Raw genomic sequence first — 144,179 nt, 5'->3', positions numbered from 1 at the left:
AACAATGACAGCCCTGATATATTGGAAGGGACAATTTTACGTCCATGTATTTATTAGGGGCTGGTCAATAACTGTTGAGCAGAGGATTTGTAGTGAAGAAGAGACTGATCATAGAAGACAGAGGGAACTGGAAGAAGAAAACCTACAAGGGGTATAAGACCAGGTTATCTTGTTGCAAGCTATATCCTGAATTCCCTGCAAGCACTGACTAGACAGAACAGTGCATGAATCCTTATTAAGCAAGTCAATATATAACAATAAAATCAATGAGTATACAGGGCCCGGATCTGGAAACAGGTAGCTTTGAATGGGAGGTGGGCTGGTCTGTGTCTCTGCCTTACTTCTTCCAGGTAAACACGGCTTCCCTCCTACACACATTTGTTCTTCTTTTCTGGGTATGTAGGGGCTAATGGTTTTGGGGCCCTGATCTCCTTTCCTTCTCCTACACTCATACCTTTGTGGTTCTTCTCTCCTTACATGAAACACACACCCGTGTCCACTCACCCCTCCTCCAACTAAGCTCGTCAGTTCCCCCTGGCTCTTTCATGCCTTGCATCACTGATTTTATCCACTTCCCTGTGTACATCCTTGGGCTCTAGGAGACAGACCACCCTCTTGCCAAACCCATCCACACCCTGCTTGGCTTCCCTATCCCATTTCTGAGCATGGTATGGATTCTTTGAGATTCCTAGGCAACGCTTTCTGTTGTTTCCCAATCAAACCTGTTCCCTGCCTCTTGTAAAACTTATGTGAAAACCTCACCTCCCTTATGAAGTTATCAAAGACCCCTCACAAAAAACCCACTCAGTGGTTTAACTCATCTGCTGTTTTTATGACTGAATTGACTTCCAATTGTTTTCCATGGAGACGAGCAGATCCTATGACATTTACTAGCATACACCCTCCTCGAGGGCACACCTGGGACCACTGATCATTTTCCTGAACACATGCTGGTCCTTCTTTTTCTCCTACTCATATGGATGTGACTAAGAGCTATGCTGTGGAGACAGCACTAAATCATCAAAAATAAATTTCGCAAACTCCAACATAGTGAGCAGTAAAAAAATATTTTTTTTTTTTAAATCATGCCCGTACTTCAGACCCTATGAATAGATTAGAGCACAATTAGGTCAGATTTCAGGACTCTAAAGGACAGAAAACTTTATTCTGCATGGCTGTAGCCTGAAGCCTAAATTTGGACTCGCCATCTTATTTGTATGGATTTCTAACAATATGTGTATATAGACAAGGTGTCTCCTCACTAAATTCATCACCAATACCAGAATAGCAATTCAAAGCTTATGCCTTGTTATTGATGGGAATGCAGTGTAGATAAGTTGATTTACCTTGCATAAATTATACTAATTGTTCCTTATTGCATAAAATATTACCTTAAGATACAGACATTTAACGGGCTTTTTTTTTTTTTTTTTTTTTGGAAATTGTCTTGCATCATTTCTGTGGATCAGGTACCTGGGAGCAATTTAGCTAGTGATTCTGTCTTGGGGTGTCTTGCACGGGCCTCTGGAGCAAACACAGCCCAGTGTCTTTCCTATTTAGCCTGAGGTCACATGCCATCATTTCTGTAATATTTTAGTGTTTGCTCAAGTCAGCTCTATTCATTATGGGAGGGGACTCCACAAAGCCATCAATGCCAGGACCCGAGGATCACTGGAAGTCCAAAGTTTTGTAGAACTAATATAAAAAAGAACTATCTATATGCATATAAAGGCATATCATATATTAAAACATTTTTAGATTATGTGTTCATATATCTGGTTTTCTACCAGTATCCCTCTTCTAACAAAGATGCCCTGTTTACTTCACAATAATTTACGCTCTCATTAGACTAGTGCCTGCTCTATAATTAGTGCTCAACAGAGATTTACAGATAATAAAGAGAGACGTTGATATATATATTTTTTGGCATGCCTTTTTTTTTAGATTTGCTTTTAAATGTTTCAGGGAGAGCTAAAAGTCCAGATTGGGTTTCACTTCAGCCAAGTTAGCTGGCTGTGTTTGCTCCAAATGCCCGTGCCTGATTTCAAGGGCATAATGGATAATGCACAGGTTTTCAGTCTTCTTCCAAGAAAACTAGAACCCCCCACTGGGATGCGGAGAGCAGATGTGAGGTCTTGACACTGGGGACTGTGTTGTATGTCTGGATTAGATGTTCATTAAGGGAAAGTGGTGTGGATGAGCTTTATACTCAGGATTTACCACTAATGCTTTCCAGACCTACAGGAACCTCCTCTACTCTTTTTCCTCCACTAACCTAACAGACTTAAAAACAGCTTGGGAAGTCTGAGGGTATCATCTATGCAGGGATTTGTCAACTAATCCAACTGACTTGAAGCAAAAGAATGGCCTAATAACACCTTGTTCGTGTCCCATGGGTTCATCTGCCTTGATCAGATATGTAATGTGGAAAAATGGGTGCAAACACATTGGGGCAGGTCGGCACTACCCCAGCCCCGCTCCATCCAGTGACTTTGTGCTGAAATGGGCTGGTTAGGACTTGGGGCCCAGAGGCGTGTCATTGAATGCATCCACATCTCTGCTGCTTCCTTGCCTTGTGAAAATAAAGAGATGACGGCTGACACATCTTTAGAACTCTTGTGACAAACGGCTAATAAAAACCCAAGCAAAAGCCCTCGATAAATATAAAACAGCACTAGATGGAACACACTCTGACATGATGATACGGTCTAACAGACACAGATGCTTTCAGACACAAATGCATTTCAGTTTTTGACAAGGTCCTCTCTGACACTGAGGCCTGAGTAACGGCATCTTCAAACAATCCATTCTGTGGTGGACACTCTTTCGACATATCCGTACCCACCCTTCCACTTATTGTGTGGCAAGACCAGTGTTGTTTGATTGGGTCAGGGTGCATAGTGCCAATGCCAATGACCCATGGTCAGTCAGGTAACCAAAAATGACACGTGGAAAATAGGTTAATGACTGGTTGACTTTGGTCCTAATCCCCTTCTACTCTCCCCTCTTGATCTCTTTTGATTTCTGCTTTGTGAATAATGATAATTCTGGATTTGTCTGGTGGAGATTACTGGCTTTCAACCACAATGTTTTCCGGACTATTTTTTTTTAATTTTTTTAAATGTTTTATTTGTTCTTGAGAGAGAGAGAGAGAAAGAGAGAGACAGAGCATGAGCGAGGGAGGGGCAGAACGAGAGAGGGACACAGAAACTGAAGCAGGCTCCAGGATCCAAGCTGGAGCCCGACATGGGGCTGGAACTCACAAGCCGTGAGATCGTGACCTGAGCCGAAGTCGGACGCTCGATTGACTGAGCCACCCAGGTGCCCCCAGACTGTTCTGTTTAAAAGGAACCCTTGTGCGCTGTTGGTGGGAAGGTAAATTGGTACAGCCACTGTGGAAAACCATATGGAGGTTCTTCAAAAAATTAAAAAAAAAAAATGCCATATGATCCAAAAATTCCACTATTGGGTATTAACATAGGAAAAACAAAAACACTAAGTCAAAAAGATATATGCATCCTTATATTTATTGAAGCTTTATTTACAATAGCTAAATTATGAAAGCAACGTAAGTGTCCATCCATAGATGAATAGATAAGGAAAACATGGCATATATACACAATGGAATATTACAGAGCCATAAAAAAGGATGAGATCTTGCCTTTTGAGGCAACATAGATGGACCCAGAGGGTATTATGCTAAGTGAAATAAGTCAGACTGAGAAAGACAACTACCATATGATTCTACTTATAAGTAGAACGTAGAAAATGAACACACAAAAATCAGAATCAGCACTATAAACACAGAGAACAAACTGATGCTTGCCAGCGGAGACGGTGGGGGGGATGGGCAAAATGGGGGAAGCAGAGAGGGAGATACAGGTCTCCAGCTATTGAATAAGTCACAGGAATAAAAAGCATAGCATGAGGAATAGAGTCAATGATATCATAATAGCGATGTAATGGGACAGATGTACTTGCAGTGAGTTTAAGATAATGTAGAAACTTGTCAAATCACTAAGTTGTACACCTGAAACTAATGCAACATTGTGTGTCTATTATTCAAATTGAACAAACAAATATAAACAAAAAAAATGAAACGAAAATACATAAAAGGCAATTGTCCACCCCCCGTAAACGAGGGCAGGTTTGTGGGGTGAAGATGTCAAAAGATCTTCTATTGGGGAAGCAGAATGGAGGCGGGAGGCTGTAATCATATTTGATTGTGTAACATCCTAAATCTTGCTTATAAATATGCTTTTTGACAACATATTCTTAGTCGATTGAAATTCATTTTTTTCTGAAGGGCTGGAAGAGGGTTAGGAAAGTTGGAAAGAATTATGTTAAATCTGCTATAATAAATAGAAATTTTCTGGAAAGTAGCCCAGAAACATGGAAGGACATCAGAATTGTAATTCCAGTTTTGTCAACTCTTAACTGGGTAGAATGGACATGTGGTTTATCACTCTAACTTCATAGAGAAGAAAAATGAGACATAAATATTAATATCTACCTGTGTATGTGGATTAAGTGAGATAAATGTGGGTCTCTATTTTGAATATTTTGAGGTCAGCAATGGATTAGGGCTTTTAAAAAAATTAAAAGGGCTTATCTAAATGTGTGATTAAAATTTTTTCAGGGGTATATTGTATGGTATTTACAGCAAGTTAAGAATGTATTTAAAATTGATTCTTAATCATATTTTCATTCTTTTAAACTTGTTCTGCCTCATTGTCTCTGTGATAATAACTATAATTATATCCATTCCTCATTATAAAGCTGCTCCTTTTTCTTCCTTGACATTCTGCCTTCATTGACTAATGAGGGTGAGGCTATCCCTCAGGTTATTTATAAAATTCAGGAGATTGCAGAGGAAGGTTATGTGCAGGCTGCATTATATGCAGTACTCCAGTTTTCTTACCACAAAATAAATTTACCAAAATTTGCATCTGTAACATAAGCTAAGCACCGATTTCTACATCTGTGAGCTTCTAAATAATCAAGTCAAAGCTGTCCCGTCAAACTTTGGCCAACGATTCACCATTGTCTTACCTTGAAACACCAAGATAAATTGTACCGTTCTTCTCTCTTCCAGTCCCTAAGGCTTTTCAGTTACTACTGGCCTATTTTTTTTCCTGCCCCTCTTCCTTCCTTTTTATCTCATGTCTGGAGTCCTCACTAGAGATTTCAGATGGACAACCTTCCACTTATGGTCTAGCTGTTCATAGTTAAAATTCATTTTTTCATAAAAGGAGAAGTCTAGACGATTATTTGGACTTTTAGGGCTCTGGGGAAGGGGACTTATGGAGAAAATGATTTTCATATTTGCTTATAGATAAATAATCATGTGTCTATAGTCAATAGAGATCATCCATATGCAATTCATCTTTGTCTTCACTTGATCTTAGCCAAAAGGCTGAGAAGCAATAATTCATCTTTTTCTTATGTATTGCCTGTTAAGAATGACCTTGTGTTTCTCGACACATTTTAAAGTGAATGATTTTATAAGGCTGCTTCCGTAGTCCTCCATTGTTTTACCAAGTTTGGCATTTTCTCTCTCTCTTATAATCTAACCCTTTCCTTTATTTGAAGTAATTGTCCGGTTGATACACAACTATTTACGTTGGCTACTTAATTATTTCAAAGGGAAGGAAATTTTCATGTGTAATGATCTTTTTATATATCTCCTATAGACTCAAAATGCATTCCACTCTTACTCCATTCCTTAGCTCATATCACCTCCCTACTCTCACCCCCTGCCCCCCCCCCCAGCTTAGTGAGTACACTGACATTATGGTATTCCTTTTCAGTCTGTATCTTGTATTGTAATTGTGTGTTTTTCTAGTCTATTGTCTATAGTCACAGTGAATTCATTGGGGGCGTGGACCCGCCTTATTCAACCCTGTTTCCAGTACGCAGCAATGTGAGTGACCCCAACTAGTTCAAGAAATATTTGTTGATTATAAAGAGATGCCAGCTACCAACCATGTAATGCTCATTTACATTCAAAGGTAGTTTTGTTTATTGTCATTACTGCTTTTGCCTAATCTCACATTTTGTCAGTTCGTTTCTAACAACATCAACAAAAAAAGGGAAAATCAACACATCCATCTTTAGGCCAACACCCACAATTTAGAAGGAATCTCACCTGATAGTTCCTTTTTTTTATTCAAAATGTTTATTTCTGTATGATTTACTGCTTTTCCCAAAGAAATCTGTGAACATCGACTCATCATGTTTCTATGCTGTTATCTTTAAGATACTCTTTAAATTCCAGCAACTAATCTTGGTGGAAACCAATTAAGTTACATCCAAAACATTCTAAAACCCTATCATTTGAAAGTATCTTGGAGTTCATCTAATCTGTTTTATTTTTAATGGATAATGAAGCTTATGTAGATTGATTGACATTTATGCACCTGGGAAAGACAGGTGGAATGTTCGCTCATTCCATACATTCCAAGTTGAAGGTATGGAAAGAAACAAGAACACACTTGAGTTTTCAGAACTGAGTTCATGTTTACAAGCCTAAGAAGTCTGGCCCACAGTATGATTTAAAGGGGACATATTAGTTTGTTTCTGGTTCACACAAGTTGGATGTGTTTGCCAGAGGCTTTTCTCCATTCTGGGCTTCAATCCCACGTGCATCCTCCGGCATGGACATGGCCATGTAAGCAGCTGTGTGGGTGGTATACCAGCTCTTAATCACCTTGGACCAAAACAACACACATCATTTTTGTTTTCCTTATTTGGCTAAAACTAGGCCTATGGGCCTGCCATACTTGACTCTAGCCGGTCTCTACCAAGTTATTCCTCCTGACCACCACACGTTCAGAGAGTCTTCTTATACATGTAGTAGATTGACCTCTCTCTAAAGAAGCCAACTCAAATACCACCCAGTCTCTTCATCCAGTGCAAAGGGCAGAGCCACTAATTGGGCCCATCAAGGAGAAAGGGGCCAGAAATGGAAATACGCTGACAATCTCTCCAGATTGTCTTAAGTATGCTACAATAGTGCTTTTCATGATCAAAACACTGTAGTAGGTGGTAAACCAAAATTTTATACATCATGATTCACTTATATGTAGTGACTAAAAGTGAAGAACACACACACACACACACACACACACACACACACACCCATGGCACCACTTTTTCAATAATTTCTCATAGAAAATATCAGTATTCTTGGTTCATACCCTTAGAAGGACCCACTACAGTCAGTCAAGATTTGACATCCACTGAGTGAGCATCTTTGGTTTGCTTAACTTTTACTTTTTTATTGTTTTCAGTAAAAACTAAGTGTGCATTTTTAGGAACTAGAACAAAGTAAGGTCCCTGCATCTTCCCCTTTTAAGTGCTGCTGTGTAAAATACAAGGATGACAGAGCAGAGGTAGACTTAAAATTGAGACCATTCCTGGGGAAGCTGGGTGGCACAGTCAATTAAGCATCCGACTTTGGCTCAGGCCATGATCTCTTGGTTTCTGGGTTCAAGCCCTGCATCGGGATCTGTGCTGTCAGAGAGGAGTCTGCTTCAGATCCTCTGTCTCCCTCTCTCTGCCCCTTCCCCACACACTCTCTCTGTCTCTCTCTCAAAAATAAATAATAAACATTAAAAAATTAAGATCTTTCCGGTGAAGGCTGAACTAATACAATTGTGCAAAGTAGCCTGAAAATAATTTGTTGCATGGTGTTTGCTTTCCTTCACCTTCAATGAGATCCTCTTGATACATAAAACCCCAGGCTGCAAACTGCAGTGAAAGTGGCCTTATAGCAGTGCATGTTTTAAGGTTTATCTTCTCTGAGGAAGACAAGATCTTTGAGACTGAGTAAACATAGTTATCCATGGACTACTTCTACTCTGACATTTGACTAAAACATAGGCTCCAGCCAATTAACAAAGTTCAGCTATACAATAACAGGATTAGAGAAATGATTACGGGGCCATCTGACACCTCTTAAGGAAAACAGCAGCTATTAACCCAAACCCATCACTTAAAACTTTTCTAGGAATAACATGTATCAGCAAATAGCTCATTCTGAACTTTCAGTCTGATACTTCCTTGTTGAAGGCATAAACTATATCTTTAAATGTAAATAGGACCCCAACATTGATTTGAGATGCTGCTTAGTTAATTAACTAAGGTGGCCATGAATGGCCTTGTATGCAACCCAGGAAAATTTATTTTCTTTCTGTGCCTTTTTTTTTTTTTAGTGGACCAAATCCAGCCTCAAATATGGATCTATACTCTGCAGCAGCCAGTGTAAACAAAGAAATGGTTTAGTTAGTGCATATAAATTAAGGAGGAAGGGAGGGAAGGAAGGAAGGAAGGAAGGAACAAATGAAAATAGGTGAGAGGGAAAGAAAAGAAAAGAAAAGGGAAGGGAAGGGAAGGGAAGGGAAGGGAAGGGAAGGGAAGGGAATACGAGTTTTCTCAGTCCTAAAGTATTTCCTAGAACTGACAACTGAAAGAAATTTCTCCCATGGGGGCACCTAATACAAGGGAAATGGATTAAATCTTTTAAAACTTATTGACAATAAATGTGACATTAAACATCCAATTGTTTTTTCTTTTAATGTGTCATGATTATCGTTATTAAATCTCATAATGTCCCATAATCCATTTATTCAACAACCACTGGTTGCATATATAATCAGCAGTAAGTATGAAGGGACAAACGGTGAATGGAACACACTGTCCCTAACTTCAGGGTGTTCACAGCTTGGTGAAGATATGGAAATGTAGGCAACTAAGCCCTATGATTGGAGAAGCCAATCCAAGAGGTCAAAGGGAGAGAGCAGTGGTGGGAAGCATCTTCTAAGCCTCCAGTTAGACCTACGGAGTCCCCATGGGAGAACACCATGGCCATTCGGCACAGGGGCCAGGAGAAAAGCTAAGAGATGAGATTCAGATGTAAGCAGATAGTTAGATTAGGAAAAACTGTGTTAAGGAATCGGGCCTTCCTCATGGGGACAGTGAACCCAAATTAAATTTAATAAAAGTAATTCTGTGACTTAAGGAAAAAGAAAAAGGAAAAAAAAAAAAAGAAAGAAAGGAAAGAAGGAAGAGAAACCCCCCACCACAACACTGAACTCCAACCATGCTATTGTGATGACCTTTAATGAAACAAAATCTTCATGAAGTGCCACTGGGGCAGAAGAATTTAATGCTTGTTGCATGTGACCCATTACCAGTCCTTAATAGAGCAGTTGGTTCCTACTCCAGGGGAGACTGGATGGCAAAGAACACAGCCAGAGTCCCTTGCAGGCTTGTGTCTCTTACAATAGGCGCACACCCTCCCATCATGCCACACGCCATGTTTCCAGCACGGTTGCAGAAGCAACTGTGGCAAAAATGCACCACGGACCAAGAGCATCTGTCGGTCTTGTGACTTGTGCTTATCGCAGATGCCTGTTTTCTGCCCTCCAGTGAGGAAAGACAGTTCTCTGTATGAGAATTCAAACAACAGCTCTACACACTGTCAGCAAGTTTTTTGTTTTTTGTTTTTGTTGTAGCTATGTCTTCAGTGAACTGAGGACAGAGCGTTTTGCTTTCCTTGGGAAAAATAGCCCTGGAAATTTCCCTTTCTGTGCCTCAAGAGAAAGGAAAAATGCACATGTTCTGTATGCAAGCCTCACTCTTTCCAAAGATGCACCACGTTTCCCCCACATAGCGGCCTCACCCCCTGCCCAGACGTATCCATTCGCTAGAGACGGCTCTCTCTTAAAGCTGGAATTCAATTTCTTTACCCAATGAAAAATTAAAATACTTAAGTAATAACATTCAGTAACATTGTCTGCTATCTGATAATGCACAGAAGTGGGGCAATTATGCTTCGCCTCGGGTGGCTGATGAGGCCACTTCAAATTTCAGGCATTATCTAATAATACCCTTGCCTGTATCCAAGTGCATCGTTATAATTATTAGCCATAAAGAAAGTACGGTGCACGTATGGGGGAAATAGCTTTAATTATTTAATTTGATGATACGACAACACAGCCTTGCCATTGCCATCCTTGCAAATTCACATCCTGCCCCAAACATGCGGCACCTCCCCAGCTTGGTACCTCTCTGCATGGGTTCTAGTTTAAAGTCTGGGAAACCATATAATTATCACTTCAAATGAAGAGGGCTTCAGAGCACGACTGCTATCAAGGGCGTATTAAAATAAAAGTGAAAACATACTGAGGGATCAGGGAGAGGATTGTGATGTGTTGGGCAGTAGAACGGCCTCAGGGGATTTCCACGCTCCCATGAATCACAGAATCTCTAATTCAGCAGTTTTCTTTTCTTTTAGAGACCCAGCTGTTCACAGATAAGTTAATTTCTCTTTTGGTGGATACATCCTTGGGGGGAAGTCATCCTTACTAAGGTGGACATGTGTGCTAAAGAGAACATGTAGTAATGTGAAAGCACTTGACTTTGAAACCAGTGAGCATGGTTCCAACCCAACCACAATCCCAATGACCTCATAAGTCACAAGGTTTTAGAGTATTTCATTAGAATGCTGAATTTCCAAATATGGTCTGTCCCACAGATGTGTGAGGATAAGCTATTTGACTCAAGCACAGGGACTGGAAAGAACAAAGCTGTGCATGTGAATCAGAGAAAAGGTGAACTTACAGGGTGTAATTGTTGTCTTCCATTATCTGCCAGGCTGTCAAAAGGGAACCGGGGTTTGATTTATTGGTCTTCCTTGCTCCATTGGGCAAACTATCTCCAAGAGGTAAAAAGATACTGAGAAGCAAATTTTCCCTCAATATAAGATTTATTTTTTATTTTTTAGTTGGAATCCTGTGACGACCATTTGTCATAAATATTTTGTAGGGAAGTTTTCTGCCCTGGGAGGGGAAGTTGCTTAGAACATCTATGGGGTCCCTTCCAATTCTACACAGTCCAAATTTCATAGAACAGGTAAGGGACAAAGAGAAGCCTATTAGTAAATTTAAATCTATTTCATTGAAACGGGTCTCTGAAAGACAGTAACCCAACTTTCCCCATCTTTACCTCCACTTGCCACACCGTCCACTACACGCCCCACTAATGGTTTCCCGTGGCACAAGTCCAAGATAGAGTAATCGTGTTTGTTTGATGACTAGACATCCTTTATGCCTGGAGGATCAGCTCTAACAGTCAAACAAACTGAATTAGTGCCTAATGCCGAAACCAGAGCACTCTCTGGACTTGAGAGAGTGGTCCAAATCACCAATATTGCCAGCCTGATTGGTGTCTCCCTAGAGGAAAAAAATCACTTTGTGTTATTTCAGTTGATTATGAAAAGCTTGAGGGGATATAATTGACTGGAAGGGCAGTGGATTTAGAATGCATGTTGAGGTTCTTGGGTAGCATGAATCTGCAAATAGTATACACAGAGGCCAGAAACTGACACATGTTTCTCCCTCCTAAAAGCAAATGTTTTGATTTGACTTGATTTGCATTTGGGGTAAGCAGAGTTGAAACAGAGATGAAAGTCTGAGCTGTTTGGAAATAAGGAACTAAGTCTGATCTGAATTTTGTAAATTAATGTAAATCAGCCCTGTAGAGAGAATAATTTAGTGTTATTTATTTGTCCTGTTCATAGCCCAGCTAGGGCTTATGCCAACATAACGTTGCCAACACCACGTTACTTTATGAAATCTCCCTACATTACGCTCCTTCCTAGACCTGGAGGAGATGAACTTCTCTCTGGGAATGTGACATTGTGGGGAAAACCTGACCTTAAGGGGTCCTCTTGCTGTTAACTATTTATTAGAAGAAGGAAATACAAGACCCATTGGTTGTCTGTGAGTCCAATACATGAAGACCAAATGCACACTAGAAGTAAAGGAGAAAGGATGAGAGGAAGCCATACGTGAACCATTTCTACTTAATAATAGAGTTTCAGGCAGACTTTACGATGCAATCCTAATATAGGGATTAATGATTTATGAGGTGACAGTATTGAATGATATCCCTTTCTCTACTCTTTTTGAGTACTTTCCAAGTTCCAGTAACCCTAGCATCAACTGACTTCCTAAATAATGAAGATCACATAGGCAGGAATTATATTATCATGGCTATTCTTGCAGTAAGATGAATATTTAAGAGAAATTTCGGATATAAGACTTTAATTATTGTTCTCCTTAGTATGGAATCACCAATTTCTAGAAGAGCATCACATGTCATTTCTTGGTACAGCCTCACTATGTCACTGCTATTAAAAATGGTGGGATTCCATTTGAATCGGTTCTAAATTAGTCTGAAATTCTTATCAAAATGAAATACAGTGCTTAATAATCAACTCCTGGTTCCCATTTTCATCACAGGTAGCTCTGAATGTCGCACCCTACCAACATTCTGCCATATATTTTGGAACATATCTTCTTTCAATTACCACTCCATAAATTTACCAACTATTCAAAACTTAAGAAGATCTGCTTTGTTTTGTCTATCTCTATGCTAATCTGAATAATTTATTTTTTTAAAAGGGGGGGCAAAAAATTAAGTCAGAATAATTTATCTATGCATCGCATTCACCCATAATATGCTGCTTCTTAATTTCTAACCCAACATTTGTCTTTAACGAAGAAGAACACATATATTCCATCACCAGATTCAGTTAGCTTTGTGTTTTTTCTTTATCCCCATCTATTTACGAATAAACGTTATTCTCCATTCATCCTCATATTCAATTAATTGGACAAATCTGAAGACCTACTAAAAATTCTTATTTGACTTGAAAGAGTGAGAGATCAGAAGAAATAGGAGAGATGTAGTGAAAAGGGAATGAGTAAAGTTTTTAGCAACGCTCTTGTCTCTTTAAGCCCCGTGAAATATTTATTCTAAGTACCTAGGATTGCTAAACAATTATGAATATCATTTGATTATCTCCACTGGTGGTAGAAGCCAAACTCCAAATTGCCTCAATCCCTTTCTCATTTTATGAAATCGGGGATCATTCATCAATTCACATTCAGGGGTTAATGGAATCATAGGATACTATTTTCATTGCCTTTATTTTAAAAATTCAGATTTTTCATAGCATAGCCTTCTTGATTCTCCTTCTTAAGAAAGAGTATTAAAATTGGAACCTGTTAAAGACATCTTAGTTAATTTTAGCCATCAGTTGGAATTCAGGTTACCAGTAAGTGATCTCTTATGTTCATATGCAAGTTACCAGTAAGTGATCTCTTATGTTCATATGCAACCTGCAATGTAGTTTCAATTTGGTCGCCATACAATCCTCCCATGTCTGTGTATTTGGACAGCTGAAATGTCAAAATCTTTTAGATGATCAACCAACAAGGGAGAGAGTTTTGAAACTATGACCTGACATTTCAAAGGATACTGCAACAGCATAATAATCCTAATCATTCAAATAATCATCAATAATACATATTGAATATAAACAAAGAATTTAAAAAATTCAAATACATCTAGAACAAAGACATCATGCCTAAGCCATAATCCATATATTTTCAGAGACATAAGGATAAAATCATAGCTCTTTCTCATCTAAAATGGTTAATGCTCTTGAAGTAAAGAGATATTCAGGGCTGTTTATCAGATTTAAAAAACAAACTAACTAAAGTTGCTCTGAAATGTGACCAGTCTCCCATGTTTTGTTTTGAGAAGTTCTCTGATAAAAAGAAATCAATTAGATCAGTAAATGAAACTGTTGCCTGGACTCTGAAGAAATATATCATAGTAAAGAAATTGCAGACTTTTTTTTCTTCTTCTTAATTAGTTGGTTATCTGAAGACAGGTGTTATTGCCAATAAGGAATTTCTTGAAACAGGTTCTTGAAAGAGAACCAGTCTGAATTTTTCATTGTTTCATTTTTTGTTTGTTTGTTTGTTTGTTTTGTTTTTTTTAAAGAAGGACCTCCAGCAAAGGCAAATATTTTCATTGGATCCCTTTTCATGTCACACATTCTTGGGCCCCATGTTCCTCCCTGTCTGCAGCCCATAACCCTCATTCCCATTTCTTGACCATGTCTTGAGTAGAGAAGAAGAGAGGTGGGAAGAAAACAAGTCATTTATGTAGATGGGCAGATGCTTTGAAAAGACTGAAGAGAGGAGTATGAAGTTCATTTTCCAGGGCAGTTCCTGAAAGATGGGGTGCCGTTCTAGCCAACGAGTAGTTGACTAATAGTGACATTGGAGAGGCAGTTGTGACTTGCGAGGGAAGAAGATGGGAAAAGACACTTTGGATACTGCAATGCTCTGTAACATCCCTTGGATACTGCTCAAGAGAGTCAAGGATTTTTTTTTTTTGACATTATTTTTTTAACTGTTGGACTGTGTTATCTGAATGTGATACAGAGAGAAAAATGGTAGAGTATCATTTACTAGCATGATTAGCATTACAATTATAAAAGAAGATCCCCATAATGTCTATCTTCTAGTAAATCCATAGCTCATTTGTCATATGTCACAGCTCTTAGTGGCTAATAGAATGCTTTGTATTGTATGTTATAGAATTGCTTGGTTTTCCCTCAGAATTTTGTTTAGTTTTTTAAAATACCTTGAAAAATGTCTTGTACATTTTGTTCAATAATTATCTACTACTCCATATTTTAAGTCTGTTTTTTTATGAGAAAGCTGAAAAAGGGACACGTATAGACCTCAGTGAGTCCTTACTTCTAACAACTACCAAAATGACTTACATACACTCCATCCATTTATATAAAAGAAAAGATAAAAGCCATCTCATTTGTTTATGGGCTTTTGTTTGTTGTCTTGTTTTGTTTTGGTCCTTATCCATGGTGTTTTTCTTTTTAAAGTCAAATTTTAAGGAAAAAAAAAACAATGACATATCCTCTGTCATTTTACAAAATACATATGTTTGTCTGTTCAAATTAAATTAAATAAACAGGCATCTATTGGATGTATCTAATGCATATGCAATAATATTCTGGATGGTGCTTGGTTGTAGGAAATACATATTCTCAGCAAATACTGTATTGTTTGGAAAATAGCCCACTTAAAATGAGAGGTTTTATGATCCTTTACATTTTACATCAGATCCATTATTTGTGGTTTGTTATATGTGCACGATTATAAATTTCTGAGGAATATGAATATATGTATATGCACATATATGTATAATTTATATATTACATATGTACAGATACATACTTGTGTATAATCTAATAATTACATACATGCATATCTATATATATGTCTTTTAAAGATATATATCCGTATGTATAAGATTTGAACATAGTATTGAAAACTAACACTTTTAAAAAACCTTTAAATGAAATAGCTGTGAGAATCTGTGCTGTTAAACTGTTTTTAGTTTACCAGGTGCTCATCTGCATAAATTGGGATAAAACAAATGTCTTGATCTGACATGTTTATTTCATTCAAGCAGGTCTAATAATTGAGTGGTGAAAGCTTAGAACCATTTGGTTTACTCTATTTACTTTCTGTTCTTTAAAGTTTGACACTGTCCTTCAACTAAATGAGAGTTCTATTGAAATTATCTTTCTTCTAAGATATACTGGCATCTTAAAAGCTCACTTCACAAGAAAAGTTTTGATTGCTGTGTTTTTGTTTTTGTTTTAGTTTCAGCAACTATATAAAGAATACTCTCCATGATTGAGATGAATTAAGCCATAATTGTCCTTGGCTTTCATGTCTTGGTAAAGCCACAGAATCAAATGCCTGGAGATTTTCCTAGACCTTAGTTTGTGTTTCTCTCCATTTTACAAAGGACATCAAGGGCAACCGCACAAATTAGTTGAAAACCAAGAAATAGTAAGTTTAGAGGGTACCTGGAATTGCTGACAGAAAGTGAAAATATCAGGAGCAACCGGGTGACTCAGTCGATTGAACATCTGACTCTTGATTTCAGCTCAGGTCATGATCCCAGGTTCATGGGATTGGGCCCCATGTTGTGCTCCTGGCTGGGTGTGGAGCCTGCTTAAGATTCTCTCTCTCTCTCTCTCTCTCTCTCTCTCTCTCTCTCTCCCTCCTTTTCCTCTGCCCCTCTTCCCCACTCATGCTCTCCCTCTCTAAAATAATAAAAAGAAAAAATAAATTTAAAAAAAATTTTTAATGAAAATATCTGCCATCTGTATTTTTGTATAATGCTAAATGTCGACAAGTCCATCACGAACGGGAGTGATAATCAATGAAATTATCGAACATCGGTTAAGTGCTCACTGGATTTTCTTAAACATATGGATATTCGATATTATATAAGCATGTAATATACTTTCTACCTGAATAGATTGGAGTTCAGCAATTAAGCCTTATATTGTTACACTTTCCACTGATTTCACTGCATTGAATGTACTTCAGGGCTAATGTTCTAAGAGGATCTCGGTTAAAAATTGCAATTATAAATTCATTTGAGAGGACTTTTAAAGTGGCTTTCAAACTACTGAAATACATGTCCAAACATTTTAGCTCTTGGTTACCCTCATCATACTCCTTGCCACCTGGATTAAACATAAAATTTCCGGTGTGCCTGGGTGGCTCAGTCAGTTAAGCATCTGACTTTGGCTCAGGTCATGGTCTCACAGTCCGTGGGTTCAAGCCCCATGTCAGGCTCTGTGCTGACAGCTCAGAGCCTGGAGCGTGTTTCAGATTCTGTGTCTCTGTCACTCTCTGCCCCTCCCTGCTTGCTCTCTCTTTCTCTCTTTCTCAAAAATAAATAAACTTAAAAAAACACATAAAATTTCATTAGTACACAGACATAAGACTCTGGCATGAAGCTGTTACCCTAGTTTTTTCTAGTGCTACATTAACATATAAAATGATAGAAATAAATTCTTATTTTTTTAAAGTTTTATTTATTTATTTTAAAAGAGAGAGCACAAGTGAAGGAGGGGCAGAGAGAAAGTAAGAGAGAGAGAGAGAGAGAGAGAGAGAGAAAGAGAGAGAGAATATCAAGCAAGGATTTTTTGCTGGGAGCTTGGAGCCTGACCCCGGGCTTGATTTCAGGAAGCACGAGAAGCCTGAGATCATAACCCAAGCAGACCCAAGAGTTGGATGCTTAACCCACTGAGCCACCAGATGCCTGCGTGGCTCAGTCAGTTAAGTGGTTAAGCCTCTGACTCTTGCTTTCTGCTCAGGTCATGATATTCAGGCTTCATGAGACTGAGCCCCAAGTCATGATTTTTTTTCTCCCTCTCTCTCTGCCCCTCCCCTGCCTCTCTCTCTCAAAAACAAAAAAATAAACATTAAAAAAATACACTTAGTCGTGAGATCTATTGTTTGATGCTAAATAATAATTTTAAACAAATTTTTGAGTTTTTAACCCACTCTTTTTGTATCAGGTAAATAATTTTTAGAAGGATGAAATTTTTAATGCATCATGAGGATTAAATTATAAATTAAATAATGATAATAGTTGGAATTGATATGACATTAACTTCATTGGTCAAAATATATCACTCTTTTTTTAATAATCGCACAAACTTCAAGGGTCTGTGTTCAAAACGCCCATGCAAATAGTTGTAGATATTAATATATTAATAGGTGAGTTTGAGTTTTTTGAGAGAGAAGGGGGGCAGAGGGAGAATTAACCCACTTGGTATAGCATGTAAGTTTGAAAGTTTAAAACCAGTGTTTTCATTTATCCACCAGGATTTGGCGCATATAGTCACGAGTGCGCATTCCTGGTTTCTATATGTTGACCTATCATCATGGCAGGTGCAAAAGATTAATCTGAATTTCATCTTGGTGTTTGGCTTCCTGGCAGAATGTCTCTGTGATGTCTGCCAGGCTACACAGAGTGTTCCTTAGGGAGCGTTGTACCTGTTATGGGCAGAATTGTGTTCCTCACCCCCCTCCAAATTCATATGTTGAAGTCCAAACCCCCCATGTCTCAGAATGTGACTGTATTTGGAGATGGAATGTTTACAGTGGTAATTAAGTTGAAATGAGGTCCCCAGGTTGGGCCTGAATCCAGTCTGACAGATGTCCTGATAAGAAGAGATTCAGAAACAGATATATAGAGAGAAGAGGACATAGGGAGGAGAGAAAGGCCATCTACAAGCCAAGGAAGAAATCAATCCTACCTACACTTTGATCTTGGACTTCTGGCCTCCAGAATTGGAAGAAAACAGATTTCGGTTGTTTAAACCATCCCATCTGGTACTTTATGACAGCAGCTTAGCAAACTAATAGAGTATCAATTCCAAATTTAAACCAAGGCAGCCAGGAGTGTGCAGGAAAAGGGCAGAATCTTAATAAAATCATCACTACGACTTATGTTCTTCTGAGAATCAACACGAATAGTTACTTTTCTTCTTTGTTTATGCTATACTTGCTCTATAATAGTGTGCTGAATAGGTAAAGATAAGCCTGATCAAGGATTTCCAGTTATTGCTCCTGAAGTATTCATATCCTTGAATACTAAGCTTTTGGTATTTTCCATAGAGTTAGAAATGTCCTGATATTGATTACTTTGTACCACTATAGCTTCAAAGCTTGGAAGGATGTTTAATATAATGATTTTTTTTCATGCTCTAAAAAGGAATACCTGCCATGAAATCAAAGGAAGACATTGATTTATGCTCTGAGAACAATGAATTGAAAATTGAATAAAGACAAGGGAAAATAAAATTTCCTAGACCAAGAACAAATGGAAATTGATTTAATTTCCTGAAAAGAAATCACCTCTTTGAGTAGTCAAAGCATTACAATCTCGCTGACTACCAGGAAAGGACAAATTAGAATCAGAAGAATCTGTGAGTATGCAGGCTCCAAATTACTCTAGTATCTTTCTGGTAAATTTCCCCATTTTACACAAAACATGACGTAACATTTCGGGGAATCGTGATTTTTCCACCAGTAAAGTATAATGATATTAAAATATTTTCCTTGCCCTGCCTTTTAAAGAAAGATTAAATTATATTCTATCTTGCAGGCATAGGCAACACATGCATTTCTGATAGTGGTGCTTGAAACATATGGGCATTCAGCTGTCTGCAGTTTTCCTGATGACTTCTGACTCCCCTTACCTGATGACTTCTGACTCCCCTTACATACACTTCATTCCCAGAGCCATGGACTGGAATCTTTGGGCAGTGAGAGAGGGGGATGGTCACAAGGAAGGGATAGATTTCTTGCCAGCATAGGACTGACCCTAAGCAACACTTAGGGTGACAACAACCTGGAAGCCTGCCAACTATCAGAAAGAGACAAGGGAAGCTCAAGAAGAAACTAATATTTAAATACTCTGTTCTGAAGAATTGTGTGGCAGACTTGGAACCAAAGTGTAGCATATGAAAATCCTGATGGCTTGAACTCTTTAAGTCTCACCTTGGAGGAAAATTGCACAGAGAAGCTGCACAGGACTTAGCATAGAACAAAATAAATTTAAGTGTCGGCATCAGGTGTGTGGTGTAATTTAAGACAGAATGAGGCAGATGTTGGGAAATAGACACCTGTTTCTATTTGAAGGCCACCTCTAAACTCTTTGTTTTAGGGCTGAGAAATTCCCCCTAAGGGGAATGGTTAGTCTCAAATCAATCATTTTAGGCGGGAAAGAAGGGAAGTCAGCTTGAAGTGGTGGCTAGGAGGGTTGTCTCTTTGGCTAGCTGCACTGGTCTCCACTTTCTATATTTTCTTTTTATTTATTTTGAGAGAGAGCAAGTGCGGGAGGGGCAGAGAAAGAGAAGGAGAAAGAAAATCCCAAGCAGGCTCCACGCTCAGCACCAAGCCCGATGTGGGTCTTGAACTCACGAAGGGTAAGCTCATGACTTGAGCCAAGATCAAGAGTCAGACGCTTAACCAACTGAGCCACCCAGGTGCCCCTATAGCTATGTCTTAGTTTCTTCAAGTCAGAGGTCTTTCCTGCTTTCTCTGTTCTATTGCTTTGTTCTTCTTAGTTTCACTTAATTTAGATTGAAGACATCATTAATCCAGATTACATTTGGAAGGATATCTCCGGTCAATCAAAATTTCATTTTCCCCCATAATTTTGAGGGGATAATGTTTCTGTTATTTCTCAAGTATTTCTTACGCCATTTTGTCTTCTGATTGCCTGAGAGTTTTGTTTGCTTAGTCTCACAGGATATTCTCAGAATGTCAATTTGGATCTATAAATGCTCACTTAGTATTTACAAAATAGAAAGCCTGGGGCACCTGGGTGGCTCGGTCGGTTAAGCGTCCGACTTCAACTCAGGTCACGATCTCGTGGTCTGTGAGTTCGAGCCCCGTGTCGGGCTCTGGGCTGATGGCTCAGAGCCTGGAGCCTGCTTCCGATTCTGTGTCTCCCTCTCTCTCTGCCCCTCCCCTGTTCATACTCTGTCTCTGTCTCAAAAATAAATAAACGTTAAAAAAATTAAAAACAAAACAGAAAGCCTGAATTTTTTTTAATTTAAAAGGTAAAAAATGAGAAATCTATATGGAAATGGATAGAAATATAAACATAACTGCTAAGTCTTCCCTCAGTCACATAAAGTGGCTATGTCCCCAAGGAGTTCAGATATTAAATGTAGCCCCTTCTTCCTCACTTCCGAACAGGGGCTTAAAGTCCGTGCCATCACACCCTTGAAAATTGAACATTGCCTTGAGCATTTCCTCTGACAGGAGCACATTTCTCCTAGGTTGTCCATTTCAATGTCAGGAAGTTCGGGAGGACAGCAAGTTCTCAGTATTGAAATAAGCCATGTCTCCTGGTCCTCATTCTGTAAGCCACACTAGCTTGGCTCCTGTCCTCACATCCCCCCAAATTGGCCACTTGTGACGTTTATGACCATACATCCAGTGCTCTGACGCCAGGATTATCTTATTCTGTCAGCAGCATTTGACCCAGTTGGCATTCTTGACTTCTGGAAGTTTCTGTGTTTTTCCCTCTTGCTATGCCACTTTCTCCTGGACGTTTGCCCACATCTCTGGGCATTGCTTCTGTCTCCTTTGCCAACGTAGCTACCTCACTTCCAAAAGAAAAAAAAAGTATAATTTCCAGAAATTCTTTGTACCAGACAAAATAGGTCCCTAAATGCTAATGTTTTCACTTAGAAAAGCATCTAGTGTTGGGCCTGTGACATTCAAGGCACTTGATAAATTGGAACGATTCACTCTTCTACTTTGAAGGGTGACAGTAATTAGGATAAATTTTCTTTTGTTTTTGAATAAAAAATGAAATGTCAGCAAAAAATATTAACCAATGATCTCATTCTCCGTGTTTGTTATTGAACTCCATTGCGTGGTATTTACTATTTGCAAAATTTGGAAGCATTTATTTTAGCTAACTGATGATATAAGAAGTGCCTTAGTGATGGCTAATGATTTCAACGGATTCAGAATACATGAACTTAACCCTTTTTGTCTCAGTTTTCAATTATGTTCCCACCTTAACCTGTAGTAATTCACAAGGAAACAAATCCTTCCATGATGAAGGAAAACTGTACATGTTTTATAATCCACAAATGTGGCCAGGTTTCCTTTAATGGGTTATATGTCTTGAGGAGATAGCTTGAGGCAAAGTGTGTGAAAGATTTAAAGGTAAAGCAAATTCCCTTGTCCTTTTCTTTAATAAACACCATCACGATTGACCTTTAAAGCTGATAAAGCTATAAGGAGAGACAGGAGCATATGCGATATTCTGCCAGACCTATTCGAATGAATTTAACAGATGGCCAAGGCAGGGATTCTTTCTTTATCCAAAGAAATTTCAAGTTGATTTCAACTTCTGTGCCAATACTTTGTAATATCAAGGTTTTTCTGACAAAATACATCGAAACAGGAAGCTCACCGGAAAAAAATAAGACACTTTTCATCTGCTGGTGTGAGAGAGGGTTTGAGATCATGAGGACAATGGTTTCCAGGGGACCAGGAGGCCAGTTCTGTGCCGTGCCTGAGGACTCAGCCCCACGTTATCCACAAAGGGGTGGGAAGGAGGTCGCCTTTCACTTGACCTCAACAGTTTTGATTGGTTACATTGTTATTTAGTCTGTGAAATTGTTCAACCTAATCTTTCCTGACTCTTATAATCATCTCGAGTGCTAATGATCTTCCGATCATTCTCCTGCCTTTGGAAATCGTATACGGATCACAAGGTGCACACTCTCAAAGATGATCTAACGCTATTGGGTCTGCTCTTAATTATAAATAGTTCTTTCTAAATTTACTACAGCTATAAACATCATATACTGATATATACATATACAGCCTCTCTCTTATATGCCATGCACATTTATATTCGTAGTTTTAGAGTCACATATGCCACTAATTTCACTCCCAGATGTCTCTCTGCCGTATCTCTTCTGTACTTACCATCTAAACTATCTGAAGCCTTTCATATACACCTGGGTGTGAATGAATTGCACACAAGGCTCCCTGAGAAACCCTGGAAGGCAGAAAGTTTCTCTGCGCTTCCTTCAGTATCGTCGTTTTGGAATCTTTCAGCTCTGGGTAAAGTGTCCCTCAGCATCGCCGAAATGAAAAGCTGAAATACAGCACAAAGAACATTCATCACCCTTAACTATTTCTATTAATATGTTTCCATTATTGCCTTCCTATTGTCTGTATGTTTTAATACTTGCTGGTGGTAACCATTTGGAAGTGATTTGCAGAGGTAACATTTCACCTCTAAATAGTTTCTCGTGCATTTCCGGAGAGTGAAGACATTTCCGTATGTGACCACAATGAAGTACAACATATGTGATCATTAAAATTAATTTAATTATACCTACTTTAGTCTATAATGTTGAGCCATGACATGAAATTTTTGAAGAGTTCAGGCCAGTTTTCAGTTCAGGCCAGTCAGTTGATTGTCCCATAGTCTGGCTCGCTTTGACTCTTTCCTCATGTAATGTATTATATATATAACATATGTTAACATTATATTATACTTAACACTTTTTTTCAGCAGAAAACACCACGTAGAGGATATTGTATGTATACTTTTTATTGCATCCCTTCAAGTGGAACTTGAGTTTTATTTCGCGACTGCTGATACTAAATTTGGTCACTTGAGTAGAGTGGCACCACAAGTCTGTCCCTTCAATTCATAGTAAATAATCCATGAGTGAGTGATAGTTTTCAGCCCAGGAAATAGAAGTCACCCAGCGCTTTCGGCATCAACATGTTGCCATCCGAATTTTCAGCTTGTAAGTCTTTTTTTTTTTTAATTTTATAAAATTTAAATTTACAAATTTAAAAAGTTTGCCAGAAGGTAATGGGTGATATATTCAAATCTAGGGTAAGTGTAAGCTAAGAATACTTGAGAAGTGTTGTATGAAGAGCAACTACCATGTTCTTCATTAAAATAGAAAATGTTCATGTATTTTCAGAGAGAAGCTCCTTGAAAAGTTGCACCGGATCCCTATAGTTCTGTATTTTAGACCACATAATTTCTTATTTTTGAAATATATGTTACTTCTGCTTTCAAAAAAATGTGGGAAAAATGATAATATCTTCTTATGTGTTGGTTTCCAAATTATTAGTATTTTTCCTTAATTACAAAAATATTTTACATTCATTTCTGAGAATAATGATGAGGATTGATGTATAATATCACATCTGATAAGCAGTTGCTACTAACATTTAGTATATTTTCCAGTATTTTTTCTAGTTTTGTACTTTTATATTTGGTTCACACTGTATCCTATTTCATATATAGGTTTTTTTTTTAATTTGTGAATTTGGAATCTATAAGAAGAAAGGCATCTATCCAAATCACATATTAGGGCTTTTGACAAATAAAATAATAATACAAAAACCCCAGTAGCCAGTGTTACAATTCCTACCTTTTTTAAAAATGTTTATTTAGTTTTTAGAGACAGAGCGTGAGCAGAGGAGGGGCAGAGGGAGAGGGAGACACAGAATCCAAAGCAGGCTCCAGGCTCTGAGCATTCAACCCCGAGTCCCACACGGGGCTCAGACTCACAGACCTCGAGATCATGACCTGAGCTGAAGTTGGACACTTAACCGACTGAGCAACCCAGGTGCCCCTACCTACAATTCCTATATTTCGTTGGCATAATTCTTGGCAGGCATAAGGTAATTTTTCCTTGGATTCAGGGGACCTTCTGGGTGGAAACTTCAAAACTGACTCTGAGATCTGGTGAATGGGTTGGAGAGGCCATGACTGACACCAGGGGCAAGAAAGAACAATGACGGCCCCAGAGAAGAGCTCACTGGACTTTCTACCAGGCTCTGGCACCTCCTGGAGAAGGGCTTAATGACCACACAGTGTGTGGCTGAAGCCGGTACCATTCAGGGCTCAGGTACCGGATGATAGCACCATGTCTACAAAATAATAGCCAACCTATGAGTGTGAATGCCCCAGTCTGGGGCACCACCAGGTTCTGTGCAAAGAGCTCAGTGGCCAAGGGCACTGTGGTACACACAGCCCCACACAACACCGGGATGGGAGCTACGTAAGCAAGAACGCCAATCGTGGATTCCAATTTCACTCTTTCCTTTTCTGGCCTTTGAAGACAAGCCTAACTCCTTTAAACTGAGTATGGTTCCATGGGTCTTTGGACTTAGAGTGAGAGGGAGATCTTCGGACTGCCCATTGATGACAATCAATTATTAGAAGTGGAAAAACAAAAGCAAACAATTCAAACAAATACACTGATGTCTTTGAACTGTGAGGCAATATATCCAGCAATGTGAATTACATGATTCTTCCCAGGCATGAAGGAAAACCAGGGAGGCTAGTGGCCCGCCAAAGTTGCTTTTGCCTAAGTTAGTATTGCTCTCAGTACGGAGAAAACTAACCAGGTACAGCCATCTGACATCAACAAAGGTACACCCATTCTCCATCTGACATCTACAATTCTTTTAAACTTGACTTAAAAGAAAAACAAAAGCTCAGCTATTAAATGCACAGAGAGTAAGGCTGTCGTTTAATTTTGCTTTCTTCACATTGATAACTAATTAATATAATTCTATATGTGGAGGAAGGCTTAGTATTGCTAGTATTTTGAAGGGCATAAGGAATGATCATTCCTACCATACTCTTCAGGTCTACTTGAATGAGAATGTATATTTGCCAAAATCTGCGCCCTGTTTAATTCTGAATCTCCACTTGACTGATTCACAGATCATTGGTCTTAGCATGGCCACTAATCTCTTTATGTTTTATTTAAGGGTGAAATTATAACCCTCCTAACAGCCCATTGTTATCTTTGTTTACTGACTGATTACCTTAGCAAATGCAATTCTCAGTTTCCAGACAGTTAAACACATATTTTCAGAAATGTAGAGTTTCTCCAATTAATAAGGTCTTGAAAGTTAACTAAAGTTTAACTCTTACCAGTAAAAGACTAATATGTTTCCGTGCCCCCCTCCCCCCTAGTCTTTGTGAATAATTATTTTTTAAGGAAAAAGAAAAGAAATTCCTTGCACACTTAATCAGGCTAGACTAGCCTATTTGGTAACTGTCACTTGAAATAGATGTGGTGTCACCTTTTCATGAATGGATGAAAACGTACCCCCTAAATAAATGATAAACAGGACCCAGCAGCGACGGGGCATAACGAAGAGTGTGAGAAGGTGGGGTGGGTATAATAAAAATAAATAAATAAATGAACCAAAAGGGTATTACAAAGTGCAAAGATAAATCTCCCTGGTCTCTTGGTGTGCATTTATTTGAAAAGACAGGATGGCATCATTTGGGTGCTCCTTGAACCATTTTATCTTTACCTGTACACAGTGTGACAACTGCCTTTTTTACCTCAGGGACAGAGAAAAAGAAGGAAAAGAAAAACCAAATCAAAAGAGGGCAATAAAGAAGGGACAGAGCTCACAACCTTAAGTTATCACTAACATCATAGCAATGCTCCTTTTAGACAGCTTGTTCCCCAGGATAGGATCCTGGAACTGGGAATCTCTCAGGAATTTTGTATCCATTCCTTCTTCAACTTTCAAAGACTGGGACAGGCAAGCTGAGTCACTACCTACATAGAAGGAACAGTGAAATATTTAAAACTTCCTAAAAATGGTGAAGCTGATAAGTTATATTGTATCCCTGGCAGCTATCTTCTTCCTAAAAACTCTGGGATGGAAGTAGGTTTGTTTAAAGGATAAGAGAACAAAAATTACTTTAAGGAGATGAAAATATTTGTTCAGAATGTGGTATAAGCACATAGAGGGATACATCTATTATCATTTGAGAAAACATCCAAAATATAATGCTTTTTTTTTTTCTAAAATGAGGACTGGTTAGAGCATTAGTGTCATTTTTCCTGTCTTCATTAAATCCTATACCTATCAGGGACTAGCAGAATGGAGAATATATCAAAGGGGGAATCTAACCCTAATGCTATTGAGAACCGTATTTTCCCAGTAACCAGTATATAACACTCAAACTTCCAATTTCCATCCAATCAGGATGCACTTTCACAACCACAGACTCTTGTGAGTTCTTGCTTAGTTAGCCTGGGCTGTGAGTAGGAAAACACAAGACAGAGTCTCCAAGGCCCTTCCAACTTGAAGCTGTCACTCAGTCCTAAAACCACTGTTAGTATCTTTAGGTTTTGTAATGGCAGATACCTTCGTACTTCTGTGTACCAAAATCTCTCCCAGTTACTGAGGGCACATAACAAATCATCCCCAAACACGGTGGCGTCCAGTAACTATTTCTTGCACTCGTGGGTTGTGTGGCTCAGGATTTCAGCCAAGTTAGGGCAGAGAAAACTGTCTCTGTTCCATGATGTGTCCTGGGGCCTCAGCGGAAGACTCCAAGGCTAGAACTAGTATCATCTGAAGAGTTAGTCATTCAGTGTCTGGCTGTTAATGCTGACTATGGGCCAGGGACTGTATTCCTGTCCCTGTAGGCCTCTCTATTTGACTTCTCCAAGTGAACTAGTCTGGGCTTCCTATCAGCATAGTGGCTGGATTCCAAGGGCAAACATCCCAAAAGAAAGAGAGCAAGCCAAGTGGAGGCTGTATTGCCTTTCCTAACCTTGCTGTGGAAGCCACATAGTGCTATTTGTGCCATGCTCTGATGAGCAGAACTGTCAAAAACCTGCCCAGATTCAAGCAGGAGAAGGGAGAGGGGGTGAGAGAAGGCCTCACCTCATCACAGGGATGGGCAAGGTTCTGGAAAAGCATGAGGGACAGAAATATTGTTATGACATCTTTGGGACAAGGTGCTAAAAGGACGGAATAGTTAAGAGATTTACTCAACAGATCTCTGTGTAGCTGGTAGTGGGGCAAAGAACCAATCCTCTTTCTCACATTCCAAAATCTTGTTTCTTTCACATACACAGCAGTGAGAGAGTATTACTCTCAGCTGAATGACAGTTGCCTTCAATGGAGAGGTGACATCTTCAGGGAAATAAAGGTTCATAAAGAGACAAAAATGAAAATTCTCAGAGCTATTTCACAAAATTGGCATCATACAAGCCTGACCTATAGGAATTTAATAGTATTTGAATGTGTTTTTGTAGACAATGTGCTCTGAAGGGGCTCCGGGGTGGCTCAGTCAGTTAAGCATCCAGTGGCCAACTCTTGATCTCAGCTCAGGTCTTCATCTCAGGGTTGTGAGTTCAAGCCCTGCATTGGGCTGTGAGTTGGGTGTGGAGCCTACTTTACAAAACTGTGCTATGGTCTCAATAGTTCATTTTTGTTTTTGCTTCCCGTGCTTCCGGAGACATGTTGACTAGTAAGTTGCTGTGGCCGAGGTCAAAGAGATTTCTGCCTGCTTTCTCCTCTAGGATTTTGATGGCTTGCTGTGTTAACGTTTAGGTCTTTCATCCATTTTGAGTTTATTTTTGTGTATGGTGTAACAAAGTGGTCCAGGTTCATTCTCAAGATAAAAAGCTTCTGCATGGTGGAGGAAACAATCAGCAAAACTAAAAGGCAACTGACACAATGAGAGAAGATATTTGTAAATTACATATCAGATAAAGGGTTAGTATCCAAAATCTATAAAGAACGTATCAAACTCAATACCCCAAAAAATAATCTAGTGAAGAAATGGTCAGACGACATAGACACTTTTCCAAAGAAGATATCCAGATGGCTAACAGACGCATGAAAAAAATTCTCAACATTATTCATCATCAGGGAAATACAAATCAAAACCACGATGAGATACCACCTCAAACCTGTCAGAATGGCTAAAACTAAGATCACAAGAGACAACAGGTGTTGGTGAGGATGAGGAGAAAGAGGAATCCTTTGCACTGATGGTGGGAATGCAAACTGGTGTAGCTACTCTGGAAAACAGCATGGAGGTTCCTCAAAAAGTTAAAAATAGAACTATCCTACAACCCAGCAATTGCACTACTAGGTATTTGTCCAACAGATAGAAGTGTGCTGTTTCGAAGGGGCACATGCACCCCAATGTTTATAGCAGTGTTATTGACAATAGCCAAAGTATGGAAAGAGCCCAAATGTCCATCAACAGACGAATGGATAAAGAAGATGTGGTATATATATACAATGGAGTATTACTGGAAAATCAAAAAGAATGAAATCTTGCCATTTGCAACAATGTGGATGGAACTAGAATGTATCATGCTGAGTGAAATTAGCCAGAGAAAGACAGATATCATATGACGTCACTCATATGTGGAATTTAAGATACAAAACAGATGGACAGAGGGAAGGGAAGCAAAAATAATATAAAAACAGGGAGGGGGGCAAAACATAAGATACTCTTAAATAGAACAAACTGAGAGTTGCTGGAGGGGTTGTGGTGGGGACATGAGCTAAATGGGCAAGGGGCATTAAGGAGGACATTTAGTGGGATGAGCACTGGGTGTTACACGTAGGGGATGCATCACTAGAATCTACTCCTGAAATCATTATTGTACTATATGCTAACTAACTTGGATGTAAATTAAAGAATAATAAAAAATGTGTTCTGTAAAGTTATATGCTATGTTTCGCAAAGTTTTGTAAATTCATTACTTTGAATGTGTTTAGCCACGAAAAAGTTTTCAACTTACTAGGACTTTAACCAAAGGATACAGGAGTGCTGACTCATAGGGACACATGTACCCCAATGTTTATAGCAGCACTATCAACAATAGTCAAATTATGGAAAGAGCCTAAATGTCCATCAACTGATGAATGGATAAAGAAGATGTGGTTTATATATACAATGGAATACTACTTGGCAATGAGAAGTAATGAAATCCTGCCATTTGCAGCAACCTGGATGGAACTGGAGGGTATTATGCTAAGTCAAATAAATCAGTCAGAGAAGGACAGATACCATATGTTTTCACTCATATGTGGAACTCGGGAAACTTAACAGAAGACCATGGGGGAAGGGAAGGGGAAAAACAGTTACAAACAGAGAAGGAGGGACGCAAACCATAAGAGTCTCTTAAATACAGAGAGCAAACTGAGGGTTGATGGGCAGGGTTGGGGAGAGGGGAAAATGGGTGATGGGCATTGAGGTGGGCACCTGTTGGGACGAGACTGGGTGTTATATGTAATTTATGAAGCATGGAAATCTACCTGTGAAACCAACAGCAATATATATATATACACACCAATATACACACACACACACACACACACACACACACACATGCAAAAGACATACATACATTTTAATAAAGTTATTGTACATAAATATTATACCATAAGAAGAGAAACCACTTTATGAAAAATATCATAGCTACAAAAGAGTCAGCAGTAAGAAAAAATAAATGTATTACCAGAGAGAAGGAGGGCTTAACATGGCGGTCCCCACGCAGAGTAGGAGACAGATCCTTGTATTCTGCTAGTTAATGTGGGAAAGTGTCCTAAGGACTCAGAGGTACAGAGAGTGGGATAAAAGAACCTGTGGAGAAACCACCACCACATGGGCGAGTCTTTGCATCTCTCAACCACAGCAGAAGCTTCTGAGGACACCGACAGAACGGATCTCATCTCTCTCTGCCTAGAGAAGGAAACCCTTTCCTCACGGGACAATGGTGCTCAAATGGGCATTGACACCCTCCAGTCCTGGGGTGTACATGCTGAGAGCAGAGCAAGTTTCCCAGTGTTGCACCTGGGAGGATGCCATTTCAGAGGCGCCACAGGGTAGGGAGTGAGAGGAATGCCGTCTAGGAGGAAGGCAATGTGCTGTCCAGGTATACCTCTGCAAGCCTGGAGCCTTGAAGTGTGATTTATGTAAAATTAACTATGCAGTTCTTAAGTGTCCAGATTCAGGAGTGTTGATCATTTCCTATACAAGTGAAACTATCACTCTAAAGAAGATATGCCTGTTACCATAGCCCTACAAAGTTCCTAAGGTGTCTCTCTCTCTTTTTTTTTCTTGTTTTAGAGAGAGAAAGAGAGCATGAGACAAAGAGGAGGAGGGGGTGGAAGAGGAGGAAAGAGAGAGAAAGAGAGAGAGAAAGAGGTGGGGCGGGGGGGGTGGGGAATCTCAAGGAGGCTCCAGTCTCAGCACAGACCCTGATGTAGGGCTTGATCCCACAACCCTGGGACCATGAACTGAGACTTAATTTCCTGGAGTCAAGTGCTTAACCAACAGAGCCACCCAGGTAGCCCCCTAAAATCTCTTTCTTATCAATTCTCCCCAATTTCAAGGCTTCTGATTTCTATCACACTAAATTGGGAGTTTAACTTAAATTGAAATTAGTCTGATTTATATAACAATGTTAATGTAATGTCATCATATGACTTCTTTTACTCAACGTAATACTTATGAAATTCATTCATGCTTTTATGTATATCATGCCGTTATGTATATCATACATTTCTTCATATTATTTTATGTATTACCCAGTTTTATTGTCAGGCAATATTTTCTTGTTGGAATATATTGCTGTTTATCCATTTTGCCATTGATGGCATGGTGTTTTCCAGTTTTATGAGTAAGGTTGCTTTGAAGTTCCTTGTGGAAGTCTTTTTGTGGACACATGTTTATGTTTATTTGAGTAAATACCTGAGAATGGAATTGCTGGGTCATGGAGTAAATATCTATCACAACATTGATGAGCGGGTCTACACACGGAGATGCTAATTTATACTACCGCCATTTGCCCCACCAGTTGCCTGCCAGTTACCTTAGTGAGCATGGACTGCGGGCAGAACACCACAGAATGGGTGGCTTAAACAACAAATATTTATTTCTCACAGTTCTTGAGGTTGGAAGACCAAGATCAAAATGCTGGCTCACTTACTGTCTGATGAGAGCGCTCTTCCTGGTTAGCAGGCAGACACCTGCTTGCTGAATCCTCACTGGGCAGAGAGAGAGAGAGAGAGAGAGAGATGATCTCTCTCTTATTTACTCATCAAAAAGCATGAATCCCATTCCTGAGACATCCTCCCTCATGACCTAATTACTTTCCAAAGGCTCCACCTCCAAATACCATCTCATTAAGGGTTAGGGATTTAACACTTGTATTTTGGCCAATCACAAACATTGAATCCGCAGCATCAACGTTGCATATTATCTGTTTTGTTTTGTTTCGTAACAATATGCATTCTAGTGGGTGCCTCATTTTGGAGCCAGTTTGCATTTTCCTAAAGTATAATGAAGTCAAGCACCTTTGGAGGTTCTTATCGGTCATTCTTCTATCTTTTGTGAAGTATCTGTTCGACTCTTTCCATTGTTAATTGGACTGTATACTGGTTTTCTCTCACTGTTGTAGCAAAGTATCACAAAATTAGTGGCTTAAAACAATACAATTTTGTCTTACAGCATTTGACACCTCTCTTATTGGGCTAAAATGGAAGTTTCCACAGGTTGCCCAGAGAGGATCTAGGGGAAAAATCCCCATCTTTGCCTCTTTGCTGTTTCCATTTTCTAGAGGCTGCTCACATTCCTGGACCCACGGCCCCCTCCACCATCTTCAAAGAGAGGAAGGTGGCACCTCTCTAATCATTCCTTGTGGTCACATCTTTCTTTCTTTCTGAACTCTGCACTGAAAGTACCTCTGATTTTGAGAACCTTTGTGATAAGACTGGACACACTCAGCTAATCCAGAATAATTCCCTTCCTTCAAGATCCTTAATTGAATCATACCTGTAGATTCTTTTGTCATGGAAAGGGACATATTCACAGGTTCTGTAAATTAGGATGTGGGTATACTTTGGAGGCTCATTATTCTGTCTACAACAGGTCCCTTGTTTTCTTATTGTTGTAAGAAACAGAAAGTTCTGGATACACATGTGCATACTTACACACACACACACACACACAATTTTTTCCTAGTCTGTAGTCTTTTTGGTGACTAGAAAATTTTAATTTTGATAAAGCCCAACTTGTTATTTTTTTCTTTTACATCCTTTGAATTTTTGTACTTTTTGCATCCTGTGAAAACTATTTACTTAACTCCAATACCATGAAGATACTTTCCTATGTTTCTCCTAGAGGCTTGATCGTTCCAGCTTTTATGGTTAGATTTATGATCCTTTTGAATTAAATTTGGGTATGAAGTGATGCAGTAGTCATAGTTCTTATCTTCAATAACAAAATGTAGTTATTCGAGCACCATTTGCTAAAAGATATTCCCACTCAGTTGAATTGGTGCTACGGCCATAATTTAGTTCTGTGTGTCTGCCACCCTTAGATAAGGGTGTCTGTCTTTACCCCATTATCCCATGATCATGATTATTGTAGCATTACAATCAGTTGTGGCATCAGGTATGTCGAGCCTTCAATTTTGTTCTTCCTTTAAAATGGTTTTAGTTATTATATTCAATAATTCCTCAGTTTGTTAGTATTGATTGTTTAGTTATTTACATGTTAATGTAAATTTTGGAATCAGCTTATCAATTTCTACCAAAATCATGCTAAGATTAAGATTAGGGTTTTACTGGGGGGGGGGCGGTATAGGGGGATACAAAGGATATATTGAGAACACCAAGTGTCCAGATCCATGGATATAGTATTTCTCTCCATTCTTTAGGTTTGAGAGTAGATATCCCTTCTTATTACCAAAGCTGGGAAAACATTAGCAATATTTCATTATGATACAGTTAGCTGTTGGTTTTTCAAAGATGTCCTTCCTATATTAGGGAATTTTCCCCAATTTTCTAGTTTGCTGAGAAGTTTTATTATTAATGGATATTGGATTTTGTCAAGGGTTTTATTCAGCCCTGATTGAGATAATCATAGGATTTTCTCTTTTATTCTGTTCATCTGATGAGTTACATCAGTTTATTTTTCTAATGTTAAACTAACCATACATTTGGGATTAACCCCCACTGGTCATGATGTATTATTCTGTTTGTATGTATTGGTGGCTTTGATTGGTGCTGTTATTCCTGATAGAATTTTGCATCTGTGTCATGATAGTTTCTGATCTGAAACTGAAATTTGTTTGTTTGCCTGAATGGTCATCGCCAGGCTTTGTTTCACACTCATCAAACTTCACAGAAATGAGTTGGGAAGTTTTCCCATCTCCCTCTAAAACTGGTATCATTTCTCACTTCTTAAGGTAGAAAGTGAGATAATCATTTTTACATCTTTCTTCTTTCCTAGTAAACACACTTATAGCTGTAAGTTTCCTTTGAAGCATTGTTTTATTATCATTCTATAATTTTTGATATGCTGTATTTTCATCTTCATTCGGTTTGAAATAGTTTTGAATATCTCTTCTGATTTCTTTCTTGACCATAAACTGTTCAGAAGTAATTCTGCTTGATTTCCAACTGTCTGGAAATCACCTGCATCAGTATTACATGATGGAAATATATTGTGAGCCACAGATATAATTTAAAATTTTCAGACATCCATATAAAACCCTCCGAATGAAATAAATGGAATTAAATGTAGTTACATATTTTATTTAACTCAGTATGTCCAACATAAATCATTCTAACATGTAATCAATATAAAGTGAATAACGAGATATTTTACATTATATTTGTGTTAAGTCTTTGAAATGTGATATGCATTTTACCCCCACAACATATCTCAATTTGGGTTAGACACATTTCAAGTGCTGGATAGGCATACGTGGCTATGGGTTACCTCATTAGACAGCATAGCCCTGACAGGGTGATACTCTGCTTTTTTTTTTTCCTGAGTCTCCGCATTTTAGGTCTCTGTCTATGCTGACATACTTGATTTGGAAATGTTAGAAGAATAGGAAACTAACAGCTTATCTCTGCTGGTGGCTAGGGCTAGAGTTTTCTTACTAATCGATGTCTCTATTTTTCCAAATAGAAGTAAAAAAATGGTTGCCTGTGTAGGTAATAGACCGAGGAAAGTAGCAACTCCAATTTACATGGGAAATAGATGAAACCAGTGCATCACGACGTTGAGCTTGGGCTCATCCATGGCACATTAAGAATCCTCAGGAAAAATAATAGAGATAGTTCTCTACCAACTCTATTATGCAGAGTAATTTAGCTTTTCTAAGTCTCTGCCCCAAGCTGCACACTCAAATTATCCTTCACTGGGGCACGGAGGAAACCGTGTCTGTGACATTACCCAACCTCTAATCAGAGCAACTGGAATTGTATGTGGCAATTACTTTTTGTTTGTTTTGAATCGCATCTGTGGTTATTCGCTTTGCACTTCCTTGTTTCTTTACCAGTGACTTCCTAACATTTCTGTGTAAGCTGTGTTGCTTTCGCTCTGTTTTACAACGATTTATGCAATCATTTTTGTTGTTGGAGTCTTTCATCTTTCTCTTTGTTGATCTATACATACATGCATTCATACATGCCTGCAGGTATGTATCTAGACGTGTGTGTGTGTGTGTGTGTGTGTGTGTGTGTGTGTATGAAAGATTCTAACTCATTCACCTAAACATGGCCATTCCAGGTTTCAGGGTAACATTGTTTTACCCTGATTTTTAACATGGTTTCTCTCTATGGAGACTACACTTTCAGTTAGTTTGCAAAATATCTCACTCTTGTAATTAAAGTACAGACCTTCTTTTCAGCACTAAAGCCCCTTTTCTGTTTAAGAGGAAGGCTTCCATAAATGCTCCCGTAGAAGTACTCTGCTCTTGAAAGATGTTATTATTTAACTGACCTTGGCTTATCATTTTCTTTTTTCAGAGCTTCCAAAACAAAAACAAGAGCCACCTAATTTCAGAGTCCTATTTACAAATGTCCCCGTACCGTTGAGGTGCCACAGCGATCATATAAATAGCTCAATGCTTTGAAAACTTTACTGTGCTTCTGAATTACCTAAAGGACTTATTAAAACAGAAATGGCCAGGCTGCACCAGCTTACAGTTTCTGATTCTATAGGTCTTGTGTGGGGCACAATAATTTGCATTTGTAACAAGATCCCAGGCGATACTGATACTGCTTGTTCAAGCATAATACTTTGGGAACCGTTGTTACAGGAATGCTTCATTTCCTGTCCTGCCCTTCTCCCAGAACTGCATAGATGAGAAAAATGTATAACTGTGGTACTGCCCAGGGATTTCTGGGGAACATTATTAATATACCTCAGAACAGTCTATCCCAGAGGATAAAGGCAGGAAACATTGATCCACCGGCTCCTTTATCCCACTGGCCACGGTTGGCTCCATGGACATTAACATACCTGACCCTGCAGACTGCCCATCCCTGAATGCAGAATGGCTGCTGATTATTTCCTACCAGATCTTGGCCTGAGATGAGGTTTTGTGTAATTGCACCGTGTGAAGCTGGCTAGAGTCTGCATGAGACCAGTTGCGGCCACAAAGGCTGAAGTTAAGAAGGATTTTGAAGGAAAAGCAAGTGTCCAATATAACGACATTCGTGCAGACAAGATTCTGTCTGTTTTATGGTTAAATCTGAATTTCATTGCACGAGAAGATTCTAAATATTTTTATGACATGGTCTATTGAGGCTTTTGACCGAGGAGAAACTTATCACAAAGGAAGGAAATAACACAAAGTCTTGCCTGAAAGAAATTGATAAGCTTAATTTGGAGGATTTTTAAAGGGCAAGATAAAGAACACATGGAATTACTTGGAAATTCATTCAAAATTTCAGATATATTTTTCAACCTTGTAGTGTCCTGGTATAGAAATCAATAAATTTGGTTAGAGTGTATATGATAGGAAAATACTTAGTGAAGAAGATACAATTTTCAATATTATCTAAATTAGACAAACAATCTTTGGAAATCATGGTATATTTCTTGCTGATAAAAGTAAAATTTTGATAATTTTAGCTAGAAATACTTTTTTGGGGAGGGTGGCGCCTAGGTGGCTCAGTCGGTTAAGCGTCCGACTTCGGCTCAAGTCACGATCTCATGGTTCGTGAGTTCGAGCCCCACGTCGGATTCTGTGCTGACAGCTCAGAGCCTGGAGCCTGCTTTGAATTCCGCATCTCCCTCTCTCTCTGCTCCTCCCCTGCTCATACTCTGTCCCTCTCTGTCTCTCAAAAATAAATAAATGTTAAAAAAATTCAGGATTATTTTTTTTAATTTAAAGGTTAAATAGGATAGTAATCCTAGGGGGAATATGTTTATACCTTTTCACTCATTCTTTTACTTTTATGTCTGAGTATATTGGATAAAGGTTATGTTTATAATTGGAGAAAATGCCAAAATAACTTTCCAAGAACTTTTTTTTTATATAGATTACTCAAACTTGAATGCTAGGATTAATACAAATTCAGTATGTAGCGTAAGAGTTACTGCAGCTCCTATTACAGAGTTCTAGTAACAAATTAGACCCTGATATTTTGGGGGGGATATTATGTATTTTTTCTAATGCCAAATATTATCACTTGCTTTTTTTTTTAAGTTCTAGTTAGTTAACATACAATGCAATATTGGTTTCAGGAGTAGAATTTAGTGGTTCATCACTTACATATAACACCCAGTACTCATCACAAGTGCGCTCCTGATACCCGTCACCCACCTAGCACACCCCCCACCCACCTCCCTCTGTCAACCCTCAGTTGATTCTCTATCTTCAAGAGTCTATAAGGGACCATAAGGGGCTTTTTCCTCTCTCTCTTTTTCTTTTCTCCCCACCCCCCATATGTTCATATGTTCTGTTTCTTAAATTTCATATATGAGTAACATCATATGGTATTTGTCTTTCTCTGACTTATTTCACTTCATATTATACCTTCTAGATCAATCCATGTTGTTGCAAATGGCAAGATTTCATTTTTTTGATGGCTGAATCATATTCCAATGTGTGTGTGTGTGTGTGTGTGTGTGTGTATACCACAACTTCTTTATCCACTCATCAGCTGATGGACATTTGGGTTCTCTCCATAGTTTGGCTATTGTTGATAATGCTGCTGAATACATCGGGTGCATGCACACCTTCAAATCAGCATTTTTGTATCATTGGGTAAAGAGCTAGTAGTGAAATTGCTGGGTCGTAAGGTAATCCTATTTTTAACTTTTTGAGAAACCTCCATACTGTTTTCCAGAGTGGCTGCACCAGTTTGCATTCCCACCAACAGTGCATGAGGGTTTCCCTTTCTCTGCATCCTCGCCAACACCTGTTGTCCCTTGTGATCTTAGTTTTAGACTTTCTGACAGGTGTGAGGTGGTATCTCATCATGGTTTTGATTTGTATTTCCCTGATGATGAGTGATGTTGAGCATCTTTTCATTTGTCTATTAGCCATCTGGATGGCATCTTTGCAAAAGTGTCTATTTATGTCTTCTGACCATTTCTTCCATTTGTTCTTTTGGATGTTGAGTTTGATAAGTTCTTTATTGATTTTGCATACTAACTCTTTATCAGATATGTCTTTTGCAAATACCTTCTCCTTATCTGTATGTTGCCTTTTAGTTATGCTGATCGTTTCCTTAGCTATGCAGAAGCTTTTTATGCTGATGAAGTCCCAATAGTTCATTTTTGCTTTTGTTTCCCTTGCCTCCAGCAAAGCATCTAGTAAGAAGTTGCTATGGGCGAGGCCAAAGAGATCTCTGCCTCTGTTGTCCTCTAGAATTTTGATGGCTTCCTGTCTCACATTTAGATCTTTCATCCATTTTGAGTTTGTTTTTGTGTAGGGTGTAAAAAAGTGGTTCGGGTTAATTCTTCTGCATGTTGCTCTCCAGTTTTCCCAACACCATTTGTTGAAGAGACCGTCTTTTTTCCATTGGATATTCCATCTATTGAAGAGTAGTTGACCATACCGCTGTGGGTCCATTTCTTGGTTTTCTTTTCTATTTCATTGATGTATGTGTCTGTTTTTGTGCCAGTACCATACTGTCTTGATGACTACAGCTTTGTAATATCACTCAAAACTGGGAATCATGATGCCTTCAGTTTTCTTTTACTTTTTCAGAATTGCTTTGGCTATTCAAGGTCTTTTGTGGTTCCGTGAAAGTTTTAGGATTGTTTGTTCTAGCTCTGTGAAAAATGCTGGTGGTATTTTGATAAGGATTGCATTAAATGTGTAGATCACTTTGGGTAGTATAGACATTTTAACAATATTTTTCTTCCGATCCATAAGCATGGGATGCTTTCTTATTTCTTTGTGTCCTCTTCAATTTCTTTCATAAATGTTCTATAGCTTTCAGAGTACAGATCTTTTACCTCTTTAGTTAGGTTTATTCCTAGGTATCTTGTTGCTTTTGGTACAATTACACATGGGATAGATTCCTGGATTTATTTTTCTGCTGCTCATTATTGGTGTATAGAAATGCCACAGGTTTCTGCACATTGATTTTATATCCTGCAACTTCATTAAATTCTTGTATCAGTTCTAGCAATTTTTCCGGTGGAGCCTTTTGGATTTTTCTATATAGAGTATCATGTCATCTGCAAATAGTGAAAGTGTGACTTCTTCTTTGTCAATTTGTATACCTTTTATTTCTTTTTGTTGTCTGAGTGCCGAGGCTAGGACTTCCAGTACTATGTTAAACAACAGTGGTGAGACTGAATATCTCTGTCATGTTCCTGACATTAGGGGGAAAGATCTCAGGTTTTCCCCACTGAGGGTGATATTAGCTGTGGGTTTTTCATATATGGCCTACATGAAGTTGAGGTATGTTCCATCTTTCCCTACTTTGTTGAGGGTTTTTATCAGGGAAAGATTCCATATTTTGTCAAACATATTTTCTGAATCTATTCACAAGATTATATGGTTCTTATCATTTCTTTTATTAATGTTGTATAGCACGTTGATTGATCCTATTGCTTGGTTTACTAAGCTAATGTGACTGGTCAATTCTCAGTAGGATGTGAGTTATGAGGAATTTTTCCTGTTTTAACATTTTCTTTCCATTTATTTCATACTGTGAACTGACTCTCCAGAACCCAGAGTCATGCCTACTTCTTAGATGGGGCTCCATACCTCTCAATAGATAAGATACATAACTAGAGTTATCTTACTGTCTTTTTCTTTCCTAAAGATTATATTTTTTAAGTAATTTCTACACCCAACATGGGACTCAAACTAACAACCCCGAGGTTCAAGAGTCACATGCTCTACTGACTGAGCCAGCCAAAGGCCCAAGCTTACTGTCTTGGATGATGTAACCTAACTGGCCCCTAAGGATGCTGAACCTACAACCATATTAGTTAGTGTATACCTTCTAGCCAGCTAAGTAATTACATCAACCATATGCTGTTTATTAATGTACAGATACATCCGACAACTATGTTTTATTCGAGCGTAATTAACCTACAGCATTATGTGAGTTTCAGGCGTGCAGTGCAAGATCCAACAATTCTGTACATTACTCAGGGCTCATCGCGGTAAGCGCCCTTCACCTATTTCATCCTTCTCCCACATACCTCCCTTCGGACAACCACCAGCTTGTTCTCTCTATTCAAGAATCTCTATTTCTCCCATCACCTATTTTTAATATATGCCAGGGCACTTGGCTCTGCCCTGCCCTCTGAGAGGTCACCATCTAGTGCAGGTGACACACCCATTCACAACTAATCTTAGAACAACAGTGTGAAATGGAAGGGTGTGTGCCAGCACAGGAGTTCCGGGAGATTGGTGGAGGTGAGCGTCTGGTGGAGGGCGTCAAGGACAACCACCATGGGGGGAGGGGGGGCTTGTCGCAAGGTGTGTATTATCACAAGGTGTGTATTTGCACTAATATACGATCTGCATGGATCCAGATGTCCTGTTCCGGTATCTGCACAATGCACGATTTAGTGACCTCAGTCCTGGGGTCTAGTAGTGACTCTGGCTAACTTATTGACTTACAGTGGTCATTTCACCTCTTTGTGCTCAGTTAACCTTCGCCGCTAAGAGGCGGGCCACCTCATGTTTCAAAGCACTGTTGGAGATACTAAGTAGAATAGCAGATGAAAGCAACTTCTAAGTGTATAAATGCATCTTACATTCACAGGACAATGTATTATTCATATTATTTCCAGTTCATAGAAGATGGATGTTTGATGCACACAAGTATCACCCTCGTGTGCAAAAGGATGCAGATACTCATTCATTTGGATGCAGTCTGTCCCGGTGTCCCGGGAGTAAAGCAGGAGAGAACTGACAGAAGACAGACCAGACTTTGGGGGATAAAGGACGTCTTTGTATATTGCTTTCTTTGTGCAGCTGAGTAAATACTCAGTATGCATTTCTCTGTGATGCTGCCTTTCCTTCGACATATATGTGACACGTTTGCGGGAAATAGCCACAACGTAGGACAAGCGATTCCTGGCTTACAATTTCTTTGAGGAAGCTAAACCCTAAATGAGCACTTGAAATGAACTGCTTGCCGATTACATGGGAGGAAGAGAAATGGGAAATCTACATATAATGTTTGCACAAAATTCAAACACATTTTCACTTCCCTAGGCTTGTCGACTCCCCACCCATCACTCCTCACCACCCCCAATTCCGTCTTTCTGTGCATTTATACTAGAGAAAGAAAGAGTCAGCGATCCTGGGAGCTCACCCTCATCTTCCACCTTCTTCGGTCATCTGTGAGCCACCACACATTCAGGCCTTGCTTTTCCTGTGACCGTGCATAAGACAGGAGGGGCCGGAGCAAGTGACATTTGCAAGTAACGTGCATATGGCACGGGGGCCACCTTCCTGCCTTTCAACTTCCTCACCTTCCACTCTCTGTCCTCATCACACGTACACAGCCCTTGGCTTCTGTTGAGTTTAATAAATGTTCTTAAATGTTCTAGGGAAGAGAGCAGAGTCAGGGGAAAATAGGTGCCATAAAAAATGTGCAAGCCCACAAGTGCCTCGGCTGCCCCAGCTCCTGTGGAAATCAGCGCCGGGCCTCCGTGTAAGCTCTTCCTGCGCCGGGTAAAAATGAAAACAACATGGTCATAAATTAGCTGGAACTGCACTTCCCCAGGGTTCGGTGACAGCCTGATAAATAACCCTGCGCACGTACGATCTGGCTTTCCCTGTGCCAAGGTTTTCTACTGTAATATTTTCAGGCCTTAAGTCATGGTTATCAATACTTGATTAATACAGGGAGGGAAAGTTAAGACAACACAGGGGACATATTTCCTTGGACAAATACAACGTATTAACGGTGCGATATTGTATCTGGGTTAAGTGTTTATTGATCATTATACGGATGGTCATTTATAGACATAATTAGTAGCTGAAATGCTCAAACCCTTCTTGTAAAGTAAATACTTTGAAAAATTCTAGAGGCTCACCTCAGGTTTGTTAATCTCTGATTTCTGAGGTATGTGCCTGGACTTCTTTTAAATTTTTTTTTCATTTCCCGATCTTCGTATTTACTAATTTTGGCAAAGTAGGTGCTTAAACCTTGCGGCATTATTTGTGTGCAGAATTTATTCCTCAGTACATTTTCCATTTTATATATAGAGACAATATATATGTATATAGAATATATATGTGTGTATATATGTGTATATATATATAAATTATGTATATAGTACGATTGTGTTTTATAAATATTTATATCACATTCACTTAACCTCAATCCATCAAATAAATCCAGTTATATTTGGATAACGTTCACAGGGAAGGAATAACTTTGCCTGTAACTTTTCCAGCTAAACTTCTACTGTCAGAAATAAATCTGTATTTACTCTGTATCACAGTCAGCTTCTTTGGGCGGGGAGATGGGGAGGATGAAAAGAGGTAAGTCGTAAACATCCCTTTGTCATTAATTATTGCCCTGGAGAAAGTGACTGTTCAAGTAAATAACGATAAAACCGATTTTTACTGAATAGCAAAGCTGGATGAAGAAAAAAAGAAAGTTGTGTTTTTATTTTGTATAATTAACTTAACTCCAGATACTGAACACAATGTAGTCATTATACACACATTTATTCCTTGTAGCACTACCCATGTACTAGGCCTTAAAAAATATAATGAGTTCAGACTCTCATGATTCTATTTGGGCTAAGTGTGTTTGCATTATGTGTGCGCACGGCTGTGCTGTGTTTTCTGTGCATGTGTTTAAAGAGCGTAATGAAAACAGCTATTATGTATTCAATACCTAATACACACCAGGTACTCTTCTAAAGGTTTTATATTTTTTATCTAATTTTCAGAAATGACCATGTGGGTAGATACTCTTGTATCCTCTTTTTAAAAAAATGAGGAAACAGGAACAAGTAATACGCTAGCTGAAACCATTACGTAAGGAAGTGGCAGGACCGGAATTCAAAACCCCTAAGGGTGTCTCAGGAGCTCCAGCCCCTGACCAGTGTATCCCCGTTTCACAAAGAAGGGCTTTGGCATCAGAGGCAGAGCAAACAGCATAATTATCTCAAATGGCTTTTCCCTTCAAATATATTTTCCTCATTTCTCAAAGCTGAGTATAACTGGATCTCATGGAGTCTTTGTAAATCTTCCTCAAGGAGAAATTCTTCTGATTAAATTCATCACCTTCCCATCACTTCTTCACTCTTGTCATTCCACTTTATGTAAACAAAAAGTCAAATGACAATTTGACGGGTCCAAATGATCATGAACATTGCTGCAGTGAATCAAGTTTTATTAACATGGAAACACACTGCTGTTGAATCCAGAAAGTTTATTTGGTACAAGAAATGACCAGGCAAGAGGAGTTTCTTCTGTCCAGCCCAAAGCAAGATGTATGTTTATTTATCTTGAAAAAAAAAAAAAAAAAAAAAAAAAAAAGAGCTTCACCAGACGGGAATCATGCTTTTCTTCGTCTTTGTAACTGTAGGACCCAGTTCTGAGTATGAAACATGACAGGCACTCATGAAATATTTGTTACATTACATGTGCCTAATTGACTCTGACATATTCATCAAAATATTTTATTTCCATAATTTGGATAACAGGAGATTGCACATAAAATAATCAAAGTCTTAGATGTTGGGTTGTAAATGACAACAACAAAAAATCGTTGTTACATCTGAAATAGGAATTTTGGGGGGCAGCTGGGTGGCTCACTCGGTTGAGCATACGACTTGGGCTAAGGTCATGATCTTGCGGTTCATGAGTTCAAATCCCGCATCGGACTCACTGCTGTCAGTTCAGAGACCGCTTCAGATCTTCTGTGCCCCTTTCTCTCTGCCCCTCCTCTGCTCCTGCTCTCTCTCTCTCAAAGATAAACATTAAAAAAATAAATGAAATGGGAAATTTATTGAAAAGGATGCGTGGAAATCAAGGTAAAAAATACGAAACTGGGTTTTACCGGACACCGGAAACAAACCAGAGGGGCCCGGGAAGCCAGCTGATTCTCTCTCTTTGGTCCCATGCTCTGACACTGCACCTCTTTGCTCCTCTGTTTGTTGGCAATTTACATGTTCTTGCTACTCTATACACGTGATAGAAAACATTGACTCCAGCCTGATCCCTCTGTGAGCTCCCGGTGTTGGTCCCAGCAGCTAGGTGAGTCAGCGTTCCATGTTCCAAGTCTGACTTCCCAGGAGCAAGAATTCAGTCGATCTAGCTCAGTTCAGGCATCAACCTGGGGGCTCCGTGGTTCGCTCCCGCTCAGCAGACACCATGAAAGACAAGTTGCGAAAAGTGAGGGCAGGCAGGAGTGTATACGTGTGTGCACATCGTAACTGGTCGAGGAAAAGTGCTCGTGTTTGAGCACCTTGCAGGCACCTGGAGACAACAGGGCTCTCTGGGGTCTTTACTAAACGATAAACATGATGTCATTTTGCAAGGAAAGAAAAATCCTCTCTTCCCATGTAATTTCCGTGTTTGGACATTTGTAGAGCGGTATCTACACAATATCCAACTCTCCAAGAAATTTAGGGGGGAAAAAATCAATGAAATATTCATTTAGGTAAAAAATATTCCAGATTCAGTGCTGGAAGAGGGTGTTCTTTCAATTTGCATCAGTGAATCTATATGAAACAGAATAAATATAAAACATCAAAACACTGGTCATTCAAGCTCCACTTCGGTTGTCTTTAACACATATCAACCACATGAAGGAAAAGTTACACAAATGTTAGCTCAAAATGCAACCTTATTTATCTGCACTTTGATTTTAATACAACCAGAGGTATGAGGACATAAGTAGCTAAATATTGTGTTCATCATTCTATTTTCTTTGAAACAAATACCTTTTTGTGATCATGTCCATCCCATTGTTTTTGTGTTAAATTAGATGTTAGTTAAATTGTGTTAGTTCTGTCTTTTCACATCACTACTTGGCAAATTAAAAGGTTGAAGTATGCAAGTAGGTACTGACAATATTATTTTTGATTAATTTACTTGTTAATGAAAAAAAATACGACTTTGTATTTAAAACACAGGTACAATGAGGACCTTAACACAATAAAATCAGAACATAGAAAAGGGGTCGTTGCAGAGAAAAGTCAGAAGGGAAAGAAGAATTTGCAATTGTGACAACGGAGTATATTTTGCAGCTCTGAGTTTTGTAAAAGTCGAGTCAGGAGAAATGAATTGCTCCCTGGTTCTCATCGCCACATGGCGTGGGAGGCAGGATAACAAGATGCCAGTGCCCCAGCTCTTGGAGCTTGTGTCCCTGTTACCTTACATGACAACAGGGACAGCAGTTACGATTGTCAGGGTGGGGCCAATTAATCACAAGTCCTCAGAAGTTGGGGAAACTTCCTCAGCTACAGAAAACCAGAACAGGGGCAGGGTAAGAATTCAGCCCCAGTTGCTGCTTGTGTCCTGCAGGGAGCTACATGCAAAGACTGGAAAAGGCAATCAAGTGGATTCTTGCCTAGATGCTTCGGAGAGAATAGAGGCCGACCTTGGCTTTAAGACTTCTGACTCCAGAATGATAAGGTAATAGATTTCTGTTGTTTTAAGCCACTGAGTTGGTGGTAATTAACTAAGGCAATAATAGGAAACTAATGCAGATACAAAGGTGTAGCCTGTTGATGGAAAATTTTTTAAAAAAAGGTTTTTTTGGTTTCGCTGGTCTTGACCTCCAAAAAAAAGAAAAAAAAAAAAAAGAAAAAATATATACCTAGAAGCTTTATAACAGAACAACGACTCTAACTGAAATATTGGAGGGAAATTTCAGAGGTATTCTTAACATGGCTTCCTTATTAATTTTAATTACTAATTTTAATGTTTTTATTTTTATTTTTTAACTTTTAACAATAGTTTTTTTTAAGAGGGAAAACACAGTAGGAAGAGGGAGCGCTGCAGTTCATATGAAATGTGGTGAATCTTTACGAATAGTTAACATACACCTAACACTTGAAAAAAAAAACTGTATAGTAAAATACCATTATTTTGTTACAACTCAAAATAACTGAAAAATAATATAAGCACTGTACTGTCCATTAAGATCATGACTTTGGCCTGGACAGTGACTTTCTTTCTTCTCTTCTCTGCTCTTCTCTTTCCTTTTCTTTCTTTCTTTCTTCTGTTTCTTTTTCTTTTTCTCTTTCTCTTTCTCTTTTTTTCTTTTTCTTTTTCTTTTCCTTTTTCTTTTTCTTTTTCTTTTTCTTTTTCTTTTTCTTTTTGGCAGAGAGAGAGTGGGCAAGGAGCAGAGAGAGAGAGAGAGAGAGAGAGAGAGAATCCCAAGCAGGCTCCACGCTGTCAGCACAGAGCCCGACTCGGGATGCCAACCCGCGAACCTTGAGATCATGACCTGAGCCGAAACCAAGAGTCTGACACTTAACCAACTAAGCCACCCAGGTGCCCCCGGACTGTGACTTTCTTGATTTGAATTCCCTGGAACATCAATTATGAAGAACACATTTACAAAATGCCTTCAAGAAAGTCATACCCTGATCCATACCAGTCAGTGTGCTGTTAAGCATATGTGACATTAAGATACATTACAGACTTTAAATATCTTCATCCAAGGAACTGAAATGACAGAACCACGACTTTCCTATATTTTAAACTTTCCAGCTTACACAGCAGTGAGGGGCTGTAAAAGTGATGGCACAGGCTGAGAGCAGGCATTGGAAGCCATGGAAAAAATACAGCTGTTCTGCGACCTTTAAACATTGTGTCAAGGAGCGCCTGGGTGGCTCAGTCGGTTGAGCCTCCAACTCATGATGTCTGCTCAGGTCGTGGTCTCGAGGTTCATGAGTTCGAGCCCCACATCGGGCTCTCACTGACAGCAGGGAGCCTGCTTGGGATTCTGTGTCTCCCTCTCCCTCTGCCCTACTCTGCTTACTTTCTCTCTCTCTTTCTCTAAAATAAATAAACATTTAAAGAAACTGTTTCAATACATTAAAAACTCTGAGAATGTCGGATTATAAACGTATAAAGGAATCAAAATTAGTAAAACGAATTTATTTAGTACATCGTAATCTCAAACGTGAGCAGCAACATTGCAGGCATGTGGTATGTTCTTTGCATACAACGCTTCTCAAATAGTCCCCGGAGCAGTGCTTGTTTCCCTATCCAGCATACAGGACAGTAAGGAGTATCTTTTGCGAACCTAGGAGAGTTAGCTTACTGTAAGTTTCCCACAGCTTTCAACATTTTATCTTCTGCTTTACAATGACTTGAAACAGCTCTGAGAGTTCCTTTGAAGTGAAGTCTTATGTTAATGTCATTTGCTCCGGGACATCTTTATCCCCCTTGTCACAACCACATTCCCCGGTCCTGTCTGCAGGCAGGTTCCCTGTTTCCATACCTAGGGTGGAGGGCAGCTGGATCAACTTTCCTACAAGGAGCTGTTTCTCCTACAACTCCATCAACGAGCCACCCCACCCGCACCCCCGGTGTTACCACCTGCACCCTCAGTGTTACTATGTTTTGTTTCTTTGCTGGGCGTCCCTATTTGGTGGCATGTCTCCAGCTTTAAGTATCTGTTTTTGGGCAATGTCACCCGGGTTTAGCACTGAGCGATAACAAGGGCTCGCAGCTACACGCTTTGCTCTTTGTGTGTGTGGACGGAACCACCGCTGCGTGGGGACCAATCACCGGCAGAGTTTGAAACAAGGGACATGATTGGTCAAAAGCAAGGATGCTCAAGTGTCGGGAGGCGATTGCTGGGCTGAAGAGTGGGCAGCTAAGCGTGTACTTGATGCGATCACCCACAGCTAATACAGGTGGGACTTGAAACTTGCATGGACCGTTTGGGCACCGATGTGGTTTAACTAAACCGGGATAACTGAAGTCTGTGCCCATCACCAGCAGGCAAAGCAAGGATTGTCTGTCCTGGGATCTGAGAACCCAAGGAGGTTGAATAATGAAAACTACCAGTTTTGAAAAGATGCGAGGGAGAAGAGGGGTGATGATTTAAAGTTATCATAACGTTTTTTAAAAGAACACACACACATTAAACGAAGTAAAAATGTTACTGAACACATATAGATAATCCCATGCAATATGGAATTGAGAGATACTAGCAAGTGGGAGATGATATAAAAGAAATGTCTTTCTCCTCCTGAATATAAGTGACAAAAGAACCCCTAAAGAAATCAATATGGATGGCTACAGAGAAAGGGTTGGGGGAAACCCAGCCAGAAGCTGCATGTGGAACATAAAGATAGTTTCATAAAGGCAAAATGTGCTAGAATTTTCCCCCATGAAGCCCTTGAATTATGATGCCTATGAGTGCTATGGGTGTATATTTGGAAAACCAACTATGCTTTCTGCTTTCGTTGCCTTTTTTGCACCAATAATTTCTTAAACAATATTCTATTTCTATAGCAGGGCTCTGTCCCCTTGATGCAGCCAAGCTTTACTTTGACAAATCAAGTATTAAATAATTCATTGGTGCTCCGAGGGGAAAGATATCCAGAGCATATCCCTGCAGAAAGTTCCCCTTCCCCGTAAACAGAACAGCGTAGCACAGATATGCAGAAGCACGTCCCCTCCATGCGTAGGCGCCTTCGAAACGAGTCAGGATGGAGTGTCTGCATTAGGAAGGAGGTGGGCCCCCTGGTCAGCGGTCCCTTCGTCTTATTAAATCATCTTTCCTTCTGCTGTTTTTTAACGGAGGTTAACGGCATTATTATTGGCTTAATTAGCTGGGCATAAAATATATTCTTTCACTAAAGAAGAATAGTTTTTCAGTAAGAACTGATAGTAATTTATAGGGTTTGTTTTATGTATTAACAGTCCCTTTATTTCAGATGGTTTTCTTACATTTTCTTACAAGAGACAGGAAACTATAGGAGTAGGGAGAGAACGCATGTGCTTGAACAAAAAAATTATGTCGACACAGAACGGTGCAGTGGCTATTGGCAAGGATTAAAATACATTAGATGTGGGGAGACATAGTAAGGATATGGATATCATGCCAATCACTAACGAGGACACGAACAAGGTAAAGTCGTTTTTAAAAATGTTACCTTTCCTCAAAATCCAAAGAACGGAGCCAATGAAATCTGATTTTGTTTACAAAGAAACATCAATGTTTCTGCTAGACAAATGCATAGATCTTTCTCTCCCATTTACCAGGTACACAACAAGAGGAAGGAATAATGTATACTATCATAAGATATTTATGTTGCCTATCTCTAGGGGTCTTGAAGTGCCTGACAAAATTCATACCATTAATTCTCCCTCTGTCCCTGGGAGATAGGAAGCAAGCAGACATTATTAGACAATAATATAACTAATGTGCATATGTGGAAGCAGGAAGGCTGGTGAGGCTTCAGCTGGATCAGCTGCTTTTCTGCCTTTGGGGACGGAGAATGGCTGCAGGGAAACTTACTCTTTCCCGATTCCGCCAGTCCCTTCCCCAGCGCTGGGACTTCTTTGCCTCCAGTTCTTCAAGAACTGAATTTATCTGAGTAACTCCCTAAACTGAATACACAGATGAATCTTCAAGTAAGTGAACGCTCTGTCTCTCTTCGACTCACTTTCTCCCACCTCCTAACAGCAGATCGTCCTGTGGTTCTGAGCCTCTTTGTCCATAGCCGGTTACTGAGCCATAACTCCCCCTACGCTGCACATCTCAGGCTCTACCTCCACGGGCTCAGAAGAAACTCAGAGCCCTCTTAATTTTCTATCTGCTATTTCTGCAAATCCGCACAAGCTGCCCCTCTCATGTAGATCCCTTGCGAATTCAAGTCCTCTCAAAATCCTACTGGAGACCTTCTTCTAAGATTCTATACCTTGACATTGCTCCTTCTCTAATGGGCCATGGAGGGCTGGCTGGAACAAAGGTGTTATATTCAGAATCATGTCTGCCCCGACTTCAGCCTTCGAAGGATGGTGGCATTATCTTAACAACCGAATCTTTGTGATAATAATGATCGAAAGATCGTGTTACCTTTACCATGGATTTTTGCAACGTACTAAACACTTTACATTCATGGCCACGTAAGGTCCTTATGAGGCTGGTGTTTTGATTCGATGCATTTTCAGCTGAAAGCGGCTTTAAACTCCAATTTTACACTGTCCAAAATCACAGGTATGGACTAGAACTCAAACCCATGTTTCTTCCACTATGAGTTATACGTTCCACACCGCTAAATTTTAATGCTGCTGAAAACTGTGTTTGCCAGCCAATGCTAAGAGCTATACGTTTTTCTTATTATTAATAAATAATTTCAAGAGGGCAAGAGGGAGATTCAAAATTGAGGTGTTAGGATTAGTTAGGTAATATGCCAAACTCCTTATAGTTTTTCTTTTTTCATCTTCACACACACAATATATTTTACCCTGTTGCAGAATGGACTTAGGTTTCACAGCTTATGTAGCTGCGGGCATATGTTGTGGATAGTGCTATCGTATTTCCAACAAATATATTTGCTCCCGGCCCCACCTGCAACTTGAAACCTTGCATTATTAGAAACAGGTTTCACTCCATCATGATGTGTATGAGGTGACAGAAGGGAACATAATGAATAAGTGGAAGTAGGAACATGGCCTCAGCTTCCCGACATTTTCAAGAAGACGTAATATGTCTCTACTGCTTCCCTATCAAGAAAAGAGCACCAGATCTGTGTGTTAGCACTGTTTCAGCAATATATAACGCAGTTGCTATGGTTTTGCTCTTTTCTTTCAGTCCTGAAGTTGAGGTTTTAGGTAAAATATGAGAATAATAGTATCATTATGTCAGAAGAAATCATGTATTTGGGATCAAGGTTTCTCTCACTACTTAAGTAGTGTATACAACAGAAGCTTGGCGAATGTTGACTGTGCCCTGTAATTTATTTAAATGCGTTCACTCTTGTAGGGGATTATTTACAGAATTATTGTTTTGCAACATGCAGGTAATGTTGGGGTATTAAATAATTCTCCTTTTAGAACTTCACACCAGTTTAATTTCATATAACAATAATTGAAATGATCACAGACCTGGGTCTCAGCTTTCAGAGGTACGTTACAGAAAAAAAAAAATCAAACAAAAAGGACCAAATCAAAAGGATGAGTAAAATGGGTTGCAGAGTGTTTGTTAAAATATCCACAGCCATGTTTCAAGTACTGTGAGTCTAGCCTAAAGCAGATGATGTGTACTAATATCCCTTTTTCTCTTACATTTATGTTTTTTTCTGAATGTTATTGCAAAGATGAATCTGTGCATAACTGGTTCTTTATGGCTGTATTCACCTCAACTATTTGGTTCATTCATAATTTCTAAGTGCTCATTTTGTGTAGAGGAAAAGCATGTTATCTCATGCCTGAGGATATCATTTTATATATTAAAATCCATAAATTTCATGGTATTTCATTCTACAAGATTTTTATACTGCAGGATTTTCTTCGTTGTTTAAAGCTGAATAATATTCCATTGTATGTATATGCCACAGTGTTTTTTTAATCCATTCGTCCATTGATAGACATTGTTTCCACATGTTGGCTGTTGTGAATAGTGCTAGAATGAACATGCAAATGCTAATATTTCTTTGAAATCCCTAAATCAAAAAAGAGGGAAATACTGCAATATGCAACAACGTGGGTGAACCTAGAGGACATTATGCTAAATGAAATAAGCCAGTAGCTGAAGGACAAATACTGCATGATTCCATTTGTATGAAGTATCTAAATTTTTTTTTTTTAACGTTTATTTATTTTTGAGACAGAGAGAGACAGAGCATGAATGGGGGAGGGTCAGAGAGAGGGAGACACAGAATCTGAAACAGGCTCCAGGCTCTGAGCTGTCAGCACAGAGCCCGACGCGGGGCCCGAACTCACGAACCGCGAGATCATGACCTGAGCCGAAGTCGGCCGCTTAACCGACTGAGCCACCCAGGCACCCCTGTATGAAGTATCTAAAATAAACTCATTGGAACAAAGAATAGAACTGTGGTTGCCAGGAATTAGGAGGAGGGAGAAGCAGGGCGTTGCTAACCAATGGGTATGAACTTCAGTTATGCATATAAATAACCTGTAGAGATCTTCTATACAACACTGTGCTTATATATAATAATACTTTGTAAGTATCAGATACTTACAAGTCTGTTAACAGGATATGTCTCAACTGCTCTCAACACAGTGAAATAAAATAAGAAAAATATTTTTCTAACATAATAAAGAAGAGCAGATCAAGGACTAAACTCATCTAATTATCAATCAATGCTAATTACTAATGAGTGAATGAAAATAAATAATAAAGCATGATTGATAACCATTTTAAATTTATTCAAGTAATACTTACTGATCACTTATTATGTGTTAAGATCCTTGTGGGACATTGGAAATATAAAGATGAAAAATTACAGTCATTGGTCCAAGAAATTTAAGTTGATGCTCAAATCGCAGTAGATACTCAAAGGACTAAGTCATCAATTATGCTTGGGACGGAGGCAGGGAAACATAACAGTTGTTGACAACTGAATCTTAAAACGTGAATAATAGCATATGAGATGAAAGAGGGACTAGCAAGTGAAGAGATTTCTAAACTAACTGAAAATACTTTAGAGAAAAACGATTCGTTTTTATATTTTGAGAGAGAGAGACAGAGTGCAAGAGGGGGAGGGGCAGAGAGAGACACACACACGGAATCCGAAGCAGGTTCCAGGCTCGGAGCCATCGGCACAAGGCCCGATGTGGGGCTCAAACTCACAAACCATGAGCTCCTGACTCGAGCTGAAGTCGGCCGACGCTCAACCGACCGAGCCACCCAGGTGCCTCTAACTAAAAATACTTTTAAAGTCATGAAGTCATGACATGATTCAAGGTCTTTAAAGGTTTTAATGTGATCGGGAGAAATGTAACCAGGACAGCAGGGAGTGAGGTAGGGCGAGGGAAGCCTAGACTCCTAGGCGATGGGGCTGATGGGAACATACTAGGTCTTAGCTCTGGAAGGCAGGCTAAAGAGTTTAGTATTTATTCCAGGGTGATAAAAAGGCACCAAAGGATTAAAACGGGCATATATGATCTTACGGTTTTCGCCTCGGTAATTCAATGATAGCAGCAACACGGCAGGAGGTTGGATAGGGAGGAAAACAAGACCAGATTTAGGGTGACCCTCTCATGGTACCTTTTCAGCAGTCTAGACCAGAAGTGATAAAGACTTACATGCACGCGGCAGGACTACAAATGGATAGAAAGAGAGAAAACTAAGAGTCATGTAGTAGGATAGTGTGAGAGGAATTAATAACCAAATCTTTGTAGATTATGAAGAAGGGAGAAAAATTAATAATGGCTGAATTAACTGGTTTAGGTTGCTGTGTTGATGTAGCGCTCATTTAAAAAGGACACGAAATTTTAGAGGATAAACTGATTCCAGGGAAAATAATGAATTCCATTTTGGAAAAATTCATAACGGGGGACTCATAATTTAGAAATCAAGCAACTCATCAGAGTCATTAGCATTCACGTGGTAACCAAATCACTGGAATAGATAAGATTGTCAAGGGATCATATGAGAAAGGCAGTAGAGGGGCACCTGGGTGGCTCAGTCAGTTCAGCGTCTGACTTTGGCTGAGGTCATGATTTTGCAGTTTGTGACTTTGAGCCCCGCGTGGAACTCTGTGCTGACAGCTCGGAGCCTGAAACCTGCTTCGGATTCTGTGTCTCCCTCTCTATCTGCCCCTCCCCCACTCATGCACGTGCGCTCTCTGTCTCTCTCTGTCTCTCTCAAAAACAAAAACAAACATTAAAAAATTAATTAAAAAAGGCAGTAGAAAACCCAGGATAAACACCAGGAAGCACCATCATTTTAAGAGAAGTAAAGGGTAAGAAAAATGGTCAGAAAGAACTAGAAAGAGGACAATCACTGAAGAAAAAGACGCTCTGAAATATAGGAAAAGGTCGAGAGAATCGAACACTTATGACAAAATACCGTTAAGAATTGACATGTGTCCACTGGTTTTAGCCATGATTGATTTGGCAGCACCAGTGAGGATAGAAACTGGATGAAATTATGGGAGAAGTGTATGTGATCTAAACACATGGAGAGAGCAGAAATAAAAGCAGTAGACTCTTGTCAGTGAGGGAGGAGAGGGGTCAGATACCAAGGGGAGAAACAGAATTCAGACAGTAAGAGTGACTTCATCAAGTTCAGCATTTGAGAAGAAAAAAAAAAAAAAAAACAAAGAAAACAAAACACTGGAAGAAAGGTAATGGATGAAATTGCATGGGCGATGGAATACTTACTGGAAAAGATCCAAGAGAAGCTGAAGACAGTGGAATAAAGACTGTGGTTAGAAGCATCAGCCTTCAAGGGGGTCGGGAGGTGATGAAGTTCCAGAGGTCTTGATGTGTGGAGGCAGGGAGGTGAGAACGCTCCCGCCTGAGTTCCTCCCTGTTGTCTGTGCAGGTGCTTTCCAGGGTATTGGCTGGAGGGAGGTGAGGGAAGGGGGAGGCTTGGTCAGAAAGCTTGACGTTTAGAATAGCCCCTGAGAGAAAAGGTAGGGAAAATTCACCAAGGAAGCACTGGCTGAGATCTGATTTGGAAAAAGCATAGTGATATTTGCTCATTCATTTACATGTTGATGTACTCGACTAATATTTATCAAGCATCTCCTGCGTCCAAGGACTAGCAATGAATAAAAACAGAAATCTTCACTCACTTGGAGTTGGGGGAGTAAGTAAGAAACTTATTTGTGTACAACTAGACCATCTACTATGGCACTCTGTCCCTGTTCTCTGACTTTTTCCCGACGGGGATTACCGTTCTTATCTTTGTAAGTTAATGTTAACTTTAAATGAGCTGATTTATTTTTTATTATTTAAAAAAAAATTTTTTTTTAATGTTTAGTATTGAGAGACAGAGAGAGACAGAGCATGAGCATGGGAGGGGCAGAGAGAGGAGGAGACACAGAATCTGAAGCAGGCTCCAGACTCTGAGCTGTCAGCACAGAGCCCGATGCGGGGCTCAAACTCACAAACTTCGACCTGAGTCGAAGTAAGACGCTTAACTGACTGAGCCACCCAGGCGCCCCAAATGAGCTAATTTATTTACTTTTAAAGTTTGTTTATTTAATTTGAGAGGGAGAGAAAAAGTATGAGTGAGGGAGGGGCAGGAAGAGAGAGAGAGAATCCCAAGCAAGGTCCACACGGTCAGCTCAGAGCCCGATGTGGGGCTCGAATTCAGGAACCGTGAGATCATGACCTAAGCCGAAGTCAAATGCTTAACTGAATCACCCAAGTACCCCAACCTAACTTATTCTGGAAGCACTTTTTAAACCATAAAAGTATCCCCGGGTGATAACCCATGACCGAGATCTTGAATAAAGTGGCATAGTTGATGAGTGGGATATATGGACTTAAGACAAATAATAGAAAAGAAAAAAATGCACATTCACTGCAGGATAAAAAATTATTAAACATAAATTATGAATGAGGATTAATATCAAGCGAGTGCTTCTTTGTGCCTGCTAAGTTTTATATGTGCCTAAAAACGATAGCACCGCAGCTCAGCTATCGAGGAACGGGAAGAGCAGAGTCCAGTCAGGGATGCAGACGCCTGGCCAGGGAACGCTCTGCCAGTGCATAAATGTGAGGGTAGGGACCCAGAGACAGAGCTATGAGGCCACTGAAAAGTGACTGGATCTCCCTGGTGTCGCCAGTGAAGTCCTCACAGCTAACCGTGCTGAGGCTTACTCTTGAATAATGTGAAAAGAAACGAGTGAATCGGCAGCAGGACTTACAATCACACGCTCTATTTCCACGATTGTATTATGCAAAGACAGGACATTAAAAGTCCTGTGTAATAAATTCGACATTCCTTGCCATAGGTTTCGACTCTTCCACCCCCCAAAAATGCAGGTCCGTGGCCAATATATATTTCATCCTCACGGCTGAGGCCCCACTGGTCTCCCACCACCATTCATGGAAAGGGAGGAGACCAGATAAAATAGTGTGAACAACCACCCTTCAAACACAGAGACAGTTTTGTATTGAATCGCCTCGGCAGACTATCCGGGTCTCCGTGTTCTTCAAAGTATTTCATTTAAATTACCATTAAAGTAAAATTAAGTTGGTATTAACCTTGTCTGTTCAAATGATGCCCCTGAAAGGTAAGCACAGCCTTCTGACATGCATGGAAATGAAATGATGAATTGATACATGTACCACTTGGGATGGATGGAGTCCTTCTAATGAGTGATCACCTGTGGTGTAACTGTATTGATTGTGTTTGTACATGTCAAATGAGGCTGGCAAGGATGAACTTGAAGAAATCAATCTTGGAACTTGCTAGGATAGCAGCCTCCTACTTTCGCAGGTACTAAATCATGAACTTGCAAAAAAAAAAAAAAAAAAAAAAAAAAAAAAAAAAACCCATACACAAAAAACCTGCAAAGTTTGTAAAGTACCAATCTCTTCTTGACACTATTTGGTTTGCCGAAGGATTTCTTGTCAACTTAAAAGACAAACATGTGCTCAGAGAATGATTTGTGGAGGACGAATCATTGCAAGAGTTCATTTGGAGACCCACGTGCTTTCAGCGCTGTCCTCTCGATACCACGAGGAAGAGTTGTTTCCATTTCTACGTACTTTTCTTATAATTACAAAAACACATGGAGGGATCCACATTCTCCTGCCCCCTCTTCTCACACGATACTGATGAGTTTCTGGGCCTCTTTCTTTATGTTGGATGTAACACTGGTAAGAAGAAATGTGTGAAAATGAAGGTGATGAAGTTTATTTTTTTATATTTTTACTGGGAAACGTTCCAGGTCTGTGGGCGTGTTCACAGGTGGCTGTACACACGCAGCCCCATCCTCGCACACACACGCACTCAGTGCAACAGTGTGGTGGCGTGTGTCATTTAGCAGTTGTAGGCTGGAACAGCCACACTTGCCCTCTCGTGGCGTTGGGACTTCCATGCGCGTGAAATACCGTTTGCATTTCAGGAGGAAAACTTCCTAAGGCAGATTTGGGGAGAGGAATGCTGTCAGAGCAGATAAAATGATGCAAGGCCCACCTCCCGAATTTGCTTCCCCGCCACGACCGAAGGGTGCCAACGCCCTTGATTTCTGAAGAAAGGCTTCTGTAACCTGGGGCTCCAGCGTGCAGGTGGGGTCTTATTGACCCAGCTCTCTCCTTATGCTAGGGAAGGATCTTTTCAGGATGTTGGGTTTTGTTTTTGTTTTTTTAATTTTTAAATTTTTTTAATGTTTGTTTTTTTAAAATATAAAAAAAATTTTTTTAACATTTATTCATTTTTGAAAGGCAGAGAGAGACAGAACGCGAATGGGGGAGGGACAGAGAGAGAGGGAGACACAGAATCGGAAGCAGGCTCCAGGCTCTGAGCTGTCAGCACAGAGCCCGATGTGGGGCTCAAACCCATGAACCTCGAGATCATGACCTGAGCCAAAGTCTGACACTTGACCAACTGAACCACCCAGGCGGCCCTGTTTTGTCTTTTAAATAGGAAAAAAATAAAAAGACATGCATAATGTCTCCATCATCCTGACACAAGAGCCTGGCTGAACAATGAATCTCTTCCTCCACACAGTAGTGAAACAGGTGGTTCAGGGACACGTAGACTTTACAGTAGCAACAGAACAGCACCTACTCGCCTGTCACTTCCATTACTTTCGTTGCTTTCAGTTCTGTGTTTATTTTTGAGAGAGTGAGAGTGTGTGCATGAATGGGGGTGGGGCAGAGTGAGGGGGACAGAGGATCCCAAGCAGGCTCTGCGCTGACAGCAGACAGCCTGACACGGGGCTGGAACTCAGGAGATGTGAGATCATGACCTGAGCCAAAGTCAGATGCTTAAGCGACTGAGCCACCCAGGGGCCCCTCATTGCTTTTAACTCATGATTTTAGACCCTTTCAAAAACACCCTCGAAGGACAGAATATCTCATATATTGACTTTGCCAGGGATTCCTGTTTGTGAACATCATATCATCATATGCCATGTTGGGCTAAAAAGCAAACTCACAGAATGACCACTCTTCTGTGATGATCTGGGCTGGAACACTCCGGTGAAGAAACTGAGACACAGACTCTGTTGGCGGTTACATGGACCGTCTGCCTGCAGTGGGCAAGAGGTGTTACAGACTGTAACAGGAATACAGGAGACTAGCGTGCTCGCCTCCTTAGCGATGTATCTCAGTTCCTATCAGTCTTGCAGTCACCCTTTCTCAACCTTTCGCTCTTATGAGGAGGAAGGTATGGCTCACCATGGGAGGGGCCAAACATGAGACCATTGCCTTACATGCAGGGATTGTATTCTGAATCTATAACTTAACACATGGCTTTTAGGCAAGACATTTTAAAGGAATCACACTAGATGCATCCCGTGCTTACTATCTCAAATATTACATCTAGCAAATCTCGGGAAGACGAAACTTTCACCATGATGAAAGACTTCTTGCAACATTCTCCCTTAACTCGTTGAGAAAAAAGAAAGAAAGCAATGCATTTTACTTGGTTTCCCAACTTACAGGCCTATTAATTACTCCTAGTCTCATTGATGAACAATACTGCAATGTTAAAAAAAAATGTTTGAGGGGCGCCTGGGTGGCTCAGTCGGTTAAGTGTCCGACTTCAGCTCGGGTCACGATCTCACGGTCCGTGAGTTCGAGCCCCACGTCAGGCTCTGGGCTGGTGGCCCAGAGCCTGAAGCCTGCTTCTGATTCTGTGTCTCCCTCTCTCTCTGCCCCTCCCCCGTTCATGCTCTGTCTCTCTCTGTCTCAAAAATAAATAAACGTTAAAAAAAATGTTTGAACTCTTAGACGCTCAAAGATTTTCCATCTCTCCTTTTGTCTTTCACCTTAATGAATATTATAAATACTTGAAGAGATGATAGACAGTCAGCTCCTTGAATGAAGTCACATTTATATGGGTTAGATATCAGGCATATTTTTATCGTTTTACAAACCAGCTGAAGGGCTGGGCCAAAGTTTTTCACTTCCAAGTTTTGGATCAGTAAAGGCGTGAAACTCGTATTTGTTTCTAAAAAGCAGTCTGTGTAATTATTGCGGCTACGGATTTTCCATTTGGTCCAATATGTCGGTACACTTAATTTTTTGTTTAAGTATATCAGAGTGATAGTTGTGAGAGAATGGTGTGTGTGTCTGAGTATATACACACTTTCTAAGTGAAATTAGTACTGAACTTGACCTCCTCGAAGGCAGCTAGGAACTAGTACTGATCAGCCTTGGAGACACTGTGGAGTCATCCCTCAGATATAATCCTAGGCTGGGCAGAAAAGTAAATAAAATAAAACTTGAGAACCCCCAATAAGGTCTAAGATTTCAAAGAGTAGGAGTATTCACTGGAGCATGAAACACAGGTTTCACTTTCCGTTTCACTCAGGTAAGAATAATGACACCAGCAATATATTCTCATTAAATCGTGATAGATTATAATGGCAATTTCCAAAATGCAGAAAATTTGGAGAATGCATAGAAGCATCAAGAAAAACAATAAGATCACCTCGAATCTGCCTATCAGACAACCCATGTTGACATCACACCTTCTAGACCTGTGTCCAGTGTTGCCCTGGGCGTAATTTCCTTAGAATTCTAAGAGCTGAATGGAACTATACCCTGCTCTTCACCAGAATCATTAGGAGAGCATTTTTCATGCCACTGAAAGATAACTGAATGGTGAATCTCAAAAATAAAGATAGAGATTGAAAGAGGGGATTAAAAGCACCGCTTCATTTAAAAAAATTGTTAATGTTTATTTATCTTTGAGAAAGAGAAAGGCAGAGAGCGAGTGGGAGAGGGGCAGAGAGAGAAGGAAACACAGAATCTGAAGCCGGCTCCAGGCTCTGAGCTGTCAGCACGGAGCCTGACGTGGGGCTGGAACTGACAGACCGCCAGATCATGACCTGAGCAGAAGTTGGCCGCTCAACCGACTGAGCCACCCAGGTGCCCCTAAAGGCACTGCTTCATTAGGTCATGGATTTTGCTTTTGCGTGAGTGTGTGCATGCGTGTGTGTCCGTGCGTGTATGTGTGCATGTGTGCATGATATTTAGGGAAAGTGTCACATTCAAGGCACTCATCATGTGGATCTTATGTTTCAGTTTTGATGGAATGTGAAAATTAACTGGTAAATAGATTTAGGACCATAGACGTCAGTCATCTGGAGTATAGGTTACTACTTGTGCAAGCAGATATCTCATAATAATTCATTTCACTATTTTAAACTTTTCTCATCGAAAAGCAAAGCAGTACACCAAAGACTTTTTGGAACCGTTACATCGCCAGCGTCCCTTTTGCGCATGCGCCATGCTTGTCCCCACCCCCTGCGTCCCACCCGGCCATCCCTACTTACTTGTCCCGCATCATCTCGTATCAAACTTTTAAGTATAGAAGAAAAGCTATGGATTTCCTTACAAGCTAAAACTCAAGTTGCTTGTCCTAAAAACCTAAATGGACTCTTACTATTAATTTCACAACCACATCTTTTTCAGTAATGACCTTTCGTTCGACTATAGAAATAACTTTACTGTTGAAAAATTGAATTCTACAGCTCAGTGTCTTCATAGTTGAATCCCATCGAATTCCGACTTCCACCCTGTTTCTCTGCTGTGTCCTTTCTCCCTCTCTCTGCTGTCCTCATTCGTTTTACCTTTTTGTTTTCCTTCCTGACGGACTTTCTGTTTTCCTTCATTCTTCCTCTGCTCCTGCTCTCTTTCCATTTGTTATACTTTTATGCAGTAAACTGGCTTGAATGTGTTCAACGTGTCGAATTGCCTGAAACGTGTGCACGCACAGTTTGTGTCTTCCCCTGCAGCCCCGAGGCTTGTGCATTAACAGCCATGATTCTGCTATCAGGAACCAACATATCAGTGCCCCAGAATCTCTGTTACAAACCCAACTTCTCCTCTACAGACAGAACAACAAATGAACTGAAAGCTTCACCAACCTTGGAGAGCCTTCAAGGTGCTAATGTCTGACAGCTGAGAATCTTTGCAGGCTGCCTGGCAAAGCAATAAAAGCCTTAAATGGTTTGGGGACCACCCAGTCCCTGCTTTCTAAAGTATTCATGAAATGGAATTACGATACCCACTACCTTGATATAATTTCTAGTTGCCTCAAGCTCTCTCTGCATTCAGTTTGACCTCCTTTGCTACTTTTGACATTGATCTATTCTTGAGATTGTAGCTATAGGCTTTATGTTTGAACTTGAGATTAAAGTCGGAAATAAAAGTCACCGTAATGTCTCTGCCTGTACGTTGACGGGCTGCTGTGGTTGTGGTCGTTTGTGCTAATCCGGGTGGCCGCTGAAGGGTCCACTTGGAAAACGAGATCTTGCACGACTTGAGTTGGCATGAAACTACAGTAGGAGATTGTAGGAAAAGGAGGACGAAAGGAATAGTGTGGTGTTGACACTGCTCCTGAATCAGACAAGGAAAGCCGAGAGTGTTGCCTTCAACGGCCACCTGCTCTTTGTATTTGAAATGGGCTCGTCCAATAAGTTCAGCGAGAAATGACCAAATCCATTTTTTTTTCCCTTTCCATTGGGGACTTGCTAAGATGCATGGCTGGGTTTCATTTCCATTACTGTTTCCAGTCTGTTTGCTTTACTACGAAGTAGCATTGTTTATTTCTTCTATGCCCCATTCAGGATAGTCTGGACTATTTTTATTTCTCTGTGCTTAATATTCTATATCCCCCTGTGCCCTTCGTGGCTCTTATCATGATCAGCACTTTCCAAATGGGAATAGATTTCTCTTGCTTCTTCTCTCCTGTGTTTCTTTTTTCACCGTTTCTTCTCCTCCGCTTTCTCCGGGACTGTCCTGCAGGTATTCAAAATAAAATGAAAGCTGCCCAATAGGAATGTCATGCCAATAGGAAAATATACCTGTACCACCCGGACGTTAAAAGCAGGGGCAGGAGGGAGAGGGAAGCAGGAAAAGAGTCTGAGAACCTGTTGCCTTGCCTTTCGAGCAAAGGGACTCTTTTCTCGAGCTAATTTCTACTTAGAAACAAAAGGTTTTTCAGACAACACAGAAAGAGACGGGGCTGAATGATGCTCCAATTTGCATTTCTGTTCACATAATAGTCTTGTTCAATTGACTAGAGACAGGTTCTTTTTTTTTCCTTGTTACAAACAGAAGCACCTGTTCAAAAATAGTTGAATCAAATTCTATTCACAATTACTGTTTTTCTCAAATTTATCTCTGATAACCAAAGAAATAATTTCTGAAACCTATTCATTTTCTTTTCTTTTTTCAGATCTGCACTGAATAACTTGAGGTAATATGGTAATGGTAAGGGAACATTGTCAGAAGATGTAGTTTATAATCTAAACTCTATCTCATTAGCTGTGTGATATTAAGTAAATCATCTAGACGTCTTGGTCTCCATTTCTTTTCTTACAAAATTAGGAGTTTGTATTAGATAATCTGTACTATCCCTGTCAGTTAAAAAAAAAAAATCAAGTTTGGTTGTCTTTCACCTTTATCGTTCAAAAGCTGTTTTTCCTGAAGCAGAATGAGTCTGTAGCCTGGCCTGTTGTAGGAAAGCGACTCTCATGGAAATTTCCAGCACCACGATTGAAGAGCCACATTGTGAACTCCTGTTTCTCAGACTCTGGGCTACCATCTGATGTGGCTGACAGCAGTCTAGAATACTCATTGGTGCTTTGGAAATGTGGTTCTTTACTGCTGAATTCTGTGGCATCATTCCTTAATGGGTTGTTAGTGAGGTCAGGGACTGGAAATGAGAATTACATTGGCAGTGATTTTAAAAAGAGGAAGTGCATTATTTTATTTTATTTTATTTTATTTTATTTTATTTTATTTTAAAGTTTATTTATTTTGATGGGGGAGGGGCAGAGAAAGAGAGAGAGAATCCCAAGCAGACTCTGCACTGTCAGCACAGAGCCCAATGCGGGGCTCAATCCCATAAACCAGGAGATCATGACCTGAGCCAAAATCAACAGACTGAGGTCCAACCGACAGAGCCCCCAGGCATCCCAGGAAGTGCATTTTATTAAAAAAAAATGGCCACTTAAAGTAGTGATTCCTCATGACACCAGACTATAGGCTTTTTGAAGGCATGGAAATAATTTTGTTATTATTATGGTACATTCGGTGTCAGGCACTCAGAAATCATCCATAGGCAGCCAGTATATGCGAGATTGAGAAATGCTGAGAATTCTGATATTTTAAAAACAGTCTCAAAGTAATGGTGTTCTGAAGGCGAGGATAATTTTTTTGAGCTGTGAAATACGCACTATACCATTCATTCTGTGGAAAAGAACAAATATAGTCTGCTGTGGATTTGCTTATCTCTGTGATTTACCTTTCTGCTTCCCTTCTCCCCTCCCCCACCTTACTGTTCCTTCCACCTTTGCTCATCTGTTAGGAAGGGATGCAGGACACCCAGGTGAAGTGGGCTTGCCACCCCCACTGCCCCCGGCCCTTCCCCTAGCCCCCAGCTCACTCCTGTGTTCTCTCCATGACTCAGCTCTGGCTCGCTTCTTTCTGGAACCCTTCTTGAACGGCCAGCCCGCTAAGATGCCTTGCGGTGTGTTTTGCACAGTATCCCGACCTTACCTTTTCCAGTAGCACTAGTCAGACTCGTTGCTAATATGATGGCTTCATTTGTACAAATTAGGGAAGTATATGCCCAGAGATGAGCAGTGCTCCCTGGAATATGCCGAATATGACAGCTGGCGACACTTATCAGTGTTATCACATTTCAGTAGAGAGCCTCCAGCCTGTTCCACTTGTTTTTCCCAATTTTCTCCTCTCAGGAACGCCACTTTCCCCCACAGTGATTTGGGAAATACTTATTCTTGCTACTGCCCAACATGCTTTATAGCCAAACAGAATCGTTCTCCAACTTCCCTTATTCCAGTCTCCCTTCCCCACCTGGCTCATAGGCTCGGGAGACATGCTACCCAGCTGGCTGCCCTTCCCTCCTTTGTGCAAGGAGCTCCTGTGGCAGCCAGATGGCCTCAAGGTCAAACCCAAATCTCCACGCACGGGGTCCCTGGCCAGTGTGACTTCGGGCTGTGCTCCCAACATCCCTTGCTACAGATAACTGCATTTTCTTTTCTAGACACACAACGTTCAATTTATATCTCTCCCATTTTGAAATGGTCACCTCCTCTTGTTTCTTCTCATCCTTTAGGACTCAGGCCTGAGAAACTTTAGCAGCCTCACTGTATCCAAAAAGGTAATTAGAGAAAGACACACACACACACACACACACACACACACACACACCTCTCCGATGGCCAGGTTTCTGATACGCTGGAAAACCGCACTACAGACTTACTGAGGCCCATGCACATAAACATAAGATAACAATACAGGAAAGAAAGTGATCTCGTTGGCTAGCTTAGGCATATACTACTTGCCTGGAGAATGGGATAAAACAAGTTACTTTTTCATTTCTTTCGTATTTATTTTTGCACTCAAAGGTAACTCATCGTTCCCTTTTGAATTCACTGATAATTGTGAGATAGATTCTCCCATCTAATCCTGCGACAGTAAAACACACAGCCGGGAGACAACATTGATATGGTCTGCTGGAAGGATCCTACTAATTCAAGTCATGTGGGATCGCATAATGAATGTGTTTCCAAATATTCTAATATTGCACAGTAAAACACATCTGTAATATAAATTTCAAACGTTTATAATAAGCTATACATTGCAAGACCTCTTGATATTTCAAATAAACAAGGGATACATATTTGTCATGATGTTAACAAGTAGACGTTCGAGCCATACATTTTCACACATATGCTAATTACTATACTATGAATAGCCAATAATTGATTAAAAGGTATTTTGCAGATGTTACGTCTGTACAAATACATGATCATCAAAAGAATTTTAAAAACCCAATAGCTAAAGGCAGAGATGGAAAAAAATAACCACACTCCAATTACTTTAATATAGGAACAAAAGAAACATATTTCCTACAAAACACGAAAACAAAATGGGTTTATTGCATTTAATGACACCATTGCTGATATTACTGGAGTCATATGTGGGAAAACTGCCTTTTACTCACAAATGTGGGAGCCCTTCTGTTACTCAAATGGTGTCAAGAAAGGTGAGTTGGTAAGTGCATGTAGCTCCAAAAATAAGATAGTTTTGAAATTTATGAAATAACTAGGAAAATATAGAGTGCTGATCCAACAAGTATAATACCAATGGGAAAATACTGCTGACCGCTTTTAATCTCTCCTTTGATATGTTGACGTATGTTAGGTCCATCCAGCTATAGGATCAGGTGAAGAAAAGAAGAAACTCCTCTTTTGTGCACTCTTTATGCTAAATGTTATCACATAGAAGACTGATCTATCTACTATCTAGTAATCTATTTATTCATCCATCTAGACACCTATTATCTACCTATCATTTATCTATCTATCCTTTCAAACCTGTACGATAGTGATTATTCTCCCAATATTACAGATGAAGACAGCGCAGAGAAAGCCCATCATACCTTGCCCACGGCCACCACAGCAAAGTGGGAGCTTGAATCCACATCAGTGTATTCCCAGGCTAATACCTCCTGAGGAGTCTTCTGTTTTTGTGTCTTTGCAGTGGTGACCACATTGTATCATAATGGGCTTCCTGAGTGCTGTCTTCTCCAATAGCCTATAGGTGGTAACCTAATTATTAACATACCCGTATCCACTAGCAACATGCCTGGAACTTACAGGCCCTCCCCAGATTCATATTGAGTCCAACTGAAAACATACTACCTGTGCTGGTTTAACTACAGTCTAATCCTGGATGTTCCAACAGTCTCAATCTTGGAAAGGAGGACTTGGATGAACTGACCTAACTACGCTGCCAGCTCTTTTCCAGTGTCCTCGTTGTTAAGTTAAACATCACCTGATATTAATTCACTTCACAGGAGAACAAAGGAAACTTTCCCCTCATGACTTTTATGTTGGCCAATTCAGTTTCCATTTCCTTTTTTTCCACTCAAATATTTATTTCCCCAACACTCAGGAAAATTTTATTTCTCCTGTTTTCCAAGCAATGGCAACCATTGGTTCAGCTTGTAACAATCTCATATCTTCACTGTGGGCGAGTGCGCTTGAAATTCGAGACAAAGTAAATAAATTCTATTAGCACAAGGTTGTTATTTTTATCATTCTAGTCATACATGTAAGGAAATGTTACAATTCACAGTGAATGTTGCTGGCATGAATACAGAGACCACAGTAGAGAGAGATATATTTAAACTGACAGGTGTGTTATGCCCTAAGCTTTATCAGAACATATGGGGGGAAGGTCCTCTTTTCACCAGGGTTCATTGTTCTGGCTTGCACAGTAATTATTTTCCCTGTAGCTACCCCTCCCCCCGCAGACTACTAGAGTAAAACTGAAGCTCAGGTAAAAATGATCACCACGGCCTGCCTAGGAACTTGGAGTGCCATAATCCTGGTTCTTACTGGCCACCAGTCCGTGGCTGGAAAGCATAGCACTTGGAGCCACAGAGAGACACAGAAGAGTAAATAAACACCTTTCTCCTCTGCCCCGTAACTAGCAAACCACACTCTTAGCACAAGGTGAGGGTATTAAGCTGACAGGATATTCCATTGTGTCCATTGGGATTGAAGCCTAGAAAAAATGAGTTTATCTCCAAAGTGAATAAATGGTTAGAGCAGAGGTCACCAAACGATGGCTTCTGCTTCCTTTTGTATGGCTCACAAACAAGAATGTTCCTTTTTCTTTTTCATGTTTAAAGGGTTTGGTAACAATAAACAAACAAACAGGCGTCTTTAAGATTTTTAGATGACTACATTTAATTTGGCTCCAATCTACAGCCTAGACTTTTGACCAAAGATTAGCAAATGTTTTAAGGTTTTGTGGGCCACATACATTTTTTTGAGTTTTCCCCCCAACCCCTTACAAATGTAAAAATATATTATTGTGGGGCAAAAATAGAAACACATGTGTAGGCCAGATTTGGCCAGCAGGGAGGCCCCTGCCCTCGTGGATGGTTGACTCACACAAGAGAATGGAATCACCACATGGAGAAAAGTACTCTATCAACCACGAATTCTTCCCAACAGGATCACCTGCTTTGGACTATTATGAGACTGAGAAATAAACATCCATGGTATTCGAGCCAGGGTCCAGACAGTTCCAAGAAGAACATTCCAAGCAGAGGCCCCGGCTCAGGAGCACATGTCTAGCATTTGTAGAATACATAGGAGGTAAATGTGTCTGCATTAGAATGACCAAGATGGAGAATATGAAGATTTGAGGCCAAAGAAGAAAGAGGCAACTAGATTTTCATAGGTTCTCATGGATGATTGTTTGGTTTGTCCTGAGAGCAACCCAAAATGGCAACCCACTAGAGAGTCCTGAGTTGGGTAAGGCACAATGTTACTCTGGCTGCTGCACTGAAAATGCATACAGGGAATCAGTGGTGGACGTTTGGGGGGGGGGGGCGGTGGGGGGAGGTAGAAGACTGTTGCATCACTCAATGGAGCTGGAACTAAATCACAGCAAAGGATAAGGTGGGGCCCACAGCACTTGCTAATGGATTGACATGGTGCACGAGAATGAGGGAGAAGCTTAAGATGACTTCACATATTTTGTACTGGGTGAGGTTGATAATGAATTGAAGAAAACTGGAGGAGGAATAAGGTTGGAAAACATTACGGGCCCAGTTCTCTGCATCCTAAGTGTGAGATGTATATAGGACCTCAAATGGAGGCGTCATACTAGCAGTTGGATAGAAAAGTCTGGGGCTGAGGGGAGGAGTTAAAAGCCTCCCTCTCTAATCTAGACTTTTTTCCGCAGAACCCCTATTTCACTGCATAGGAATATCATGTTTTGTTTGCATTATTTTTCTCTCTTTCTAGGTTGTTTACTCGTTGAAGGGAGGACTGGTTTATTTTTAAATAATTGTGTGTCCTCTATAGTACATGGCACAAAGAATGTGTTTCGCATGAACAAATGAGTGTAGATATGAGTCTACCAACGCCAGAGACAGTGTGTCCCTAAGTAAAGTTCCCAAGCTTGTGAAATACAGGTATTGGCCACAGAATGCTTCTACTCTGAAACACAAAACATTTTTTTTTTTAAACGGGGAATAGCTAAGGCCTTCAGAAAATAGTGAAGACTGTATGTCTAAAACATTCACACGAGTTCTCAGGGCAATTTTAGTGCTAACTGGAGTTTAGGATTATTTCTATGGAATTGTGACTATAAGCATACATTTCTATTATGTGAAAGTATTAATAACGATTACATTCCATACCCGAGTTTCATGGAAAACTACCACCAATAGAGCTTTTATTTTTTTTTTAATTTTTATTTATTTATTTTTTAATTTGAGCGAGAGAGAGAGAGAGAGAGAGAGAGCATGCCCAAGAGCCAGGGGGAGGGGTGGGGGAGGGAGAGAGAGTGAGAAAGAGAGAGAGAGAGAGAGAGAATGAATCTTAAGTGAGCTCCACAGTCAGCATGGAGCCTGCCACAGGGCTCCATCCAAGACCCTCGGGTCATGACCTGAGCCGAAACCAAGAGTCGGACACCTAACCAACTGAGCCACCCGGGCGTCCCCAATTAAGCATTTTATTCCCATTCTCACCCTTGAGATTTACTTGCGAACGTTATGTCCACCTAACTGTAGGAAAGTAGCCTGAATTTGTTATTTTCCAAGAAAAATCACAATAGAAAATTGGAAAGGGGACAATCACCATCATGACGTATGATAAACGTCTGAATGTCTGCTGAAATAAATTTACAAAGTGTGCAGATCACCTGCGGAATCTATTTCTTCTGTCTGAGACCAAATCAATGCTGTATTTCACAAATGAATTATAGGCTACAGCTTTCCTTAAAAAAATAAATTGCACCAGATATTAGATGGTATCTTTGGATTCACAATTGCACCTCGGCATCTTTTTTCTAGCCTCCCAGGGAGCGATGCCAGGGGCCTTAAAAGCAGCGTGGTATTTGGCCTCGTCGCACCTGTGAGTAGGCTGCGGTGGGTGGAAATGGACTTCATGATTTAAACAGATTACCCAGGAAAGGGATCTTCAGCAGGTTAAAGCAATTACTTAGTTTTCCTGGTTGCGACAGATTTTCATTGTTCCCGAACATAGCCCTCCCCGCACAAGGGAGGTGCGTGTTTACTTATTTCTTCTCTTCGGCAGCTGACTTCTCTTTCTTCTTCCCACCCCCCTCAGACATCAGACTTCTGCGCCCATCAGATTCCTGCCCCCACCGCACCCAGCCCCCCTCACATCCCCACACCCACCGCAACGCCAGCCAGCAGGCTTACAAATTAGCAGTGCTTCAAATTCATTTGTAGTTTGTAATTTTAAAATGCTTCTGAAGTTAAAAAAAAAAAAAAAAAAAAAGGTTCGATCATTGACTGTGAACATTCTTCATTTCTAGTTCTAGTCCGTTGCGGAGACAGGGGTCTCTCTCAAAGGACGATCTCCCATTACATAGAAATTTTACCCAATCTTTCAGATTCCTGGAGTTTTAAGAGTAAATGACGCCTGTCAGTTTGGCACATGGGTTTGCTGTATTTCACTTCTGACATGCGGAAGCGTCAGAGGTCCCCATACGGATGCCTGATTTTTTTTTAATTAATAAATAAAGAGGGAGAGAGGGAAATGCAAACTGAATATCAAAATCCAATGAATATGACAGTGGTAACTCAAAACGTTAACCGCAGTTTTCTCTAAATTGAGTTTCAAAACTTCTTTTTTCTTTATCGCCAGTGGTCTGGGCAGAGCTCAGTGAAAGAATGACATTCCGTGCCTCCCCTCCCCCCCCCCGCCCCCGCATTTCCTTGGCCACGTTGGTTTGGGACAAGATAGATGGTGGGGGCTCGACGTACAAGAAGCATCCTGCAGCTCCCTGTCAAACTAAAAGGTTTAAAAAAATGGTAAGGGTAAAAGCTTTTAAGGACTGTGACATAAATGACATTTGATGGGGTAGAAAGCCTCACTGTACATACAGCTTCTATTTGAGACTGGAAGATATTCAGACCAGGTTTTTCTAAAATATGTTTTAGCATCTAAAAAATGACTGATGGGATTAGAAGTTGGGTTAGTTTTGTCTCTTAAGTTCACAATCAGCTTTTTTTTCCCCCCAGATACTCAAATGTCATCTATAGTAACTAACTCTGCTCCTTCTTTATTTACATTTTAAATGTGAGTGGCATTAAGGACTTAGAATGGCCTCTGACCTGTGGCACAATCTGTAGGATTTGTCCCCTTGAAGCAATATTCATAAGCTCTAATAGGATAGAACTCTATTTTCTATCAACATCACCTTGACAGATATGGACTCCAACTTCATTTATAATAGAGCATAGAGTATATTTAAGTGCATGAATAAACACTTAGAGCTAAAAATCATTTTCTTCACCTATGCTGCAAATGGATCCAGGGATTTGGAAAACAGTCTCTTTACTCCCTCTCTTCTAGAACTCAGGGGCCAGGAAAAAGAAAACACAAACTGGTTATATGATTGAGTTTGAGCCACAGATATTTTGGTCCCTGATTCTTAGCCTATTGTTGAATGCTGCCCTCAATCTGATAGCAATTTAAAAAGCCCGGTCCAGGGGCACCAGGGTGGCTCAGTCGGTTAAGCGTCTGACTTCAATTCAGGTCATGATCTCACGGTTCATGAGTTCGAGCCCTGCATCGGGCTCTGTGTTGACAGCACGGAGCCTGGAGCCTGCTTTGAGTTCAGTGTCTCCGTCTCTCTCTGCCCCTCCCACGCCCGTGCTCTGTCTCTCTCTTTCTCAAAAATGAATAAACACTTAAAAAAATTTTTTTGAAAAAAGCCAGAAAGCACCAATGCCAATCAGGAGTAGGAAAACTAGAAGTTGTTTTCAGCTCAGCTCATCAAAGAATATGTAAGTATTTTTCAAACATTAATCAGCAAAAAGGGACTTTGATTCACAACAGACATGATCTGTTTAAAATGCAATCAACAAAGACCATGAATAACAGGGGGTCCCCCTCTTTTTCTAATTCAGCGTACAGTGATTGGATTTTAGGGGGATTCACGCTCATCGCACTTAGCTCGGTATGCCTGCATCGCCACGTAGAAAACTCCCATGTCCCCGTGGTGCTCTTCCTGACCCACTCATGCACCTGCTCAAGGCAGTAACAATGATTAATTTCAGTATCCTAACCTCTGTCTCTGTTTTGCTATGTCTCTCCATGTCTCTCACTTCCTACCCTCACCTCCACCCATTAGCAGTAAAAGTTCTGTCTCCTACTTGACTGAGAAAATTTCACTCATCAGACGAAACTTTAAGTTCTCATTTTAAAACTTGTGTGTCTAAGGGTGTTCTATCCTCATTCATCCCAGACTCCTATAAGCAACCATCTGACATTTTTGAATGAGAAAAGCCATCTCACCTCAAAGGTAGTCCTCTTACAATTCTGGACCTTTTCTAGGGGTCTCCTTCCGAGTGAGAATGAAAGAATCACTCACACGGTTATGAAAGCCATATACGTGGCTGCCATTATGAAAACCTTCAGTCATGCTGCAGACACCGATACAGAACAAAATCCTTTTGCTTCTATGTCCTCAGTAGAAACCCATCTACTTTCCATCATCCCTGCTACCATCAACATTGTTCATCTGTCACCCAGTATATGATGACACCTTCTCACGTGGTTTGGTTTCTCAGTATCCTGTCTTCTGCCTTCAATTCTTTCTTCACAGTGCACTGGGATGATCCTTTCAAAATGTGATGCAGTTAAAATAATTGACTCTTCATTTTGCTCTTGTAGATGATCATTTATCTTGATTTCCTTGCGTGGTATTCGTATAGACCTGTTGTCCCAGCTGTCCCTTGATTGCTGAATGTTTAATAAAGTAGCATTATTAAGAGTTGCATTTTTAAAAATCCAGGGGGAGGAGGGCCTGGGTAGCTCAGCTGGTTAAGCATCAGACTCTTGATTTTGGCTCAGGTCACGATCTCAAGGTTCGTGGGATTGAGCCCCACATTGGGCCCTATGCTGACAGCACAGAGCCTGTTTCAGATTCTCTTTCTCCCTCTCTCCCTGCCTCTGTGTGTGTGTGTGTGTGTGTGTGTGTGTGTGTGTGTGTCTCAAAAAGCCAGGGGAAAAATGAGGATGTGTTTGTTTGTACTCACAGTTTCTGCCAAATGTCCATCTGGTCACGTGTGGCATTCCTGGGCAGTAGATAGAGTTTTCGCTCTAAAGTCTATTACATTTGTAATGCAACCAGCAAAAACTCATCTCCCTTTCTCTGACGCAACACAACACCTTTCTTTCAATTACAACATGGGGCTTTTGCTGTTTAAAAACATGCATTCAGACACAAGCAGCTAGAGACAGATCACCGAGGTCTACGATAAGTGTGAAGCCTCCGGGCTGCCAGTTGGCATCGTCAACAACAAAAAAATAGGAAACTACAGGTGTTTGTAAAATAAGTATGGGAGCTTAGCCTTCATTCTGTAGAGGTTATGAGACCAGTCTTGACTCCTTTGCTACATATTATTTGTCAGTTTTTTGGTGTGTATCTATAATGATGGTACTGATTATAAACTTTTGTGTGATGAATCTTCCATCAACCATTAGATTACAAAATAAAATTGCATCTTTTTTTTTAAATTTTTTTTTAACGTTTTATTTATTTTTGAGACAGGGAGAGACAGAGCATGAACGGGGGAGGGTCAGAGATAGGGAGACACAGAATCTGAAACAGGCTCCAGGCTCTGAGCTGTCAGCACAGAGCCCGACGCGGGGCTCGAGCTCACTGACCGCGAGATCACCACCTGAGCTGAAGTCGGCCGCTTAACCAACTGAGCCACCCAGGCGCCCCTAAAATTGCATCTTTAATGAAAACTTAAACTCCTAACATGGTGTTTCCTTTTCAAGCTGATAACGAATGTGGAACTTACATAAAATGATTTTGTCAACATCTACCATCCAGAATAGGGACAGCAGTGATGTCACAGATAAAATGAAATGAGAAGTCAAAAATCTGCTGAGATAAAAATAATTTATTTTTATAAATTATAATTTATTTTTTAAAATATATTTTTATATCTTTATAATTTTTATATTTTATATATATTTTTGTTTATTATATATATTTTTTATATATTTATATTTTATTTTCTATATTTTTATATTTTTATAAAAATATATTTTAATAAATTATAACTTATTTATAATTTATAAATAAATATTATAAATAGTTTATCTGATAAGATAAAAATAATTTTATTTTTAAAATAAAAATTTTCCATACCTGTAGCTGCAAAAGTTATATTTACCTATAACTGTGTGAACCGTGACTTTTCAATTAGATGGAATGATTATGTTAATACTTAATTTCACTCATCTTCAGTTCCAAATGTTCTTATGAACTAATAAAATCAAAATGATAGAGTCAATTACCTTGGCCCCATTAGCAGAACTTCAAATTACTGAAACAAGGAAATGCTTCAAAGAGAAAATTATTTAGGTGGGTGATAATAAGAATACATATTTTGAGAATCATTCCATTACTGTAAAAAATGCCCTTACTGAGTAAAATCGCAATGGAGAAGAAATTTACTTGGAAAAGAGAAGCTAAAAATGGCTGCAAATTCCTGGCTCCTCCTCTTTTTGAAGGGTAAAGGCTACTTGCCTTCCCCTAGAATCTGTGCTGGCACCACCGACTTGCTTGGCAATGAAATGCAGCAGAGCTGACATTCTGTCCTTGTGAGGTTAGTTCATAGAAAGCTATCCAGCTTCCACCTTGGCCCCTTCAAAGACACATCCTTGGGGAAGGCAGAAGCTATGTAACAAACTTGGAAATCAACCTTAGCTTCTCCAGCCATCCTCACACAGGCATTACCCATGGAAGCCCCAGTACACAAAATGTGGACAAGAAACAAAAGGGCTCCAGTCAAGCTGTCTGGGACATCTGTAGCCATGTGAGCCACGGCTCTCAGTTTGAGAGCCCAATAATTATAGAGCCAGAAAGGAGTTACGCCCTGCTAAATCTTTATCCAGTCCATTCACCTTCCAACTTCTACCCACCAGCCAGACAGTCCACTGTGACTTCTGACTGAATCAATCAACACTCAAGACGGCCACCAAATGGGAATCCTCGTGCCCATCTTTCTGCCTACATTTATTGTCTGAGATTCTACTGCAAGGAAGGACTTTTCTTTCTCCTCCCAATGTCATATAATTATTCATTTTTTAATATTAGTAGGATTCCAGTTCCGGTCAATAACTTTGGATAGACTCATTATTTCTTTTGATTCTCAAATTTCTTAGATTTGGTCCTTCAAGCTGACTCCTGGGTCTTTCTGATGTACTTCCATTGTTATTTGAGAAATTTCTTGGGCACCTGGGTGGCTCAGTCAGTTAAGCCTCTGACTTCGGCTCAGGTCATGATCTCACGGTTCGTGAGTTCGAGTCCCATGTCCTGGCTCTGTGCTGACAGCTCAGAGCCTGGAGCCTGCTTCAGATTCTGTGTCTCCCTCTCTCTGTACCCCTCCCTAGCTTTCTCTCTCTCTCTCTCTCTCTCTCTCTCTCTCTCAAAAATAAATAAAACATTAAAAAAAAAAGAAATTTAATTCTTTTGAGAAGAGAGACTCCCAGTTCATCTCCTTTCCCTTTCCCAGATATGTCTCAGAGCATTCCTGGTTTTCTTTTTTAGTGAAGAATGATATTTGGAATACAAATTCCAAATGCTTGGTATGTTCACTGCTACTTGGATATAAGTGCAATTCCAGTCCATCTCACATGGAATTTTTGTAGCCTTCCCAATTACTGTTTGTAAATATTTCTCAGACAGAATAATGACTCCCATTATTAGTCACTTACTTCCTTGCACAGTCAGTTAACATATTTGTTCAATATAACCAGTCACTTATCCACCTCTCCCACCTATCACTTGTAAGCCCTGCTCCTATCATCCAACTTTTGAACACCGATGTCTCTGTTAGGAGAGAGTGAAGGAAGCAATAGAATTCTAAGTCACCATGAGTCAGGGGCACCTGCGTGGCTCAGTCGGTTAAATACCTACTCTTGATTTCAGCTCAGGACATGATCCCGGGGTCATGGGATCGAGGCCCACATCGGGCTCTGCACTGTCGGTGTGGAGCCTACCTGGATTTTCCCTCTCTCCCTTTCTCTCTCTGCCCTGCCCTGCTTGTGCACTCTTTGTCTCTCTAAAAATAAATTAATAAACAAATAAATAAATAATATGTTTAAATAACCATGAGCCAAACAAAAAAGAAATCACAAGGGAAATTTAAAATATGTTGAACTGCATGATAATGAAGATGTGAAACAACAAGCTTGGGGACACAAGTAAAATATCATGGTCTACAGAAAAAACGGACAAATGTGTCAACTACTTCAATATTATTTGACTACCAAAACACAACTTTCCAACAAACTGCAGATGATTTTATGACAAATATTAAAATAACACTATATTTAAAAAATTCTTCTCTTCACAAAGTACTAGAGACAGACATGGCTGAGAAATGGGTTAAAGAATTTGAAGATGTACCATAAATAATTATCATACATAGGTCATTTTAAGGTTCACGTCGCAATACAAAATGTTTCTGCTTTTAAATTATGCTTTCAATACACACAAATGCTAAAGTTCATTAGGCGTACTAAATAAGATAATAAAATAAAAAATAAGTAAAAGCTGAGAGACTGGTATTTGGCGGCCAATTCGTTAGGTATTCCTTCCAAAGAGCACAGTGCTGTATTCATGGGCGGAAATTATGGTGAAGGTGTATCTCAGCCTTTCCCACCACTTTGATGTGTCTGTGCTCAGTCTCTGGATTTCTTTCAGAGAGAATTGGCCCAGCTCAGGGGTGCCTTCACTGTGTCCATAGGAAGAGGGGAATTCAGAAATGATTTATGCAACCACTCTGATTAGAACTATTTTAGGGGCGCCTGGGTGGCTCAGTCGGTTAAGCATCCGACTTCGGCTCAGGTCATGATCTCGCGGTCTGTGAGATCAAGCCCCACGTCGGGCTCTGTGCTGACAGCTCAGAGCCTGGAGCCTGTTTCAGCCTGTTTCAGATTCTGTGTCTCCCTTTCTCTGGCCTTCCCCCCGTTCATGCTCTGTCTCTCTTTGTCTCAAAAATAAATAAACGTTAAAAAAAATTTAAAAAAAAAGAACTATTTTAGGGATGCTTGGGTGGTTTAGTCAGTCAAGTGTTTGACTTTTGATTTCGGTTCAGGTCATAACCTCACCATTTGTGGGACTGAGCCCCATTGTCAGGGTTTGGGACACTCTCTCTGTCTCTCTCAAAATAAAGAAACTTAAAAAAAAAGTTATCTTTAAAAAAAAGAACGATTTTATACACCCACCAATATATTGGTGGAAATTAGTAAGACTAATTTCTCGTTAGCCAATAATATTTCAAAAGTATATTAAAATATCCATTTATTTTATACAATTATATATATTTATTATATACGTATACACATATATATTTCCTCTGATCACCTTCCTTACAATAGTCATTGTGTCACTTTGAACAACTCAGGATAATGTGTTTTTTTAAACATCTTTCCTCAGCTTCAACCCTTCGCCTTTATTTTTGGAGGTTTGCAAACTGGCCTTTTTTCATTCCTTCATTTATCAAACTTCATTTGCCAAACTGTCTTCTCCTCAGGGCCTTTGGAAATGCCCCTGCATTTACATGAAATGTTCTTTACTTTGTCTCCGTATTGCTAGCTTCTACTTATCTTTCAGGCTTTTGCTAAATAGTTGCTTCTGGGACCCATCCTGAAGAGGGAAATCTCCATTGTAAAATCTCTCAAAGATACAAATCCCCCTCTTCTCCCTAGTATTTACCACAGTTGGAATTTTGTAGGTATTTATGTGAGGATATGTCTCACATACCATAAAGTAGCTGAAAAAAGACAAGGAACACATCTGTGTTTTCTCACCGCCGATATTAGCCCAGTACCTGCTATTTAATACATGCTCAATAAATATTTACTTGCTGAATAAATAAAGAAATGAGTGACACTGTAAATTAGCCTGCTCTTCCATTCGGGTCCTTACGTATTCAAAGGATCTTGCCCTACTCTCTCCCAGGATTTCTTCTGTTCTTGGAGGCATCACAGACTGCCAGGCACCTTCCTGGATAATCTTTTCTATAAATTGAATTAAATAAATATGTTTTGCTAGCAAACAAGGTGTTAAAGAAAATTTCGATAATATCATACTACCTTGAACAATTGTATCAGTTAGAATTAATCTGTTTTTTAATAATGATTTCCACAGAACTTCGGATATCAGGTCTTTTGATCAAGAATGAAACTTCATCACTTAAAACTATTTTAGAAACTCATCTCTTTACATTTACATGACTTTCCAAGGAACCTAACCTGAAGCACTGCTGAAGACAGGTATGCTGGCCTTGAAATAATACCTTTAGTTATGAAGGGTTTTTTTTCCCCTTTTTAAAAATTTATTTATTTATTTATTTGGGGGGGGGGGGCGGGGGGGAGAGAGAGAGAGAGAGAGAGAGAGAGAGAGAGAGAGAGAGAGAATCCCAATCAGGCTCCGTGCTGTCAGCACAGAGCCTGAGGCAGGGCTTGAACTCAGGAACCATGAGACCATGACCTGAGCTGAAATCAAGAGTTGGACGCTTCACCAACTGAGCCACCCACACGCCCCATTTTTTTTTTTACATTTTTAAAAATATTTTGGAATTAAATATTTGTTAGAAAAGCTAGTATTTTCAAAACACCTTTTGTAAAGCAAGGCTGCAGTTTGGGATATCTGGAGAGCAGACTCTGAGCCAGGGTTCAGAGTTGGAGCTGTTTATAAGATCAGCTCACCCTCTCTGGAAGGGAGGGAGAGGAAGCAGGTGCCGGTAAAGTGTGACACAGGCAGCCTGACTCAACTCCAATGAGAGAGGCAGAGATGAAATGACCTGTCACAGTCTGTCCTGCTTTGAACCTAAACGGCGAGACTGTTACACCTACACTCTGATCATCAAGGCGCACGTCTTCCCCAAGGGATGCAGTATCTCTCCACAGCAGGGCAATCCCAGAAGGCACCGCCAGCCAAATGCAGTCTTCTGACCACATTTACAGCAGGGGGGCCTCAGGTCCTTCCTCGAAGGGGATCTGCACCCACACCTCCGTGTCCATTACTAGCAATTTGTTATTTCATTATCCTTTCCTGATTTTTCAAAAAAAAAAGGAACAGATATTTATTAAATGCCAACTCTGAGCTAGAGACTCTAATAAGCATTCTAAATGCACCATCTCATTTAATGCTTACAAAAACTCCATCATCTCCCAAAATTTTAGCTCCATTTTACAGGTAAGGACACTTGGACACAGCACGTAGATTCCCAAAGGACACACAGATAGAATTTAGACCCAGACACTCTAGCTGCACATGCAGAACATTTTGACCCAACTAATAGGAGTATAGAAAGTATGGCTGCTTTCTAAAAGGAATGCAAAAAAACATATAGGCAATAAATCATCTTGAATGTCCCAAATTCATTTTTGGTTCAGTGTACCTGTTTCCATTTAGATTTTATTAAGGTGAGTTACATTTGTATGAAAAAGAAAATTTTCTCTAATTATGTTATTGGACTTAAGAGGGTGACCCTTGTAATGATTAATGTTTGATGCCAGAGAAAGGACAAATACAAATACATACAACCTCGTGTGGAAAAAAAATAAACCAATATCTCCATCTAAAGTGTTCCATGTGTATCAGACATAAGAATGCAGAATGAAGGAGGGTTACAGAAGTAATTTTATTTTTTACATTTATATCTCACTAGGTAACTGTCAGGAGACATGATGCTAAGATATATATATATATATATATATATATATATATATATATATCCATATACGAGATATATATATATATATATATATATATATATATATATATATATCCATAAGATTGAATTTAAGGGCCTAATTCTCAATGCAATATCATGTTAATGAAATGATTTAAAGCATATTGCCTTGGATTTTGTAGGCATTTACAAATAGCTTATAAATCTGAAAATGCACGATACACTTATTCCCCTAGAGAGTATTCTGTACAAACCTCAACCAACATATTTTGCTATATACATTAAGGACTAATTTTTAATGTTATTAGAAAAGAAAATATCTAAACATTGAGAGCTATCAATGTGTGGATTTCCCACAGGATATGACAGATGAACCAACATTAGAGTTATTGAAACCAAGAATGGACAAAGCATATTTATGGGGTATAGAAAGAGCAGAAAGGTACAAATTGACCTAGTGGTTCGTTTCTATTTCTGAATTCCTAGACTGAAAAGTTATAAATTATATTAAATAGATACAGAAAATATTAGACACAGCTTATTAAATTATTACAACCCATCAACAACCACCAAAACACATTTATTTTATTTTAAGGGTTACCCATTTCATTATGAATGGTTTTAAAAAACTTATCTAAGGTATTTAATATAATACAATGGGCGGTTCTTAAAAATAGAATAAAGCAAATGCATTTGAAATGGCTTGATATGTTGTAATTGCCATATGCCCAAAGAAATTATTTCCAAGACTTTTATATAAACTGGAGTCTACCCACACCATCCTTATAAATATATTAGTACATCTTCTTAATTCATTTATAACAATAAAATAACTACCACGGCTATTTCAAAGAAAATGGAAACTAGAGGTTAAAGGTGATAGAGACTTAAAGGGGTCTCAGACTACAGATACTACCTGTGTGTGTGTTTGTGCGCACATGTGAACACATAAGCATGTGTGTTTGTGCGCACATGCGTGTGTATGTATCTCACGTATACTTTTTAGGATGCCTGCCAACACTGCTCTTCTGAAAAGACGTATGATATTACAATGCCAATGCCAAGCATACTGAGAAAACAAGAGCAGCCAGGAGATAATGATGACTAAAAGCTACTTTTCCACCCAAGTGACTAAATGAAAGTGTGAAACTTTTACCTTTCAGCTGCCCGTCGGGACTTACCCCAAACTTTTTAACAGATCCCCATGACCACCTTGTACTTCTCCTTAGAACATTTATTACACACACAACAAAAAGCATCATTTTAAGAGAGACAGCGGAGACTGGATGCCATTGTCTTCTATGGGAGCATTCGTTTTCCTCTCCTTCACTCATTTTCCAGCCATTGCCATACATGTTCTGAGCTTCTCCTACATTTTCACCATAATCCTGAAATGTCCCACTCTCCCTGTGCGTTAAATTCCCAAATTGTACATGTGGGTATCACCTGAATTACTTCCAAGTCAAACCTTTTCAAGAGGATATTTGGCAATTTCTCGGGAATTCCTTAGTCTACACCCCTAACTACAATTTGCTGTCTCCCTTGGGTATCTTCATGACAGGTGACATTCTATCTTTTGTGTTACTTTTCGTATCAAAGTCCTTCATTCTTCCTGTAAATAATGCAAAGTATACTGAAATTCTATTTCCTAAAGGAACTTAATTTGTGTCTGTTTTGTCAGTGATATACATTTTCAAGAGCAATTAAATAGTGAGCCAAAGAATTCCTTGGTGATCGGGAACATCCTATTTGTCAATTTAGAGTAAAATACCTAAGCTCGTTTTCCCTTATGAGCTCGTATTTTCTGCCACATGGTTTGCCTCCAATTTGCAGCCTGGTCTATGAAAATAATGCATTCGTATTTCTAAACACACCCAAAGATTAGAACAGAATAGATTTGTGGATGACAAAACACTGCTGTCTGGATTAAGCTCTGTGGGCATGACTCTGCATGGAAGCCTGTACAGCCGATAAGGGTGGAAATTTAATTTCTGCCTAAATGGAGCCTTAGTGGGAGAGCATATCTCTGAAGACTTCAGAGGTAAAAATCTAGTGATCATAATTTTACCCAGATGGGCTTTTTTTTCTTGTATTCTAACTAATATAGAGCAAAATGTCTTTAAGTGGGTTATTCCCATTGCAGGGGTTCAATTCAGGGAGTATCACACTTCTCCAGCATTGATCTGTGTTGTTGAACATGATTTCCAATTTTCTTAGATTTTTTTTTGCAATTTGGCAACAGGGTGTTATTTTAAAAAGGGAGGTTGTATACAGAAGTATAGAAGTGAGTGAAACTTTGCTCTTCCAAATATCTTCTATCCTATCATCACCGTGACTGGCTCATTCCCCTAGTCCTGGGTGGCTTTTTCCTTACTCTCTTTAAAGATCCTTTTCCTGCTGACATGGAAGCAATTCACGCAATAAAAACAATTTTATCTCTAACATGCAATGATTCATGCACCAAACAGGCGGTCAAATAGCTGGTTTCCACATCACGGTAAATGAAGCTAAAAGAACAGGGACGTGGATGGGGCTGGAAGCTTTAGAAAGCCTGTGCTGAGCTTAGCTGTTTATTCACATACTCAGTGTGAAATTAATGAAGATACGTTTGGTGGCCAAGATTTCTATTACTTTGAAATACTATAATGTAGGTAAGTACACAAGAGTGCGTTTTAAAACACTATTACTGGAATCCATATCTTGTCTTTTCGGGAAATAAATGCAGATTTATTTCCTTCATTAATGAGAAACCTAATTCCATCTAAGATTGTGCAGAGCACACTACAACGTTAAGGTGTATAGGCAGTTCTGCTCCGCCCCGTAAATGGAACACTACTTAAAATGCAATTTTAATTCCGGTTTAATTCCGCCCCGTAAATGGAACAATACTTAAAATGCAATTGTTCTAAAATTTCTTGGCAAACAGTTTCCCTAAGCGTTGGCCCAGTTTCTTCATCACTGCATTTAAGTAAGTTCCCAACTTTATTAAGACTTCAGGCTCTTTGTTGCCAAGAAGAAAACCCACTGAAAAAGTAAACAACGGGAGTTGGGTTTTCAAATAAATTTGGGTTTGCTTAGGCTGTTTAAAATTTGGTTTGGAAGAAATCAAACATTATTCAAGCTTCCAGAGAGATGAATTGTGTCAGATCCCCCATTTTTATGAGCTTTTCAAGTGAACTGTTGCCTTTGGACTGGAAAAATTTATTTTCATAATCATTGCATTTACCATCCCTTTTATTTTAAGTAGGCTTTAATAAGTAAAAAAAAAACAAAAACAAACAAACAAACAAAAACGTGGAACTTGCCTTGATTGCTTCAGGTTTTTTTTTCCTTTACCAAAACTATTTGGCAATACTAAGTGTAGGCTAAATTGTAATCCCCCAGGAAATAATTTTTATTGCCAATCTGGCTTCATCTGCCAGAAGACTATACATCATCTACCAATGAAATATGAAATACTTCCTAAAGAAAACAAACAATGCATTCCTTTGTGTTATTTTGGTGTGCCTGATTATAAGAGGATACAAAATACCGAGCATTTAAAATTTCAATCCATAGAGATAATTGGTGTTATATCAGAAAGGAAGAGGATAGGAAAGGCTGCATGCTTTTCTAGTCAAAATTGGCATGAAGCCTAGGGTCAAACCTGGCAAATGCTCAATAATGTCCAAGGGTCACACACATGGAAGATCCTTTGCAAAGTCATCTACTGCTATAGCCTTTAAAAGTGACTTGCTCTCACTCTCTGCCTTTCAACGTCAGTTATCTGAATCTCTTCTCTATTTTTAAAGATTAAATAAAGCGAAAAGAAACAGTATTGTGCTTTGACCATCCATTCCTATCTTTAATCTCTGACAACTCCCCCTTAGTGGCATACTTAATCAAATCTCTCAGGTAGCATTTTGTTGTTCGCTTCTTCTCATCCTGGGGAAAAGCTAGCCACCATTATCAATTAGCTAACACTGGGTACTTCTAAAGCTATTTGGAAACCACTTCTTAATCACCTCGCTTCCAAACTAAATAATCCCAATTCCTTTATCCAACCCTCAGAGGCCCCATTTTACACTCTTTAATCATCTCTGTGGCTCTTCTCTGGAATCCCTGCAAGTTCCCAGTGTCCCTAAAAGGCTTTGAAACCCAAAACTCAGTAATAATTTGTCTCTCTTTCATCTGTTGTCATGCGGTGAGAGTTGAGGGTTTGGCTTCTCCTATGACCTAGATTGTAGACAACTTCAGGGTAAACATGTTTCTTTGCATAAGAAGCATTTTTGTTGATAGTAATTTCCTATAGAATTATGTACATCATGGAGGCTTTCCATTAGGTTCCTTTGTTTTGTCTTGTTTTGTTTATTGCCCTAGCCTCATTATCATTGAGAAGAACACAATGACTCTCGTGTTATATAAACTTATGTAGGTGCTCTGGTCCCTTTTCCTATTTTGATCTGCCACCTAAAAGTGAAAGGTTGTATGTACTCTGTTGAGAAGGCTCTTAACACAAGTCCTATGCAACGTAACAATTGTTAAGTATGACTTTGAGTTTTATATGTGTCTTTAAACGTATTAAAAAGGAAACAGGTATTTGTTAGGAAATATTCACCAACTTCGTTTCAAAATGCAAATGAATAATCTTGTCAACCCAAGCTATAATAAAGACACTTGAATGGGGGCGGGGGGAAGACCCCAAACATTGATGTCTCTTTGAATTAAGCGCACTTGTACTAAAACTGTCTAGTTGGAATACATGGAAAAACTAACACACGCCAGAGGTAGCATTCATTAATTCTTGGCAAAAAACTAAAAATGAGGGGCGCCTGGGTGGCTCAGTCAGTTGAGGGTCCGACTTCGGCTCAGGTCATGATCTCATAGTTCGTGAGTTCGAGCCCCGCGTCGGACTCTGTGCTAACAGCTCAGAGCCAGGAGCCTGCTTCACGTTCTATGTCTCCCTTTCTCTCTGCCCCTTCCCCATTCATGCTGCCTGTCTCTATCTCTCAAAAATAAATAAACATTAAACAAATAAAAAACTAAAGATGAAATAGCCTATTGAAAAAACTAAAGATGAAATAGCCTATTGAACATGGAATCTAGATTCGCAATGTAACGATAAATCATAGAAGATAAAATGATGAACAAGGCATTATGGAGTGTCTTGAAGAATTTACCCTAGAAAGAACTGGAAGAATGGACTGAGTGTTGGCTCATGTTAAAGACATGAAAGGAATACTAGTAATACTTATACAACCTAAATTATTTACTAAAAGTACCTTCCAAAGGTATATTCATAAAAATCAGAGTTTTGCTGATTTATTAAGTCTATTCATAGATTCTGAGTTGCACATCAAGGCCATGACTTTATTAAATCCATTCATCAAACATTTATGTATTAAGTACCTATGATACGGCAGGGGCTGTTTTAGATTGAGCAATAAACAGAAAAATGGGCAAACTCTCTGTCCTTATTAAAGTTACATTATATTTATGGAATAGCTTAATAAAAGATGTATATAATTCATCAGTAGGTTGTATATACCAAAAAGAAAGAAAAAGATATAGCAGGTAGGAGGAGTTGGGAACACCAGGAATGGGTAGGTTGCTTTCATTTAGGGTGGTCAGGAAAGGTCTCTGATATGAGGCCAGATTAGCAGAGACCTGGAGGAAGTGAAGGAGAGAACTTTTCAGAGTTCTGGGAAAAGAAAATTTGGGCACAAGAATCATCAAGTGCAAAGACTACAAGGGTTGTGTATACTTAGCCTGTTCAAGATATATCAAGGAAGTCAGTGTGACAGCAGAAGAGTCAAAGAGAGGCAAAGACAGAGACAGAGAGAGGATTCAAAAGCAGAGGGATGCTAAAGAGGCCAGATCAGGTCATGCACAACCTTTTAATCCCATGGTTATGACTTTGGTTTATACTCTCCGTAAGATGAGGAGCCATTTGAAGCTTCTGAGTCAAGGATTGGTATCACCAACCTTAACTTTTACAATAAGTCCTTTGGCAACTCTATGGATGATAGACTATAGAACAGGAAAGTGTAGATGTATCAAGACCATTTAAAAGTCTATTAACAGTTTGGATAATAAGTGGATGGTGGTGATAAAAGTAGAGGAGGTGAGAAGTAGTCAGATTCTGGATATGCTTTGAAGGAAGAGTGGACATGATTTTCCAACAGATTAAGCATAGGTGTGAGAGAAAGAGCAGAGTCAAGGGTGACTCTAGTGTTGGGCTTCCCAATGTTGTGTCAGCCCCAGTGTATTGAAGGTAACACTCTCAGCTAGGAATACCTGAAGCCCTCATCCAACTTGAATTACTGATGAAGAGCCCCCATAGACATTAATCCTACCAGGGCCAAGCCCTTGTATTTCTTATTACAATCACAGGATGAAGTTCACCAAGAAACCATCAGGGAGCTTTGAGGAACGCGATGTATTACTTACAAGTCCTGTGGGGTACATTTCATGCCTGAGGGCCACATAGTGACTTCACGGGGAGACAGAGATTGAGAGACTGGACTTGGTACCCTGCCTTGATTAGGGTGCAAGGGTGAGAAGTTGGGGGTTTCTGGGGTCACTCATCGCTCGTTCATTTGAAGCATAAGAGCAAGAATTAGGGCATGGGAGAGTGGAGGCAGGGTCACTCAAGCAGTCAATTATTTAGGTCACCGAGGGTTTTCTGAAAGAGGCACGTCTTGGGTGGCACAGCTGGTGGTATATTAATTCAAGAAGAATGTCTCTCGAAACAGATGCCTCAGCACTGAGAAGTTTAATGTCAGGCACTTAGACCACAACCAAATAAAAGGATGAAGACTCAATGAACTGTCATAGGGAAGCCTGGGTGAAGATCAGACCTTCCTTTGTTGAAAAACAGTTGTGCTAATCTGTATTAATTTGTCCTGTTCTATTGAGTGATGTGTCTATCCCTTTGCCAGGACCACACTGTTTTGATAACTGTCTTGAACCCATGAACTGCGAGATCATGACCTGAGATAAAGTTGGATGCTCAACCGACTGAGCCACCCAGTCACCCCTCTCCATATTCATTTTAGAATCAGCATGTCTGTATCTTCCAAAAATACTGTTAGGATTCTGATAGCAATTACATTAAACCTACAGATCTATTTGGAAAGTATTACCGTCTTTGTTATGTTGATTATTGCAGTCCCTGACCATAATCTGTCCCTCCATTTACTCAGGTCTTTGACTTTTTTCATTATCATCATGTAGTTTCCTATTCGGATTTTATACATGTTTTGTTAGGTGTGTACCTAAGGTTTTAACTTTTGGGGGAACTGTCCTAAATGATATTTATTTTTAGTACCAGTTTATATTTATTCACTGCTCAAATGCACACGTATGATTATCATCTTCAGATAGTGACAGAAAAGTTTCCTTTCCTTCTTATCTGTATGCATTTAATTTTCTTTTCTTGCTGTATTGTACAGGGTAGCATTCTAGTACTATGATGAATACGAATGGTAACAATGTTTCCCATCTGAGAAAGAAAGCATTCGGTCTTCTATCAACGTTAACGGTAAGTTTTCTAGTATATGCTTTGTATCAGGGTGAGGATGCTCCATTCCACTCTGAATTTACTGAGATCCTATACCATGAGTGGTTGTTAAATTCTGTCAAATGCTTGTTCTGCATCAATGGGCATGATCACGTGCTTTCACTTCTTTGCGACCTTAATTTGCAGTTTACTTTGAATAATCTTTAGAATATTACTCCATTCTTGCAGTCCCGGAATAAATTCTGCTTGACATTAGTGTATTGTTCTTTTTATGTGTTACCAGATTCAGATTCCATGTGCTAATATTTTGTTGATAATTTTGGGGTCTATGCTCATGTGCTCACGAGGGATGTTGTTCTGTAGTTTTCTGATGTTTATTCTCCTGGTTTTTCTATCAGAGGAATCCTGACTTTATGACATGAATTGGGAGCTCCCATATTCTGAAAGAGGTCATACAGAATTAGTGTTATTCTTTCTTTAAATATTTGGCATTGTTATATTTTAAAAGATTGCTCTGGAAGAATGCATTGAGGAGATGTGCAAACAAAACAGGACCAGGAAGGAGTCTACTGAAGTTATTTTCCTGAGAGATAAAGCTGTCCTGGATGTACGACAAAGAAGAGGGATGGAAATAAGTATATATCACACCTAGAACTCATGTTGGCCCATAGTAGGTAGTCAGCCACTTTTTAAGTTTCTTCTCTGTTTCCCCTTAGCTTCATTTTTGTGGAAGAAGTATAAATAAATCAGATGAATCTCTAGAATAAAGGTCAGCAAACTATAGCCTGTGGCCTGCTTGCATGTTTTTGTAAATGAAGTTTTAGTGGGTCATAGCCATGCCCATTTCATACAAATGGCCTGTGGCTGCTTTTGCACTACAATATTGGAGTTGCCTTTGTTGCAACAGACGCCATGCTGCTCAGGAGCCTAAAATATTTATTATCCAGCTCTTTATGAAAAAGAGGACCAATCCTACTGTAGACAAGTCTAAAGATATGAATAAAATTGGTAACTTATACGCAGAGGTTTCCAGTAAACATTTTCACTCAGAATAAAAGCCAACATCCTTACAATTTCTCACAACGACCTACACCAACCTGCTTCCTGCCTTGCACACTTGCCCTTATCCCTCTCTGACCCCAGTACTTATTACCTTTGCGTTGTTCACTTCATACCAGCCTGCTTACTCTTCTCCAAACCTTCAGACAATTTTCCTTCTTGGGCTCTTTCTCTGGAGATTTCCTCTGGCTGGAATTTTCTTCCCTCAAAATCCCCCATGACTCGTCCCTCATTTCCTTCCATTCTCTGCTCCAGTCACCTTCTTCATTTCTTCATGAGGCCCACTCTGACCGTCCTATTGTCATTAGACTTAACGAACTCTAAACTAATGTCTAAAACTTTGACAGTCCCCAAATCTCTAGAACATTTAAGTTCTCATAAGCCCTTTAACATGGATGCCTAGATTTTATCATCCCCCAGGACAAATCTAGCCATTTCAAGTTGTTTAAAAATCCCCTTTGGTGCACAAAACCTAAATTCTGCCAATAGTATGGAACCACTCAAATATGATTTGAGATTGGTGAGCAAATACTTTGGTAGTGGTCTTGAGCATTTCCTAGTTGCCTCTTCTGAAATTCTTCTACCGGGAGCTTGAAAATATGAATTGAACTAGTAGAGAAGGAAAACATGGGATAAAAAGGCCAACGGGGTCAGTGATATACTTTTTTGTCCCAAGGGACTATTCTTTTATGAGATGCTTGACATATAATTGGCTCAGCCTAGCAATTAGCTTTCCTTCACAGAAGCCATCCCGTTAGGAAAAGCGTCATCCCTGAATTGTACACATGCACCATCTCTTAGATAAACGTCATTCTTATCCTGTGAAGTGTAGAAATGACCATGGTGTTTCTATCTGAGAATGCCAGCTGCGGAATGCAAGAAAGGAGGATGGGAGTTTTGAGAAAAATAAATCATAATTTCATTATCTCAGTTTGGACTTAAAGTTCAGGAGAGCAAACCATCTATTACAATGTCAGTTTCCAAAAAAGATGGTAGACTGAAATGCTTTGACTTCACGACGGCATCACTTTTTCTGCCACCTATTCTGTCTTCTTTAAATTGTGTCTTCAAATATTCAGAAAATCATAAAAGAGTCTGACCCATTTAAGAAAGAGGAGCACCGGGATATCGTTCGAGGAGCCAAACTGTCAAATGCAGAATAGAGTGAATAGATTCGTTTCAGTTCGTCTTTTAAACTAACTTGCACTTCATGGGAGAGAAAATGAAGGAAAAAAAGAAAAGAGAGAAAGGGAGAGAGAGAAGCTGGTTGCTAGGGTAACTGTGTCCTGATTGGAACAGAGAGGGTCGCGGGATTTGATGTCACTGAAACAAGCCTGTCCGTGGCTGTGTTTTCTCTCATCTGCTTGGGAACAAGAAGACAAAAATCAGAGAAGGCCTGGAAGGATATTATTTAAAGCAGACCACAGAGCAGAGGATAAGATGTGGCAGGAACTCAAGTATTCTCTCAGAGAATTGAGTAGATAGGTAAGATAACAATGTTGTGCACTCTTTTCTTTTTTTAATTAAAAAAAATTTTTTTAAGGTTTGTATTTTTATTTTTTGAGACAGAGAGAGACAGAGCATGAGCAGGGGAGGGGCAGAGAGACAGGGAGACGCAGAATCCGAAGCAGGCTCCAGGCTCTGAGCTGTCAGCACAGAGCCCCACGCGGGGCTCGAGCTCACAGACTATGAGATCATGACCTGAGCCGAAGTCGGACGCTTAACCGACGGAGCCACCAGGCGCTCCACAATGTTGTACACTCTTAAGTACATTGCAGTTCGCACACATTTTGGTGCCTCTCATATTCCTGCAGTCCACCGACGTTACTCCATTCACAAACATCTTCCAGTGTTCCCTAAGAGCTCTCCTGCTGGTGTCTTTCAAAGCGAGATCATTCCTCCCTTCCTAACATTTTTCACGTCTTCCTCCTTCCTCTCCATCCCCATCTCTATTTACCACACACCAGAGCTTTGTCAATTGGCAATTGGGGATTTTGGCAACAGACTGCCAGCTGGGTTCCCTGATGGCGGTCTGCTTTCCACCCCTCGCTGTAATCTCTCTCTCCCATTTCCATTAGATTTAAATTATATTGGAGAGCATACACGAGGTGCTCAGCGCCGTGCCTGGGTTTGAATAAATGTGCGCTGTTATTTTTATTGTTCAGCTTAGCAAACATCTCAGACAACACTTCCTACAATAGGACCAATCACCATTTTGGCTATACGTATATGTGTACACATACTAGTCCTATGTATATGTTTACATATATACACACATATATACAGAGAGAAGGGGGGTGGCTCTTAAAGAATAACCCATTGATTAGCTGCAGGGAGTCTGGATCCTCTGAAATGTACTCACCTGTACACACAATACATTTCCACTTTTATCCACGACTGGCCCCCAAACCTACCACAACCACAGCTGTAGTTTCAAAGCCTAACTAGAACTTCTGGCTCCAAACTTAGTGCCAGAGTCCACTCTACATCTAGCTCCAACCCTCTCAGATCCCTGGTGGCTTCCTGCTGTAGGTCAACAGGATTCCATCCAGCATTGAAGGGTCGGCACGATCAGCCTTGCCTACACATCCAACCCGATCCACTCAAGGCACATCTTCCTACACCAGCGATGCTGGCTGTCTCCTTGTTCTGTGCACATTTTCTTCCTCTGCCCCCCATTACTTTGCTCATGCTCTCCAACCCACCCTGCATGGAACCGCTTCCTGCTCCCCTTTGTTCAAACCCAAACTATCCTGTGAGATTGACCCCAACTGCTCCCCTCCCATGGGCACCCGTCTTACTTCAGTGGATACTTTCTTGCTTTTTCTTCTTTCTTTGATGGAAATATACCACCTCTGTTAGGAATGTGATATTGTTGTCATTTACACACCGGTGAGAGGACTTGGGATATATTCTAAACAACCAGAATCAGACTAAATAACTAGAAGTGATGTGTGAGAATATGAGTGAATATAGAAAGAGAAGACGAGGACCCAGAGTGACCATTTGCTTAAAGCCTTATGAACCCACTCCCGACTTAATGGGTAGCTAGTCTGGCCAAAGAGAATTATTGTTCTATCCATACACAAGGGATTCCATATGGAATCAAATATCTAAGAAACATAGAAAGTTCTCTATGTGCCCGGAACTAAGATAAGCATTTTACCTACATCATACCATTTAAACCTAATGGTAACCCTACATTTTTTATTGTATTATTCCTATACCAATTTAGCTGATGAGAAAATCAAGTCCTAAAGATGAATGTATGCCATGTCATACACTTAGTAGGTGTGCGTGTGTGGGGGAGAGGGAGAGAGCCAGGACTAAAACCTTCGGTTTCCTGACTTCAAAATCTACGCTTCTAATCACGGATCTTACTTCTATATATCCCGGATGTACAAATGATAGCAACCCCGATTTCCATTCATACGTTGGTTTTACTGTGAATTCAATCATTGATTTTTTAAACTGGCCTGGAAACACCTTGATGCAGAGGTGTTTAATCAAAACAGAGATGTCCTGAGATGCTCACTTAGGGGCTGTCCTGATTCACATTGACTTTGGTGACAAGTTCTTCCCAGTTATTCTCCTGCAGAAGGTTCTTTTGCCACCTTTTATTATCCCGAATTCCATTACCTAGTAAATATGGATGTTTCTTTCTGAATGCTTTGATTTTACAGTATTTTGTTAATATAAAGGATAGATGTTATATTGCCTGATTTTAGGTCTACTGATCCTGGATGTAGGGAAAGATAGAAAGGAATGTATGTGGTTCCAAGATTTTGAGGAAAGCCCAGATTGATCCATAAATGTTCCAGTGTTCATGAAAAATGCTAATTGCCACAAAATTCTCCATGCTCACAAAAATAATATGTGAAACCCTCAAGTAAAAATTGAAGGAAGTAGAGGAGATTAGAACTGGGGGAAATCATTAACAAGCGGAATGAGAGAACTCCTATATTTTATTTTATTTAATTTTTTACGCTTACGCCTAAATAGAAAATATAGCCCCTTGGAGCTAGTATGATGGCCTCAAGAACCTTCCCTTTCACAGCAGCCCTCAGAGGAAGACAGAGAGTAAGAAGGATGTGCTTGGTGTGGAGGCCTATTTTAGTACTGACATTGTTTAGAATTGCTGGTGCACAATGATAATAAAAACCGGAGTAATTTTCGTAAAGTTTACTATTGTTTTTAAATTCTCAGCAGACGATGCACTCCCTTATTGCCTGTTCAGGGGCAACCCACTCTCTCTAATCTCCCCACCATATGTCAGTGCCTGTTTAATGCTAGGAGAGGTCAGGACCCCAATTTCATGTCCCGAGGTTCTTTGAACAAGCAGGTTTACATCTTCGGTATTATACAAGAGAACCCAAGGGAACCACAAAAAACAAAAGGGCCCAGTATGGGTAACAACTTAAAGGCATGGAATTCTATAATATTTAATATATATATCGATTTTGAAAAGTATTCAGAAATAATTTGCCATTGAAAATTCTAGGGTTAAAGTCCTAGAGTTCTAGTATCTTCTTTTTATTTTATGTGCTGTTGAAGTGAGCACTCCAGTATTTTCTCATAAGTCACATTATTATTGAGTCTGTTTTTGGACACTGGGATGGATGGAAACATCATTGGCAAAGGATAGAAGGCAAGAAGGAATTGATAGAAGAAAAGGTTAATTGCATATTTCTCTTAATGGAATGATTCATAAAATTTAGGGAGAGAAAGTGAACATAGCAACACCTCATAACCCAGTGGATTGCTTCTGATCAAAATTAATGAGTTGTGATCAAGTTGGATAAATGAGTAGCTAGCTAATTAAGAACAAAAAAGTTTTGACTGTTCCTTCCAAGTTGGAAAATACATCTACTTAACGTACACCAAGTCTATCCAAGAAACTGTCAGCTGAGATTATCAGGATGGCCTCTCAAGACTTGACCCATCGCCCGGGAGGCCAATGCATGACCTTGATCTCCGTGGTAAAACAATATCTATAAATAATGCATTAAGCATTTTCACATGCAGGCTGAGTAACATTCTTCATATTTGCTCATGAATTCACGCCGCTTATGATGCTGCTTCAGTTTTCTGTATAGTAACCTTTAAAACGTGATTACATGCTTTCCTTTAAAATGAGAGGCTAGTGCCTGTGAATTCCAACATAAAGCCTAAAGCTGTGAACTGTGTAAGGGGGAAAAAAAATTCCTGTAACATCAAATTAAATGTTTGACAAATTTTTCTTGATAAAAACATTTTACCTTTTTACTACTTTATATGCAAAATGAATTAGTGCCAGTCCAAGTAAGCCTTTGTTTTTGTTTTTGTTTTCTTTTTCTTGCATATTTCTCTCAGATGGTTCCCACCTAGTAGGGCGTTCTGGGGCTCTGGATTAGCTGACCAAGAATATTTTACAGAAACTGATTTTGTCTCCCTCTAAATCCTCAGCAGATTCTGCAGATTGACACAAACACAATGAAAAGGGGTCCTCATTATATCAGGAGCTTTTGATTTGGTTTGGTTTTCCTTCCAATCATCCTACTCACTGTTAATGGGCGATACACATAAGGCTCTGAGTTTGCATCTGACCATCCCTGTCTAGAAAATCCAGGTTAATGTTGCATAAAGGCATCGCCAATCTGCTGGAAGAAGCATAGAATTTGAAAAACACAGAAGCGACTTCCTTTCTTTCTCAGAAATCCACGTTTACCTTCTCACTTAAGCTAAGATTTCTGGCCCAACAAATTTCCTTTTGTAATTAAACTATATCTGAAAAACAGTAACAAACAAAGAAACAAACCAGAAGACCATCCCCCTCCCCCCAAAATCCCCACAATGCCTGAATTTTCAATATTGTTTAACATATATTTTTTTTCCTTACCAGCTTTAATTGTATATCAGCTTTTCTGAATGAATCTTGTACAAAATGAACGGATTTTATTTGCATGTTTTATTCCATATTATCTTGCACAAGAAAAGGTTGTGTGTGGGGGTAGGGGAGACAGTAAATGGACGCCCAAACTGGGGTATTACTGCCATCTAGTGTGATGTGCCGTAACCCAGAGGGGGAAAAAGAAAGAGTATCTAGGAGACAATTCTATTTGAGATTGTAGAGGTTTTGAGGGAGGAAAGAGCACAACTCTGAAGAAAGAGCCACCACACCAGTGCCTTCACCATGTGACGATTCCTTCGCTACAAAAGCTTTCGTATATGTGGTCACACAATACAAAGGAGTCTATTTCTTTCAGCAAGATGGAAAAACTCTGGTCAACTCTAAAAGCAAGTTCTTTATGAGAAGGCACGTCCCAACTGTAAAGGTTGTTAAACAGCAGGCGTGATTTATTCAAGGGAGGAATGTCCATATCCTCTGAAAACAGTACAGATCCTCATATGTCCACAGCTTTCTGTAAGGATGGTCACGTTTGCACACAGCCAGGCAGACAGTTTTAATGGCCATCTTAGTTTCTTTTCAAGCCTTCAGATTCCATGAAATGAAAATAATATTTGTCATTCAAGCAAGCCCATAAGCGGTTCACAATATACTTGTTGCTGATAGATATAGGAGGTTGACAAAGACTCACTTACAGGATTTTCACAGTTCAACGTAAGCACAAAACAAGGCACACGATACACGGCACTCTGGCCAAACATTTTAATTTATTTTTGCTTCACATGGTACACATGTATACATAAAAAGTCAAGAGGGAAGAAACACTGTCTTTCTATAATCTTCCGTAATTCTCCCTTTTCATAGTTTTTTGTTTTGTTTTGTTTTTCCAGATCTGGGACAGATTCAAGCGGGTATTAGCTGGTACCTTTGAGGCTGACATCCAGCACCATGTCTTCTATTCATCATAGGACAATTCTTCACGTCTTTATTTCACCAACTACAACTTCCCCCACCCCTGCTAACATACACACGCATCCCTCCCACCCCATCCTGCAGCGATTTGTGACGATATACAAGGACTTTGGGGCCCTGGTTATAGTAGACACTTTTGACTCTAAAAGCCCAAAAGGCAGAAACCCACAGGGAAAACAAGAGCTAATTTGGAGAATTGTAAGTGTAAAATCTAAGCTCAGAGGAATTGTACGTCATTACCAATGTCAAAGTAACCTAGAACTGCAAGGTGTTTTTGCTGGTTTAAACGGTGACCTGTAACCCCAGGTGTCTCATTTGAAAAGAGCACTGCTGACCCATGTGAGCCCCGGACATGCTGAATGAGGAAACATCAGCAGCCATGCTCTTGTTAGAGAAAATGTATGTAGGAGGATGAGTTGACCTCATAGCCCGAACTGGCACAATCCCCAGCTTCTCGGGCACCTTTTGGGTTGAAAAATATAGATGGGATTGTGTGTAGAATGCTTCTCAGGTTTTAGGAGGGGAATTCAGGTAAGTGTTCTTCTGGTGCCCTCCTTATCTGTGAGTAAGGAAAGCAAGAGAAGGAGGAAGAGTCCCCTAGAGAAAGGAGACACATGAAGAGGGGGGTCTCAGGTTGATGCGAGTTTCATAACATGCATAGCATGGGGGAATATTATTTACAGAAATAGTATAGAGTTTAAGCAATCTTTCATCAGCCAAGGAGAAGCACAGATAGAACTATAAGTCTTGGTTCACATACCCCAACAATCTGCCCTTTATAGAAAACTATATTATATAGTTGAATACAAAAGTAAATCTGTTCACTTATCATGAAATGTAGATCAGAAATAAATAACATCTTAATCTTGATTACCATAGAATTCAAGTTGACCTGCTTCATCAGAGACGCTTGAGTTGAAAATTGAGCTCCCCTGGAAAAAAATGTTCCCCTTAGCCTCTGGTGCCAAAGCCCAGATCTCCCTATTTCCTCACTACATTTTTCCTGCCGCTCTGTATTTGTAGGTTTGCATCTGACATGAATAATGTTGCAACCTGGAGAAAACACAGCCCTCTGGTAAGGCACTCACCCAGCTTTTCTAGGATTAATCACAGACTAAAACCCTAAATAATATACTGATATATTAACTCCATTAAAATCTAATTCAGTGGCAATAACTTTTAGAACGCCAACAAAAGGCTTATGAAGAACAAAGTGAGAAAACACTAAAAAAAAAAAAAAGATAAATCAGTGCTTTGACTGAAAGTAAATCAGAATTAAAGACAAGAGTATGAATTAAAAGAAACCAGTCTCAAGTCCCAATCCTTACCACAAACTCATATATTCTTGTGAGGTTTATCCTTGAATCTACATATAAATCTAAGCAAGTAATATTGATGAGATTTTAGCTGATGAAAGGCTTGCACATGTTAGGACGCCCCACTCAAAATTTAGGAAATATAATATCGCCAAATGGATTCCATTCCCACTTTCAAAGACCCCTACCTAGGAGTTTCCTTGAATTAATTTTTTGAAGGCTTCTACATGGAGGACGCTCTTCTCAATTGGGGCACAAAGGAGTGAAGGAAATCGAGTATGCCTCAGCTCTCATAGAAGTTGCTAGAATGAAGAAGACATGGAATAGCATTGGAAAAGTCCTGAGAGGACAGAGAACAAGATGTTCATTTGAGAAGGTACAGAGGGAAGATATGAGGACATGGGGAGAGTTCAGCCATCTACTAGACAGGCAGAGAAATCTAGAACATGTTCTCCCTCACAGCCCTCAGAAGGGACCAACCCTGCTGATATCTTGAATTTGGACTTCTAGCCTCCAGAGCTGAAACAAGAAATTTGTGCTGTCTGAGCCATGCATCTTGTAGAATTTTCTGATGGTAGCCCTAGAAGAAGAATACAAATTCTGGATCTTGATTATTGACTGGATTCATATCTGATCATAAAATACAGACAAGGATTACACCAGGGACCAGGAGAAAGACATTCCAGGAGGCTGGGCCAGGTTGAGCCAGGGCACCAGGTGGGAAGTCACAATGCACTTCTGAGTCCTGACTCAACGTGACCAGAGGTGCCACTCACATCATTCCTATGTCTCCGAAGTTGCCATTCTTGTGATTTCAATCCTGATTTTATAGGAGAGGAAAATCTGATATTCCACCAGAAATGCTGTTCGTCCAAATCTGATATTTAAAAGAGTTTTGGACACAGACAAAAAAATATATGGAAAAAAAAAAGAAATGGGTGAGATAAGATATCTCTGAACACTTTTTCCCCATTGTATATAGTACTGGGCTAGATCTAGTTAACATCAAGCTTCTAGACAAAAAAATGGGAAATTCTGTAAGATAGACAGTATTTGGTTTCATTTAACTGTTGCCTCTGTTTTAGCATTTCACCAAGAAACAAAAATTAACGTAAATATTAAAAATAGAAAAACTGAAAGACTAGAAGAAAATGACAATTTTTGGTCCCACAAATTGCCTGTGTCTGTGTGTGTGTGTGCATGTGTGTGTGTGTGTGTGTGTGTGTGCAAACCTGCACTAATTTTCCCTGGTCTGATTAATGTGGTCTGTGAGGCTACCAAATGCTAGTTTGTAAATCTGCTGCACAGAGCAATGAAAGAGTATTTGTGTAAGACTCACACATGGTGATTCAAGTTCTCACTGCAACCATTCACATTGTGGCTCTGGGTCAGCTCTTCCTTCTGAGCCTCAGTCACTTCATCCGTACAAGTGTGAATTTAAAAGACCCATCTGGCTTATCGTAAAAGGTTACTGTGAGATCCAGGTGGCATTCCGCAATCGAAAGTGTTTGGCAATAGCAATAGTATGATATTGATAGCAGGTCCCTGGGTCGCTATCCTTTAGAAGCATATTAAAAATGCTACCAGTTGTAACATTCAAGGAGCAGTACATTTCAATATCCTTCTTGCTGATGGCATCGGAACCATTGCTTGTACTGAGCGCTGTGTTTTTCAAGGAATGTCACGATGTAAAATCAAAGGCGTGATCTTGATACCTGAGGTTCTCAGTGCTATTCAGGAGTGGATCGGTAGCTTCAGGTAAATACCAGAAAGCTCCATGCTTATTAAAAACAAAACCGAAGCCAAAGCCAAATAACAACTCATCAATGTTTTATACACTCAATAATACCAGTTACCTAATATCACTCAGCTAAGGGCCAGGTAATTAGCAGATTGAAGGGGGAAATCTAGAATCTAAGACTTTAATCCACAAAAATAACTTAAATGTACTTTTGGGGGGTCCATGGAGACCTTGCTGAAGTTCTAAAGAAGTAAAGGCCTGTTTACCTTGGCCTCTGTGTTACTCTCCACTCACACTCTCCTTTAGATGGCTGGTGCCTTGGCGATGTGCATCAGGTTTCATACCATCATAAATTCCCTTAGACTACTCTTAGTTTTTTAATCTGACAACTGCTATTTGAGAAAGACTCTTACAAAGCACCATGGTAATAACAATTATAAATGTAGAGTTGGAGGTCAGTGGAAGCTGTGGATAGGCATACGATTTTCTACGAAATTCTCAGTGTGTTTATTGAGATGTAGATCATATTTTAATGCTACACTTGAAGAGGGAAATGACCTCCATCTAGGGATATCAACAGGAAAAGATTTCATTTCACTGGTGTCACTGAGGCTGGATTTCACAGGATGGAAAGAATTGGGCCTTGCAGAAATGTCAGAAGCTTTCAGGCTCAGGGAACAGCATGGATCATCCACGGAGACCAGATAATACAAAGTGGTTATTGAGGAGTGGAGACCCTTCTCCTACTACTATGAATTGGGCAAGAATTACCTGGGACCAAACTGTAAGTGATCTAAGGGAGTCTGACATCCTTTTCTTACCCAAAGTATTGAAAGTTATTGATACAAAATGTTCGTTTAACAAGGCAAAAACAGGGAGAGGCTGTAGGCTGGTAGTCAAGGTTTCAATGAGGATTTGTACCTGGAGAATAACAGGAAAAAGGGGACACAAAAGAGCTGTAACAGATGTAACTGGTGTGGCTCATTCATGGAATGCACGTGGACATCATGGCCACTGAGTGAATGTGACAATGGACTTGAGTGGCCCCAGAAATTCCAGGCTGTTAGCCCGAGCGAAGGCCAATCTCAGGGAGAAAAGATGGTGGAAAAGGCAGAACTCAAAACTCCCCCTTCTTGCTCATAAACGTACGAAGGAAAGAACTCACTACTCCTCCCAGGGCAGGGCTGAGTCCTGGAGGGGCAGAGAGAAGTCAGTAGGATGTGTCTGACTGGGAGCACCACCACTTGATAACAGGAAAGAGAAGGTGTTTCCTGCTGCCCCCATCTGAAATGAATACACGGAAAAGAAGATGGCCAAAGACCAATCCTTCATTAACACTCAGACCGGCTCCTCTCCCAGCAGTCCCCATGTCAGTCATCGTCACATCTTCAGGCTCAACTACTCATGTCAGATATTTAGAAGCCATTATTAGCACTCTCGACTCCTTTGCTTGACAAGTTCGGTCTATCTCCAAATCTACTGGTTTGATCTCAGAATGGTGTCTCCTTCTGTCCATCTCCATGCCACCATATGGACCAGGTCTGGGCCACCATCGTGAAGCTGACGTGGTGTCCTTCCTGGCCTTCTGGCTTCTACTCCTGTCTGTCTACCATCAGTTCACCACACAACAGCAAGGATGAGTTCTTTTACAATACAGGTTGGATTCTGTCACCTTATGCTTCCAATCCTCAAAAGCAGCCTCCAAATTCTAACCACAGCTTGCCAGCCCTCAGTTGCTCACCGTACTGCCCTGCCCACATCTGTTTGAGTCTCCCACCACACTCCGTATCACTCTTGACCACATAACCTCACTGGCCTCCTTTCTCTTCTCAGGGTCGAGTTCCTGCTGGCCTTACGGGTCTGGCCCTTTCCGCTGCTTTTGTCTTGAATGCTTTGTTAACGATCCTTGTGACACTGGATCTTTCCCGCAATTTCCAGATTCAGCTCAGATACCACTTCCTCAGAGAGACCTCCTTCCTCCTGAAGGAAGACCTAGTTCATCATTTCAAGTAGCCCCATGTCCCACCCCTCAGTCACTGTCTACCAGGTCACCTAATTTTATTGTCTTTACAGTACTCACCGGTATGTTTGTTACGGGACATCATCAAAAAGACTTGTCTGCCAACTGACCCTTAGCTGAGCCTGGGCCCTGGGAGACGCCTTACTCCTTCCCTGTCCTGGGAATGTAGGCTCCCGCTCCCAGAAACCGCACAAGTAGAGGTGACTGAGCCCAGTTAGGGCTCCTTTATAAACCCTCAAGATTTGGCAAGTAGGTGCAGGGATCCATTCATCATTCAAGTTCCCCTTGCTTCTTAAAACTGCAACCTAGAGTGGCCTGTCTCTTTCTTGGGTCTCTATCTGCCCTCCCCATAAGGCGGCAAGTTTCAGATCCCTCCGGGAAGCTTCCAAGAGGTCTGTGAGCCAAAACTGTTCAAGTATCTTGTTTATGTGCGTGTTAATCATGTATTATTCTCCCACTGTACCCCCACCCCACAGCACACTGGAGATTAAATTGCATGAGAGCAAGGGCCTTTGCTGTCCTGGCTGGAGTCTTGCTCCTAAAATATTGATGCTTAAGTGAAAAGAACAACATAAGACGGGGAGATCTGAGTAGAGCTATCTGGACAAAGGTGTCGCCAAGGGAGACTTGGCCGGGCACACAGACTGGTGGGGAGGAACCCTGTGGAGAAGAAGGCAATGGAGATACGTTGCTGGAATGAGGCTTCGTACGCATGAGGAGGTAAAACACTTAATATGAGGACTGATTTATCTGGAGGACAAGACCCAGTTCTTTCTCACAGGTACGAGACTTCCGTGTCTCCCCTCAGGAATGTGCTCCCCATTAGCAAAAGGGATGGGCGAATTGTGCCGGACTTGCAAACAACACCTTGGCCAAAAGGAAGTTTCCTGTTTTCTATTGACTGGCTGTATATGTCAGATGCCCTGAGCACTGGCCCCTGAACTCCCAACATCTGGTTAAGAATTACTGGAGGGCGCCTGGGTGGCTCAGTTGGCTAAGCATCCAGCTTTGGCTCATGTCGTGATCTCACAGTTTGTGAGTTCAAGCCCCGTGTCGGGCTTGTTTCGGATTCTGTGTCTCCCTCTCTCTCTGCCCTTCCCCCCACACACACTCTGTTTCTGTGTCTCTCAAAAAAAGTAAACGTTAAAAAAAAAATTTTTAATTTTTTAAAAAATTTTTAAAAATTTTTTAAAAATTAAAAATTTAAAAAAAAATTTTTTTTAATGTTTATTTGTTTTTGAGACAGAGCATGAATGGGGGAGGGTCAGAGAGAGAGAGAGGGAGACACAGAATCTGAAGCAGGCTCCAGGCTCTGAGCTGTCAGCACAGAGCCCAACGCGGGGCTTGAACTCACGAACCACGAGATCGTGACATGAGCCGAAGTCTGACGCTTAACCGACTCAGCCACCCAGGCGCCCCTAAAAAATTTTTTTTCAAAGGGCTAATCGTAGCAGAGATAATTTTACCTCTTCCTTAATAGCGCCTTTTAGATGGGACACATGCATAGTTCACCCCGTAATCCAGCTGTTACAGCCAGTCGTGTGAGTTTAATAAGTGAATGTCAGGATTGCGTTTTAGAAGGAACCTTAAAAATCATGTGGGCCAGCCACTACCCATATCGCAAACGACCCACCCAGCCTGTATTACAAATGAAGAAAAAACCCCAAGAGTTTGACTAAAACTCTCCTTTCTGATTCCTAATGGAAGACTGTTCCCACGCTTCATGCCATGAAGATAAAGCCAAAAATCTTTGCTGTTATCCGTTCCTCTTCCTTCTCTGCCCCAGGAAGGTCCCAAAGTGCCATATAAGCTGGCACAAACAAAGCATGGTGGGAATCCCTCCTGTGGACGTCGGCCAAACGACTTGAGTGTTTCACTTCAAATTCAGCCAACCCCAAGGAAATTCTTTTCCAAGTTTCTCAGGCCTCGGTCCTTTTTCTTGGTGCACTGAGCCCCACTCTTTGCAAGGCTGCTCAGAATACATCCCCCAGTGAAGGCACGACACATCGGCAGGCTGGCGTAGACAATCCACCCGTGCATACAGTGGGGTGATAGCACCCGCTGATTCATTCTTCCTGCTAAATCCAGCTTTTAGGTTTTCAGACGTGACAACCCCCTCTGTTCTCAGCACTTGTGGTTGTATGACTGTGATAGACATAGCATTAAGAAACGTCACCCGCACACTTCCTTGGTCACCTGCGCAGAATCTTCGGGAGATCGAGGCTTCTCTCTGAGCTCCGGGAAGTGTCTCCTTTCTCCAAGGAAACCCATCAAAGACGAAAGTCCCTCCTCCACAGGTCACCCAAGAAATACGAAGAGAGGCAGAAAAGGAGACGGGAAAGGGAGTCACTGCTGAGTGCATTAGCCACGTGTGTGTTTTCCGAGGGCCCCACTCCCCAGTGGCCGCGTGCCATGACGCTAACACTGAAGGGTGACACTGGAGTGTGTGATGTGCTGGGCTGTCCGATTTGTCAGCTCGAAATTATCTGGTGGAAAGGCAGTTGTCTGTCCCTGCCACCGTCCTCCCCTCCCCTGTACTCAGAACACAGGGATTCCTTATTATCTTCGAGGTCCTTGCTGACTCTTTCTCGTGGTGTTTTGTCTGCTAGGATCTGATTGAAGAGTGTTTCTGTTCTTCCCCCCACAGCACACCGGCAGCCCTGACGCTTTTCTGACATTTCTAAACAACTCAGTCTCTTCTTGCCAACTCCCAGTTGCTCCCTAAACCTTTTTAATCCTGGAGAATGCAAACTAATCTACAGAGAGGAAGGCGCCAGGCCTGGTCTGGCAGCCAAGCTAGGAATGTCAGAGTGGGGAAAATGATAAATACACCTGCCACAGAGAAAGAGAGAGACACGGCCAGACTCCACACCGCAATAAGGTTATTTAATGTAGGGAGATAGGCAGGACACTCTCCAGTACCCTCGAGTGCAAACTGCATGGAGGGGATTTGTTCAGGAAGAAAAATGACAGCTATTAATAATGTGCACAGTCTGGAGGCGGCCATGTTTAGGAAGACAGGCAGATAAGGAGCAGGAATGTTCCTGTGTCCCCTCAGACCACTCTCAGGTTTTCTCTCTTTGATTCGGGGTCACAGAAATCACTCGTGCCTTGTGAATCACCTCTGTGCTGTGGAAGGAGAGGAGTGGCTGCCTCCTTCATAGAAGCAGCTGGATTACGTTCGTATCGGGATGGCCCAGAAGCAAAAGCGTGTCTGTACTCTGTATTTTCATCCCTCCCAGAAGCGGCGTGGGGGGCAAAGCACTGAGTTTTGAGTTACATTTGAATTGGAAAATTGTGAGAATGCTTCCACCATCTTTATTATTTTTTTTGTAATGTTTATTTATTTTTGAGAGAGTGCAAGCAGGGTAGGGGCAGAGAGAGGGGGACAGAGGATCCAAAGCAGGTGCTCTGCACTGTCAGCAGTGAGCCAGGGGCTTGAACTCATGAACCTCGAGATCATGTCCTGAGCTGAAGTTGGACGCTCAAACAACTGAGCCATTCCGACGCCCCAACTGTCTTTCTTTCTTAACTCAATCCATCGTGCCACGACTATGGCCTGATTACACATTTCCACGTAATTAAGATATAGGCACATGACTTTATGTGTACTTGTGCAAACACACACACACACACACACACACACACACACACAACAATGCAACCTTCTGCTCTTTCAATCAAAGGCAGTATATCTGGGAATAGAGACTTGGAAGGGGGCTCAGGAAACAATCACAGCCTAAATCGCAGAAAAAAAAAAGAAAGATGGAGGTCTGCAAGACTGCCTTAACCAAATCTTTCTAAGATTATAAACTCCTAGAGGGCAGAGACCATATCACTTCCCTTAATTTTAAACCTGAAGATAAGGAGCCATATGTAGTTAGAGAGTTGGGGGAAATTATTTGGATGATAATAACATTGACAAGACAGTTGCAACTGTTAAATGAAATTATGACATAGGCAATTTAGTCAGTTTCTTAGAGCAAAATGAGATTCATGGATACATAAATGAATAATGACAGACTGAATACTGACAACTAGACACTTAGGCACCACAGGAATATTGAACTTAAATAAAAAGCCATTCTTTCCTTTTCTATGAATGCAGAAAAATCAACTAGAAACTAGACCTTCATATGGAATCAGAGATTCCAGATAGTCTTCTTCTTCTTTTATTTTTATAAAGGAAATATGGCCACAGTTCTATCAAATTTACCTGGATTGAAAACAATGTAGCCTAATGAATAATATGTATCCATTCTTTCAAAATGCTGGTCTTACAGCAATATCATAAAAAACAAAATAACCTGATTTCCTATAATACTTTTTTTAAAACTTTTTTTTATGTTTATTTATTTTTGAGAGAGAGAGAAAGAGAGAGAGAGAGAGAGCACAAGCAGGGGAGGGGAAGAGAGAGAGGGAGACACAGAATCCGAAGCAGGCTCCAGGCTCTGAGCTGTCAGCACAGAGTCTGATGTGGGGCTCCAACCCATGAACTGTGAGATCATGTCCTGAGCTGAAGTCAGACGCTTAACCAACTGAGCCACCCAGGCACCCCTCCTATAATAATTTTTATATGGAAAAATCAAAGTATGTCTTAGGTCCCCAAAATTAATTGTGAGTTATTCTGAAGTATACACTATAGCTTTAAGAAACAGATTTTAGGGGTGTCTGGGTGGCTAGGTTGGTTAAGCATCCTACTCTTGATTTAGGCTCAGGTCATGGTCTCACAGTTCATGAGTTCAAGCCCCATATCAGGCTCCCAGCTGACAGTGTGGAGCCTGCTTGGGATTCTCTCTGTCCCTCTCTCTCTGCCCCTTCTCTGCTTACACGAGCTCTAGCTGTCTCAAAGTAGATAAACTTAAGAAAAAGAGATAGATTTTATAAAACATTTTGTAATAATATAAATACTAGCCACAGTTAAATTTTTCATTTAAAAATTATTTTTCTTTGACATTGAGGCAATATTTTTCAATGTTATAGCCACAAACCTCAAAGAAAATGTGTGTTACTTTATATTTCTGTCCTAAAGCTAATGGAAGCAGCCAATTGGCCACTGAAATCAACAAACACCAATACCGGATGCAGTATTTTTACAATTCTTACAAATTCTAGAATCAGACATTGGGGAGTTTTGATCAATGCTAGACAACAGGAAATTGAACTCTTTCCAGAACTTTCCATCTGTGAACTCTTTCTGAGAAGCTTTTACTGAGAAAAAAACAAATCATACTGACTTCATGTAAGAGGAAGGGAAAATCTTGGAAAAATGTATTTAAGATTATAACATTTTCTAAATACGTAAAAATTATATTATTCATTATTTTATATAATTACATATTTGTGTTTTCAATATGCATTATAGATAAATATATGATAAATAAACATTATGTATATCATATATAATTACTTTGGATAAGATTCATTGTGCTTCTAAGTTAGGCTCAGGGTCTTGTGAGTTTCTGAAAAAGGGAAATAGATCTTGAAAATTATCCAAGAAATGCTATCTTATCATAATAACATTTTATTCCCCATGATCCAGAAAAGATGAAATTCATCACACAGTACGCAGGGCTCTACCTTCAAAAAGTCAGTGAAGATGCTCATGATAACTCTATCTCCTAAGGTGAACCTGTGAGATTTCCAAGGCTTTGTGTCAGACTTCTGCATTTGTTAAAGAAATATCATAAAGTTCATCAAACTCAACACAGAGTTATTGAGCACTTATTAAACACCCAACCTGAGTACTCAGAACACTCAAAAAAGCCTTAAAAACAAAATTACTCCCTAAATGCTTCAGAATCATCATGATACCTCAGGTATATGTCTAGTGAGACAATATTTAAATGCCCAAACAATATATACTCACCTTACATAAATCTATCTCAGCAATATCATTTAAAAATTAATCAGAAAAAAATGTATTTCATTTTTGGTCAACTGAACAGTTCAGTGGCCTTCTGTCTACTGAGACAAAATTTTTTATAGTCTTTTAATAAAAATATCTTATCCAAGTAAGAGGGACATGGGGTTCACTGCAGGACTGACAGTGCTTCAGGAACTCAAAGCAGATATTAGGAGATCAAATAACTTGTTTTTGATTGATGAAGAATAATGTATTTCAAAAGAATGTGTTAGAATCCTCCTTCCTGTTTTTTCTGTTTCAAATCTGCATACTCCTTAAATCTCCACTGTACTTCTACTAAAGGAATTCTGATCAATGAAATCTTGTGAAAAATAGCACAGCAAATAATATTAAGACAAAATATTTTCACTGAGTCAATGCTTTCTTCTAATAACAAATTTGAATATAAACTTACTTATTCATGTTAAAAATAAAACAAATAATTATTCATGTATGAAAACATAAGGTTTAAGTAGAAGCCACAACAATCCATACAAACTGTTTGAAACTGACAAAATTTGATCTCACATTGCCCACTACAATAAGCAAGCATTATATGGTTTGGGTTGAAGTTGGTTCCAATTCAATAAAACATCGTTCTATGAAACTTGAGATTATACTGAAATAGTTTATTCAATCCTATATCAAGGTAGAATTATCCTTACTACCATGTTACAGAAGGCAAGAATAAGCATCTGTATGAAATTCATAATTTTATATGACCAGGAACATAATTATAATTATTTTCTATTAAAGGCACAGGTCAACAATTTGAAGACCATTTTTCATATCCAGATAATACTACATTAACAGCAATTATCTGCCTTGGCCATTACTTGACTCCGACCTGGGGTTATTAATCGCGTATTTACTCTCCACTCTCCCTTATGTAAATGTGGTCTTTAAAAGTACAAAAGACCACGTTCAAGCACTTAATTACAACACAGGCAAATGTTACTTCTCAAGAGTTGCTCCACACTCATAGCTAGGTAATCACTTCTTCTGCCACCTTGTTATTGAAGCAGAATGAGTTTGGAATGACAACTGAGAGATTAGGGAAATCTAAGAGAAAACAATAACATAGGAAGGGTCTCTGATGTAATACCCAGAGAAAGAGGCGGGGTATACCACATACAAATTATTACTTTAAGTCAACATCCTAGGCAAGGAAAATACCCAAGAATCACCTCAATTGGTGTGCTGAGTTGGTAAAACTCTATAATTCCCATTTTATTCATGCTGCTTTTCAATATTGCCAATTTTTCGTAGTATCTATTACTTTATATATTTAGTCCTTTTCTGAAAAAGCGAACGTATGTCTTATATTAAGGATTTTAATCATTTGTATTAGTATAGTACAGACAGCAGCAGCATATATTTGTATATGTGTGTGTATACATATATATATATATATATATATATATATATATATATATATGTATATATATGTATGTATGTATTTATAAGCATGTGTGTTTTTAAGCATAAATAGGTGCTAATGTGTTTCAGTTTTACTAAGTCTCTGAATGGTTTTATTTTCATTCTTATAAAAAGCTCCCTTGGGTGCCTGGGTGGCTCAGTCTGCTAAGCATCCAACTTTGGTTTAGGTCATGATCTCACAGTTTGTGAGCTCGAGCCCCGCATCGGGCTCTGACCTGTAAGGGCAGAGCCTGCTTCAGATCCTCTGGTCTCCCTCTCTCTCTGCCCCTCCCCCACTCACGTTTGCTTTCTCTCTCAAAAAGAAATAAACATTAATAAATAAATAAATAAATAAATAAATAAATAAATAAATAAATAAATAAAAGCAAAAAAGCTCCCTTAAAGTAACTAAGTAGTTGGTTTTAAACATCTACTTAAACTGGAAGAACAACAAAACGTTTCACAGGATTTCACAAATGAGAAGTACTTAAATGTCCCAAACATCGGAACCAAATGGCAAGAATAAAAATGTCTAAATGTGTTCTTGAAACCAAAGGGAGAAGTGATAAAGAAAGAACATTAGCCTGTTTATAAGGTACCTAGAATCGTTCGATCTTGAGACAGACAGTCCATTTTGCCATAGGAACACTTAAAGAATAAATAAGCAATCACAGAAGCATTATGGAGAGTCAGTTGTGTGTTTTAAAATCTATGGTGTAATAACGCTAATTCAATATGAAAATCATCCCAATTAGCCATTTCAGGAAAATGGCAAATTAACCAATCTCTTATTATAGAAAGTGCCATTTTCACAATTTAATAAAACACAAATCCATTATGGCAAATAAGGTTAATGTGGAAAAATGCCATAGAAAGTTTAAAAATGAGACTTTGTAATGTGCTAATGAGTTCTTCTAAAAAACAAAAACAAAAACAAAAACAGTAAGCCATTCTGGCTCTCCTGTGCCATTGTTCTGAAACTAGTCTAGGAAGAAATATAGAGTAATAACATCAAAACAGAAACAAACACTAATTATGAATTCATTTAGACTCATAAACCTCTTTGTGTATTCCTATAAAATATTTCTTTCAACAACAACAAAAATGTGTCGCTCACAGCCCAGGACTTAGAAAGAGGAAGAATAGAAAGATTGTCATGTCTCCTCTGCAGGTGATTACACAGGAAGTATCCTCATACTTGCTGTCTTGTTATCTGTTAACTATAATCTCCTAATACACTTTTATGATATGCCCATAGAGCAAAACATATTTCCAGGGCGCCAGCAACGCTGGGATTAACAAAAATAAAAAATAAAAATAAAAACACAGAGGTTAAATTTTAGCTTTGATTAACTTACCAAGATTTTTGCAATCTGAAATAAAGCTATTTTTATGTTGCACCATAAACGTTGTGCTTTATAGTTTAGTGTTGTTTCAAGTTAGAAGAAAGAGGGAAGAATGTCATTTCTCATTGTACTTGGTCTATAAGGTGGAAGTAACTGAATGGAGGAACAGGAGAGATTCAGAGATGTTTGGACAGAAGTTATAACATGGCTTTGTGATAGAATAATACAAAGGGTAGAGAATGCAAACTCAAAGACAGTTCTAAGGATTTTAGCTGGGAAAACAGGGGAATTGTCTCCAGAACTGAGACGGAAGAAGCAGATGAGAATAAAGATATGTTACCTTTGATCTTCCTGTTTAGTTTGAAGAAACCACTAAGTAGCATCAAACAATTTGGTTCCAAACACTACACATAAGACTCTCCAAATCATATTTGGGTCTGATGATGAGGGAGAGGTGGTCATTATTAGGTGGAGGTGGCCAACTAAAAAATACATTTATGACTTGTCCATGAGTAACTCAAACCTTTCTTAGCCCCCACGCCTAAGGATTTGATCAGATAATATTAAATAAAATGATCATGTATAACAGTAGGCATTATTTTGTTTATGATGGTGCTGCCTGGTTTTGTTTTCATCGTCCTAGGGGTATTAATCTCCAATCTTAGAAACATATGACAATGGAAGATAATCTAAAGTAATCATACCAAGTTACTGGACCCTTCTGCCATGCAAATAAACAAAGTAAAACTTATTTGGCTTTTTGGGGGATTTTTTTTTTCAGTCACTTAGATCATTTTTATCATGATGGTAGCACAATCTTCTAACTAGTTGAATGTACCATACTGGTTGGGAGTGAGGAGGTGATAAAGAAAGAGGGAATTCATGGGTTATTGGTATATTTTAATTGTTGGAGTCAGCTCTCACCTTCTGTTTTGAATTCTGACTATTTTATCAGGAGATTGCGGGCCTCTAGTAGGTAAAGTACGAGGAAAAGAATATTCAGGAGTGAGTGACATTTTGATATGGATGGTGGATTACCAACATTAAGTTAGATCTCCGTGTCCCCTCTGGGGATTTAAAATACCTGTGTTGCTAAGGCCATTCTCCACATTCCATGTCCATGAATCCTTCAGAGAGCCCCACTACGTTTGCTTGAAAGGGGATTTAGAATCCATAATCCGCTCTTTTTAAGAGATGATGAAACTGATGCTCAAAGGCCATACAATAAGTCCAGGATGATTTGGCAAAGTAAAAGCATGGACCAGGGTCTTCAGTTAAACTCCAGAATATACAGAACTTGTACACTGCCACTTCCAAACTTACCACAAGAAAATAAGCTGAACTAACTGAATATCAGTGACTTTTCTTGAATAATCTGAGACCCATGGTCTTAGGACAAAATACCAGCCTAGAATCTAAAGAGACATGCATCTAGAGAGATACAGCTTCTGAGGTGTGTTTACGTGGAACAGAAGCCACTAGAATCTATAGCCATTGGGAACAGTTGAACGACTGTTTCAATAAAAAGGGATTGAGTTCAAAATAGTGTGAAAGTGAGTGACTGTTGGGGGTAGCGGTCTAAGGGAGGCCCCACACTCCCCTAAGCTTCCCACTGCAAAACCCCCACCAAGTTCTCATGGTGAGGATTGGAGAATGATCCCGTCACGGCCCAGGCTGGGGGAAGGAAAGAGCAGTAATCTTACAGCCCACACAGATTCGGTGCCCTAACAAAAGGCTAGACCCCAGAAGGAAGGGATTCACCAAGAGCAGACTTGAAACCTTATCCTAGTTCAGGAAGGAATCCTGCCCCCAACTCCTGCCTCCATGTCTTACTTAGGAAACAAAATATATCAGGTAAATAGATTAGGAATGTTGCAATCAGAGAAGGGAGCAGGAGAATGGGGATAAAAATCTACACTCCCCGAGGAGGAACAGAAGCACTGTCGGTCTTCACGTCTGAGACTCAGATGTGATGAGGAAATTACAGAATGTCCCTCACTCCTCCAATCCTGCAATGCCAACAAGTATCCAATAAAATAGCCGTGGATGATAACTGAAAGACACTAGTTGAAGGCTTCAACATCCCTGTCAGTAATTGAAAGATCAAGCAGGCAGAAAATCAGTAAGATTATAGATAACCTGAATGACACTATCAATCAACTTGATCTAATTGACATTTATAAAATATTCTATTCAATAGTAGAATACACATTATTCTCAAGCTCCCATGGGATGTTTACCAGGATAGACCGTATTCTGTTCCATAAAATGTACCTTAATGAGTTTAAAATGATAGAAATCATACAGAATACGTTCTTAGACCACAATAGAATTAAACTAGAAGTTAAGAAGAGAAAAAGAGCTGGAAACTCCCCATATATCTGGAAATTAAACCACACATGCTGGGGGGAGCCTCAAAGGGATGTAAAAAGTATTTAGAACTAAATGAATGTGGAGACGTACCTTCAACATTTTTGGAATGCAGCTAATCATATTTAATAATAATATATTTTAGAAAAGAAGATATATCTACAATCAGTAATTTCAACTTTCACCTTAGTAAACTAGAGAAAGGAGAGCAAATCAAACCTAAGGAAATCAGGAGAAAGAAAATGAAATTTGGAGCAGAAATCAATAAAATTAAAAGTGGAAAAGAAATTTAAAAATCAATGAACCCAAATGCTGGCTCTTTGAAAAGGATAAATCTCTGGCTAGGCTAACCAGAAAAAGAGAGAGAGAAAGAGAGAGACAGAGAGAAAAGAGCACTTTCCCATGTCAAGAATTAAGGAAGGGTGGGGGGCGCCTGGGTGGCCCAGTCGGTTGAGCATTCAACTTCGACTCAGGTCATGATCTCGCGGCCCGTGGGTTCGAGCCCTGTGTCGGGCTCTGTGCTGACAGCTCGGAGCCTGGAGCCTGCTTCAGATTCTGTGTCTCCCTCTCTGTCTGACCCTCCCCCATTAATGTTTAATGGATAAACATTAAAAATTTTTTTTAAATAAAAATGAATTAATAAAAAAGAATTAAGGAAGGGATAGTCACAACTGAGCCAGGATCATAAGGGCATACCACAAACAATTTTATAAATACAAATTTGAGAACTTAGATAAAACGGACTTATTATCTGATGAACCAAAATACATAAGCAAGGCAGAGACAGGTAACCCGAATAGTTTTATAATATTTATTGAGGATGTTGAAGTAGCAGTTAAAAATCTTCCAAAACAACAGTTGGCCCAGATGGTTTCATCAGTTAATTTTTCCAAACACATACATACGAAATAAACTAATTCTACACAACCTTCCCCCCCAGAATAAATGAGGGAGCACCTTACGACTTGCTTTATGAAGACTACATTACCCTAATAACAAAATCAAATAAAGCTATGGCAAGAAAAGAAAGCACAGACCGATTTCTGATGAAGATAGAGACAAAAATCATGGACAAAATATGAGCTAATCTAATCTCACATAACAAAATAAGTCATCACAACCAAGTCGATTTCATTCCTGGAACACAGAGATGGCTCATTATTCAAAATTAAACCAACATAATTCATCAGACTAACAGACAAAACAAGAAAAACAATAAGATCGTATCAACCTATTCAGAAAGATCATTTGACAAAATTACTTATTGATAATAAAACTGTTAAAAAAACAGGATGAGACAGGACTATCTATAACCTCATAAAAATACAAAAAATACAAAAATCTACAGCTAACAGAATCCTTGAATACAAAAGACTGAACACTTTCATGCTAATAGCAGGCCAAAGCAGGGGAGTTGTCTCTCACCACGGCTATTCAACTTCACACTAGAAGTCATAGGTCGTACAATAAGACAAAAAGAGGTAACAAAACTGTCTTCTATTGCAGGCAGCATGGTTGTCTATGTAACAAACCCAAGGAACCTGATTTTTTAAAAAAAATTCCTGATAACCTAAGTTCAAACATGTACTAAAGCTCTGTATCTTTACTCTCCCTCCCCACAACATCTTATGTTTGATTTCACAATTTACATTTTACCTTGTGTTAACAAATTTTGTAGTTAAAGTTATTTCAACTTTTGTCTTTTAAATTTCAATAAAAGTTTTCAAGGGCATACAATAGTTCCTCTCCCTGCCCCCCTCCCCACCCCCCGCCCCCAGGTCTTTTGTCTTCTGAAAAAGCATGAATTTGGAGGATTTTGCATCACCCAATTTCATGACTTATTATAAAGCTACCAGAATCAAGACAGGGTGGTATTGGAAAAAGAAAAGACATTGACAAAGGGAACAGAAGAGAGAGCCCAGAAATGGACGTACACCAATGGAGGCAACTGATTTTCGATAGAGGCACCAGGAGGATGCAATGAAGAGAGGCATCTTTTCAACACATGGGACTAGAACATTCAGATGCCCATATGCAAAAAAAAAAAAAAAAAAAAGAGCATAAACACAACTCACTCACAACTTACACGAAAATTAACTAAAAACATATCTGTGATTTAAAGCGTACGATATCAAAAGTCCAGAAGAAAACCTAGGAGAAAAATCTATGTCACCTTTAGCTTAGTGAGGAGTTTTCAGATACAACATCAAAGCACCATCTATGAACCACATTGTGAAGGTGGACTTCATTAAAACTAAAAACGTGTGCTCTGTGGAAATCACCGCCAAAGGACAAGTCACAGACCAAGAGGATATATTTGCAAATCACACATGGGATAAAGAACTCGTATCTGGAATATACACAGCACTTAAAATTCGGCAATAAATAAAATCCATTTGAAAGATGGGCAAATAATCTGAACAGAAAACTCACCGTAGAAGATATACAGGTGGTAAGTGAGCCGATGGAAAGATGCTCAACACCATTTGTCATCAGGGAAATGCAAATTAAAACACCGAGATACCATTCCACACCTAGTAGAATGGCTAAAAGAGGGAGGGAGGGAAAATGACAATACCAATTGCTGATGAAAATGAAGAGCAGGAAATCTCATTCATTGCTGGTGGAAATTCAAAATGGCACAGTTCCTTTGGAAAACGGTTTTAGCTTCTTACCAATCTAAATAGAGCCTTACCATACAACCCAGCCATCACTCTTGTAAATATTTATTCAAATTCTTTGAAAACTTATGTCCACAGAGAAAACCTGCACGTAAATGTTTCTTGCAGCTTTATTCGTAATTGTCAAACACTGGAACGTAACCAAGATGCCTTTCAATAGGTGAACGCAGAGACAAAGTGTGGTGCATTCATTCAATCAGATAACACTCAGCAATAAAGAGGAGTCAGCTACCAAGCCACGTAAAGACAGGGATGGCTGTAACCTGAGTGTTATTAAATGAATAAAGCCAGTTTGAAGAGGCCATCTCATGTAGGATTCCAAGTCGGAACTCTAGAGATGGAAAACAGATCAGTGGTTGCCAAGGTTTGAGGAGGGTTATGGCTAAAGAGGTAAAACACAAAGCATTTTTAGGGCAGCGAAACTATTCTCTATGATGCTACCATGGTGGACACACAGTAGCACTCATTTGTTAAAACCCATAGAACTTTTCAGTACAAAGAGTGTATCAGTCAAACGAATGAGGGCCTCTTGCAGCAAGGGATGGTTCTAGGGTTGGAGCAGAGAATATGGAGGCTGAAGCTGAAGCTTCATGCAGTGCTAGAAATTAAGAGGTGCTAAACACACATGCACACACACACACACACACACACACACACACACACACTGATGACAGTATGTCCAAAGGACACAGGAGCCCACTGAAAAATCTCCTAATGACTAAATCTGGAACAATTTGAGCAACAAAATAAATACTACACTATTCACTTATCACCCAAAATACATAGTTAATACCCAGAAGCCCATATTGATAGAAGTCCAGGGTAGAATAAATAAATGGAACATAAACACATCTCCCATACAGAAAACTTCGAAATAATTTTGGTAAATGCTCACCCCATAATTCTCCACCCTTTAGTGTGACCTGCACAGAGCCAACTTTCTCCCAAAGAGGGCATTATGAACAGCAAGCAAGGAGGGGCTTTACAGGGAGGAACCTGGCCAACACAAATTCAGACAAGTGATCAAGATTAATAACCACAGCGTTAAGTCATGCTTTTAACAGGTACCATGTATCTATCCTCAATGAAAGTTTGTTTAGACCCTCTGTGGTCTTTCTTCCCCAAACCCGCAAACCTTGTTTAGCCATGAGAAAAACCAACAGAAAAAAGATAAATTGGGGGACATTCCACAAAGCACCTGCCCAGTAATTCTCAAAACTGTTTAAAGTCTTCAAAAGCAAGGTAAATTTCATAAATTTTCATTCCCAAGGAGCCTATGGAGCATGCTAAATAAATGTAATGTGGGATCCCATATAGGATCCTGGGACAGTAAAAGAACATTCAGGAACAAATAATGATATTGGAATAAAGTATGAGGTTGGGTTGTAATAATGTATCAACACTGTTGGTTAGTTGCAGCAAATGTACCACAGGAAGATTAACAACGGAGGAAACTTGCAGCTGTGTGTAAAGGGACTCTGAAATAGTTTTGCAACTTCACTAAAGTTAAAAAAAAAAAAGTATAGCACACCACATACCCTGCTAGCTGCCTCAAATTATCTAGGTAGTTTTTTAAATATAGCAATGTAACAATCTATAGTTGTTTAGTGTTACGTTGTATTCTTTCCCCCAGCGCTTGGTACATAGCAGTCACTCAATAAATATTTCCTGAATGCGAGCAGAGTGTCCTTTCTTAAGTTCCTGGGCAAAAATATCATTGTAAGGGGGAAAAATGGTACAGACACCAACAATATGGAAACTGTTCATCACTGCATTGCTTGAAAAGCATTCTTTCCAATTCTAACTATTTCAAAACAGAGGAAGAACCAAACTGATCTCTAATAGACAACAGCATGGAAGCCAGAAACCAAGTTCTTTCGCAAAACTTTTCTTTTTGGTCCTATGAGAACCACAACAAAAGGCCTGGGACATTTTTAAATGGGAGAAGGCAAAAGGAAAATACACGTGAGCTTACACAATTACACCGTGGAGGGGCTCATGAAGGCTCTTCAATTACAGAATTTATCCTGATCGCTGCTCGGTCTTTTGGCTAAGATCAAGTGTAGAATTCATCCTGGAGTAGAAGAGAATTCCAGATTCTAGAGCTCCTGTCTGAGAAACTCTTTCCCCCTCCACTGGAGCTTTTAACACTGCTTTTAACAGGCAGCTGTTTTAACCAAGTGGCTTCAAGTGGCTGAGGTAAATACAGGGGTTATAGGTCTCACCTGCCTCAACAAAGTCCCAATTCACAAGGGTCTAAAAGAATTATCACAGAATCACTGAAAAATTCAAGTCAATAATTCTCACTATTGAGATACATTTCAGGAACATCTGTCCCCAGATTTCTTGTAGACAACAGAATAGTAGCATACTGTTAAGTCTTGCTTAACAATGGCAAATTCATTAAGGGTCTCTATTTTGCCCATCTAGAAAAGATAAGACAAGGAAAAAGAAAATGACCTACCATATCTTTTCTCCACAATAACATGTGGGAATACTGCCCTTTGGAAGGGGCAGAAGTGGTGAATCTCTTTGTGTTACTAATATATTAGAACAGCTTGCTTCTATTTTAAAATTGGAGATCTCGCTGGGATCTTTTCTCCCATAGTCACCTCCTTTTATCACCCTTCCCTTTATGAGACCAGGATGCAGACAGAATGGAAACAAGCATGAAAGAGAAGAAGAAGAAGAAAAAAAAAAAGAAGAGTTTCCACAATGAGTTAGAAAATCCCCAGTTAATACGGTGTGCTGTATTTTTATTTCCTAGTTATACACTTAAGATGCTCCTGTTTAAACATTTTATGGCTTCCTTTTATAAAGCCTTCTCTCTTTTAGTGGTTAAGTACCTTGAAGCCAAGATCTTACATTAAAGTAGAATCTAATTAGACCTTTCAATTCAGACAAGCTACTGGATTCTTTTAGCTCCATTATAGAAATGTACAGTAAAACCCTTTTTCCTCTCTGTGGTGAAAATAGCAGTTATCTTCAAGGAAAAAAAAAAGAAGGAAAAGACATGAATTAGCCCACCTCAATTTAAGCACAAGGCACAGGTAGGTGACCCTGCCTCTTTGTCCTTCTACATAAGAAGGTTTTCAAATTTTGCTGGAGCCACTGGAAGCAGAGGTGTAGAAAGTGGGTTGTTGCTGCTTTTAAACCCTTAAATGCACCACACTGAAAATGCCTTCACATTGAAAGCAGGAAAATTGCAGTAACTACTTCAATAAGCAAGTAGTTTAAATATAATTTCTGGCAGCACATATATATTCACAGGGAAAATGAGTTAAGAAAGACAGTATGCAGTTTCGTAAAAAGGAAAACATAGAATTCTACGTCATCTTGCCAGCGTGCACCCATGAAAGTAATGTCATTTACAAAAAAAAAAAAAAAAAAAAAAAAAAAAAGAAGAATGGGTTATTCACTCGGATTCGTATTACTCGTGCCACATGTCCCTAGCTGTCATATAGCCTATGGAACAAGGTGCAGTGACAGAAAGATACCAAGTATGTCCCAATGTATCCTGTTGTGATGTTAAAAGATGCTGAAATCCTAAAACAAGTTTCTTCCAACAGCACTGCACCAATGTAGATAATCAGACACGCCCGATGTTTATAGCCAACCTCTCGTCAAGCTCTGAAATCCGCAATTAACACAAGATTTGAACTCAGTGGTAAATATTTGGGTCGGGAAAGTTAGACAGAAAGAAAAAAGAAAAAAAAAAAAAAAACAAGAGGAGGCAAAGGTCCTTTTCACTGTTTGAGGTGGGCTAAAAAAGTGATACTTTTTTTTAAGATGTCAGGATGCAAAGAGGGAGACTTGGGGATTTAGCAAAAGCACCTTGGCCTGAGTCCTGATGTGGGGTACACAGTGGCTGAGTGGTATTTACCTCATTTATTCGCTCTGAATTTCAGAGTCCTTATCCACGAGGTGAACACAAGCATCGCTTGGGGGTTAGCGTCCTGGGTACAGCGTTCCATGCAAGATAAGGATTCCTGCGGACCTCACATCCTTCATATCTCGGGTCACATGATACTGACAGACGTGGTCTCTTTTGGGGGTTGCCTGCTGATGTATCGACCCGGTGCAGAAACAGTATAAATCACATCTTAACAATTCACTTGATCCAAAGATCTGGAGTTTCCTGATATGTACTCAAGGCTTGACTTGGAGCTCAATTTCACACCTTTTATGTAAGACTTAACTAGTATTATTAATATTGTTCTAAGGGTGTCATTTTTTCACAAAATTCAGCCACACCGCACCTCCTCCTGCTTTTTTCATTGTGATTGCCCCCATCACTATCAATAGAGTGACAAATTCAGGTGAACGAATGCTATTTTCACCCACTCATCTTCCTCTACCCTCAACATGGCAGTGTTTCTAGTATTACGTGCAAAGAGAACTGTGTTACATGGGGCTGGTGCAGTGACAAACACTCTCATTGTGGATATCGCATTCCTTGGGTTAAGCCAACCTGTTTTCTTTTTCACGTGTTCAGAGGCAGCCCTGTGTGTGCATCACACAAAGCAAGTGACCGAGTGCCTTCGGAGACGTGACAGGATAAGAGAGCACGCACCCGTGAGTCTTCTCCACCATGTATCACAGCAATGCCACCTCTGTGCGTCCGCTAAAGCTGTGGATTCAGAAGGCCACCTGCAGAAAACCCTGCCTTCAGCATGGAATCTTTAAAAGAATCATCAAAAGGCGTGCTTGAGTTTTCATTTATTTGTTTTTCTTGTTATGTCTCCTCCACAGCTACAAACGGCCTGATAAGACACCTCCAGAATGAAAGGGAGTATACAGATGAATATAAACGAAAGAGAACATCATGGAAATCATTTTGTGATGACTTTGTGACACATCACGGAAATCATTTTGTGATGTATAAAAATATCAAATCACTGTGCTGCACACCCGAAACTAATAGGACATCACGTGCCAATTATACTTAAATTTTAAAAAAAGGATATGCGGTTTTCAGAAGCAAGAAATTAAATTGCAATCTTTGTCATATGGCCATAATTAAAACACCACAAAACCTGTTCTATGTAGCATCTATTTGGCAACGATCAAAAACTTAGAAAGAGGTCTAGGTAGAGGAAAACTACTAGAAATGCAATGCTCAGGTGTACCATGAAATTATTTTCAATGTGTCCATTTTTAGGAGGTCAGACACAAAAACCCTTACATTCGTTCACGTAACACTATTGTGTCAAAAATGTTCATCTGATCCTTGGAAAGAAATTATTACTGCGTTCATCCAAACACCAACTTTGCCATTTTGTCCATAAAAAAAGGATATTTCAGCAGAATCTGGGCGTGTTCGATTTTTTTTCTTTCAAATGAGGAGATTGATTATTTACCCTAGAAAGCCGAGATTAGCAATGATTCGTGAGGGCTATGATTCAATCAGAAGGGATGGTAAAAATGAGGGGAAATACGTAAAAGATGAATATAGGTTAATGTCAATAGAAACAATATGCATTTTTCTTCCAGTTTCCCAATTTTGCACAAGTGTCCATTTCCCACCCCCACCCCCCCAGGTCTCCATTGCAAGGCCAGCTCTAAGGAGGATGATGACATCCTCTAAGGGTTTACCTTAAAAATGACCGAAATAGGGGGCACCTGGTTGGCTCAGTCTGCTAAGCGTCCAACTTCAGCTCACGTCATGATCTCGATGGGTTTCGAGCCCTGGGTCAGGCTCTGAGCTGTCAGAGCAGAGCCTGGAGCCTGCTTCAGATTCTGTGTCTCCCTCTCTCCCTGCCCCTCCCCTGCTCTCTCTCTCTCTCTCAAAAATAAGCATTAAAAAATTTAAAGAGTAATAAAAAAAGACTGCAATGAGACCCATTAGAACACTAGTAATGGAGGAGATCCGTGACCTACACCCTGTAAGAGGCCCTCCTCCACCACTGTCCCCCCCTCCTCCTGATATTCTGGTTCCTCCCTCACTCTCCAGCCATACTGGCCTCCTTGCTTTTACTCAAGACTCCTGTTCTGTGTCATGTTAGAGCCTTTGTGTTGACTTCTTTCTGGAAATTTCTTTCCCCAGAAAGTTAGGCCTAACTCTAACTCTGTCATTTCCTTCAAGTCTTCCTGAACATAGCTTTTCAATGTTGCCTACACTGAGAACCCCATTGCATTTTGCAACCCCATCCCAAGGACCACACTCCAGTCAATTCTAACCAACGTCTACGTTCTTCTTCATAGCACTTCTAACCTTCTGACATATAATTTATTGTGCATTGTGTTTATTGTAAATTGTCTCATTCTTCATTTAGGGTGAAAGGTCTATTTATTATCTTAAATAAATGATTTTAGCTTCCACCCTAAGAAACCAGAAAAACTGGGGCACCCGAGTGGCTCAGTTGGATAAGCGTCTGACTTGGGCTCCGGTCATGATCTCACAGTTCGTGGGTTCAAGCCCTGCGTCGGGCTCTGTGCTGACAGCTCAGATCCTGAACCCACTTCAGATTCTGTGTCTCCCTCTATCTCTGCCCCTCCCCTGCTCACGCTCTGTCTCTGTCCCTCTCTCAAAAATAAATAAACACCAAAAAAGTCAAAGAAACTAGAAAAATTAGAGCAAATCAAACCCAAAATAAGTAGAAAAGATAAAATAATAAGCATTCGAACAGACATCCATATAATAGGGAAAAAAATTAAAGTAAATGAAAATTTAAGAAGCTGGTTATTTGAGAAAATCAATAAACCTCTAGAAAGACACATTGGGAAAACAGGAAATAAACAAATCACAAATAGCAGGATTGAGAGAGGCTCCCCATTACAGAGCGTACGGATTTGAAAGGCTAATAAAATAATACTATGAACAACGTTGAATTTGAAATTGACATATTAAATGAAATTAACAAATCCCTTAAAAGAAGTAAATTACCAGAGCTCAGTCAAGAAGCAACAGATCAAATGAATAGCCCCGTATAGTTTTTGAAAAACTTAATGCATATTTAAAATCCTTTCCATGAAGAAAGCCTCAAGCTCACATTTTCCAAGAAGCCACATGCTAAAGGGAGAAAACTCACCATTACACATAAAGTCCGAAAAACTGAAGAAGTTATTCTTCCCAACTCATTCTATGATGGTTGCATTACCCAGAGACAAAAATCAGACAAAGACATTGTAAGAAAAGTAAACTACTGACTGATATCCCTCATAAATAGAGATGTAAAAATTCTAAACAAATTTTAGCAAATCTAATCTAAAAATACTTAAAAGTATTAATAGGCCATGACTAAGTGGGGTTTATATTAGAGATACAAGAGTCTTCTAGCATGAGGAAAGCAATCATTATAATTCACCATAGTAACAATCTAAAGAAAAAGAGACATATGATTACTGAAATAGAAGCCAAAAAACTATTTAACAAAATCCAGCATAAATACTAAAAAATAAAATAAAACTAAGAAAGCCCTCAGCAAAATACTGAGAGGACCGTCCTCAACTTAATAAAGGACATCTACGAGAAACCTATGACTAACATAATATTTGATGACAAAGACCTAATTTTCCACCTTTCATCAGGAAAACCCAAGAATACCCAGTCTCACCACTTCTATTCAACCTTGTACTGAAGGTTCTAGGCACTTCAATAAAGTAAGGAAAAAAAAACCAGAAGAACTCTATATTAGGAAGGAAGTTGGAAAAAATTGAAGAAAAAAAAAGGATCTCAGGGTCTCATAAGGTAATAGCAAAACATCTAATGTTTTAGTAAATGGAGTCCCAAGAATAGCAAAGAGAAACACGGGCAGAAAAATATTTAAAGTAATAATGGACCCAAACTCGCAAATTTCGGGAGAGACCTAGATTTCCACTTGTGAGATGCCTACCATATTCCAGACAGAACAAATAAAATGAAAACCCCCACTCTTGCAACCAAAATATAAAGATAGTAAAGTCCCCAGAAACACATACTAACAGGTGACCGCTGATGTTAGTAATCACAGACGTCTTCACTAAAACATCAGAGACCAGGCATCTGCGAAGGGCTGAAAGACAAAATAACCCCTGACAATCCAGAATTCTCCACCAAGACAAAAATCGTCCTCAAACATTAAGATCAAATAAAGACATTTTCGGATAGTAGAAGAACTCATTGCCAGTCGATCTGCATCACCAGATAAGGGATGCTCTGAGGCTGCAGCAAAGTAATAAATAGCAAGCCCCCTGGGAAGAACGACAGCTCTGGAAACGATAAATATTTGGAAAACCGTAAGACATTTTGTTCTCAAGTTAGCAAATATGTATTTGTAGATTCCAAGATGGCTCTCCCAAACACCTGCGCGGCCGTGCGCCCAGGAGAAGCAGGTGTCTGCACCTGAAGCACCTGTTCTCATCTTTATTACGTAGAAAGCTCATTCCTGGACCTGGGTCACACTAATGTTTGCCGGAGGGTAATTCCCAATAAAACAAACAAGCAGGCACGCACACAGAGAGAACCTCTGGGCAGAGGTATCTATGTTTGTTTATTTAAGTGTCTAGCAACACAGCTTTCCCAGGCATGTTTCGACTCTTGTTATTTATGGACCTTCAAAGAAAGGAAACAGGTAAAAAAGGAGCAGAGGTGTATGTCTGCGGTCTCTGGTGGGTTTTAATGGTGGCTGCTGTAATACCTAAGCCCTTAAATCTCCACGCCTTCGCCCAATAATTAGTCGTCGGAAGTCCATCTGGTCGGGATAGGGAAGTCCTACCCCATCATTCAGGAAAGCAGACATGACAGGGTTCTTTCACCTTCAGCTGGAAGCTTCCAAGGCTACCCTGGCTTTTACATCCAGCTAGGAAATAACATGATGGAATCTGGTTATTCTTCCTCTAATGTCTCCATAGAGTCATGATATTTTTAGGAGACAAAAAAAAAGTAATGAGGAAAGTTTATTTCAAACGATGGAGAATGCTGATCTTTATAAGCTGTTCTAGGCCAGAATTTCCCTCATAACCCTCTCATGTATACCCTTCGTTAACACCGACAATGCTTTCTCAATCCAATGAGGCAACCTGATGGGAAGTGTTCATCTCTATCAGGCGAGCAGAGAGCTGGCGGATGGGGGTTGGGAGGCCACAATGATCAGAATGAAGGGAATAACAGAAACTCAGCAATCAATGAGACACACAGGGAACCAGGTTTCAGCTATGAAGACAGAGAGTAAAATGACAAAGGAGGAAATAAAGCTTGAATATGTTAAAAGAGCAGTGAGCTTTTAGAGGATGGGGATTCTTTAACTCAGGCATAGATCAGCTAGACCCTTGAAACTCAAGAGTCAGTAGATGATGTTTTGAAACGTGAACCGGTTGGCCTGCATCAGCTCTGTTCGTTCTGCACACTCCTGTCACCTCTGTCCCTTCAGACAACAAACGGCCCTTCCAAGCTTCTGGAGTCCTCAGGGAAAGTCTAGGCCTCCAAGGGTTCTGTTGAAAACCCACCAGCTGGTATATAACCTGAGGTCATCACAATGTCCACTGCTATCACTCATCATTTCGTCTTGGGCAAAATCCTACACATTTCACAGCGACCAGTTGCTACATCACTGTCTGTCCCTGTTCCAAAACCCAAGAAGAATCCACCCCTCTTCTTCTGGACCCTACTCATCACAGCCGACTCACCAGGAAGATTGCTTGGTGTTTCTGCCGATTGTCCAACACACCATTAGCCCCAACAGCAACGTTATTCCCCGGTGACAGGTAAGGAGCCCTGTCTGCAGCACGGGCTCTGCCAGTGAGGGACCTCACGCCTCAAAGTGAACAGAAGCCATCTGAATGGTCCTGAGCTGCCCTGAGCAGAGCTGAGCTGACTGAATGAAAGGCAGAGTTGCACAGGGGTAGGTTTCTGGGTTTCTGGAAGAATCAGTCATGAGGACTCAGAGGACAAGAGAAAATGGAAAGAACTTCTAAACACCACAAATCCCAACTTGTGCCTGACTGGGTTCAATGTTAATAGTCTGAGCCCATGGTTGGATATTTGCCTGTAATTTTTACGCAACAGAATAACCCACAGTGAGGACTGAAGTAGATTCTGTGCTTTGGCAATCATGGATCTCAGGATGTGTTAAGATTGCTGACTTAGGATTTGGCAGAGTGGGAGGGTCATGAGAAAATTGTGTCAAAATGCGGAAAAGACCATATATCCAATACAGGAATGTGAAGAAGAAGGAACACTCCAGACCATGTATTATTTAAGTTTACTTGTTTACATTGAGAGAGGGAGGGGCAGAGAGATTGAGAGAGAGAGAATTCCAAATAGGCTGTGCGTTGTTAGCGCAGAGCCCAACATGGGGCTCGATCCCACAAACCGTGACATTACGACCTGAGATGAAATCAAGAGTCGGAAGCTTAACCTACTGAGCCACCCAAACACCCCCAGAACATGTATTATCTCAAGAAAAATTACAGGAAAGGAAAATGGTAAATTCAAGAACATTTTTGAACACACACCATGCCAAGCACTCTTGGTAGGTAATTTCCTTTAAATTCTTTTTTTTAAGTTTATTTATTTTTTTGAGACGGGGGGGGGGGTGGTAAAGAGGGAGAGAGAGGAGAACACGAGTGGGGGAGGGGCAGAGAGAGAGGGAGAGACAGAATCCCAGGCAGGTTCCACGCTCTCAGTGCAGAGCCCAATGTGGGGCTTAAAGTCAGGAACCCTGAGATCATGACCTGAACCGAAGTCAAGAGTCAGACGCTCAACCGACTGAGCCACCCAGGCGGCCAAGATAATTTTAACACATGATATGCTCATCTCTCCCAACACCCTGGAGATTTTGTAGAGGAGTCCTCTACAAAGGTGACACATAGGAAAGTTAAGGAACTTGTTCAGGACTGTGCATCGGCCATTCACACAGAGAGATGTTCAGTTTCAAAACATGTGCCCTCACCAGGAAATCAAACCTCAGTGTGCATGTCCTCTCATCTTTCTGTTACGGGGACAAAAGCCCTGCCTGGTGTCACACACTAGGATCTCAGCGACAGTTCCCAGCTAGCTTTGGGTACTTCAGGTCAACAATTCTTGATATTTTTGACGTTATTGGTTAGCTTGCACATCACCTGGGGACAGATAACCCCACTGTGAAGGATGATAAATAGAATTGGAACCTTAAGGGCGACGGCCAGGGGACTTCCAGGGAGCTGTGCAACAGAAGGTATATAATGAACAACTTCCCAAATCTCCTCCCCAGCAACACGAAACAGTTCCACGTCGATGAAAACTCAAAGCACAACCACAGGCTCAAAATTACTTGAAGACATGGGGCACCTGGGGGCTCAGTCGGTTAAGCCTCCGACTTCAGCTCAGGTCATGATATCGCTGTTCATGGGTTCAAGCCCTGCATCGGGCTCTGTGCTGACAGCTCAGAACCTGGAACCTGCTTTGGACTCGGTGTCTCCCTGTGTCTCTCTGCCCCTCCCTCACTCACGCTCTGTCTCTGACTCTCCCTCAAAAATAAATAAACATTAAAAACAATTACTTGAAGACATAGCAAAACTAATTGACTGTAAAAAGAGAAAAATTAAGACAAGCAATCTCTAGTTTGCACGGTACCCATGCCCTTGGTATGGCCAGCAGCAGAGATTGAGAAACAAGAAAAAAAGAAACAGAAAAAGACCTCCAGACCAATATTACTTCTTCAATAAAGTCAGAATTCTAAAGAAAATATTAGCAAACTGAGTCAATACCTTAATAATACATTAATCAATACATTAATAATAATAATAATAATAACAATAAACTATGACAATTGGCATTTATGCAAAAATACAAAGTTGGTTTGATAGGTCAGACTTTTGTCTCTAGAACTTTGAAAGGAGACATTTCTGTTACATTAAATTGCCAGACTGGGGAACGTGGGTGGCTCAGTTTGTTAAGTGTCTGACTTGGGCTCAGGTCATGATCTCAGGGTTCATGGGTTCGCCCAACATCAGGCTCTGTGCTGACAGCTGGGAGCCTGGAACCTGCTTCAGATTCTGTGTCTCCCTCTCTTTCTGCCCCTCCCCTGCTCACACTCTGTCTCTGTCTCTCTCTCAAAAATAAATAAACATTAATTTTTTTAAAAACAATTGCCAGACTTGGATTAATGTTGTGGCAACCTTTGAAAAGTAATTCAGACGTATATTTCTTAGTTTTGCTTTCTATAAGGGTCTAGAAACACTACCATGAGTTCTAGGTTTCTAAGTCCTATTCTCCACAGTGAATGAACCTGGATTTCTTGGGAGAAATTACTGACTCCAGGGCAAAGGCAGAGAATACGCCAAGATAAGTCTGGGACATCTAGTGGTATCAGAAAGGAAAAATGTACTCAGAAAGGATGAGGGCTTGTCAAAGAAAAGGGAGCCAACCCGAGGCTACTCCCAATAGACACGGCTGGAATAATCTAAATGATAAAATAAATAGTAGGACAGTTAGATTTTAATCTAACACAGACAGACTAAATTTAAAATATATAAAAAACAAATAATTAGGAAAGAAGGGAAACTTCCTCCTTACAGTAGAATTCCAAGTAACAACTACAGAAACAAAGATGAAACATCAAACACCACTATGCAAACACCAGGATGGTAACTGTTGCAGACGAGCTAAATTCAGTGAGCAGAAGACAAGCCAAATTCAGTGAGCAGAAGTTTGAGGAGTCACACAGTCTCAAAGAATCTTCCCTGAGTTATTTATTAACCACAGAGGGTAGGATAGTAACTTCACAGTGGGAAAATCAACAGAAACCGTCTTAACCAAGTAATCAAAGTCAGTGTCACCAGTAAAAAGATATCTGAACATTATGAGCCCCGTGATAAGATGCACCGAAAAGGACACATCATTTCTTTGATATTCTTGCCAAAGGTGTATAATAACCTCAGCACGGTGATTAGGAAACATTGAACAAGCCCACATTAGGAAAAAGGGGGGAAAGGATATTTATATTTCAGTCAAGAGTTAGAAAACATGTTTAAATTAGTTTAACCCCACTTAAGGGACATTGGAAAATGAATTGATCAATAACCTTTAAAAGTGTCAAGGTCTTGAAAGAAGGGAAAAGTGAGGTATTCTTGCAGACTGCCTGGGAGTTAGGAGAGATAACAACTAACCACAAGGTAAAAACCTGGATAGGCTATTGGAACAGAAAAAAAGGACATTACCAGAAAAATTGGTGACATGAAAATACAGGGATTACTTTGGTTACTAGTAATGTACCAACGTTAATTTCCTGATCGTGATCCTTGTGCCCTGGTTATGTAAGATGTTAGCCTTAGAAGAAGCTGGGTGAGGGAAGCTGTACTGTTTTTGTGACTTTTCTGTAAATCTCAGTTTAGCTCAAATTTTAAAAAGTGACTGAACACACATAATAGATGCAAGTAATACAGTTTAATTGAACAGTTTGTTTTAAAGAAATAACATTCACAAAATTAAATACTATTAATTTTTTCCTTCCCTCCCTTGCTCACCCCTTTCCTTTTCTTCCCTTTTTTTTTACTTCCTTTCTTTCTTCCTCCTCTCCTTCCTCCCTCCCTCCCTTCTCTCCTTCTTTCTTTCCTTCCTTCCATCTTTCCTTTTATGCTTGATGAGGAAACACATCCCATAGCAGAACATTTGTTCAATCTTGTTCTAGTTTTGGGAGACTTTCAAAAGCCTCATTAGAGGGACTCAAGAGACAATTATTTGATTAAAGTCAAGCCTGGAAGTAATTTGTTTCCATTTGACAAACAACCTCTTTTCTTTGAACCAGGTTTACCTCCACTGCTCAGACTGTTTGGGGCAACTATAATCAAGAGCTATTTACTCCCACTAAGCCAAGGAAAATAGGAAGGGATCATAAAAACGAGAGTATGTTGGAATGGGAACAGGTTTTCAAGAAAAAAAAAGGAAAAAGACAAATCCAGTAAAATTTCTTTTCAGAAGGCTCTTTTTATTTCATATTAGCGCAAAATGGACAGCTTGCTAACTATTACAGATTTGGTGGGTTTTTTTATTTGAGGGAGGATCTTAAAAATGTACAATCTGTGAAATAAATATCACAAGTTTTGCCTTATTTAAATTATAAGATATAGGACAAAATCCGTTATTCCTTTTTTTGCCTGTGGGGGCATTTGTGTTATGTGGGAACCAGAGGTCAATTACCTGTCTATTCATACCTCTTGCAAAATTTTCCAATCCCCTCATCATCACTATCATATTAAAAAAAAAATTCTGTATGTCATTACCTCACTGCCCATGCTGCCCTAACCACAACCATAAGCTGACAATGCCATGGTCTTTTTAAAAAAGGGGGGGGGGGGAAGAGAGGGCTGTTTTTCGTCCTGAAGAAAAGAGGAATCTATTGTCAAATGGAATATTAATCTCTCATATCATATAATTATAATAATGTCAGACATTTTTCATGAAGGGGAGAAAACCAGATAAAATAATTAACAGAAAATTCGAAGGCCATGTGCCACGTAGTAGAGGGAAAGCTTTGTGCAAATAACCAGAACACCTGGGGTCGTGGGTCCTTAGGCAAGTTAACTTTTTCAAATTTCATTTCCCCCTCTAAAATTAGGAAGCATAATTATATTGCTAAATGCTGCCCAGACCTCTAAATTTGTGCAATTTCAGTAAGTCTGTTGAATTTGACTTCAAGTTTAGTGATAATTTCGCTCAGACACTTGATTCTTTCCCAAAAGCCGTTTTTAAGTCTCTGCTTTCACTCATATATTTTTCTTGTGTCTCTAATCATCACCCTGCAGTTGAGAAATTTTGATTCTAAATATACAGAGGGAGGGCACATATTATATGTAGTGCACTTACCTAATTCTCCCAAAGAGTACAAATTACAGTTTAGACTTCTGTTCTTAAAGACCAGAAATCACAGCTTTAGGGGAGTTTTATCTGAGATGATCAGGGAAAGCTAATATCTACATAAATCTCTCATCAGGCATTGGGTCCCACCGTACCCATGAAATACTTGTTCATGGCGTTAGTGAGAACTTCACTTTGTAAACCAGTGGATACTTTTTCAGTCCTTATTTTAACTGATGTGGTTAACAAGTATCTTTATTTGAAAATAAAAAAAAAACAATATTACTAATCAGGCTTAGCTCTCTGGGTCCTCCTCGTATTCATTCGGCTTCTAATGCCCTGATATACACTCTGTTCCTCAGCCTTCTATCTTTGACCCACACTTACTTCTCACCTTCTCACTGACTGCTTGTTTCAACATTTATTCTCAGGATTTGTTTTCACCAGCAAGGTAACAGACATGAGACAATGCCTTTGAAAGAAGAATTTGTGACTTACATTTCCCGAGAGAACGGGGGCATGGCATACCGCACCCCCCCACCCCACCAGGCCACATGGAGAAGCACCTCATTTTGCCAGGAAGCATGAGGAGGTGATTAGATTAGGTTACAACTTCCTTTGGGGTTACCTATGGGATAAACAATTTAGGATGGGCTAGTTTCAATGACTCTGGCGGGACTTCCAACATGGGGCTGTTCCCATTGTCTACTACAGGGTCTTGGGTAGATTTGGGGCAGGAGAAATATGGGCTTGGTGTGTTAGAAAAGGTGCAGAACATAAGTTCTAGATTGCAGGAGAGGTAAACATCCCTGGTCATTAGTTTGACCCGGTAATCAATGGATGCCTGATAGACAAATACAGAATCCGAGAAAACACAGCCAGAGTTTACTGTCTACTTGTGGATTTTTTTTTTAACAACACTTACATTCATCTCTTAAATCTAGACCTCACTAGAGTCTGCAACCTTCATATGTAAGTGTGTGTATATATGTATGTATATGTATACACATCTGTCTACTAGACAGTTCTTTCTGAATATAAGTGAATATCTCAATTCCAAGAACTCAAAATTGGTATCTATGCCTAGTAAACTTGATCTTTGTCCTCTTTTCCCTACCTTGTTGCCATTATTATACATCCAATCACTCAAATCATAAATCTGAAAGACAAGGTTGCCTTTTTAATTATCCTTATACCTATGACCAGTTGTCACTCCCTTCTGTCCTGATCTCTTAAATAATTTTATTAATTCTGCACACTCCTCTCAATTCATGATCCCTTAATTTATCAGAGTGTTGTTGCACAACATTGCTTGCCAAATGTCTCCCTCTTTCTCGTTCTACAAATTAGGGACTTTGTGTTTTCCATACAAAGCAAAAGGGAAATTAGTTGAAAATGAGATTGGGGAAAAAATTAAATGTGTTGACACCAAAGGCTTGGGTGCTAACTTCTCTTCTGTGCATTATGCTAGTAGTAAAATAACTGTGATTCCTCTAAAAAGTAATCTGTTATTTCACACCTCTCTACAGCTCTCTAATATGTCCCCAGTATTAGAGATGTCCTCTGCTCCCACCCACGAATTTGGCAAGTTCTTTTATTGAAATGTCCCTCAGAACCTGTGAAGGCTTTCATTCATTTTGAGAAACTTCCCTAACCCATCTTTTTTCTCCAAACTGCCTTCCCACTCCATGCTTTTTGTTGCAGTTTTCCTAATGTATGGAAAACATGGAAACTGCTTCCTACCAGCACCCCCTGCTTCAAGTTTTTAAAGGGCGGGGTTATTTTACACATCTGTATCTCACTGACTCCTGTCCACAGTCTGTTTCTTGAATCACCCTGAGCTAAATTTGAAAGATTCCAGAACACTTCTCTGATGGGGGCTCCCCAAATTAAAAGTTATGGAGTAATTTTGCTCCCAATAGAGAAGCAGCGTTTCCTGGTAAGTCCATTGCTAGAACTCTCGTTCAAATATTTTTCTTTTTTGGGTTCCCTATTAGGCAGCTGTGGGACAATGCACAGTTTGCATACATCAAACAAAGCCTTCATTATTGATACGTAGTGTATTCTATGCCAAACGAGCTGTACCCAAAGATGCCCCTTTTAGAGAATATGTAGAGGGGAACATGCTGGGCAGACAGTTTATGTGAATATACAAACAATGATCGAAGAGCAGGGTGTTGTAACAGAGTTTAAAACCCTCTGAAAACATAATTTTCTTTAGGAAAAAAAGGAAAATTTCTCCATGCAAAAAGTATCAGGTTTGAAAGATATCTGACAATAGTGTATTTTTTTAATTTATTAAATACATTCAATCATGTATTTTAAGCTACAGGCATCAGTTACTAGATATTCAATTCTTTGGAGTAGAACCAAATTTTCTTTTATCTCAAGCTATATCACTAGGTAAACAGGTCAAATATACTTACTTGCCAGCAATAAATGTTTTAAGTCAGTATTCCAAATGGTGCCTTCCCCTCTTGCTGGATATGTTTAAAATAGACTCACTGTAGGGAGCAATATGCTTTTAAAAATGTGTGTATAAGACAAAATCAAGACATGTAAATTGATATGTGATAGTGAAAATAAAATTAAATAGTCTTAATATTAAGGCTTTCTTAATATTACACAGAAAACATGGTAGGAAATCATGTTCCCTAGATTCAAAATTCTACTAGTACTAAAAAATAGAGAATCAGAGTTCAATGTTTATACTATAAAAAGAAATGGAGAAAAAATATTTCTAATTTTTATTTAAAGACATTTTCTCTATATATGAAACCATTTTGATTCTGGAGTAAGGTAGTCTTATTTTGTTTGTTAAAATACTATTTTAAAATATATCCATTTTACTAAAAATTAAATGAACAATTGAAATTACTTTAAAATTCTTAATAGACTTCTTGAGAGTAAGAAAAGTCAACGTTCAGTCGTACAGCTACACAAAGACTTTTATTCTGCAAAATTAGGGGGAAAAAGTCCTTAGATATTGGTAATAAGTCAAAATCAGCAAATAATACTGCATTTACCTACTAATTCCATAATTTATTAAGTAAAAATGTCAGTGTAGTTGAGGTCTTTTCAAATATATAATCTATCACTCTTTCTTTTCTACTTGTCCCTTTTTGTATAGAATAGCAACCTGAGGAATTTCTGACCCAGTAGTTAGGGTCACATAAACAGATATATGAGGTCTTTTGATGAGAGGTAAGGAATATACAAGAATGCAATATATTTGCAAAATGTCTAACCTGACTCACACTGATCCAGGATGTTGGTTTGCTTGTTTGTTTTTTTAATGTATATTTTTGAGTGGGGGGGTGCAGAAGGGGGACGGCCGAGGATCTGAAGCGGGTGCTGACAGCAGACAGCCCGATGTGGGGGCTTGAACTCACAAGCTATGAGATCATGACCCAAGACGGAGTCGGAGCTTTAACTGACTGAGCCACCCATGCCACCCCAGGGTGTTGCATTTTTATGGTAGTTTAATATATATAAACATGAGTCAATAGTTTAGAAATATTTTTCCCACTGACCAATTAATTTGAGTTCTAGAATGTAATATGTAAGTGTTAAAAAAAATAGCCCCACTATTACTAACAATAATAAACATTTTATTTTTTTAATTAGTTTATTTTTTTACTATGAAATTTATTGTCAAATTGGTTTCCATACAACGCCCAGTGCTCATCCCAACAGGTGCCCTTTTAAAACCTAATTGTGAAACCACAGGGAGATGATTATGTGTTCTGCATTGATCAGAAAGCATGTAGCTATTTTGAAAAAACACATTTTTTTTCAAAAAATATTTAGAAAGCTGAATAGGGCAATAAAATATTCTTGGCATAATATTTTGTGAACAAACCACCATATAAAAGTGCATATACATCATAAATATAACTGAATGCATGTATCCAGGCAAGAAGAAAAGTGTTATCAAAATGGTCAAAAATGAAATGCTTACAACTTAATGGTGGAATTATCTCCTCCACATTGCTCTTTAGAATTTTCTAATGTTTTAAATAAATTCATGTAATCTTTGCAAGTAAAATTATATTTAAAGAGAAAATTTTAGCAATAGCATTTGGGTTCAATCAATCAGTATATTAATTAAAAGCAAGGGATATCTGTATGGTGACAAAATTATAATATTCCTTAGAATTAATAATCTCTCTGTTATGTATTTCATAGCATGTTTGGTGTTCTTGAATGCAATGGAAGTACATGCAGTCATGAATGTTCTGCAAACCATCTTCTTTGAATTGGAATGAACTTACTACCAACTGATGATACGATATAGCACCAAATCTCTAAATTTTGAAGCCTGTAATGTGCCACAAGTAGATTCACCAGTACAAATACCATGAGTGACAAGTAAGAGGCATATTACAAAACATATTACAGTGACAAATAAGACAAAGTGAGGTCCAGGGAAGAGAAACAGGCTTTTAACTGTCTACCACCCAGTAGTATAGTACCATAAAAAAAACAAAACAAACAAACAAAAAACAAAACAAAAAAAAAACCCCCAAAACAGAAAGCAAAAACCAAAAAGCCACCAGCTGGGTGACTGAGCTGGCTGAGCATCAGACTCTTGATTCTGGCTCAAGTCGTGAGATCGAGCTTCGTGTCGGGCTCCTTGTTGGGTGTGGAGCTTGCTTGGGATTCTCTCTCTCTCCCTCTCTCCCTGCCCCTCCCCTGCTTAATCTCTCTCTCCCTCTCTCTCTCTCTCTCTCTCTCCCCCTCTCTCCCTCTCTCTCTCTCCCTCAAAATAGTAAATAAACATTAAGAAAACCCCAAACCAGAAAATAACAAGTTTTGGCAAAGATGTGGAGAAATTGGAACCCTTATGTACCACTGGTGGGAATGCAAAATGATTCAGGCATCATGAAAAACAGTATGGTAGTCCCACAAAAAATTGAAATAGAACTACCATGTGATCTTACAATGCCACTTCTAGGTATATTCCTAAAAGAATTGATAGTAGTGAATTAAAGAGACATTTGTATACCCTTAAGGTTTATGGTAGCATTATTCACAATCTCCAAAAGGTAAAAGCAACCCAAATGCCCATGATAGATGAATGGGTAGACAAAATGCGATGTATACGTACAATGGAATACTATTCAGTCTTTTCCTCAATTTAAATTCAAGTTAGTTAACATACAGTGTGGTATTCATTTCAGGAGTAGAACCCAGTGATTCATCACTTGCATATAACGCCCCAGTACTCATCCCAACAAGTGCCCTCCTTAGTACCCATCACCTATCTAGCCCATCCCCCACCCAGCAATCCTCCAGCAGTCCTCAGTTCGTTCTCTGTATTTAAGAGTCTCTTATGGTTTTTATCTTATTTTTCCTTCCCTTCCGCTATGTTCACCTGTTGTGTTTCTTAAATTCCACATATGAGTGAAATCATATATTTGTCTTTCTCTGTCCAGCTTATTTTGCTTAGCATAATACATTCTAATTCCACCCACATTGTTGCAAGTGGCAAGATTTTATTCCTTTTGCTTGCCAAGTAATATTCCATTGTGTGTGTGTGTGTGTGTGTGTGTGTGTGTGTGTGTGTGTGTGTGTATCACAACTTCTTTATCCATTATTCAGTTGATGGACATTTGGGCTTCCTCCATAGTCTGGTTGTTGTTGATAGTGCTGCTATAAACATTGAGGTGCAGGTGCTCCTTCAAATCAGCACTTTTGTATCCTTTGGATAAATACCAGTAGTGAAATTGTTGGGTTGTAGGGCAGTATCCCTTAATTTTTTGAGGAACCTCCATACTGTTTTCCAGAGTGGCTGCAGCAGTCTGCATTCCCACAAACAGTGCAAAAGTGTTCCCCTTTCTCTGCATTCTCGTCAGCATCTGTTGTTTGCTCAGTTGTTAATTTTAGTGATTCTGACAGGTGTCAGGTGGTATCTCATTGTGGCTTTGATTTGTATTTCTCTGATGATGAGTGATGGTGAGCATCTTTTCATGTGTCTGTTAGCCACCTGGATGTCTTCTCGAAAAGTGTCTATTCTTGTCTTCTGCCCATTTTTTTTCAGGTTTATTTCTAGGTATCTTATGGTTTTCAGTGAAATTATAAATGGTTATCAATTCCTTGGTTCCTCTTTCTGTTCCATTGATCTATGTGTCTGTGTTTGTGACAGAGATCTTGATGATTACAGCTTTGTAATACTGCTTGAAATTTGGAATTGTGATGCCTCCAGTTTTGTTTTTCTTTTTCAGAATTACTTTGGCTATTCAGCGTCATCTATGGCTCCATATAAATTTTAGGATTGTTTGTTCTAGCTTTGTGAAGAATGCTGGTGTTATTTTGATAGGGATTGCATTGAATGTGTAGATTGTGTTGTGTACTATAGACATTTTAACAATATTTGTTCTTCTCATCCATGAGCATGGGATGTTTTCCATTCTTTGTGTCCTCTTCAAGGTCTTTCATAAACTTTCTATAATTTTCAGCATACAGGTCTGTATTCTCTGGTTAGGTTTATTTCTAGGTATCTTATGGTTTTCAATGCAATTAGAAATAGGATCTATTCCTTGATTTCTCTTTCTGCTGGGTCATTATTGGTGTATAGAAATGTTACTGATTTATGTATGTTGATTTTACATCTTGTGACTTTGCTGAATTCAGGTAATCAGTTCTAGCAGATTTTCCACATAGAGTATCATGGTGGAGTCTTTCAGATTTTCCACATAGAGTATCATGGTGGAGTCTTTCAGATTTTCCACATAGAGCATCATGCTCCCTGTGAAGAGTGAAGGTTTGATTTCTTTCTTGACAATTTGTGTGCCTTTATTTCTTTTTTGTTGTTTGATTGCTGAGGCCAGGACTTCCAGTACTATGTTGAACAACAGTGGTGAGAGTGGACGTCCCTGTTGTGTTCCTGACCTTAGGTGGAAAGTTCTCAGATTTTCCCCATTGCAGTTGGTATTAGCTGTGGGCCTTTCATATATGGCATTTATGATGTTGAGGTATGTTCCTTCTATCCTTACTTTCTTGAGGGTTTTTACCAAGAAAGGATGCTGTATTTTGTCAAATGCTTTTTCTGCATCTATTCAGGGGGTCATGTGATTCTTATCCTTTCTTTTATTAATGTGATGTATGATGTTGATTGATTTGTGGATATTGAACCACCCCTGCAGCCCAGGAATAAATCCCACTTGATTGTGATGAATAATTCTTTGAATGTATTGTGGGATTCGATTTGCTAATATCTTGTTGAGAATTTTTGCATCCATGTTCATCAGGGAACTTAGTCTATAAATCTCCTTTTTAGCGGGGTCTTTGGTTTTGGAATCAAGGTAATGATGGCCTCGTAGAATGAGTTTCGATGTTTTCCTTCCATTTCTACTTTTTGGAACAGCTTCAAAATAATAGGTATTAACTCTTCTTTAAATGTTTGGCAAAATTTCCCTGGGAAGCTATCCAACCCTGGACTCCTGCTTGTTGGGGAGATTTTTGATTACTGATTCAATTTTTTTACTGGTTATGGATCTGTTCAAATTTTCTGTTTCTTCCTGTTTCAGTTTTGGTAGTTTACACATTTCTAGGAATTTATCCATTTCTTCCAGATTCCCCAATTTGTTGGCATATAATTACTCATAATATTCTCTTATTATTGTTTGTATTGGAATACTACTCAGTCTTAAAAAGGAAGGACATTCTAACATACGCTAAAACATGGATGAACTTTAAGGATATTATGTTAAGTGAAATAAGCTCATTACAAAAGTAGAAATACTATACGAATCCATTTTTTAAAATACTCACAGGAGTCAAGTACATCCAAAAAATAGAATGCTGGTTCCTAGGGTCTGGAGGGAGGAGGGAATGGGGAGTTACCGTAAGTATAGAGTTTCAGTTTTGAAACATGAAAAGAGTTCTGTGAACAGATGGTAGTGTTGGTAGCAGATGAATGTGATTATACTTAATTCCATTAAAGGGTACATTCAAATATGGTTACTATGGTAAATTTTACGTAATGTGTACTTTCCCACAATTAAAAAAAAGAAATAGGCTATTAAAACAAACAAATAAATAAAGTACCTGAGTAGCTACGGTGACAAAAACCGATGTAATATAATGCCTAGTTACATTCCTTAAAATATATCTTCCCTGACATGATAAAGACCTAATTAACAAAACCATGTAAATTCCTAATAAATAAGACAAAACAGAGTCTAGATATCATTGCCTTGTCTTTAAAATGTAGTAAGTATTGACTGAAGGAAATAGATGTGTATCTAAGGATAGCAGGCTTCAAGACAATATTTAGAAATGCATGAATGGGAGATAAAAGTCAGGTGTTTTCCTTTCATATCTATTTTACAGTGTTATTTAGGAGATCAGAAACTATTGAATATTTCTCTTTTATTTTATTTCTTTTTAATGTTGAAAGGAAGTATAAAAACCCTAAGATGGAAGAATAATGTTGGCAAACTCATTTCTTTATTGAAGTGTTTTATATGAGTGCAATTTTTTTTTTTTAGCATAATGCCTCCCAGTATAGGGGAAAGGGTATATATGAACTCCTAAGAAAAAAGGACTTGCTTTAAAATTTTTCACTCAATTCCAGGGCAGCTGGGTGGCTTAGTCAGTTAAGCATCTGACTTCAGCTTAGATCATGATCTCACAATTTGTGAGTTCAAGCCCCTCATCGGGCTCTGTGCTGACAGCTCAGAGCCTGGAGCCTGCTTTGGATTCTGTGTCTCCCTCTCTCTCTGCCCCTCCCTCACTTGTGCTCTGTCTCTGTCTGTCAAAATGATTAACTGTTTAAAAAATTAAAAACTTCACTCAATTCCTTATCAACAACAACAGCAACTTAGGTATGAGGCTTTCTTCTCTGAGTCTCAAAATTTTCTGCTTAAAACGGATAAAAAAACTGGCCTCCTGGGTTATTAGGACCACTCAAGCCACATTTAAAAGGCACAGGCTTGGCAATTAATAGAGCTAGTTTTCCAAATAGCACTCAGTGTCACTAAAAACTAATAATTGGATATCTCAGAATCATTCAGCAAATGGTGATGACCACATATTTGAATATTGAGAGAACCAAGTTTTAGTGGATGCATGATTCAAAGGAGATTACAACCTATATGGATATTGAATACATTTTCCACAAAACAATATAACAAGTTACTCTATGCATACTTTGAGTACAGGAAAGAATAATTACAAACAATGACTTCCAGAGTTAAAGAGAAAAGATGCTCATATTTTTGATGCCTGTCTTAGCAATGTTTCCTTTCAGTGAACGGGGAAAATTGCAAGATATTCCAAGTCAACCAAGACAGCAACAGGGAGGGTCCTGAGGCCCTCTCCTCCTGTGGACTCACTGAATGTACAGCTACACATGGGGTAATTCCTTCTAAAAGAGATTTAGAAACTAGACGAGTCACTCCTACACATTAGATGAATAAGAAAATGCCCACATCAAAATGGGTAAGAAAAATTGAGGTGCACTTTGCCATAAACCCCACCCCTAACATAGTGTCATACAGTCAGAAAGGGACCCCCCAACTCCTAGTTTCTTCCTGAGAAGTGAGGGGTTTGAACACCAGTCCGACTTTTGAGATGCCCAAGGAAGAGATGGTATCCTAAAACACCTAGCTCTGAAAGTCAATAGGGCTTGTATCCCTGAGACTGGCAGGCTATAGCAACCAAAGAAGCAATTCTTAACAGGTGCATGAGAATTCAGTCCCCAGGACTCAGCAGGGAAAATCTCCAGTCTCTCAACTTTCACTAAAAGAGGCTTATCTGCATACTTTAAAGTTTCTGCATGAGGTCCAGCCTTCTAATCTAACAAGTCTCTAAGGGCAGCTGTGATTTTTCCTGGAGACTAAGGAAACTGGCAGATGCCTTTCATGCTTTCTCCCTCTAGTCTACTCCAATAATAAAACCAAGTCACCAGTAACTCCACAGAAGGAGCCAGTATACACATGTGGAGCCACAGCTTTTGTGTCAGTCACCTAAGAGAGGCAGACCTGTACTGATGGGTTCTAATAGCCAATGGGACTTGCATTCACAAGTCCTACCAGACTGGAGCAAACAAACACAGTTCTTAATGGGTGCTCTAAGAGCACCTCTGCAACTATAAACTTGGGCCAACACAGAGGGAACATGCAAAAACAAAAAACAAAACAACAAACAAACAAACAAAAAAACCATCTATCAGTTTCTCACTAGGAGAGACTTAATTACATACTTTTCCAGCTACTGCCTTGGGGTCCAGCTTCTAATCAGCCTGCGTCTAGGGTCTGACTGCAATGTTCCCCTTTTGGACACTGATGAGTTTTGGCACACTCTCAACTATAGGGAGACGCTAAGAACAAAGAAGGAAGCTTGGACAATCACAAAAGTTTGAGAGACAACTAGGAGCTTTGTCTGACTGAGTGATGGGGCTTGTCTCCTACAGGAGATCTCTATTAAGACTGGGAGAGGTATCTCTTTTATCTAATGCACAGAAACTAATATAGCTGCAAGGAAAATGAAGAAACAGAGGAATATGTTCCAAAAGGAAAAAATGAAATTCCAGGAATAGATCTTAATACAAAGAAGACAAGTTATTTATCTCAAAGAGTTCAAAATAATGGCCATGAAGATGCTCACCAAGGCCATGAAAGCAACACATGAACAAAGTGAGAATTTCACTAGGAGATAGAAATTTAGTTTTTTAAAGTTCCAAACAAAAATTGGAACTAAATCAGAATACAATAACTAAGCTGTAAAATTCAATGTAGGAATCAACAACAAACTAGATCAAAGAAAGGATCAGAGAACTCAAAGACGATGGAGTAAGATTCATTCAGGGATGCAAAAAGAAAAAAATAATAGAAAAATAGTCAAGACAGCTTATTGGACTAATCGGACACCATTCAGTGAATCAATATATGCATTATAGGGAGTCCCAGAAGGCAAAGAAAAAGGGGTAGAAAGCTTTTTCAAAGAAATAATGACTGAAAATTCCCTAACCTGAGGAAAGAAACAGATATCCAGATCCAGGAAGCATACCAGACACCAAATACAGGAATACAAAGAGACCCACACTGAGACACATTGTAATTAAATTGTCAAAAATTAAGGAAAAAAAAACCAAGGAGACAGTTTTAATTGCAGCAAGAGAATAACTTGTTATGTACAAGGGTATCACCATAAGACTGTCAGAAGATTTATTGTCAGACATCTTGCAGACCAGAAGGGATTGGGGTGATATAATTAGAGTGCTAAAAGAAAAAAAAAAGCCGTGCAAAATAAGAATAATATACCCAGCAAAGTTGTCCTTCAGAATTGAAGTAGAGATAAAGAGTATTTCAGACAAGCAAGCTGAGGCACTAGAGTAATCTCACAAGAAATGTTAAAGGAAGGTCTTCAAGCTGAAATGAAAAGACACTAATTAGTAACACAAGTAGAGATAAAAGCATAAAGCTCAGTGAGAAAGGTAAATATATAGTTAAATTCAAAATATGCTAATGTTGTATTGATGATGGATAAATCACTTAAAAGTCTAGTATGAAGATAAAAACAAAAATATTAAAAATAATCATAACTACAGTAATTTGTTAATAGATACACAATGTAAAAAGATGCAAATTTCAACATAAAAAAAATATAAAATGTGGGGCGGGGAAGCTTTTTTATGTGTTCAAAATCAAGTTATTATCAACTTAAAATGGACGTCAAAAATATAAGATGTTTTATGTAAGTTCATGCGACCTCAAAACAAAAGTCTAAATAGATACACAAAAGATAAAGGAATTAATGCATGCCACTATTGAAAATCATCAAATTACAAAGATTGAGACTAAAAGAAAAAGAAATGAGCAAAGGAACTACAAAACACACACACAGACACATACAAAATGGGGTTCCTGGGTAGCTCAGTTGGCTGAGCATCTGATTCTTGATTTTGGCTCAGGTCATGATCCCAGATTTGTGGGATTGAGTCCTACTCCATGTTCAGCTAGGAGCCTGCTTCAGATTCTCTCTCTTTCTCTTTTTCTCTCTCCCTCTGCCCCTCCCCACCCTGCTCTTGCACATATGCAGGCTCTCTCTCTCTAAAACAAAACAAAAACAAAAAAACCTACAAGACAATTAGAAAAATGACCATAGAAAGTCCCAACCTACCAATAATAACTTCAAATATAAATGGACTAAATTCTTCAATCAAAAAAACATAGAATGGCTGAATGTGTTACAACAAAACAAAACAAAACAAAACAAAACAAAAAATAAGACACAGTTTCATATTGCCTACAAGGCAATCAGCTCAGCCTTAAGGACACAGATAGACTGAAAGTGAATGGATATAAAAAGATGTGCCATGCAAAAGGAAATCAAAAGAAAGCAAGAATAGCCATTCTTGTATCAGACAAAATAAACTTTAAGCCAAAGATTGCAACAAAAGACAAAAAAGGTTACTCAATAATGATAAAAGAGTCAATCATAAGAAGATGAGACAATTGTAAGTATTTGTGCACCCCACATAGAAACACCTAAATATATAAAGCAAATATCAACTGATCTGAAAGAAGAAACAGTCAACAATACAATAATAGCAGGGGACTTCAATGCCCTACTTCCAACAATGGATAGATCATCCAGACAGAAAATCAATAAGGAAACAGTGGATTTTAACAATAGTATACACCAAATTGACCTAACAGTCATATACAGAACATTCCATCTAACAGCAGCAGAATATACATTTTTCTTAAGTGCACATGGGACATTTTCTAGGATAAATCATGTGAGGTCACAAAAAAAAAAACTCTTAATAAATTTATGAAGACTGAGATCATAGCAAGTATCTTTTGCAAGCCCAATGATATGAAACTAGAAATCAATTACAAGAAGATAACCACATATCCAATAAGGTGTTAATATCCAAAATATATAAAAAACCTATACAACTCAATAGTAGAAAAACAAATAACCCAATTTAAAAAATGAGCAAAGGACATACATTGACACTTTTCCAAAGAAGACATACAAATGGTCAACAGACACATGAAAAGGTGCTCAACATTTCTAATCATCAGGGAGATGTAAACCAAAAGCACAATGCGATAGCACCTCACACCTGTTAGAATGAGTATTATCAAAAAGACAAGAGATAATAAACACTGGCAATCATAGGGAGAAAAGAGAACTTTTGTGCACTGTTGGTGGGAATGTAAATTGGTTTGGCCACTATGGAAAACAATATAGAAATTCCTTAAAAAATATTAAAAATAGAACTACCATGTAATCCAGCAATCCCACTTCTGGGTATATATTCAAAAGGAACGAAATAATTATCTCAAAGAGATATTTATACTTCCATGTTCATAGCAGCATTTATTCACAAATGCTAAGGTATAGAATTGTCCAAGGTATGGAAGTGTCCATCAATGGATGAAGGATAAAGAAAATACTTTTTTTTTTCCTGTTCTCTATTTCCCTTACCCCCTAGAAGGAACAAAACTTGACCCTATCCATTTACACTGAGATCATCTCTAACCTCTATTTTTTCAAAATAAGGTTGACTTTCTGGGGGCACCTCGGTGGCTTAGTTGGTTAAATGTCCGACTTCGGCTCAGGTCATGATCTCATGGTTCATGGGTTCAAGCCGCGCATCAGACCCTGTGCTGACAGCTCCGAGCCTGGAGCCTGCTTTGGATTCTGTGTCTCCCTGTCTCTCTGACCCTCCCCTGCTCACTGTATGTCTCTGTTTCTCTCAAAAATAAATAAACATTAAGGTTGATTTTCTCATCTCTATTTCTGATGGATTTTGAAGGTAAGTACCAATATCATTAAAATGAAGTAGTGGAGAGAAACTGGATTACAGAACACCTCTGCCCCACTCTATAATTAAATAATTAAAAATGCTTTTTTTTAAAAAACCCACCAGAAGTTTACTAGCTTACCTAATAAGAAAATAGCTGATAGTCTCAAGCTATCATTGTAGCTTACAATGATCATGTCCCTAACTAGAAAGAGATGTGTTTGTGGCTAAAGTTCTAATCTCTCCATCTTGACTCTATATAATTTCTACCCCAGAAAAGGTGCAGAGAAAGAATCTAGGCAGACAACATCCTGAGAATTCATAAACATTCTGCAAATGAAACGCTGTCTGAGGCAGTATGTTTACGACAGCTTTGGGCATGGTTGCATTAAACTGCTATTTTTAGAAGTCCATCAAACCCCTCTAGGACTTTAGCACAGACAAGGGCCTCAAAGGATCTTCCAGGGTATAGTGTTGGCGGGAGGACCAAGTTGAAGGACTTTATAGGTATACCAGGCAGTGATGCAGTTCACTTAAAAAGTAGCTAAGAACATAAAAACTCACTCAACTCTCCCATCAAGGAATCTTTATACTGATTAAAGGCAACTCAAGGAGAAGCATTACCCATCTCTTAAATGGTAGTTCAAAGACACAGACACAATATTCCAGCTGAGGATAAACGAATATCTATTAAGTGTCACCCACACAATATCAGAGCTATTAACTTTGCTTACATTAAGCATGGGTGTACTGGGGGGGGATGGTTATGTTAATTTTAAAAAATACTATTTGGAAGTAGTAATGATGACTAAAGTGGCACAGCTTGCTATGAAGTGAAAACACCTGATATGAAAGCCAATGAAAGCAATAACAGAAGACAGTGTCCCAGCAGTGTTTTATAGTATCGAAGACTGTCATAAGAATAAAAGTTCAGGGCGCCTGGGTGGCTCAGTTGGTTAAGCGTCCGACTTCAGCCAGGTCACGATCTCGCGGTCCGTGAGTTTGAGCCCCGCGTCGGGCTCTGGGCTGATGGCTCGGAGCCTGGAGCCTGTTTCCGATTCTGTGTCTCCCTCTCTCTCTGCCCCTCCCCCGTTCATGCTCTGTCTCTCTCTGTCCCAAAAATTAAAAAAAAAAAAAAAAAAAGTTGAAAAAAAAAAAGAATAAAAGTTCAATGAAAGCAGATTTGAATAATAAAATTATAAAATTATAGAATGGGAATTTTTATTATAAATTATAGAATGGGAATTTTCCTTATAAATAAGGAAGCATAATAACATCACAGAGCTAGAATATTATAGTGGTTATTAGCACATGTATGGAATAACACTTCCTGAACTTGAAGCCTAACCCCTCCCTGTACTAACTGTGCAATACTGGGAAAATTACACAACCTCCGGGTGATTTCATTTCTCATCTTTGGAATGAGAGTAAAAATACTATCTTCTGCATTTGGTCTGATGTGCTAAATAATGTGGCTATTGTTAAATAAATTGCCAAGAACACAGAATAAAATGGACCCAATTGAAAATTAATTTAGCACAACTAGGAAATGACTTGAGATAATTTCAGCAAGCTTAAAGAAAAAAGGGAAATCAGTAAAATTAAAATAATATGATAGACTTCAAGGGTAAGATATTAGGTTGAATATATACAAATAAGTTCACTCCATTCTAAAAATCATTACAACTATGATGAAGATATTCCTTTAACATGAAGGCATGTGAGAACACAGGAAGTGGCAATAGTAACAATTATTGGAAACTAGAAAACATATCAATGTGCACTAAATATCCAAGAATATTAAAAAGTGTATTTCATACTCTAAAATCCTCAAAAGGCTCAGAAACCTAGAGGAATTCATTGTGTCCCACTATCCTAGAGCCAGACACTCACTTTCTAGACAGGAAACTGGATGAGTGCTCTTTTTTCTTTAAAACCTTTTGGGGGGCGCCTGGGTGGCTCAGTTGGTTCAGCGACCGACTTCAGCTCGGGTCATGATCTCATGGTGTGTGAGTTCGAGCCCCACGTTGGACTCTGTGCTGACAGCTCAGAGCCTGGAGCCTGCTTTGGATTCTGTGTCTCCCTCTCTCTCTGCCCCTCCCCAACTCATGCTCTTTTTCTCTGTCTCAGAAATAAACAGTAAAAAAATTAAAAAATAAATAAATAAAATAAAACCTTTTTGAAAAAATTAATTAATTTTTAGTTTTAACTAGGCTCCATGCCCAATGTGGGGCTTGACTTCATGTCCTTGAGATCACCAATTAAGCCAGCCAGTTAACCCTGAAAGAATCCTTTCTAAGGATGCCAATCAGCCCTACAGAAAAGATCTAAAGATTCTGAACTTGGGTTCAACAAATAGCCTAACAGATTACCATATAGTAAAGCACAGTTTGACAAGCCCCACTATGTCCTAAAAACTTCTAACTAGCCTTTTAACCACCCCCCCCCACACACACCTTAATCATGAGCCTCAAATCTGAGAAATTCCAAACTCTCATATATAGCATAGAGACTCAAACAAGAAAATGGAAGAAAAAAGTGATTTGTAGAGAGAAGACAAATATAGAAAGAAAAGAATTTTTAAATCTATCATTTGTATTATTGGAGAGGTAAGAAAAAAGAATTCATTCATGAAACAAGAACAGAATGAAATGAAATAGGAATAAGAGGTAAATAAAGACTCAGAAATTTAAACATGTCAGTAATTATTTTAAAAATACTTTCAATTACAAAAAGCTTGCAGTGTAGGATTGAGAAACTCTTCCCAAAATAGAGCAAAAGGAGAAAAAAGAAGAGAAAAATAAGAAAACTGGATAGCTAGTCCAGAAGGTCTAATGTCTGAATAATAATAATAATTCTCCAGATAGAACAACAGGAAAAAAATAAAGATGAAAAATCATTCAAGAGCTTTTTGCACCAATAGCACATTATTGTGAAATTTCATAATTCCAGGAATCAAGGGACTAGATCCCATAAAGTTTTAAAGACTTCACAAATTAATAATCAAGAATCAGAATAACTGGATCTTATTGCCAATATTGAAAAGCAAGAAAACTCTATCAAAATTATGGAGTAAACCAAGAACTTTTATAAAATAGAAGAATAACAACTAGAAGAGAGAGAATAAAATAAGAAAAAAGGGAAGAAGATATCAAGAGCAGTAATGATAGGCGAGCCTAGAAAGACCATTGTGCAGGTATAGGAGACAACTAGTTGAAATGGAACACTGTGACCCGAAAGAT

At 39.4% G+C, this 144,179-nt stretch overlaps 1 long non-coding RNA gene across 1 annotated transcript; it reads right to left on the bottom strand.

Moving 5' to 3' along the window:
- Window positions 1-53,585: 53,585 nt before the first annotated feature.
- On the bottom strand, window positions 53,586-116,484 carry LOC132666659 (uncharacterized). The gene is made up of 3 exons (XR_009604763.3): window positions 116,298-116,484; window positions 114,390-114,488; window positions 53,586-53,817 (listed from the first exon to the last, which is right to left on the bottom strand). It is a non-coding gene; the product is annotated as an uncharacterized LOC132666659 (long non-coding RNA).
- Between the last annotated feature and the right edge of the window lie 27,695 nt (window positions 116,485-144,179).

The sequence above is a fragment of the Panthera onca genome, chromosome B2 (assembly GCF_046562875.1).
Source record: "Panthera onca isolate mPanOnc1 chromosome B2, mPanOnc1 haplotype 2, whole genome shotgun sequence".
Classification (NCBI taxonomy): Eukaryota; Metazoa; Chordata; class Mammalia; order Carnivora; family Felidae; genus Panthera; species Panthera onca.
Note: the sequence above shows the minus strand (reverse complement) of the source record. Positions and strands in the feature narration are given on the sequence as shown.